At 36.2% G+C, this 144,179-nt stretch overlaps 1 protein-coding gene and 1 pseudogene across 1 annotated transcript; both read right to left on the bottom strand.

The window, feature by feature from the left end:
- Positions 1-14,469: 14,469 nt before the first annotated feature.
- Positions 14,470-101,603, bottom strand: LOC114046115 (28S ribosomal protein S9, mitochondrial-like). Its single transcript, XM_027866370.1, has 11 exons — positions 101,432-101,603; positions 73,833-74,012; positions 54,982-55,044; positions 54,862-54,892; positions 37,596-37,675; positions 27,252-27,334; positions 26,467-26,542; positions 24,150-24,318; positions 23,156-23,264; positions 17,804-17,973; positions 14,470-14,696 (listed from the first exon to the last, which is right to left on the bottom strand). Exons 1-11 carry the CDS (start codon positions 101,564-101,566, stop codon positions 14,605-14,607), a joined length of 1,188 nt encoding a protein of 395 aa, XP_027722171.1. The 5' UTR covers positions 101,567-101,603; the 3' UTR covers positions 14,470-14,604.
- LOC114046134 lies at positions 79,010-91,047 on the bottom strand (annotated as a pseudogene).
- Positions 101,604-144,179: the final 42,576 nt, after the last annotated feature.

Raw genomic sequence — 144,179 nt, forward strand, 5'->3', positions numbered from 1 at the left:
TATAAATGTGATTATCAACACTGAAATGACAATTTCATTTTTAAAGAATCTGGCAGTGGGGTGGGAGATATGGCTCCTGGGATAGAACATAGCTCTAAACACATTAATATAATGACTAAGGCTTTGGAGTTCAAGAGTTCTTCCCCACTGAAAATTGTGACATTCAGTATTATTTTTTGCTTATGATCTCTCTCATACTAATTTACATCTTTCACAGAAGGAAGGAATTTAATAGGTAGTGAAACTAAGATCATCACAATTCAGAAAACTGCATGTGAAAGATCATTAAAGCAGAATTTAGAGATTATTCAACTGCAGAAGAGGATTTCCAAAAAGTTTGATCAATACTTATGGTGCTTTCAACAGGTGTTAAAAAATATGAATCTAGATGAAAATCAGGAGAGGAAAAAACTTCATTTCCTGTCTTACGTCTTCAAGGTTGCCTTTCAAGTGCAGTTCCTAATTTTATTAGGTTGTAAACTACTCCATCTTGTGGTTAAACAATGCAGAGCAGAAACCTTCATAGGGCTTTAAAACTGAATAAAATTACCAGACAAGTCTCCTTAGGACTTTAAATGAATCATCTAACCAACACACGCCAACTTTCAAGAATGACATACATAATCCAAGTCATTTGTATCTGTGTTTGGAATTTGTTTTATATATGTGGATTATCTAACTTCATATTAGTTTGGAGTACTGGAAAAGGTATACTATGGAGACAGATGACTTAGTCCTGGCTTGTGATTCTGGGCAAGTCACTGAACTGTTCCTTAGATGCCTTCACTATAGGTAACATTGGCCAATGTCAGTCATACCTGTTACATGTTAAATAAAGGCTTTGAGCTAGATGATTTCTATAAAAAGATCAACAGTTGGAAATGATGGGCTAAATCTGGTAAGATGAAATTTAATAGAGATAAATGTAAAGGTTTACCCGTAGGTTAAAAAACTCAAGTCTGCAAGTTCAGGAATGGGAAGTAGGGCTAAATAAACCTGTAAAAGGAGGTCTGGTGGATGACAAGTTCAATGAGTGTCAGATTATAGTAAAGAAAAAACATATAACTGGGCTGCATTAATAGAAACACTGCATTCAGAACAGAGGCAGTCAATCAATTAGCATTTATTAAATGCCTGCTATGTGCCAGGGCCTGTGTTAAGCACTGGAGATACCAAGGCAAAAAACAGTCCGTGCTCTCAAAAAGTTCACAGTCTATTGGAAGAAGATTATTGTCGTATCGTAGAGACAGCTTGTGGTGCCTGGCATCAGGAAAACCCAAGGTCACATCTGGCCTCAGACATTTACTGTGTGACCCTGGGCAAGTCACTTAAGTTCCATTTGCTTCCTCACCTATAAAATAAAGATTATAATAGCACCTACCTCTTGTGAGGATAAAATGAGATAATATTCATTCCTTTCCTTTACCTTTCTCATTTTCTGGGTAGACCATGCTATTATTATTAAACTTTGGAGAAGATATTGGAATATGTTACTCAGTTTTAGGCATCTAATTGAAGGAAGGACAATGACAAATTAAGATACATCCAGGATGGTGCATGCGCTTCAGACTTTTTTTTTTTAATTAATTTATTTTGATTTATCAATAATCACTTCCATATGCTTTTGAGTTTAAAATTTTTCTCCCCCTTCCTCCCCACCATCCTCCCCAAGATGGCGCATAATCTGATATAGGCTATACATTTACATTCATATTAAACATATTTTCACATTAGTGATGTTGTAAGTAGAAATTAAAACCAATAGGAGGAACCATCAGAAAGAGGAAACAAAACTCAACAAAAGAGAAAAAAAAATAGCAATTTGGCTTCCATAGTTCTTTCTTTGGGTGTGGATAGCATTTTCCATCACAAGGCCTCTCGAGATGTCTTAGATACTTGTATTGCCAAGAAGGGTTAAGTTTATCAATATTAGTCATCATGCAATGTGGCTGTTATTGTGTACAATGTTCTCTTGGTTCTGCTCACTTCACTCAGCATCAGACCATACAAGTCTTTCCAGGTTTTTCTGAAGTCAGCCTGTTCATCATTTCTTCTAGCACAATAGTATTCCATTACATTCATATACCACTACTTGCTCAGCCATTCCCCAGCTGATGGGCATCCTCTCAATTTCCAATTCTTTGCCACCATAAAAAGAGCTGCTATGAATATTTTTGTACATGTAGGTCCTTTTCCCATTTGTGTGATCTCTTTGGGATATAGCCCTAGAAGTGCTATTGCTGGGTCAAAGGGTATGCACATTTTCATAGCCCTTTGGGCATAGTTCCAAATTGCTCTCCAAAATGGTTGGATCATTTCACAACTCCACCAACAATGCATTAGTGTTCCAATTTCCCCACATCTTCTCCAACATTTACCCTTTTCCTGTTTTGTCATGTTGGCCATTCTGATAGGTGTGATGTGGTACCTCAGAGTTGTTTTGATTTGCATTTCTCTAATCAATAGTGATTTAGAGCATTTTTTCATATGAATATAGAGGGCTTTAATTTCTTCATCTGAGAACTCTCTGTTCATATCCTTTGACCATTTATCAATTGGGGCAGACATTGTTTTGTCCTTTGTTTTTGAAGGACCAATGACATCATGGGGTGATGTCTTGACTTCTGCAAGAATTGGATTTAAGTGAGGCAGAGTTGCACAAAGTAATCAGACTCACTCTTTCTTCCAGAGTCATCAAAGTCCAACTGCAAGACAAAAGTCAAGATAACTGGTGATGGCTGGGGATGCAATGGATGACTTTGGTGTCTTCAATGTCTGACCAAGTTCTAAGCATTCCACTCATCTGCTTCAGTCACCTTTACGGACGCTGGAACAAATTGTTCTTATCTGCCCATTCCAACAGGGGAAGTACTCACATGCTTAAGGTAGACACCTTCCAACTCACTGAGTTTGAGGCCTGTTGGTTTGTCTGATGAAATAAGTTTACCAAAGTGTAGCCATTGCATATGTTAAGCTTCTTAGAGCCACAGGTGAGAGTTGAGTGGCAAGCAGACATCAAAGATGAATGAGCAGCCCTAAAACAGACTCAGCAAGCCCTCACACCAAAGGTGCCAGTTTTCCTTGAACACCCAATACATGGGATTCTACAAGCCAACATTTGGTGAAGGATGAGAAGTCCTGTGGAGGCCTGGAGAAGACCTCTCTTTTTGAGCTAGAGAATTCTGTGCCTCTTGTAAGGTCTGGATTTCCCCTGGCTAGGGAACCCTGTACCTCCCCCATAACCACAGGGGTGTTCTTTTTATGCCAAATCAAGAGGCCTTATCTCCAGATTGATTAACGGTAGTAGTTTAATCAAACATTATGAATACTTACAAATAGGGGCAATCTTTAGTCTGGAGACAGCAGTCAGAGAGTTTAGCAGATTCCTGCTAAGCCCTAGTAGAACCTGCAAAATCCTTCTGGTGACTATAGAAAACAAAGCGGGGAGGAGCTAGAGAATGCATCACTACTGATTGGTGGATATTTTTGGTTTTCTACTTAGAAACAAGCTTGGGCGTTAGGCCAATGTTATGCCCAAACATAAGTTTATACATTGATCACATACCGGTCGTGATATTCTTTTTATGGCTTTCATAGGTAATAGTATCTTAAGTTATGACTCAGTGCATTCAGTATTTAAGTTACGATTTTTTTACAGGTCACCATGTTTGGACTTCCACCTTTAACAGAGTTTAAGTTCTTATGGCTTTTCACTTATTACTGTATTTTATGGCTTTCCCCCAATTGGGACCCCACAACCTCCTAGGGAGGCCAAAGAGATCTAGCTCCTTCACTGCTCCTGTTTTCAGTTGCCAGTGAAAAGTGTCTGACATTCAAAAATGTGTCCCAATGTCAAAATAGGACCTGAGACTACCCTAGGATGGGTTAAGTCTGGAGGAGATGGGGGGTGGGGTGGAGAGATACGATAGCTATCTTCAAGTATTTAAAGGGCAGTCATGTACAAGAAGAATTAGACTTGATTTGCTGGATTGTAATGAACTGAATTAGAAATAAATGAGTGGAGATTACAAAGACAGATTTGATATTAGGAAACATTTATAGAAACTGTAGCATGACAACTAAATTTATAAATTCTGAACATTTATAAATGAAACTGGAAAGGGGACAACAAACAGATATAAAATGAAAGGTTGCTTCTGTTTCTATAACAATGTATTCCGTTGTCAACATTCATGGAAACCCCACATTTAATTCTTAACAACTTAGCGAATGATGGTGGACATGGCACTTGTAATATATTTGGAAAGGCTGAATCTGACCAAATATATACAGAAGCAAACTATACTCAAAGTATGACTTTCAAGATTTCTCAAAGAGAGGAATATTTTAAAAGAACAGAAAACATTATGAATGATACTACCCCCAAAAGGTGACAGAATATATCATCAATTACCAATCAACACATGTATTTTCTCACCTCTAGAACTAGAGATGTCACACAAGCACAGGGAGGATATCTTCATAAAAACATGATAAAGCAAGCAAGCTTTTGTAGATGAGTTTCCACAGAAGAATACAATTTCACAGTCACACAACTTCCTAAGAGGTATAGAGAATCTAAGATCCCATTGTGTTTATTTATTTTTGGTGATGAAACAGCATTTGATTCAGTAGAATAATAATGGTTGCCTTATAATGAGGTCTCATGCTTATGTTAAGATCACATAAGACCCTCTGAGATACAGAACACAGTGATACCTGTTTAATGGTTTGTTATCTGTAAAGGTGTTTGCCATTATCATTCAGTCAGTCAATAAACATTTATTAAGTACCTACTACGTGCCAGGCACTGTGTTATGCACTAATATTCTACGTAGAATCCATATGGAAGGAGAATGGGCACCCTTGGAATATTAAAGGATTCAGATCCCAGAGTAATGATCACAACCCAGTGGATAGGTCTCCTATGAAGGACTTATGGGAAGACTCATGCATTATGAGAAGGCACGGATGGGTTTTGATTTGTATCATTGAAGGGAGGACCCAAATATATGGATTCAAAGAAACAGTGAATTCCCCCTCCCTGAAGATCTTCATGTGAAGGATTCCTCCTTCAAGTATAAGGGGTTGGAATAAAGGTTGCAGAGAACCAAGCACCCAGGAAAGTAAAGGGAGATATCTGGAAATCATCAGCAAGGTAAAGTAATTGGGGCAGAACCTACTGTGTATCCCTACTGTGTGTGTATCTACTAAATAAATTCTCATCCCTCTTCCCCACTGTTTAGCAGACCAGCAGAGTACTAGAACCTCTTTGGAGAGCAGAAGGAAAATGAAAGAAAGGTGGGTCTATCTAATGAGATAAGTGCTGTGTTTTAACCTTGCGTTTGCTATCAGCTAAATAAATCAGAACTTGCTCATGTTCCCATGGGGGCAGAGCTCACTAGCTTAGAAATCTAGAGGAACAGAAAGCTCCCAGGATCACAGGGACAGGGGCAGATCAGAAACCACGTAGTCCAGTCCACTCCTCGCCCTCTCCAATACACTTTTCTACAGATGTGGAAAGAAGACCACAAAGGTACATAGCAGGCAATTAAATAATTGGCCTGCTGCTTCTCTTTGCTTCAGTCTGCATTATGGTATGCCATGAGTAGGCTAACTGCCAGTTTTTGAAAAGCAAGAAGCAAGTCCTACAAAAATTAAACCTTACTTGGACTACCAGTGACCAAGGCTTTAGCGTGTTCAACAAAAGGTATGGCAAATAGGCCATTTGTTCCAGCAGTTAAACTGCCCCAGAAATTAGTCCTAAGAGTTGGCCAAGGGAGCTACCAAAAAGGAGACAAAGGACTGTGAAGATCATTATAATCAAGTATGAAGAGGATACTGGATTTTGTAGTGACCTTTAGGAGTGTTTTATATTTGTTATTTGACAAATTCCATGTAATTAAAATTTGTGTAGGCAGTTAAGACACAGTAGGTAGACTAGGGTGAACATGGACTCAGGAAGATCTGAATTCAAATACTGCTTCAGACACTAACTATACGATTCTTCAGTTTCTTCATCTGTAAAATGATACCTATTCCATAAGAGTTGTTGTAAAAATCAAATTAGATAACATGCAAAACACTTTGGAAATCTTAAAATGCTATCATAATTATTATTTTTATGCACAAAGTACAAGTTGGCAGGTGGAGGTAGAACCAACATGGTAGAGAAAAGGTAGGGATGCCCCTTAGCTCTCCCAAATTCCCCTCCAAAAAAACTTTAAATAAAGCCTCAAAACAAATTCTGGAGTAAAAGAACTCACAAAAGATTGAGGTGAAACAATTTTCCAGCCCAAGACAACACAGAAGGTCAGAAGAAAAGGTCTGTCCCACTGGGGTGGGAGGTGAGTGTAGTCCAGCACAGGCCAGGTCCCAGCAAACCAGCAGCAGTAGCAGTGGCAGCTTTCAGAGCTCTCGGCCCACAGATAGTCAACAGCTTGGTAAAAGAGGCACAAAAAAATGCTGGAGAAAATAATAACTTAAAAAACTTTAAGGCCAAATGGAAAAGAGACACAAAAACCCATCAAAGAGAATACCTTAAAAAAGCAGAATTGGCCAAATGGAAAAAGAAGTACAAAAGCTCACTGAAGAACATAACTTCTTAAAAATTAGAATTGGGCAAGTAGAAGCTAATGACTCCACGAGACATCAAGAAACAATAAAACAAAGTACAAGAGAATGAAAAAAAAAGAAAATGTGGAATATCTCATTTGAAAAACAACTGACCTGGAAAATAGGTTGAGGAGAGATAATTTAAGAATTACTGGACTACCTGAAAGCTATAGTTAAAAAAAAAAAAAGCCTACACATCATCTTTCAAGAATTTATCAAAGAAAACTGCCCTGATATTCCAGAACCAGAGGGCAAAACAGACATTGAAAGACTCCACTGATCACCTCCTGAAATTCCAAAATGAAAATTTCTAGGACATATTATAGCCAAATTTCAGAGTTCCCAGAGCAAGGAGAAAATAATACAAGCAGCCAGAAAGGAACAATTAAAATACTGTGGACCACAGGTAGGATAACACAAGATTTAGCAGCTTCTACATTAAAGGATCAGAGGGCTTGCAGTATGATAGTTTGGAAGGCAAAAGAGCTAGGATTACAATCAAGAATCACTTATCCACCAAAACTGAGTATTTAAAAAATTTCAAAAAAATATTTCCATCCTTCTTGATAAAAATGACCAGAGGTGAATAGAAAATTTGATTTTCAAATACAAGACTCAAGAGTAGCATAAAAAGGCAAACAGGAAAGAGAAATCATTAAGGATTCAATAAGGTTAAACTGCTTACATTCCTATATGCAAAGATGATACTTACAACTCCTAAGAACTTTCTCATTATTAGGGCAGTTGGAAGGAATATATGTTAGACAGAGGACATGGGTGTGAGCCGAATATGATGGGATGATATTTAAAAAATAAAATTAAGGGGTGTAAAAAAGGAATGTACTAGAAGGCAAAAAGATGAGGTAGATTGGGGTAAATTATGTCACATAAAAGAAGCAGGAAAGAGTGTCTACAGTGGAAGGGAAGATAAGGGAGGTGGGGAGAGCTTGAATCTTACTTTCATCAGAATTGACTCAAAGAGGGAATAACATACACACTCAGTTGGATACAGAAATTTATATCATCTTACAGGAAAAGTAGGAGGGAAAGGGGACAAGAGAAGGGGTGTGTGTGATAGAAGGAAGGGCAGACTGGGGGAGGTAAAAGTCAGAAACAAAACACTTTTGAGGATGGACAGGATGAAAGGAGAGAAAGTAGGATAAACAGAGGGAGAAACAGGATGGAAGGAAATGCACAGTAACTATAACTGAAAAAAATTTTGTAGTGAGGTTCTCTGATAAAGATGTCATTTCTCAAATATATAGAGAATTGAGTAAAATTTATAAAAATAAGAGCCAATCTCTAATTGATAAATGGTTAAAGGATATGAACAGGCAGTTTTCACACAAAGTAATCAAAGCTATATATAGTCATATGAAATAAAGCTCTAAATCACTATTGGTTAGAGAAATAAAAAATTAAACCAGCTATGAGCTACTACCCCACATCTATTAGATTGGCTAATATGACAGAAAAGGAAAATGAGAAATGTTGGAGGGGATGTGGGAAAACTGAGATACTAATGCATTAGTGGAGTTGTGAACTGATTCAATCACTCCGGAGAGCAACTGGGAACTATGCCCTAAGGGTTATAAAACTGTGCATACCCTTTTGATAAAACAGTGGCATTACTAGGTCTGTATGCCAAAGAGATAAAAAAAAAAAAGGAAAAGTATCTATATGTACATAAATATTTATAACTTCTTTTAGTGGTGGCAAAGAATTGGAAATTGAGGGGTTATCCATCAATTGGGAAATGGCTGAACAAGTTGTGGTATGTGATCATGATGGAATATTATTGTACTGTAAGAAATGACTAGTTGGATAAACTCAGAAAAACTTGGAAAGACATGAACTGATTCAAATTGAAGTGAGCAGAGATAAGAGAACATTGTACATAGTAACAGCAATATTCAAAGGACGATCAACTGTATTATTCACAGCAACACAATGATCCAAGACAATCTGAATGATGTATGATGAAAGATGTATGATGAAATATGCCATCCATCAGAGAAGGAACTGATAAGAGTCTGATTAAAGGTCCAAGCATACTTTTAAAAACTTTTTCTCTTGGTTTTTTTAATCTTTCTTTCACAACACGACTAATATAGAAATATATTTTGTATGACTACACATGTATAATCTATATCAAATTGCTTGCCTTCTTAAAAGGGGGGGTGGAAGGAAGGGAAGGAGGGAGAATTAGGAACTCAAAAATTAAAAAAAAATGAATGTTAAAAATTGTTTTTACATCTATTTGGAGAAAATAAAATATTATGTAAAAAAAGAAGTTGGTAACTGTTCTAGTAGAAAAAAATGAAAGCTGGTAGCCCGTCTAAATACTAGCAATTACTAAATCTCTAATTTTCTAGGCTATCAGGGAGAATGAAGTTTTCTTAAGAAAATGAAAAAAGGGTGCAGCTAGGCAGTGCAGTGTACAGAGCACTGATCCTGGAGTCAGGAGTGGCTGAGCTCAAATGTGGCCTCAGACACATAACACTCATTAGCTGTGTGACTCTGGGAAAGTCACTTAACCCCAACACATAACACTCACTAGTTGTGCAAGTCTGGGCAAGTCACTTAACACTCCACCCCCCCAAAAAAAAGAAAACGAAAGAGGTATTGCAAGAAGGAAGCAAAAAAAGACAATGAAGAGACAGAGGGGAACTCTATCCTATGCCAGGAGGTTGGGGGTGAAGGATGTAATACAGAGAAGGAAAAAGGAAAGAGCACTGAACAACTGAAGTAACAGGTACAAGGTTCCTTATGTACAAGAAACAGACTGCCTTCAGAACTTGGAAAAGAGAAGATATTCTTTACATGATTAATGTGAAAATAGGTTCAATATGAATATATGTAGAACCTATATCAAATTGCATGTCGTCGAGGTGGGGGGAGGGGAGAGATGGGGAGAAAATCTGGAACTCAAAATCTTATGGAAGTAAATGTTGAAAACTAAAAATAAATAAATTAAAAAAAAAAAAAAAGAGACTGATGCTGTGTTGCCAATAAACCCCAAGGACCTGAGCAGAATTGAGGGCTCTAGCATTTGACCTAACTAGAATGAAAATAGGCACAGCTTTAAAGTGTCTTCTCACCTTATCTCACTGTTCCCTTCCCCTATCTTCCTCCACAACTGCTTTGCAGGGATGAGAGGTCCACAGGTATAGAATATGACATCTATTTCCAGATTTTTTCTCCTATGGATTAATCAGTTTTGCTGATTTTCCCCCTTAATTCTTTTTCTTTAAATATATTCAATGTTATACAGAATGGCTTCTGAGGAGTGGAAGGAATTCAGGGGGAAATTTAGGTGATGTAAGAACAAAAGCTATCAATAAAATTATTCAAAAATAAAGATTTTCTTAACTGCACATGTAAAGGTGAGTGGTGTGGGACAGAACAGGTCCACAGGTGTGGAATTTTGTATATAATGTGAGCTTTGTTTTTTTCACTCCTGTTGGTTTACTGATTTTTTTCTCTCTTCCTCTTTTTGTTTTATTAAAGTCTTTAATAGGGATGGCTCTCTGGGAAGGGTATTTTGGCAATGCAAAAACAAAATACATAAATAAAATTTATTTTGAAAAAAATACAGGTCTTCTGAGGTATCTCCTCTGGAGCTGGTCAATTCTCATGCTCTCCTTCACTCTCTTTCCTGTGGAGCCGAGTAGCTGGCTTCGGGCACTTTGGTTCTCTTTTCTTTGTCTACCCAGCAGGCAAGAAAGCAGAGGCTTTTAAATCCTGCTTTTACTCTCTTTCACTCCCTGATGGGTTCTTACATGTGTTCTCTTTACCTAGCAGCCAGGAAAGCAGAGACCTTTTGGCTTCACTCTTGCTCTTCCTTTGGACAACATAATGTGGAATAAAGCTGACTCTTCTTTTTCTGCCAGTGGGCAGGGTAACTAGGAGCCAATGGCCTAAAACTATACAAGAGTGATGGGAAGCTCAAAAGAATGAAATTATGAAAATACATATGGAAATCAATCCATTGAGTGGAAAAGGGGGAAGGTACACAGATTTAAAAGAGACTTGTAGAAGATATCCACAAAATAATGGAACACTGATATAAACAAGTATATGATTTTGTAAGAGTAATGTCAAGAGTTCTAAAGTATGGAATGAGGACAACAAAAATTATTTTTGTTGGGTTTCTTTTAAGATATTTGGGTACAAAAAGGATTATCAAAGAAGTTGTAGGATGATTATTCAAGATGATGGGGTTGTAGGGGCAGCTAGGTGGCGCAGTGGATACAGCACCGGCCCTGAAGTCAGGAGGACCTGAGTTCAAATCTGGCCTCAGACTAAACACTTGACATGTACTAGCTGTGTGACCTTGGGCAAGTCACTTAACCCCGATTGCCTCACTTAAAAAAAAAAAAGATGATGGGGCTGTGGTAATATAAAATGATGAAAAAGGTGAACTAAGAATTTGCTTGACTTCTCCTCCCAGGGTTAATGTCCCCTTAAAAAATTTCAAAAAGATTATTGAAATAACTTCTAACTAGAAAATAACATATCTACTTTCTTACCTTTATAAAAATTTTTAAGAGAATGAACTACATTATATTGAGAGTATCTTTGTTGTGTGTATAAAAGCATGTGAAGGAAATACAGGCTTTGCAAACAAATTTCTATAGCACACCACAGAAAGGGGAGTATTAAATATAATCCAGTTCAATCAAACTAGTATAATCTCAACTTAGCATTGCAATAATACTAACTTTGTGTAAGTAGAAAACAAAGTCTAAAAATTGGAGGGGGGGGTGAGGTTATAGAAGAGAAACTAAGTATCAACATTAATATCACTGGCCTATCCAAAGTTCTACTTCCTCCATGAAGGCTCGATTACTTCAGCACAAATTAACCCCTCCATTTTCTGAATTTCTACGAATTTTTTTTCTGTAGTGTATGATTCAGGATTTACTTTCTAATTATGTGGTGAGGAATAAAAATTCTTTCATCAAGTACTTCATAATATTTTGGTTGAGGAAATTACTGCAGAAACATGCTATTACTCTATCTTAATCTTGTCTCTCCAACTAAATTATAAGGTTCGATGAAAGGTGGCCTTCACAGTACCTAGGACAGCTATGGGTATACAGTAGTCATTCATTAAGCCTTGATAGTCCACTCTACTGTATATCTCTAAGAAGTAGGCAATGAGAATTTATTATCAAAATTTCTTAGATAAGGAACTGAAACAGGAGGGTGTCTTACCCAAGATCACCCAATGACTGGGTGGCAGAAAGAGTATTAAAATTTATACTTGCATGAGTCTTCAATGCTTAGTAATTTAGTTTTATTAAGGCAAAATTTGTTTGGAATATTAATACTACCTTCACACAGGAAATCCCCTAACACTACCTACCTATGGCAAAACATACCTTCTCATCCCAAAGGATATTTTGCAGTTACAAAAAATGAAATCCAGGTTGGTACTGGAGAAAAGTTTTAAGGAATAGTTAGCCTCATGAAGTAATGACAGCACACTTAGGGAAACAAGTTTCAATGAAAATTAGATGAAACTATGGGAAGATCTCTATACATTTTTCCTATTTGACATAGGTTGATGTAGTTCACACTGTGAAACCTTCTCTGGAGAGGATTCAATCTTTTCAAGAGTATAATAGAGTTCAAGGAAAACAAACAAAAAAGGAATATATTTGCTATAGAGATGGATTGTTTTCACAAAAAGATTTTACTTCACTTGTAGGTTTGCACATAACTCACTTGGCTTTTCTGAGGCTTCACTGCCTTTGCTTCATAATCTCCAGGTTTGTTTTTTTTTTTTTTTAACTTCTTCACATTAAAACCCACAATTTCTCTGGCATATATTTTGTGTCACCTCAAAAGGGAGCTTGGTCATCGTTTTTTCCTCATTGTGGTTGCATATACTCAATGTTTGTATAGCAGTTAGTATACTAAAACTTTGTAAAGATGTGTAAGCTACTCAGAGAGTGCCACCTAATGGCTTTGTCATATGTAATCTGCATAAAAAAATGGATGGAAGTTTCTGAATAGAGAGAAGCCTGTCTGTGCATATTTCGAGAGTAATATTAAATGTAAACACCCACCTGAAGATTTCATATTTTTCCAATATCCAATAGACTGTAAAGTCCTTTAGTACAGGAACCATGTATCTTAGTTAGTTACCTTTGAAGTCCTCACAGTAAGCAGCACAGTTCCCTGTCAAAAAGTGTTTTAATTCATTCAATCAACAGCATTTATTAAGCCTAATAATGAAGCTCACCTAAGTGAGGTGTTGGAAATATGAAGAAGCTTCTAATTTAGTCAGGGGAGATGACATGTACATATCATGTATATACATACATGATACATATACATGCATGTGTATGTGTATATGTAAATAAAAAATTTTGGGAGGAAGACATAGTTGGAGTGGGGAGGAAACAAAGTAGAATTCAGAAAGACTTAGTAACATAAACCTTGAAGTTAGCTGGGGGTTCTAAGCAGAAGTGAGGTAGAAGTTAATTCCAGGCATGGGGGTCGGCTAATACAAAGGCGGGGAGAAGGGATATGGAGTGCTAGGTATAAGAAAGGTGGCCAGTTTGGTTGGACCACAGTGTGTGAATGAAGGGGAGTAATATGTAATAAGACTGGAAAGTTAGGTTTGGGTCAAGTCGTGATGAGCTTTAAATGACAAACAGGAGCTAGTATTTGATTCCATTGGTAAAAGTGAGCCCTTGGAATGTACTGTAAGGACATGACATGGACAGAACTATGCTTTTGGACTACTTATAGGAAAATTTTTTTATTATAATGAGTATCTTTTCAGTGTAATGGAATTTTATTTTTAAAACTGTAGGCTAAGAGCTAGAAGGAATCCCAAGTCACCTAGTTCAATACCTTTGTTTTACAAATGAGGAAACTGAGACTCAGAGAAATTAAGGAACTTATTCAAGGTTATACAAGTAGTAAGTGGAAAAGCCAGAATCTGAAAGCAGGTCCTGACTCCAGCACTCTTCCTAAGCTACTCCGCTCTGCGCTTCCAGGGACCACACATCCTTATCTTCACCTAGGCCTTTCCTGCTGTTCCTATTTCACACCAAAGGCCATGCAACCTCTCTGTACTCCCTGGGACCGTGAATTCTCATCTTTAGCCATTTCCCACACCTTTCTATTCCCTCCCTTCTGTCTTTCCCTGAGAACTGTAATCAAATCACTACTATCACAGTTTCTGAAAGAGCATGTTAATGCACTGCTTTATTGTTCCACTCACCATCTTTCCATGATTTCTGATTTCTCAGACTACAATTCCCTTCCCTGGCCACTACTCTCCTCTTTCATTAGAATATAAGCTCCTTGAGGACAGGGATGATTTCATTTTTATATTTGTTTCTCCAATGCTTAAAGCACAGTGCTTGGCACATAGTAAGTGTTTAATAAATGCTTTCTATTCATTCACTCTATTAAAGTTAAAAGTTTTCCAAACATTATAGTTAGAGGCTTCCCCAAAAGTCCTACTTATGTGGAATTATCAAAGCCTACGCCACCAGGATGTAAGTTCTTTGGGAAGACTTTATAAAGCTGAAAAAGATTCAGATATGGCCCTGATGATATGGCATCTGAGGAGCAGCTTTGTAAAGGGGATATGCTCACTACTCAAGTTTTCCAGCAGGTAATGAATTTTTTTTTTTGTCTGAGGGGGGAGACAGGGAGAAGGGATCAAGTAATGAAAAAAAATTTTTTTTATGGTTTCAATTTCCTCATTTACAAAATGAGGGAGTTGGATTGGATATTTTCTAAATTCCCTTCAGTTCTAATATTCTATGAAATGTTTCTAAAATAATTTTCCAAGAGGATTTTAAAAATAAAGAAAGACAGGCTGGATAGTAATATGTGTGTTTGTGTATAATTGACATACATAGTTGTATATATTGACATCATATAGTTTGAAAATAAACTACACAGATCAAAAAAGAAAAGTGCTGCCCAGCAGAGTCAATCCTTTTCTCTGAATAAGACTTAGCGTTTCTTCCAGGTGAATTTCCTTCGAGCTCCCTCTTGGCCTGGTTTCTTCCGTTCTTTGACACGAGGATCAGGAGTCAGCAGACCAGCTGTAACACAAGATGAAAATTAATGAATCATGGGATTTACAAGTTTCCTAAATAGGGAAGAAGGTGAATGAAATGCAGTGTGTAAGTATTGGGGAGAAAGATAATGAAGGGAGACAAATTCAGATCAATTATTCTTTTTGTGGGGAGTGGGGAACCAGATGCACCTGGGATTTCAGCTGGTACAGGAAATTTCCATTGAGGAAACTCCTTCCACCAATACATTTGCAACCGTTCTGAAACTCCTGGTTTTAGAGAGTCACCTGGGGCACCCAAAAGTCTAAGCAATAAACACCCCCCCAACACATAATAAAACTGCATTTGTGAGCTGTTATTCAAAAACTATAACTACAGATTAATAAAGATATATAAATCTCAGTGTGACTGATTTAAGATGACAGGTGTGGAATATGTGCAATGTTTTTTCAAAAAATAATATTTTTTCCCTAATTCTATATAATGACAATTTTTAACATTCATTTAAAAAATGTTTTGAGTTCCAAATTTTCTCCATTCCTTCCTCCTTTACTTCCCCCCTCTTTTGAGACAGTAAGCAATTTGATATTAGTTATACATGTACAATCATGGAATAGGGGCAAGGGGAAGGTGGGCAAGACAATCATTGAATGGTTGTAGGTGTAACTTTTACTCTGGGTCACAATTATGTCAGAGGCAAGATTTGAACCAGACCTTCCTAACTCCAAAGCGAACTCTCTATTTAGTTTAACCTGCTACCTCTCATCAAAAATTCTAATTCAGACTCTCCTTAAGATGGCGAAGTGGCAGGAATAGAACAGCCCAGCTCTGTCTCACAGTTAATCCAGCAAGAAAGAAAAAAGAACATCAGACTGAGTAATGAGCAAGAAATCCAGGGAGTAACTACAGTGAATGCAGCCCAGGTCCACACAAAGATGTAGCCAGAAGCCTGCAGTCACTAGAGAAGGCATTGAACCAGCACAGCCTGACCCAGGAGCCTAACTCATTGAAACTTGCCAGCTCAGGGACGAAGGACCAGTGAGAGACACCTGGATCCTACAAGCAGCATTACTCTGATCCAGAACTGAGGCCCAGGGGCTTCTTAGGCTTGGACCAGGCAATGAGGGCTGTCTCTGAATAACACTGCCCACCCCTGCACAAGTCACTAGCCAGAGCTACTCCTAAGGTCTTTGTACATATCATCCGGTCCCCAGATAATTCAAATCACAATAAAATAAAGCCCTGCTATTTAAAGGTGCAACTTGCCCATGATACCAAGTCCCAATTCAGAAAGTAAGCCAGTTCAGATGATCATACCTTTGACCTTGCCAACATCCACAAGTGTTCCACATTTATGTTCATGAACTCTGAAATTCCTTTATCTGATTATAATTGGTTGTCATTCCAATTCTCCCCCTGCCTTGCAACTCCTAACCCTTTTGTTCTTTGTTTTTACTGTCACCTCCAATTTTTCTGCCCCCTCAATTCTTTCCCAGGACATTAACCATCCACTGGCTATATTTTTCCTTTCCTATCTTGACCTTTTGGTGAACCTGTTTAATTCTTTTTAATCCTTTGCCCCTTTATCCTATCACTGATATTGCCATGTCAAGCCTCAGCCTTGGACTGCTTCTACTCATGTGCTCCTGAACAAAGCTTTAGAAAATCATGAAACCGAGCTGACTGATCTACTACAAATTAATGACACACAATCTCAACTGGCCCCTAACTGCTGGTGGAATAGGCAGAAAGATGGCCAGGCAATCCTTTTATATCCCCCTAATTGATTCATTATACCATTCACTCTAGGGAGTTCTCCAAACCTTTTCATCTCTCCTCAAATCTCCCAAGGCCCCCTTTACCATGCTGAGAACTTTGCCTCATATTTCACTGAAAAAAAAAAATCACGAAAAAATTCACCAAGAGCTCCCTTTTATCCCCTCCTCATCTCATTTCAATCATACTCTTTCCACCACTATCTCTTCCTCCACTCCCGTCTCACATGAAGAGGTGGCCTTTCTCCTTGAAAAGGCAAATCCTTGCACAAAATTCCTTCAACTCTTTCCTAGCAGATAGCACTCTCCACCATCCACACTCTCTCATTAATAACTTGACTTAATTTCCCAGTGTTTCAGGCAACTCTAAAACAATACCATGCTGATCTAATTGACAAAACGAATTTCCTCATAGTGGGTTCCCAAATGAAATCATAGATCTGATCCAAAAAATAGAAAAAAAAGAAGTTGGTAAGAGGAAAGGAATAAGCATTATATAGTGCCTACTATGTGTCAAGTCCTGTGCTAAGTGCTGTTACATATATTAATAAGTAACAAGGTCAACTGACTAACAAAAAGTATTCAAGAACTGATACTCTATCATTTTAATGAATGTATATGGCTGATAAATTAATTGATTATATTCAAGTGGATATTCTAAGATACTTATAATAAAATTAAATAGATAAAACAGAGTAGTTCTTCCAATACAATATCACTTGTTTGATAAATCATTTTCATAAACAGCATAAAGATTACCTTGCCTTAGGCCCAAATAAGTTTACCATAAACTCCAAAGGTCCCAATAAACAAGGTTGTCCAATACTGTGTTTTTTTTTTCCCTAAATGTACAAGGATTCCTAGATCTATAGCCCTGGTAATCAATGTTCAAAAAATATGTAAAAGCAGGGGAAGAAAATTAAATTGCAGCTATCATCATAACGGTGAAATGAAAATGTTTGTTAATTTTTAAAAGAATAATGAAGATATTGTAACTAGTCAACAGAAACTTTTATCACAATAATATGGGAAACAGCCAAATATAGTCTCACAAATACAGCTGAGATACCTGCTTGATACACAAGGCAAATGGGCATATCTCAAGAGCAAAATATATTTCCAAAACCTTCAGGCAAAGGAACATTTTAACAACATTAAACTGACAGTTTCCTACTAATGCAAATTTACTACTTTGGCAGAAATCAAGACCAAAAATTATTGTTGTAACTTTGAAGTGTGAAAGTTGCTGCCATAAAATCAAATATTTAAAAAATATTATTTTCTTATTAATCTCATACAATTATTAAAAAGTTAGGGAAACTGATATTACTGTGAAAATATGCCTTCTTAAGTTCATACCTTGTCTCATCCATTCTACTTCATTTTCAGAGACAAAACTACATAATGCATTTGCAGTAGCTAAACGAACTGCTCCTGCTTGGGCAGATCTCCCTCCACCTGAGACTGTGCAGTCCATGTCATGCTTTCCAAGTCGGTCGAGGAACTGGAATGGGAACATCAGTTGTTCTCTGCCGATATACATACAGATGTAAATATAGTTTAAAATAACTACAGGTTAGTTCGGTATGCACAAAATAAATGCACATCAATACTTCATCTTTTTTTTTATGCCTGTTATTTAACACATTAAAGTGAGATGTAGAACTGCTACCATGACAGGAAGAAATATGGTATGGCATACAGAAAAACAGCATGCAACTGAGGCTCTATTCCTGGTTCTTCTAAGTACTGGCAAATTACCTGGCTTTTCTGTGCTTATAAATGTAAATAATATCTTGCTTCTTTCTTATCCCATAAGAATTTTGTGAAGATTAAGAGAATCTATAAAAACTTATTTTTTGAAACAACTAATTAGGTTAATAAAATTTTATATTTATGCTTTGATCATAAAATGCTTTGAGTTAACTGTATAAAACCATCATCTTTGGTTTCTATAAGCATGAGCTTGATATAATTAGTTTGTTCAATTACTAATGATGACACTCAACTTTCTTATATATCAGATCTCATATTACTTACCTTTAGTCTGAACTAACAACTTTAATAAGCTTTGTAAAATGAAGCAACTGTAGCCATTTTAGTAACATTATCTCTTGTACTGAGTGACTCAATGCACAACCTTATGGTAAGCCATTTCAATTAATATTTGTCTAAATGAGATTAAAAAAGAAAATAGTTCAATTCAATTTAATAAACATTCATTAAGCCTCTACTATGAATAAGGCACTGTGCTTGGGTCAAGAAGAGGTAGAAACTTAGACTAGACATGTCCCCACACTCGTAAAACTTATGAGCTCATAACAAACATGACACTTTTAACTTTTTTTTACTTTGCTTCAAAATCCACTCAATATTTTTATTTACAAGGAGCAATATCATTTCTAATTGCTTCAGGCTAGCTAGGTTCCTCTCTCTGTCAGTTTTGCTTTCTAGAACTGAAGTAATGCTTATTACTGGACAACTATAGTTAGGAGATAGATGACAGAAGGATATACAAGCAAATGCTATATATAGAATTTTGGTGGAATAATCACAAAGAGAGTAGAGAGAAGTAAAACTTCAAAAGACACACTGAAGAACAATTTCCAGAAACATTGGGCCCTGGGCATTGTGGCAGAATTCTGGAGGTAACTATGGCAAAAAGACCAAAGTAGATATGTCTCAATAAGAAATAAGGTTGTTCTTTCTCTCCTCAATAAAAGCTTTAGGATGAATTTTTAGACAAATGGAAGAGCCAAACACTGTGGCAGGCTATAAAAACAGTGCAGTTAGACAGTGAATGACACTTAATCACTTACCATTGCCTGCAGAAACACATAAATACACATAAAGAAATTTCTTACCACCAGAATATTAAAACATTGGAATAGAAGGGAAGTTGTGGAATTTCTGTTCTTGGAGTTCTTCAGGAAGATAAAAGACCATTTATTCTGGATGGTTTAGATCAGCAGTTCTCAAACTTTTTGGTCACAGGACCCCTTTACATTCTTAAAAATTGAGCTTTTGTTTATATACCTCATATTTATTGATATTTACCATATTAGAAATTAAAATGTCTTATTATTATTAAAATAGCTTTCATTGCATAGACCCCCTGTAAAGATTTAGGGAATGCCTGGGGGTTCCCAGACCACATTACTGTTTCAGACATTCACTAGCCTTTTCTATCTCACTTTGATTTGCATTTTCTAGCTAAAGAAATTTAGGTTAATGAGCTTGAACTGGGACAAACTATTATTATCTATATTAATAGTTCACATTTATATAGCACTTTACATAGGAACAGGGAACTTCCAGGTTAGGAAGTTCATCTTACAGAGTTGTCCAGAGTTCAGAGGCGCTAAATGACTTACCCAAGGTCACATAGCCAAGATGTAAAAGAGATGACTTGAACCCAGAGCCTACTGATGTTGGGGCTGGTTCACTATATATAAGGCCATGCTGGCTCTAACAGCACTTTATATACACTACCCCAGTTGATTCTTACAACATCCTAATGAGATAGGTACCACAAGTATTATTATTCTCATTTTATAGATAAAGAAGGTTCAAAGAGGCAGTATATGAACTCATTTCTTGACTGAATCCAAATCCAATGAGATTTCCAGAACATTTTTAAATGCTGGTTTTAGAATTGAGAGGCCTGAGACCAAACAACAGCTTTGCCAATGACTGTGTGGCTTTGGGACCTCTCAGGTCCTTAGTGTCCAAATCTGTAAAATGAGCAGATTGAACATTAGGCCCTTTAAGATCTCTTTAAACTCTAGATATGTGACTCTCTGCTTACAGGAATTTACAGGAAATTAATTTGGGTGTTATTTATAGTTTTATTTCAAAAGATGTACTAACCTAAGTAATAACTTCTGCCTTGTTCTTAACTGTTCTTAACTCTCCTTCAGTGAAAAAAAATATTTGAAAGAAGGCCGAGTTTTAGGAACTAAATACCTATGTAATTTATACAAACTTGTAAAATATAAAATGATTGTAATATGATTAAGAATACCTCACTTCAATGATAATTGATAAAAAGTGAAAACATGGTTATAAACTATGAGTTGCTAATTTACTGCCAAACAAAGATCGTCAATTCTCATTATTAGGGGGAGAAAAGGAGAAAAAGGGAAGGAGGGAAGGAGAGGGAGAGAGAAAGGATACTGGCACCTAAACTGACAAAAAAGCAAGCCACTGGAGTATTTTTTAAAATGCACAGAAGAGAAGGGAAAGTTCAGAAGGAGGCACAGATAAGGATAGTTTTTAAAGTAATTAGTTCAATTTATTACTTTTTTAAAAAAGTATCATAAAATGAAGATTAATGATTTCATGTACAATCTCTTTTGTGTTCTGCTGTGTATATGGAAATAAGTATATTTTGTGTGCATTTAAGTTCAGAATTTTTAAAAATTAAATATAAAAAACTGCCATCACCACAAAAAACAAACCCAGAGCACCAAGGACTCCAAGGTCAAGATATGACATGAGTTGACTATAAGATGTGAAGACTTTGGGGGCTCCTATGTTATATGCAAATGAGCTTTAGGCCTAGTATAATTATTTGGAATCTGCCTATTTTGGATAAAGTGTCATAATAGCAGCAGCAATTCAGATTTATGTCATATTTTACAAGGTATGTTCACCACAAAAACCTTGTGAGATAGGTGCTTTATTATTATTCTCTTATTATAAATGAGAAAACTGAAGATAAGCAAAATGAAGGGAACTCTAGATCATACAACTATGAAGCGGCACAGGCAGGATGGAAATCTCAGGTCCTCAGACCTTCTTCCCTCTGACAACTATGTCTCAAATTGCCTTTTTAAAAATTCCAAACCTGGTACATTAGCACAATCTTATGTACATGGTAAGTGCTCAAATAAGTTTCTGCTTATTTGACTGACTGAATCAAAAGGATAGACTGAAGAACATTTGGTTTGCATAAGTGAGTCAGTTGCTAGATGGTGGTCAGGAGACTATTATATATATGGTATGATGCCTCGACATCCTATGGAAATTTGGCTGTCACTGCTGAACCCATCAAAAAATAGCCTTAGGTGGCCTTTGGCAACAATTTATAAAAGCTCTGTCGTGGCTGAGAGGAAAGCAACAGATCTGACAAAACTTCAAATCTGCTGCTTGAGATTTAACCTGTAAAGAAGCAGCATAAGAAAAGAACTCTGTCTAAGAAAGAGAACTCTGTCTAAAACATATTTCCACCCATACATCTATTTTCAATGGAATTTAGGGTATGTCATCTTTTTTGATATAGGAAACAAAATAATAAAATCTTTATTGAACTTAAGTCCTGCTGAGAAATTCAAAGAGGATTAAAAGGGCAATACCCTTATGTACGCATTGGGAACAGATGCCTGGCATTCTCATTTGACTGTACAACCCAAGATGCTTTAAAAAACAGAGGAGACAAAGCGTTAGGACATATGGGATCAATCAATCAGAACTTCTATTCTAGTGAATAACCTCACTTTCCCTTGGATGTCTTATGAAAGTAGGAGTTTAGAAAGACAGCTAATGAAAAAATATTAAGTGGCTGAAGAAAAGGCCCTTATGTACAGTGATTTGCTCAAAAAGAATGAGCAATAATGACATTAATAAAATGCTTCTTGAATTAAATTTATATAGTGCTCTAGTGTTTGTATTATGAGCATTCAATCTTTACGTACCAACCTTGTGAGGTAGGTACCACATTTTGTTGATGAGGAAACAGGTTGAAGAGGTTAAGTAACATGTCAATATCCATCATAAAACTAGCAGGAATCAGAGGAGGAAACCAAATTCAGCTTTTCCTGACTCCAAATCTAGTGCTCTTTCTATTCAACTATGATGTGTCTCAAGCAAGCAAATCATTTTTTATCATTTGTATTTATTTCCCCTACAGATTATATACAACTGAAAAAATGTAATTGCCACGAGAAAAAAAAATGACATTAATTACAGCATAGGATTTTGCTATCATCCCTGGCCACTAAAGAACAATTTCTTTGCCACCTCAACACATAATCGATTTTCCACATTTTATAAGAAAAGCTCCTATATTTTCTAACATTTGGGGAAATCAAAGAAAAACACCCAATGAAATAAATGGCAAGAAATCACTACTGCCAAGTTAAAATAGCCAAAGTTTCTCTGGAACTAAGAGAAGCAAAATATATTTTATTTAATTAATTATTTATTTTATATATATTTATTTTATTTTTATTTTTAGGCAATTGGGGTTAAGTGACTTGCCCAGGGTCACACAGCTAGTAAATGTCAAGTGTTTGGTCAGAGGCCGGAATTGAACTCAGGTCCCCTGACTTCAGGGCTGGTGCTCTATTCATTGCACTTAGCTGACCCCAGAAGTATATTTTTTTGTGGACATTGGTTCATCATAAGAAGATGAAATTGGCAGCTTCTAAGAATACCTAAATTCTAATAATACCTTATGAAGCTTTTTAGTAGGGGCAGCTAAGTGGCTGCCCAATTGCCTCACCAAAAAAAAGAATTTTAGTAGTTAATTGTATAAAAATTTTAATGAAAATTGCTCTCTTCAGCTTAATGAATTCATCTTTCTTTAAAACTAAAAAACAAAGAAACAAACCAAAAAACCCCAATGACTCAGGAGTACAAGATGAGAACTTACTCTGAAAGTGATCAAAGGAGCTTCATATTAAAAAGCATGCCAAAACTAAAACTTACCTGTCCTGTGTTACTGGAAAGTAAAGCAAATAATCTATTCCATTCACTTTTATTCTTCCACTTCCATGTTCATAAACTATTACTTTCGCTTGTGCAGTTTTTCTTTTGCCTTAAAGACAGAAAGCTCTTATTAGTGGAGTCTTAAGTTCACTTTGAACTTTTTAAAAGTACAAAGAAGTATTTTTAAAAGTAATATATAATGCTGAATAATCCTTGCATTAAATTCAACTAGAAGAGGGCAGATTACCTTGAAAGTTTTCTAAATTATCTGAAGAGCTACATTTTTATTTTTCATCCCTGAAATCATTATTTGGGAAAAAAAAGTTTACTATACCATCATCAACCCAGGACAGCCTCCTGTTTTCTGTACATCTTTTTTCAGATGTATTTCACAGTTAACAAAAAAATTAAGAGATGTGTGTTTATAAAATTAAAATTATTAAAGCAAAACTGTACTGAGTAAAAAATGTCTTTCAGAGACACATCTGTAGAAATGGAAAAAAAAATCACAAGTAAAAGTTGAAAACATGAAGTTTAAAAGAAGACTCAAAAAAGTGCTGTAGTTTCTACTATCTACTTAATGAACTCTGATAAGTTACTCTGTGTCAAATGGCTCCGCATACATAAAAAAGAAAAAACATCTAGGATAATATTAAAGATAATAATTTTACTGTAAATGCATAGTAAATAAATTTCACCACAGTGGGCATGTGGATTCACTATGCATAGTCATTTTACAGAAGATAGATTCATTTTAAATATTTTATTTGCTCTGTCAGCTGAAAAAGAGATGTGTATAGCATTAACAGATTCATATAATATTATAGGTACATGTCCATATTTCCCTTGAGACGTTATTAGGTACAGTTTTTTCCGAGATCTTCAGCACAATCTTAGGAATTAGGGAAATGTTAAATGAACATCAGGAACGCAAGATAAGTGAAAAAGTTATTTTTCTATCTGAGGTTATGTTCTTATAACTGAGAGTCACTACCTTCCCCGCTGCTGTGGGCCATTCCTCGTTCGTCATATTGTAGAGGCTCAATCAGTTTTTTTTTAGACTGCACAGGTATAGTTCGACGAAACTTGTGTATGTATTCTTCTTCAGTGCTACCACATGGCAGTGTCAACAATCTTTCGAGCTGTTGAATGAACCGCATATGCTGTAGACAATAAAAATTCATTAGAAGATGCAAGTGTAATTGCATTTGCTAAAATTTTCTATTTTTATATCCTTGATCTTTCCTATGTTGCTTTTCTTGATGAATTGTGACAGGATGACACTTTTGCATCCGCATGCTGCTTTTAAAGCGACACACAGATGCATCTTATTCTAGGGATCTGAAAATATCGAACCCTTTTCTTAATAATGAAGTGTTCCACTCAAAGAAAAAAACAACCTCTTTGTAAATACAGCACTATAATGTTAGAATGATGTTTCTATTAATTTTCAAAGAAAACATATGGGTGATCTTAAATGTGATTCTAATTCTTTTATTAGAATTGAATCAAGAAAAGCTTTGCAAATCTTTTCCAATAAGTTATGTACATTGAAATGGAAACAGTTTGATTTCATGAAAATGTACCTGTTAAATTATATTTTATAATACACTTGGTAAATATATCTTTGCCTGTTCAAGCTGTGTTCCTTTAATGTTTATGATTTCCTTTAAAACTGAACAATCAAGCTATTTAAAAATTCAAGAGATACTTGACTTAAAGGGCAACCTCTTGAAATAAATTATCCCTGCTACTCTGTGAGTTTTTTTTAATAGTTCTTGAACATGTGATTAGAAAGTAAACAACTTGATATTAACTCTTTACAAATGGAAGCCAAAACAACTTACCTCTAAAGTGTTAATGCAAAACCAAACAAATGTTACATGAACTCCCTAAAATATGGGTAACTCTGCCCTGTATAATTCAAAAAATTCTTACCAAATTTTTTCAAACTTAAAAATTTCATTAATTTACATAGAAAAATTACCAAAAGCATTTCCACAAGAACTAATATTCTGTTGTGTTACAATTCTGAACAATTCCTAGTGATGTACGAAATAATGCCGATAATGTCAAAGATAGACAACTAAGAGTGTTATGATAATCAACATGTCATCCCTTTTATAGTTGGATTTAGCTCTATTTTCTCTTCGACGCTCTCAATTCCTATCATTTATTTCTTTCCCTTTTCTTTCTTTTTTTGTCTATATCTGGCATCTGCAGAGATTACTTAGCCCTACTGGTGAAACTAAGGTATGGAATAGTTGCTGGGCCCCCCACATTTTAGTTTGTCCCCTCGCATACACTAGAAGGTACAGAAGTCACATTGGTAAATTTTAAGGTATGCCTTAGAATGCCTAAAAATTTGAAAATATATGCTCATAAAATGCAAGGCAGCAAGAAAATGCAGCTAACAATGAAATGATCCTCCTAAAGAATTAGGAAATGCAGATTTTTTTTTTTAAGTAAGTTCCAGGAGTACCAGAACTGAATTGTAATTTTGGCTAAGGAAAACAGGGTCCAGCTTTAACACTAACCAAATTCCTGACATTAAGCAAGCCACAACCTCTCTACTCAATTTATCAATAAGGATAACAATAATTCAACCTAAAGTGAAAATATAATAACACACATATTATATTTTGGGAAGGTGAAGTGTTAATTGTATTTTTTCATAATATCATTTGTTTTATATGAAGCCATAGAAGCTAGATAAGTAAATCTGATGTCTAGTCCTCTCTCAGTTTACGAATTATAGAATTCCTTCTGACAGATTTGAGTGTGGAAGAAACATAAACTACTAACTATAGAGTATTTATGGTATAAGGTTTCCTACAGCTATATATATATATATAGAGAGAGAGAGAGAGCCATGGAAAGATTTAACAGCATGTAATAAAAGATAGAAATAATAAAAAATACAGTAGTATAGACCATAGATAGCACAAAGTTTCCCCCCCCATGTCTTTTTAACATATCTATTGTATATAATAGTACCTTATTACTTACTGCTAGCCAACACAAACTAGTTAATGTAACAGACTTATATGTGAATAATCACATCTGCTGCACTTGAAGTATTAGATGATGTTAGGGGTACTAATGAAGGGAGTATCTGGAGAACACCCATGCCATTTTTCTAACCACAGATAAGGTCTTACCAAGGCAGAAACTAACTGTAAATTTTTTAAAAAGAGGGGCTCTTAGGAGCACCTGCCTCTGAGGAATATTTCTATTGGGTTCCTAAATACCGCATGTGTCTGCTTTCTTATGACACAGGTCCCCTTAAATTAAGAAGATTAATTACTCACATCTTGATCTGACAGTTTTTCCACTAACATTTCTTCTAGTTCCTCCTTAATCAGCCATCTGCTGCCAATCAGGTCTCTGTTAAAATATCACATATATTCTCATTTTAATTAACCATGCAATTAGAGTTATATCACAAAGGACCACACATACAGTCATGCATGATTCAGAAAAACATTTTTATGCCATAAAAGAGTATGACTTCATTCAAATATCGGGCAACTTATTTTAGTTTAAGGTGTTACTGTTTTGTCAATGTACTTTAAGAATGAGATCTTTATACCTTTAGTTATCTTACTGTATCAAGAAGCAAATAAGGAATTAAGTAACATATTTGCTATTAAAGGCTATCCTAAATTCTTACAGAATTCATTTCTGCTTCTTTTATAATTAGAAATTACTTTAGGATCAAACTTGAAACATAAATAAACAAAAAAGTTCTTAAAAATTAAGAAAAATTAAGGTTACAATCTCTACATTAAAAGATATACTCAAAGAAAGAAAAAAGCACAGGACTTAAAAGTATACATTATGTTCATAGAAGAAAGGATAGATTAAAACAAAGTATTACGAACCCCAGTCTTAACTATGAAATATAAATGAATCAAAGATCTAAGTACTAACAGTCAGAATCAAATCATAACTGCAATATCTTTCCACATAAAAATTACCTAACATTTTGTACCCAAATGATGATAAACTTTTAAGTAATATATAATTTTTAAGCTTTAGAAAAACTGCAAGTTTTAATACAAAATATATATCTTAACTCAAGAGAGAAACTTACTGTTTATTTTTTTGAGGCAATAGACCTTTGGCTCTCAGGTGATCTGAGTGTTTGTCTAGATCTAATATCATTCCATACACTTCCTAGAACATGAGAAAGGACCAAGTTAAAATGTGAACTATTTTAACTGTTTTATCATACATTATATTCCTTATTTCCCAATATATGCTATATTTAAACTTTTAAAAAGGGGCATCCTTTAGCCACTATGTGGATACAGAGGGGTAAAGCTAAAGGCTCTTTAAAAGTATCAATACATTACTCTTGCTTTAAATGAGAAGGCTGGCCTTCACCATTAAAGAGGACTTAGTTAATATATATACACAGCACTTACCTTGACTTATTTTTAAAGTTGTGTAAAAATATTCACCAACTTTCATTTCAATAAGTTTTTGTACAGAACAAATATACTTGTTTTCCACTGATCCTTATGAACAAGTGCCAGCCTAAATCATTACAACCTACCCAAGGAGGTATATTCTTTGGAAGAGAGGTGGTTGTGGGTCTTAAATAAAAAATACAAAACCAAATTAATTTTAAATGGAGAACTTATCAAAGTTCTGTTGATTACGAGTGTATATTTTGACTTGCACAATTTATATTAAAAAAAAAGACACATTCTGTTAAATTTGTTTTCCATTTTCCTACATTTTGGAACCAAGTCTTTGTATGTAAGAGATCTAACACATATACAGGGTATTTCAAAAGTCTTTGTGCAGTTTTAGGTCTCAATAGTTTACTTAAGCCTTAACAGCTTAAAACTGAATAAAGACTTTTGGGCATCTTTTATAAAATACTTATGATGCAAGTAGGGTAGGGTTTGCCAACGTGAAGGTAATACGATAAGCCTTTCTTGGATTACTCCTCTGCTTACCTGAAACAGTCATGTGCAGAAAAACACTGAACCAAAATGTTGGTAAATTTTAAGAGTTGCATTATTGGTTCTTAATTTCTTTAGCAAAATTTTCTGTAGAGATTCTTAAATGTTAACCTTCCAATACTCAACCAGAAAATCTGTCCTTGCCTTGAAAGACATATCAAGACTTAAATGTTCATTTATTAAATCCCAATTAGGACTATATCTACTTCCACAATATAGTAAAACATTCAGCCTTTTGAAACAACTCTGAACCTTAAAATAGCTCCACTCCCCACATTTCCAATCTTTGAACAACCATCTACAACAAATATGAATAATTATGATAATGATAACAATTTGAACCCAGATCTCCTGACTGAATCCAGGGCTCTTTCAATTATACTACACTGCATCTCCCAAAGAATTAGGAGCAGAATATTATACCCTACAAACTCTGATTTACTTATTTCTGGTAAAGAAGGAAAAGAGTATTCTAATTGTTAATTTCGTAAAAGGCCTACCAATAAGTACAAGAAGCCAAAGAAGACAGAAAAGACAGGAAAATGAACAAAAAAAAGAAGGAAGAAAAAAACATTGGAAGTGATGGCAGAAATGACAGCAATGATAAGGTATAGATAATGACAGTGGGGAGACAAAAAACATATAATTTAGAATAATATCTCTTTATTCTGAGCGGCAAATTCAATAAACATTCACTAATGACCTACTACATGTAATGAAGGTTGCTAGTTACCAGGGATACAAAGAATAGGAAAATGCCAGTCTCCACCCACAAGGAACATTGAATCTAGAAGGAGAAGGCAGGAACCATCATTATTTTTATGTGTTAAAAATATGATTAATTGCATAGGCCTATGATTAAGGTCAAACATAGAGGCATAAGATATCCAAGGGAGAGGGATTTCTTCTAGCTGGGAAGGAGATGTTTAAAGGGCAAGTAACTTATGAAGTGGCATCTGAGGTAGACTTTGAAGAATGGAAAGTATTTCAGATGGGGGCAATATGAATAAGGAAAGTCTGTTCCAGAATCACTGGAAGGAGTTCTCAATTCCACTTGGCTGAAACAGATTTTAGGAAGGAGAACAGTATGAAAAAAGGAAAGAAAGGTAGTCTAGGGTGAGATTGTGGTGGGCCTTGAACATCAGGCTTAGAAGTTTGTATTGTACTCAGTGGGCAACGGGAAACCACTAAAGATTTTTAAGCAGGAAAACAATGTGATCAGCTTGGAGGAACATTGAGCACACGAGAGTATAATGCCAATAACATAACTATAAAGCATGGTACAGTGAAAAGAGTGTATAATCAGAAGATTCAGACTTGACAACAATGTCATAAACATACTTGTTCTGTAACAATGGGCAGGTATGTCATTTAGCCTCTCACAGTCTTAGTATCCTCATCATATAAAATGGGAAGACTGATAGCATCCTATTGAGAAAAGCATTTTGCAAAACTTAAAGCATCTTATAAATATAAGTAATTATTACTCACATTATCTCATTTGAGCATCACAACTCCAGGATGTAGGTACATAGAAACATTACTATTCCCACTGTACATTTTAAGAAACTGAATCTTAAGAGATTTTAAGTAATTAATTCATGGTTTCTCAGGTATATCTTTTGACTGAACTTTAGTCCACTAGTCTCTCTTTCTCCTACATCACTGTTCCACACCATCACCACCTTATATCTGCATCTATAGCTGCAGTAAAACACAGTGTAATAATTGAAGAAGGTAGAGAATGAATATTTAAGATGATTTCCATAAAAAAGATTTCCATAAAATAAAGAATATGCCAATCAGAAACACTAACTTTTCGAGAATCATTAATTCCCTAAAGGTGCTAGATAGCTGAGGTTTTACTGAGTTTATTTTTTTATGTTTAATACGCTTTTAATTTTCAAAGGATATAAAGAAGCTTTCAACCTTACAAATCGAACTGGAACAGTAGGCCAAAAAAAATTCTATGTACCTCTGAAAAATATAAAGGGATTAATTCTCAAATGTTCTGATAAAGTAAAGAACCAGATAAATATAAAATGTATAATTACATAATCCCACATCTTTGAGGTAGGCAAAGTGCAAAAAGTACTTTATAGCTAGAGATTGTCTGCCTAAGGATATCCTGTCAGCCTGGAAGACCCCAACTAATTCTCTACAGCTTTTATGGTAGGAGGTAGAGGGATTTTTACTTTATCTTAAAAAATCCAGTCTTTAGACTTTGTGGGGTTGTAGAAGTTAGAGCCATCAAAAGGCCTTCTAAATATCAGTTTATGAAACTGGAAACAATTTAGCAATCAAAAAGATATACATCAATCAATAAAATTTATTAACCTACTATGTGTCAGGTGCTGGGCTCAGTGTACTACTAGCGCATAGCGGATAATATATAGATGCTATCTAAAACCAACTACAGAAGAAAGATACTCTCCATTATTTTAGAACTTTACCATATTTTTCTTCAGACATCAGGTAGTTACAGTAGCAAAAGCAAGAGTTTCACTTGTTTTACTAGAATAGGAAAATTCACAATAGAACTCTGTTGATAGAATTATTTGAAATATATGTTTTACCTATGTGATTTCTATCTAAAAACAAGTATGTTCTTAAACTTTCTTTCCACTGCTGTATTTTAGAACGAGTGTGTGTGTGTGTGAGTGAATTTGACATTTGTCAATTTGCCAAGAATAAGGATGGTAGAACAATAATGTGTGCATTTAGTTTTTTTTTGCCAAGAATAAGGACGGTAGAACAATAATGTGTGCATTTAATTTTTTTTACATTATAAGATATTATGCATTTTAGATACATTCAGATGATTATTTCACCAAAATTAATTCAGTATTCATTAAGTACCAGTATGATTCTGGAACCCATAAGATAGGGTTTTTGTATTTAAGGTGCTGATCAATAAACAAGTGATAGAACATATTACAGCTATTTTTCCTTTTCACATACTAAAGTTTTTCTCAGATTTTACTTGGGTAGAGGACACAGTACACTAAAGAATAGATTATATAGCCTCAAGTCCCCAAAGAGATGTCCTAATCTACATCAAAAGAACCTTGAGAGGATAAAATATGTCAGAAAGTATAAAAATCAAAGAACTTCCCTGGCAATTTCTCCTACATCATTTGGTTTCCACTTAGTTTCACAGAGACACTAGAGAATTAGTATGAATACTCTTACAATAAGTTTACATACTGTATTTAGTAATATCATTTTCAAATATGACAGAAATAACCCAGATGTGAAATGCTGAATCATTAATCACAGTCATGATTAATATTTCATAAAATCAAAGCAAGCCTATCCACCCCTAGTGTCATCAGATTTCCATAATGTATGAATCAAATTTAGAAGGTGTCTGATTTGAAAATACCAGATGCTCGGGTTGCAAAAAAAAAAGGGAATGCTTAAAAACTATGCCCAAGAAGAGAGCATTATTTAACTTTACAGTTTAAATTTTTTAAAATATTAATCATGTGGAAATTATGATTTTAGAAAGAATAAACAAGCAACATTAGATGGGATGAAAAATAAAGCTAGCTGTATTTTTATACTTAAACAGTATTTTAATATTAACATTTTGGAGATATCTTCTAAAAATAAACAGAAAAATAAGATTTAAAATTAAAAGATTACAGAAGAGATTCTAGAAATGCCATATGGTCTCAAAGTACTATATTGAATTCCTTGAGGTTTTGGTCAGTGGTACTTACATAACCAAATGAAAAAAATGTGAGAACAAATAAAATCAATTTATCACAAAATCAGTAAGGGTTTAGTTAAGTACTAAAAGCTCTAAATGACAGAGTTCTACTGATGGCTATTAGTATCATTTTATGAACTATAAATTGCTAACCTATTCAGCACTTGTTGAGACATCACAAACAAAGCCTGTTATGTAGGTCATATTGCAAAAATAAAAATACTCCGGGGGAATCTATACCCACTAGGAATAATATGCTGTTAACTCAGACCCCATATATTTTTATTTCTCAAATTAAAGGCTAATTATTTACTACATTAACAGTTGCCCAAGTATAAAACAAGCAACTTATTTAAAGTGAAAATAACAGCCCTTAGGGTAAGTCAATCTTCAAACAACAAACTCTCTTGAGTAAATTTAAAATGTAGTTCAACTTGCAAAAATCCAATGAAGACAACTTGGAATTTACCTGACAAAATATATACATATATATATATATGTATATATACTTATATATATATATATAGGTACAATGTGTGGGCATACATATTGGCACCAATTGATACATACTGACAAACTTGTCAAAGTATGTTGATGCATTGTATATATTAATTGTGAGGCTCTGCATCCTCTGTTAATACACTGTTTATTGTAACCTTGAGGCTAAACACCCAGCCTGAAGGCAGAATGCACCTCTCAATAATTTCAGATAAGCATTCTCCTTCTTTCCTTAACCTTGTTATAAAATCTCCCTCACTACCATTTTTTCCTAGAGAAATGTGAGATATCTCCAAAATGTTAACATTAAAATATTGTTTAAGTATAAAAATACAGCTAGCTTTATTTTTCATCCCATCTAATGCTGCTTGTTTATTCTTTCTAAAATCATAATTTCCACATGATTAATATTTTAAAAAATTTAAACTGTAAAGTTAAATAATGCTCTGTTCTTGGGCATAGTTTTTAAGCATTCCTTTTTTTTTTGCAACCCGAGCATATGGTATATAAGCAGTTTTGCAATATGTATGATGTACATACATGTACATATATGTATGAGGTTGTTTGTACAGTTAATAAGCATGAGCCATAAAATATTTTCTCATTTTCCTCAGTTCCTAAAGTAATTAAAAAAATTTTTAATGTGTCTTCCAGTCCCCTTTTCCTCTTAGAATACTAGCATTTTTTTTTAGAAAAAACACTTTGTATACTGATATTTGTTAAAATTGAAATACTAGCACTTTCTAAAGTTATAATTTAACTAAAGTCTCATACTATAAGATACTGTCTTCCTCCCCCAACTCCAATAGTCCTCTGCTTCCATATGAAACATAGCTCATTCCGAACAACCTCACTGTTTTGGTCCAAAGTATCTCATGGTGGTCAGTGGAGGGAAGTTTCCTTATAATTAGAGCTGTCCTAAAATGGAAGGGCATCCTCCAGAAAGAAGCCAGCTCTCCTTTACTAGACATCTTCAAGCAGAAGGTGAATGATCAACCACTTGTCAGAGATGTTGTAAAGGATGGACCTACTCTATGAGTGTTTGTTCAAGATATTTTTAACTTTTCTTAAAACTGCAGAAATTACATCTTCCTGCAAGTTACATATTTTGGAATCCATTGGGACTATCCCAACTACGAGTTTCTGTGAATCAATGATTCTCTTACCTACCACCCTCTTTCTTAGGGCTGTTGTATGCATGGATATCCTCATTATTCTCTAACCCCCTCCTCATTGGTCTCAGAAAAATTTCTAATTCTCTCTCACTAGCCTGAGTTCATTTGTGAACTTCCAATTGCCTCTAATCATGCCTATAAAAGCCTAATACGCAAGTTATATATTTGTTTCAAGAAAACAGAAAGCTACAAGTTTTGAAGTGAAAGAAAAGGACTAGTATTATCAATCTCAAAGGTACTTCAAAGTTCACAGAAGTATCTTTAGAATTCCCATAAGTCTCCTCTTGACTCCTCATCTTCTTTTATACATCAATTTTTTACTTAATCACCACTGGGTCTTCAAGATTTCAATTCCATTTTTAAAAATGTTAATTACTAATACTGTATTGTTTTTTATTATTTTTTTGCATCATAAATGCATAGTATTTCCAGTAGATGCTAAGTTAAATAGGCTTGGAACTTAACACCACTTATAATTGCAGTTCCCCATAAAAACCAACAACAAAAATTACAATTAACTTTTAGAAAACAAACCCATTTATAAATTAGAGACTTCTCATGTAAGCAGTATCCTAATTTATATTTCTCAACTTATATTTTCCTACTCCCTGTAACAATCCTTTGTCAGTCTCAAAAAAAAAAAATAGAAGTGAGGGGATTTTTTAATAACCCAAGAGAAAATATAACTGCATAAAGCAGTATTCTATCTGCTATCTTTTCAGTCTCCCTCAGCCCCCATCAAAATAAGGCTCACTATGACGTCTAGTTAATCTGCAGTTGGTAAAGGTTAGATATCGAGAGGCTAACAAAACATAAAATCATTTTAAGACTTGCCCTCGATTTCAGGGCTGCATGTCGAAATATTAGCTGCTACGGCCCAAGTACCAACACAAGATGAAAATGAGGTTTAAATTTATAAAATAATTTTTCAGTCTAGGGAAAGAAGTACTGTTTTTGGCACAGATTTATTATTGCACAACCAAATCAAGAAATAAGCAAACTGCAAAACCTTCTAGCAGAACATGGACAACGCTATATGTGATTTAAATCCTTATTGGCCTGCTATACATCACACAAATTATATGTTCCCAGTCTACAATGTGGGAATACTTACTTTTGCATATAAAATTTTGAGACCAGGAAAGGAGCTATGTCAACACAAAAACTGTTATTAGTTTCAGATCTGTTTAATAAGTCACAATCTGAAAGGGTCTCTTAACTGTATACAGATAACTCTTACATATACTTTCCCCAAGCCAGAGCTAACAATGGGAACAAACAGGATAAACGAATACAAAAGCTATTCAAGTTTTAGCAAGTCCTACTTTGTGTATAAAAGGCAGAATTAAACATAAAACAAATTTTGTAAGCTGTAGAGTTCATGTGTTTATTCAGTAAAGTTAGATAAGCAAAAGAAATGATGCTGACGCAATAACTACAAATTTAGTAAAATGATGCATTATATTCAATTGGCACATATGTAGATTAGTGTTTATTCAAATTTCTGAAGCACAGTAATTACTTTTAAAATGCCAATAAAAAATTCTCTAACATAATATATTTTTATTAATTCTAAATTATGTTTTTTTTTCTGGTTTAACAAATACACATGTAATTTTTAAAGATGTGAATCAACTTTATTAGAGATAAAATGCTAATTATTTAATTATTGTTTAATAAATGTTAACTGTTTAATTGGACCTAATAACATCTTGCAAAACAGAATGACCTAAACATTTTGCTTAATGAAAATGTAGCCCATAAAGAACTCTCTAATAATTAACATTATTCTTCTTCCACTACTCTACTACTACTACTACTACCACCACTACTACTATTACTACTTCATCTTCATATTCTATAGTATTGTTCCCCCTCCCAAAACCCCCCCAAAAGGAGGTAATACAAGTTTAAGTACCACTTTATAAGCAGTGAAATTGAAACTCCTGGGGTTAAGTGAATTAGATGCTCCTGGTTATAAAGCTAGTAAATGACAGAGGTTTAATACTTCAAACTCGAAGGTCAGGTTTTTCTACTACAGTATGGTGTCATATAATTCCAACTTACATTACATCATCTAAAAATTTTGTGATTTTGCATATCTTATCTGATCCTTACAACAGCCCTGAGCTCCATAGGTAGATACAAGCATTATTATCCCCATTTTATAGATCCAGAGACCAAAAGGTTATGGTACTCCCAAGGTCACACAGCTAGTTAAATGGGAGAGCTGGGTTTCAAACCCAGGTCCTCTGACTTCAGATTTGGTATTCTTTCTGCTGAACATACAAAATGAATGCCAATCAGATATAGTTTGAAGTATCAGTCAAGTGACAGGGAAACATCTGACCGCTTGAGAATGGTATGTTTCTAGGACAATCTTATGTGTCTTAATATGATACAAAGAATTAAAAGTAAAGTTATATTCCTCGTAAAATGTGTAATTTCTTCATTATGATGGAATGCAACAAAACATCTTGCCCTTGGGTTGCTCTGTTTCAGCCAAAACAAATGCAAATGGCTTGTCGGATGACAGCTGTTTGATAAGGCTCCTCTACAAGACCTGCATGCTTTACTTTTTTCCGTGAAACTTGGGATGAAAGGCAGAAGGCAGGAAGAGAATTAATGTAGCATACAGTCTAAAGGCAATGCTACAACCGTGATTAAGTAGAAAAGTTAAAAGGCACAGATTTTCCACAGCTTCGCTGCGTGCAACCCATCCGTGTAACAAGTTGACAGGCCTAGCGCGTCAGCTCCATCATCCTCTCCGACAGCTAAAACGCAGCATTGCATCCCTTTTCAGAGAAAATTTGCGTCTGCACCATGAAGCGTTGTACATTATTTCTTAGCACTGCAGGGGGCTCAAGTCCATATGGAACCTTCACAAATATTACCACAGATCAAACCAGCGGCGTTTCGAGGCAGATTTGACATACCTATTTAAATGAACAGCAGGGGTCCTCGGGCTGCCTCAGGCTGTGCAGGAGAAAACCTCTGTGGAAAGCCTCGGCTGCAGCTCCATTACTCAGCAAAGACACACTCTACATTTATCATTCATTTCATTTCTGCCAGGGCAAGAAGCTCATTTGCCCAAGGTCAACAAAAAATGAAAAAAGGGTTGTTTCCCTATCCCCCCACCAAGAAATGAATGTACCTGACAAGTGGGGATTTTGTCCTTTGGGTTTGTGGAGCACAAATAAACACCAGATAATCTAAGGACAGGAAAGCTTTGTACAGAATAGGAATGGCTGAAATCTGATATCAGATTTGGGAGGAGAGGATGGAGTATGTCTGATAAATACTTGAGTAACTTTTGTATAAGCACGAAATGGGTGAAATAAAACTTGACAGGATCAACTTATTTTTAAATGTTCAATAGCTTCTTCCATTTATAATAAGTGGCCATCTTTCTACAGGATAATTCTGGGAAGTCAAAGAATCTGCATACTATCAATGTCCATAGCTGTGAAAGAACTGTTCATAATATGGCAAAAATGAAGTTGGAAGTCAGAGTGAAATAAGCTAATATCTGAGATAGCATTATTATAAAGGTAAATGGAGTAAGATTCCAGACGCAAACTCATTTGTACCCATGAGTACGAAAATCTTAGATGAACAATTTAAAAATGTAATTAGATGCAATTGTCTAAATTTCTCTCACGTCAAATGCCTTAGTGAACCTAACAACTTTGTTATACTATATCCCTTCTTTTCTGCCTTGCTGCTTTACTAGACATCTTATATAATGCCTTTTTCAAAAAACCTAACTCTCTAAGCAAGCCATAATATAAAATAAAAGAATTGGTATAAGAAAATTCAATTAACTATTAAAAGAAGTTATTTAAAAAGAAAACAAGCCATTTAATTAGAAATTCAATAAATGGCACATTTATTTAAATTAATGGTAGAAATGTTAAACTTTATCTCTAACAAGTCTAAAATCAAACCTCTAGAGGTCTTATCATTGTCCATTACGAAAATAAGTAGGGAAATTCTGAAGCTTCTGAAAGCTCTGATGTAATTAGTTAACTTAGATTGTAGCTAATATTATTTACCATAGAATATGATGTACTTACGTGCATTAATGAGTAATATGCTGGCTTGCCAGTATAAAATAGAAAGTGAAATGGACGGCCATCTTCTCCCCATTGGCTTGCTAAATGAAAAAGCCAGATGAGACAAAAAAAAAAAAAAAAAAGAAAGAAATGTATATCAACTATATTGAATTACAGTTCTAAACCACTTTTATAATGCTGATTAATATTTAAAATACAAAGCTAAAAAGAAATATCATGGATATTCAGTTAGATGCTTAATAATTTAGAACATATCTAAATTTTATTATAATGAGAAACTGTAATATTCTAACATAATCATCTTATATATTTCACCATATGATAGATTCTTGCTATGTCTTTTTTTTTATTCTTGTTATGTCTTAAATAAAAGTTTATATGAAATGGGAACTATCATTTTATTACAAAGAGAAATATTAAATGTGAATTTATTAGCCTAAATGCATCCTAAACTGATAAATAAATTAAAGGCTACATAACACATTCTTAGCAATAGAAACCATCATAATAAAATGTAAGGATTTAGGTGAAAAAGTTTTGAAAACTGAAGCAATATGCGAATCTGTAAATTTTTCTTAACTAAAGATCTTATTCTTGCACATGCTTTTCTGTACTGTACTATTCCTCTCAGTGCAGGTGGGTCAATGTACAAACCTCCCAGCTTATTCACTTTTCAAACACAAGTTCTAAAGGCATTAATTAGAAATTAGGTCTGTAATGACAAATTATTCCCATGGACAAACAACTTAAAAAACTGAGTTCTAATATGGGGAAATTAGCACAGAATTGAAAATTAAAAGAACACTTTAATTTAAAAATAATACTTTAAAAACGATATTTGTGTCTAACATAAGAATAGTTCCCTAATTTAGAGAATCTAGAACATTGCTGATGACAGGTGAAATTCACAAAGGACTATTCATTTGCAACATTTATTACATTTAAAAAATATCAACTCCTTTAAGTTCTAATTTAGGCATTGATATACTAGTTCTAGAACTCTTAAAAATTGTATTAAATAAAAAGTAAACTTGAACTACAGCCTAAATTGTAATGCTTCCATGTTGCAAAATACAGCTAAAGAAATGGAATTGTGATGAACAGGCTGACTTCAGAAAAACCTGGAAAGACTTGTATAGTCTGATGCTGAGTGAAATGAGCAGAACCAGGAAAACGTTGTACACAGTAACAGCCATGTCGTGTGATGACTAATATTGATAGACTTAACCCTTATCAGCAATACAAGGATCTAAGACATCTCCAAAGTCCTCATGATGGAAAATGCTATCCACATCCAAAGAAAGAACTATGGAGTTTGAATGCAGATGGAAGCATATTATTTGCTATTTTTTTTCTTCTGTTGTGTTTTGTTTCCTCTTTCCGGTGGTTCCTCCTATTGGTTCTAATTCTTACTTACAGCATCACTAATGTGAAAATATGTTTAATAGGAATGTATATGTATCAGATTGTGCGCCATCTTGAGGAAGGAGGTGAGGAGGAAGAGGGAGAAAAATTTAAAACTCAAAAAGCTTATAGAAGTGATTGTTGATAATTCAAAATAAATTAACTAATAAAAAAAGAAATAAACATGAGAGAACAATCATAAAAGACTAAACAAAAAAAAGAAATGAAATTGTAGAAAAATGGGACAATAAGATTACTTAAAGAATCGATCAATAAACATATTAAATATATAATCAATCAATCAATAGACATTTATTAAGTACCTACTATACTCTAGTCACTGTGCTAAGTGATAAGGATACAAAAAGAAGCAAAAGACAGTCCCTTACTTCGAGGAGAATACAATCTAATTGAGGAGACAACATGCAAACAAATAAATACAAAGCAAGCTATATAAAGTATAAATAGGAAATAATTTACAGAGAGAAGACATTGGAATTAAGAGGGGTTAGGGAGGGCTTCCTGTAGAAGGTGAGATTTTATTTATACCAAGAACCTGCTGTGATCACAAAATCAGAACTTTAAGGAACTTCAGAGGTCATCAGTTTACACGCAAAATTATACTTTTAAATAAAAATTTGTCATGAAGCGACCCGGCACGAGTGAGCCCATATTTAAAAAGTGATGTTTAAAATGTATCTAAAAGGGGGCAGCTAGGTGGCGCGGTGAATAGAGCACTAGCTCTGAAGTCAGAAGGACCTGAGGTCAAATCCGGCCTCAGACCAAACACCTGACACTTACTAGCTGTGTGACCTTGGGCAAGTCACTTAACCCCAATTGCCAAAAAAAGGGGGGGGGATAAAAAAAAGGAAACAAAAATGTATCTGAAAGACGCAGAATGGAAGTGGGACAAATCCACTTAAAGAAGGGCATGGCAGGGAAGTGAACAGACAGGCTCCAGGAAGAAGAAAGACTTATTTTGTATAAAAGTAAGTAAGACTAATTCACTTGGCATTACTGGGTTAGTAACACAGATACCAAGAATCTTGAGTGGGGATAGGCCTGTAGTGACAGCCATGTTTTCTTTGATATTTGTCTTCATTAATCATAAGTAAAGTAGAAAAGGGGAAAAAAAAACCCAAAAGCAACAAGACATCCACTATATAAACTTTGTGGCTGTGCCCAAAATGAGAAACAATTATCTGCCCAGGAGACCATATTCCAGAGCTCAGAAGTGACTTTATATTCTACTAAAAAGCAAACCCCTAGAAAGCTGCACATACCATACCCTTCTGGGTATTAACCTGAAAAGATACAGCCATGACTGATATTTAGGTATTATACTTCTCTATCTGTACTGATCAATCTACAAAGAATGGTTAACTAATTCAGACAGTTATTTCAAGAGATATATTTTTTTAAAAAGCACAGAATTCTGAATTGTTAGCTTTAACTTCTTATTCAGTTATCCCATTTTTAAATAATTTATTTTTGATTTTCAACATTCACTTCCATAAGATTGAGTTTTAAATTTTCTCCCCTTCCCTCTCATTCCTCCTCCCCAAGATGGCGTGCAATCTGATATAGGCCCTACTTATACATTCACATTAAACATATTTTCACATTAGTCATGATGTAAAAAAAAATTAGAACTAATGGGGGGAACCACGAGAAAGAAGAAACAAAAAAACAACAAAAGGAGAGCAAATAGTATGCTTCGATCTGCATTCAGACTCCATAGTTCTTTTTCTGGATATGGATATCATTTTCCATTGTGAGTCTTTTGGAGTTTTCTTAGATCCTTGCATTGCTGAGAAGAGCTAAATCTATCAAAGTCAGTCATCATACAATGTGGCTGTTACTGTGTACAATGTTCTCCTGGTTCTGCTCATTTCACTCTGTATAAGTTCATATAAGTCTTTCCAGGTTTTTCTGAAGTCCACTTGCTCATCATTTCTTATACCACAATAGTATTCCATTACATTCCTACACCATAGTTTGTTCAGCCATTTCCCAATTGATGGGTATCCCCTCAATTTCCAATTTTTGCCACCACAAAAAAAAAAAACTACGACGAATATTTTTGTACATATGAGTCCTTTTCCTGTTTTTATGATCTCTTTGGGATATAGACCACGAAGTGGTATTTCAGCTATCCCATTTAACAACACCTGATGACAGTGTGGGTTACTATTTGGGCCCGGCTCATCTTGTGGTATCTACCAGAATTGCTGGCCCAGAACTTAAAAGCTATTAAAAGTTGCTACTGAGCTTCTACCTTGCAGATTCAACCATAGTCAGTGGCAGAAATTTCGCATTTTGATAAAATACTTTAGCTCAAATACTTCCATTACTAAAGTGTAGGTAGAATTCTGTTTTAATGGCCTCTGGGCTTCGTGGTATACTGCTAAAAACACTGGACTGCTATTAAAGAGACCTAGATTCTAATTCCAGCTCTACTACTAAATTGCCGGGCGACTGAGGACAAAAATCAACTTATTCCTCTGTGTTTTGTCATTTATTAAATGAGGGGGTGACCTACATGATTTCTAATCTTAACTCTTGTAGCTCTAAAATTATGAGATAGCAGACCCTTTGGGTATTGTTAAAATGGCCTAAAAATGCTAGGGATAGAGACTAAACCTGTGATTTCACTACAATGGAGTACTCTCAGAGTAGGCACTCCCCTCTATGAAGGCACAGCAGCACTGTTACTCTTAACTCAGAGAATGACTTGCTCAGGGTCACATAGCCATGCTGTTTTTTTTCTACGCTCCTTCCTACTAATATGGAAGGTTATTTATTGCAACCATATGCAAAAAAATAAACTATAGTCCTTACTTTTAAGTATTTGGTTTCAGTTTTCATATTTTACATAGATCAAATATTTATAAAAATAATTGGGAGAACAAGTGAGCAGAAAGTTACATAAAAGAGGATTGTTTGTCAATTCCAAAGCAATGCAATATTCCTGATTCGATTTAACAAGTTTTTAAAAGCATTGTTAGTCAACAAACATTTATTAAATGCTAATTATGTGAAAGATACTTTTAAGTGCTAGGAATACCAAAGGCAAAAAACAGTGCCTGTCTTCAAGGAACATACATTCTAATGGGGCAGATAACGTGTAAATAACTAGGTAGGTACAAGATACTGACAGTGCAGATGGAAGGTAATCTGAGGGAAAGGTACTAGCATCTGGCAGATAGACTTTTTGCAGAAAAGTGAGATTTGAGCAGAGCTTTGAAGGAAGTCAAAGAAACAAAGAGGTAGAGGTAAGGGGTCAGGGAACGCTAGGCATAAGGGACAGCCACTGTGGGGGAAGGGGGGTGGCCAAGGAAGGAAGGGAGTACAAGAGAGCATAGCAGGTGCAGGGATAACGGCCTGGAAAAGAACTGGGGGGAGGAGACAGTGTTGAGGGTGAAGCAGAGGGAATAATGTTAGGGAGAATCAAGGAAAGAGAAAGATGGAATGGTAGATTATAATCAGAGAATTATGAACAAAGAATGGAACACCAGTGATGGCAAGATCAAGGGGGTAACGATCCTTGGGTGTAGCTGAGGTGGAGCAAAGAAGCAAATAGGTCAAGGGAATTATATAGAGCGATAAACTGGGAAGTTAAGAATACTTTAGGGGACATCAACATGTACACTGAAATCCTTTAGCATGAAGGCAGGAATTGGAGGAAAAAAAGACTGTGAGTCTGGCAGTGACTCATTAGGGAAAGGAGAATTTCTAGGATCTAGATTGAATGCTAAATGTCAATAATGGAACTACAAAGGAGGAGAGTTCTTTAGTGGAGGGGGTAAGAAAATAAGAAAGTGCTAATGGAGTGCAAGGAATATTTCATTTGTACCTCAAACTGGTATTTGAAAGCACAGCCACTACTGGAAAAAGTGGCAAGGAAGTGGTGACATTAGGAGGTGAGCTATGTCTGAGTGAGGCCCAGAAAGAAGGAATGAAGGAGGAGGTTAAAGATGAAAGGAAGTTTGCATTGTATTGGTGACTATACACTTATGTTTGCCTCCCCTGTTAGAATCCAAGTTCTGTGACAGTAGGGATTATTTCATTCTGTCTATCTGTATCCCCAGTGACTGGCACTTGCTGTTGCTGTTCCTTCATGATCCCGTAGGGAGTTTTCTTGGCAAAGATATTGAAGTGGTTTACTATTTCCTTCTCCAGTTGATTAAGGTTAAGTGACTTGGCCAGGATCACACAGCTAGTGAGTGTCTGAAGCCAAATCTGAACTCGGGTCTTCTTGACAACACACCTAGTGCTCTAGCCACTAAGCCACCTAGCTGCCTTCAAGTGACTGGCCCTGACTGAAGGAAAAAGGATCAGAAGATCACAGATTTAGAGCTGGAAGGGAACTCAGAGGGCACTGAGTACAACCATGAAGCCAAGAGAAGTGAAATGGTTAGAAAGGTCACCACATAGAAGAAAGGGCAGAGCCAGGATTCCAGCCTTTGTCCACTGAGAAACAATCTAGCCAAGTGCTGCTTTACACAGCAGCTGCAATGGGGTTTCTGTCCTGAAATCTAGTTCCAATGTAATTTGAAAAAAAAGTACTTGAGTCTAGGAAACATTTGAAGATGAAAACAAAGAACCTTAAGTCTAGTCCTTGTACATAATAGGTACTCAAAAAAAATCTGAATGAAAAGTAATGGATAGTGAGTGATGCTAAAGTAAAGACAGGTTGGACAAAGAGGTAGAAATCAAAACACCAGCCATTTCAGGGATGGAGGCTTCATAAGGTACAAGATAGTAAGTAGAAGCAAAGAAAGAAAAAAAAATCAATAACGAAACAAGCATTTACTGAGCACCTACTATTAGCTTATGTAAACTCTACCATCTCATGATCCCAATCTTCAAAGAGTACAATCTAGATAGGAAGGTAAATTATACTAATATAAGTAAGAATACATTAACTCGATGAGACCTCATAAAAAAAGATTCATGGTTGACAGAAATAAAGGTCTAGTCATCCATGCAGGTAAAACAAAATGGATTAATAATGTATATTGCTTGGAAGATGTTGAAATGCAGTTAGACCACTAAATTAGTTCATTATTACATATGCATACTTAGACAGTTGCTACACATAGACAATAAGCTAGATTGAGAACTGTATAGGTAAGTTTATTGGTTACATCCATATGTAACATATGCAAGCTGAAGAGCAATTTAAATCACACTTAAATGCTTGCTACAGTAAAAGTCCATCTTGGAAATACAAATTTCCTCCAGGTTTATTAAGAACAGGATGGCTGGCCTCTTGGTAATCTATTTATTTGATAATGTCAAGTCATGAAACAAAGTAAGAAAATTCCACAAAATAGCCTTTACTCCCTTGAATACCTGTTGGAATTCTGCAGTGTGATGGGAGCCAAAGGACGAGAAGGTACCAAAAACCACAGTTATTCAGACCATCCATAAACACTAACAGCTGCTGGTCCTCTAAAAGTGAAATCCTTATTCAATGACCAATGCTAGAATATACTATATGCCCATAAGAATTGAATTTTATCATTCGGGAGGTTTTTGCTATAAACAAAAGCAGAAGGCAGAAGGAAGCTGTAGCTAAATTGAAGGATGGTTCACAGGTACTCTATTAACATGTAAGTAAAGTTAGTGAGGTGGTTTTATCATGCAACCAAAGGCAAAAGGAAACAATTGCATGGGCTATTTGGTCTTCTAAGTTAGCCCACTAGAAGAATAACTGCAACCTATCCACTAATATCAGCTGTAGAATAAGAAGAGGGAGATAAATTCTTAAAGAACTGAGGAGGCTACAATGTAAATACACTAAAATATATTCTGATTCTAAGTAACTTAAAGGCAGAGATGAGAATATGTTGAGCAAAAAGGATGTTAATAGATACGTTTTAGGAATTTAGAACGAGAGGTTAAAAAAAACAATTTGTAGAATACACAGAAGCCTCACATGAATACATCATGAATACTTTCTTCAAGAAAAGAATTCCAAAGAACTAGATATGATGAGCAAAAAATAACATCATACAAAAAAGGAATTTATCATATTTGAAATGACAGGATGTTACCGGATATTGATGAGTCATTTCTGAATTACCTCTCTCTATAGAACCAGAGCACTAAGTTGTTAGAATAAATTTCACAACTAGTACAAATAAAAATTAGTATAAGATAGGATGTTCAATTAAAATAGCTCCAAGCTGGCCTACTTAAATGAGTTACTGACACTGACAAAGGAAATGGACAAAAGAAAAAGAGCAAAACATTTGATTATAACAATTTCAAACTGAAATTTAACAGATATAAATCAACTGCTAAAATGAAGAAACCAAAAGACCCTTAAATCCCACTTACCAGAAATCTGAATTACTTGCCAAGCAAGGAGATAACGGCAGTGAAGAGCAACAATGATTTAGCATATAAACTCTTTTGGGTGGTGGAACATTATGAGCTGCATAATCTCATGAGAAAGTGAGAAGCAATGGAGGGAGAAACATTTTAAAGAAAGATTAGAAAAACATTAAAGGTGAGACCCAACTAAAACCATCCAGATGGCATTTCAGAATCAAACTGAAAGGTCAACAAACAGACAAAGATGGAAAAGATCTGCAAATATTTCTGTACAAATTCTTTTCCCTAACAAGGACAGTAGAGTCATCACATTTGGATTCTAGAGGAAGTAGAAATGGTAATGAAGAAAAGAAAGACGGGAAAAGTTACTGGACTACTATAAGTATACAGGGAGGAGGCCTGTGCTGGAGACAAAAAATTGATGACGAAAGGATGCTCAAGGTAGTTGAAGGAAGGGAAGGATATCAAAGGTAGAGGGATAATCTTAGACTTTATACTTACCTCAAAAAGGCAACTGAGAACAATTACTAACACATATGTCATCTAAAGTTCTCCTAACACAGCAAGAGACAACAAAGGGAAAAAAAAGAATTTGGTTTAATTATTTACACAAGAAAAATGAAGTAAATAAAGAACGCTTATTGAGACTATGATATGAAGTTGAATGGACAACATGTAATGTTTGTCATCCATCTCTGTCTCTCCCTCTCTCTGTCTGCCATCTCAAACGACACTGAAAATGGACAATGAGTTCAGTGCAGAAAATGACCTCAAGTTTTTCCCTGAAATTAAGGGCTACCTTTTCAATATCAAGATCCTTTCAGTTGTTATAGAGTTACGAGTTATTGATCACCCGTCTCTGAAGAACTGAAATTGAAGATTACCAATGTGGAAAAGCACATGGAAGGCACGAACACGTATGCTGTAAACAAGGAATTACAAAGGAGAAAGTGTGTAAAAGATGTCATCAAGTAAACATACGAGCAAAATTGATGGGCTAGTCACATTTTGTTTTTTTGTTTTTTTTGGTGAGGCAGTTGGGGTTAAGTGACTTGCCCAGGGTCACACAGCTAGGAAGTTATGTGTCTGAGGCTGGGTTTAAACTCAGGTTCTCCTGACTCCAAGGCCGGAGCTCTACCCACTGTACCACCTAGCTGCCCTGGCTAGTCACATTTTGAGAGGGATAAATGATGGATAACTTGAATGTTCAGTGGTATCCATTAGATGTCAAGAAAAAGCAACGAAGACCCCTAAGGATTCTGTCCTTTCCCCATCCTAAGGCCCTCAAGAATCAACAATTAAAAAGGTAAGAGGAAAGATCAATAATTGAAAGTAGTATTTTTGAGTCAAGCACCATGATTCAAGACTCAGAATCTCCCAAGCAGGTAGAGGGGGTCAGAGGAATCCGGAAGAAGTAGAAAAAAGATAGTTTTAATTTTATAACTATACTTTGGCTTGATAGTAGCTCAGTGTATTTCAGGATGAAAAAAAAAATCACCTAATCCTAGAGAGTTGAATAGATACTGTTGGTATGAATGGCACAAAGTTTCTTCTAGATTTTTATCAAAGCATACCGAATACAAGAATCACACAGGATGGGCAGGCATGAATGAGTTGTAATCTGAATCATCAGTGGGAGTATCTGCATTGATAACAGGTTCAAATGAGTATGGAATAACTGAATATTTTTTCAGAGGAAGAATCAGAGTTGTAGGTAACAACTGTAGGGCAATGGATACAAACTTGAGAGATACAGAAAGATGAAGTTTGTTACCAGTAATGACTTGCATGAGAAGTGACATAAAAAAATTTCAAGGATATTGATGAGCTTTTATGCTGTCCATTTAATTTCATATTACAGCCTCAACAATAGGCATTCTTTACTGACTTCATTTTTCTTGTGTAGATAGTTAAGTCAAATTCCATCACTTCTTGCTGTGTTGTAAGAACTGCAGATAGCAAATATGGTAGTAGTTATTGATGCTTATAACCAGAAAGGAAGCGAGCTGAACATAGAGCAAGAGTGAAGGATAACTGATAAAGCCCCAAAACTTCATTGGTATCCATGAAATATCAAACACACAAACACGATATCTTGTTTTCATCTTTTTCAGTGGGGTTCAGATATAAATGGCCCTGGAACAAGCTGCTACCCTGCTATAATTTTTTTATAGTCAATGTCCTAAGGATAACTACACAGTGGAATAAAGAAAGGTAGATAAGCAAAAGTATTAGGATGTAAGTTAATCCTTGTGTAGGTTCAATAAACATAATCTCAAGACTTAAGAATTCTGATCAATGAATAATTAATCACGATTCCAGAGAAATGATGAAGTATGTTACCAACGTACCGAGGGAGGTGATGGACTAAGATGAACATTCTGGAATGTGGCCAGTATGGGAATTTGTTGTTTGATTATACATATAATGTTTTTACAAGGGTTTTGATCATCCTTTTTTCTTTTCCAATGGATTGATAAGGGTGGAAAGGAGAGAGGGGATAAGGTAATGTGGGGGAAAGGGGAGAGTGAGAGGGAAGGAGAGCAAAAAATGGAAGAAAAAGGGTCATTGAAATAGGATCTAATTTTTTAAAAAATGCACAGAAGAAAAAAGAAGGTATCACAGACAAAGAAGGAAGGAAAGAAGGGAAACAAGCATTTATTAAGTGCCTATTATGTGCCAGGCACTGTGTTAAGTGCTTTAAAAATATTATCTCATTTCATTCTCACAACAAACCTGGGAGATGGGTGCTATTATCATCCCTAGGTGAGGAAAATGAGGCAAATAGAGGTTAAATAACTTGCCCAAAGGTCTACAGCAATTTATTATAACTACAATTAAAGAAATTCAGTTTTATGTACAACACTGTTCTTCTGAAATACTATGGATATTGAAATGCCCATTTTATTTCTGAGTAAAATAAAAGCATTCTACTGCAGCAGACAAGTTAACTGGGAGAACATGTATAATCTTTCTGTTTCCACATGGTTCTGATTTCCTCTGCCACGATTCTATATTTTTAAAAGCTTATTATTGTTATTGTTGTTGTAATTATCAGACAAAGTTCACATAGCACTTCTGAGTTTTACAAGGCATTTAAAATACATTCTCATTTAATTCTCAACAACCTTGCAAGATAAATATTACAGGTATTATCATGCCCATTTTATAGATCAAGAAACTGAGGTTTAGAGAACTAAAGTGATATGCCCAATTTTCACACTAGTGTCAGAAGTGGTAAAGTAAATTCATGTCTTTTGACTTAAAAGTCCAGGGCTCTTTCCACTATACCATACTACCTTCCTTAAAAAACAAAACAAAAACAAAAAAAACCACAGAAGACTTCAAAATTTCTATGAAGGGATTGTGGAAAAAAATGGAAAAGAATCACACAGGCTTAAAAGGCATGGATAGATTGTGATCTATACTGGCGAAGTACTGGCATTGATAAAATCATGATTCTAGTAGAGTATTAAATAACCAATGCAAGTTATTGAAGCAAAGGGTATAAAGAGTCTAAAAAATCATAGAGTGTTTTCCCCTTTGCACGGGTAGAGGTAGAGAAAAGCCGGGCAGAAGTTGTGAAACTTTTAAGACTTAAAATGCTGGGCTTTAAAATCTAATGTGGAAAGTAGCTTAGCAAAAATTCAGTTTAGATTAGTATCTTATCCAACCTATTACACTAAGATCCAAATGGATAAGTAGCCAACATATTAAAGCTTATATCACAAATAAAAATTCTATGGAAGGGAGATAATTTTTAACCAAACATGGGAGAAAGATCACAAAGGATAAAAGACAATTGTGACTACATAAAACTAGAAAGCACTTGTACCAACAGTCAATACTCTTGAGTGGGAGAAAAAACTCAACAACTTGACATCAAATACTTCTACTAAAATTCTTATATCTAAACTATATAGGAACTGACATAAAAATATAAAACCAAGAACCATTTCCTAATACAAGTGGTCAAAGGTTATGAATAAAGTTTTCAAAAGAACATAGACTATTAATTACCACATTAAAAATGTCTAAAGTCATTAAAAAGAGAAATGAAAACTTAAACCAATCTGTAAGTTAAATGCAAATGATAACGGCACACTCATCAAGCTGACAAAAGATAAAAAAAAATCTATCAATGATGGAGGGACTATGAGAAGACAGACATACTATACTGCTGGCAGAGTTGTGATACGGTGCAGAGGTTCTGTAAAACAATTCAGAATTAAACAAGAAAACTCACTAAATTGGTTTTACCTCTTAAATGATCCTATTATTAGGCATAAAATGAAGCCACAGACAGAAAGAAAGATTCTATATACACCAAAATATTCATAGGAATACTTTTTTGGGTTGCAAAAAAAAAAGAAAAAGAAAAAGAAAGAAATAAAACAAATTAAGTGTCTATTGTCTGGGGACTGACTAAACAAACTATGGTATATGAGTGTAATGGGATTTGATTGGGGCATAAGAAAATATGAATATAAGAAATTCAGAGAAGTATGGGAAAACATTTTTGGTCCCAGAGAAAAGTTTATAAAATTTATTGCCTGACTTTCAGCAGAATGTCAGACAATGTCAGATATAGTGTTGTTTAGCTTCAATTAACTGTTTTCCATGTTACAAGAGAGGGCTTGGTGGAGCCCTCAGTGGAGAGGGAAATATCCAGAAATAGCCACAATGTTAAAGAACAAAGTATCAATAAAACATCTTTAAAATCAGTCTAGCATGATACCTTAAAGACACGTATTCAGTGATTACATTTAGAAAAGTCAAAGAGACAAACAGTGTCTATAAAAATAAAATCAAAATATAAAGAAAAGGATTAAAGAAGTTGTACAGGGGGATAAAATCCAAGCCATATAAGAAAATAAGGCCTGAAAATATGATTCCTTGACTCGTGACCAACTTGGAGATTTCTTCTCAAAAAGACTGCAATGAATTCTCGAACTGGCTTTGAACCTATTTTTGTAACTCCTGTCCCAACTAAATCCAAATGCCATAAATTCCTGTTTCTTTTAATGTCTTCCTCCTTTTCCACACCTTCTTGGAATCAATATCTCTCAGTACTGCTCTTTTTAAATCACTGCTTCTTCTATAAATGGCTTGAACATCTGACATGGTACTGAATACTGGACATATCACACTACCCAATCGTTTTCCTTCTTGACTACATTTGACTAGGTTACTTTCTTGAGTGAGTTGTTTCAGTCATGTACAACTCTTCATAATCTCATTTGGGGTTTTCTTGGCAAAGATATTGGAGTGATTTGTCATTTCCTTCTCCAGTTCATTTTACAGAGGAGGAAACAGAGCAAACAGGGTTTAGTGACTTGCCAGGGTCACCTGGTTAGTAAGTGTCTAATGCCAGATTTGAACTCAGGAAGATGAGTCTTCCTGACTCTATGCCCTGGAGCTCTATCCACTGCACTTCTACAGCTTTTTCATCCTAACACATTTTATTAGGCAGAGGTATAGTTTTTGGCACTTCCCTAGCACTAATCAACCAATTAGAACTAAAACCAGTCAGCCTAAGGGAGGGATCTCTATATCAGCCACCAAACCAGATTCAGCAACAAAATCAGTATATACTTAGTAATCAAAATAACAAACTTAAAAACAAAATAAAAAAACCTACAGTTTTAAAATGTTATTTGAAATGAAATTAAGAATTATACAAGTGTTAAAATATGATGCAAGAATATAGCAAAGGACATCCTTATTAAATATACTAACTACTAAATTCAAGACACTAATAAAGTCTTATGAAAAGAGTATAACATTTACTAAGTTGGAAAACTAAATCGTCATTTAATCTTTATTTCAAATATTCTATGTAATGCTATAACCTATTAGCAAAACTTTTAAAACTTTGTTAATTATTTATACCTGGATTAGTAGTCAGCGTTTTCTTTATAATTACAAATCCCCAATTACATAGCATCCTTTGACAGACTTGAAAAGTTGTAACACATAGTTTGTTTTTTTTTAAGATTAACCAGGTACAGAATTATCCACTTCTACAACACATTATTTTTCACATGTAATATTACTTGGAATCAAATTAGAGAAAGTTGAAATTATTAGTATAAATAAATTTCTGGTATAAATAGCTAACATTTACATAGTTTATTAAAGATACACTTTTGAAAATAAATTTATATCAATCCCAAATTTTCTAAGAGTTCTGTCCCTTTATCCTGTACAAAATGAGAACACACTGAATTTCTAATTCCCAGAGAAAAGATAATCATTGTTTTCTCCACAAAAAGAAAGATTTCCTGGCCATCTCCAAACAAGCCTATGTACATTCTAGACTGGAAACCTGAACTTGGCCCATATGTCACCAGGACCTGAGAGATGAGCCTCTGTTTTACCTTGCCTAGAACCAGGCTTCCAAGTCACTTGTCATCTTCCCACCATGCCTCTGGGAGCACATCGCCCCTATTCTATTTCCAGTTCCTTTTTCGGTGCAGCCTGTCTCCATTAGAATGTGAGGTCTCTGAGGGCAGGGGTCTGTTTTCTTTGCTTGAATCCCCAGCATACTTAGCACAGTGCCTGGCATATAGTAAGCATTTAATTAAAACTCCCTTTCTTGCTAATGGAGATCAATTATATTCCAGAGTAAATGAGTGTTGAGAAAGGCTTTGGATTTAACTCCTGAACTGCTATTTGAAGTACAACCAGGATTATTAGATTTTTACAAAGTTGTTTTTAAGATCTCTCCCCTCCTTAATTTTTTTTTTAACATACTGTCCTGACCTTTCCTTTGCCCCTCTAAAATTTAACCTTTTGCCATACTGGCATCATATTGGCCCTATCAGATTACAAATTCCTTGATTTCAGGGACTTATTTTTCATTTCTGAACTTAGCTCAAATTAGTATAAAGCTTATGACAAATGATTGAAAAAGAATTTATTACGTTTACCACATACCCTTGGCATCGTATTAAAAATACTGAAGACACAAAGCAGCATTGAAGATACAAAGAAAGGCAAAAAATAGCCTCTGCCTTCAAGGACCTAACATTCTAACTGGGGTAGGGGGAGAGACAATAAGTATATAGTTTCATGGAGAATAAATAAAGGGTAGTTAGAGTGGAAAGGTACTAGCAATTTACAGGATCAAGAAAGGCTTCATCTTGAAGGCTGGAGCTATATTCTTAAAGAAAACAGGGTTTCTTTGATATAGAGGTCAGGAGAGAAAATTCCCACCATGAGTAATGGTCAGTGCAAAGGTAAAGAAATAGAAGATGGAGTGCTGCATATAAGAACAGTGAAAATTAGAACTTATACATAATGAGGCTAGAAAGATAGGTTAGGATCAGGTTGTGAAAGACTTTAAAAGCTCATCAGCAGGCTAGAAATTTTATTATAGAAGCAATAGGAAGCCAATGGAGTTTTTGAGTAGGGGTCTCACATGGTCCAAGCTGTGCTTAAGGAAAATCATTTTGGTAGCTGTGTCAAGGATCTATTGAAGTAGGGAAATGCTTGGGGCAAGGAGGCCAGTTAGAAGGCCATTGTAACAGATTACTCAAGAGGTGAGAGGTAAGAGACTAGAATAGCAGTACCATCAACACAAATAGGGAAGTTTGAGAGAGGGACTAGTTCTGGGTAAATATGAGTTATTTTGGACATGTTAAGTTTGAGTGTGAGATATCCATAAGAGGAATAGATTGATTCAAGGCATGGTAGAAAGTCTTCAAACAGATCCTGGATGTAAATACTTGAGGGGGATGTTAAAATAAGGATTCCTTTCATTTGGGGGTTGGACTAGATGGCTGCTGAGGTCCCTACCACTTCAAAATTATCTGATTCTGTGAAATACTGATTTTGAGGTTTGCTATTTTGCTTTTCTCCAGCCACTTTCTCCCCTTACTTGCCAAGATAATGACGCATTGGTATTAAGAGATGGATAGTTTACATGTACAACTCTCCTACAACAAACTAACATTTTGTACCTCTTCATTTGCCCTAAGATGTCTATATGTTTCTAAAGTGCTTTGGGGTCATACAACTTCCTTCACAATAATGTTTCCTGATCCTAGTTTACTTGTTTAATTAATTGTTTAATTAATTTAATTTCAGAGCTATTCATGAGTATAGCAGAATTTCATTAAAAATTTCGTAAAAAAAAACCAATTTTAATTTTAAAAAGAGAAAGATGTTATATATTGCATTTTTATGAAAAGTGAACAAATCAAAGATAGTAATCACTGCTTTTAAGAGAAGAAGACAAGAGGAGACTCATTACAAAAAGGGCTTTATAAATGCTATGGAGTCAGATTAGAGGTAAGGGAACCATCCATACCCCTGAATAATGACATTGCTAAGTTCTGCAAGTATAGGGGGGAAAAAGAATTATGTATGTGTAATTAAACATAAAATATGAGTATATCTGACATATTTACATGTACATACGTGTGTGTGTGCGCACACACAACACACACAGTCAGTCAGTCAGTCAGTCTCATAAAGCTATCTATCTAATCTCTCTAGTCAGGCTCAGTTTAGACCAGATTGCTTAATAAAAGAAAGTGTTCCTGAACAAGTAGATGAAAAATTACTAAAAACATAGACCTTTAACACAATTAAACATTTTTTTTTTAAATTTGATGAGTGGCAGTGTGGTATAGTGGATAAAGAGAAAGCCAGAGTCAAAACAATTTGGGTTCAAGTCTGGCCTCTGACACAGAATTCTCTACTATCTGGTAACCTATGTTAGCCTATCTATGTAATTCTCTAAGACAATTAGTTGCAGAGCAGTTATTTCTCTACATTGGTAGAATTCATTTGCACCCATGAAATCATAGCACCACAAAAAACAAAAACAAACAAAAAAAACCCCCAACAACACAAAACTCACCAAATCCAGTACATGTTATTAAACTATTTATATCTGGCTTTCTAATTTTGTTTTAATAATTTCCTTTTGTGAAATGTTAAATTTTTAAAGTGAATTTTTACATTTTCACTTAATTTTAACAAGATTAGTAAAAATAAATACAGGAGAAAACCAGAGAGAAAGCATGACTAGAGTGAAGAGTGGCCTTGAAGCCAGAAAGACCTGAGTTCTAATCTCATATCTCATAAATAATTGCTGTGTGACCCAAGGCAAATCATTTACCCTTCTCAGTGCGACAGACAATTTTCTAAGGCACAGAGTTCTATTTGCAGAGAAGCCCTGGACTTGGTCTGGCAGAGAAGTTCCTTCATTTGGAAGTTCCCAGTGAAATTATTATGAAATTACAGGTCTAGTCCCTCATCCTATTCCTTATAGAAGCAAATTAAGACTAAATTTTTAATTGTTGAAGGTGTTTTTGAAGGTTTTCTTTGGAAAATTATAGCTCTTTAAACTCTTATTTTTTCAGTTTTAGTTATACTGTTTCTGTTTTAAACAAAGGGATTGGTTTTACACCTGTAAAAATTATTTTGGAAATTTTACCCACTTTACAATATAACACTTTGCCTCAAAGAAATGATATAAAAAGGAAATGGTCCTGAGCTTACTTACCTCTACGCTTTGGGAAAATGTCATCAGGATGCTGTAAAACAAGTAAAAGGTACATTAATCACTACACATAAGAAAACGCAGAATGAAAACATTTTTAAATAGTAAATAAAATTAATATACCTTCATAATTGGCCTGGCCCTTTTTTCAAATAAGCCACTTGGGAAGAGATAGGCAATAGCTCTCTAAAAATAAACAAAGCATTTAAATTGTCAATTTGATTCAATTTTTAAAAAGCATTTAAATGCCTACTATATACAATGTACAAAAAGGAATTCAGCTGATAAGCTTAAAATCTAGAAAGATTTTAAATAGATATGAAAATAATATATAACATAATCTAGAATATGATGGGTGCTAGGAGAGTTCCAATGTGGTATTAAAAGATTACAGGAAGGAGAGACAATTTCCATCTAGAGTAATAAGTTGTTAAGTCTGTGATTTCATCTGAGTGGGTATTCTCTCTACCAACATATAATACAATGCCTCCATGATTAAAAGTTCTCCAGATAGCCACAGAAACCCATGGATTTCAATAGGCTCCTATAAGTAGAAAAAAAAATGTTATAACCTTCTGACAATAAGTTTCTCTGAAATTAGCTAGACGAGTCTTCTTTCCTTTTTTTTTTTTTTTTTAGGCAGTTGGGGTTAAGTGACTTGCTCAGGGTCACACAGCTAGTAAGTGTCAAGTGTTTGGTCTGAGGCCAAATTTGAACTCAGGTCCTCCTGCCTCCAAGGCTGGCGCTCTATCCACTGTGCCACCTAGCTGGCCCTAGATGAGTCTTCAAAGAATAGACGCAATCCCTCAGTAGGCCCAAACTCCAATGACACTTGAAATCAAGAACCCAGGGTCATTTCCATGGCATAACGAAGCACTGAAATATGACCTTCATTTTAAGGACAGTGGTAGAAGAAAAAAAAAAACACTTATCCCAGACAGAACCTGACACTCTGAACCTGTGATTTTAATGTGAACATAGGAAACTAGAAATACTGGGGATATAATCTTTTCAAGTAATATCATGTCATTAAAAAAAAAAAAAACAACTGGTACCACAAAATATATTCTAATACCAGTAACCAAAAAAATAGATTTTTTCCCCCTATATTCTGCCTTCTGGAGATGAAGCATGGTGTAGTTTAAGAATTTGAGTCAAAAGAACTGAGCCTAAATTCCAGCTCTACCCTTATCACTACTTGTGTGACCACAGGCAAGTCTCTTAGCATTTCTGAACTTTAATTTTCTTGTTTATCAAGGGTGGAAAATCATATTAACATTATCTATATATCAAGGTGGTTTTGAGAAAGTTATTTTGTTGAAGCAGTACCTACACGTGGAATTATTACTTATTACCTAACATAATGCCTACAGGACTTAAGCCAGTGCTCTGCACTTAATATTTACTGAATTAATGTTACTTATGTGAGAAATCCTCTGACCCTTACTGGATGAAAAGGTAAGCAGTAGTAGCTGATATACTCTGACTGATTCTAGTAGAATGGATGTAATTCTTAATGCAAATGATATCAAAAAGAGGTTAACACAGTATCTAGGATATGAAACAGAAGATACCAAGACTTGTTAATCTGTTAACTATGACCCACTGCTAGTGATTTACAGAGGCCATAAGGAATCTAGAAAGTAATTGTGAAGGATTACAAAGTCTTGGGCAAAGAACAAAGGACCTTCCCTGATCACAACTCCACCAACAGTGCATTAGTGTATCTGTTTTTCCACATCCCCTCCAGCATGTCATTTTCTTTTTTTTACCATGTTAGCTAATATGATAGGTGTGAGGTGTTATCTGAGATTTGATTTTAATTTGCATTTCTCTAATCAAAAGTGATTTAGAGAGAGCAGCTCAGTGGCGCAGTGGATAGAACACTGGCCCTGAAGTCAAGAGGACCTGAGTTCAAATCTGGTCTCAGACACTTGACACTTACTAGATGTGTGACCCTGGGCAATACACTAAATCCCGTTGCCTAGCCCCTCCCCCCCCAAAAAAAGAAAGAAAGAAAGAAAAGTGATTTAGAACATTTTTCATGTGACTATTGATAGTTTTGGTTTCTTCCAAACTTCATCTCTCCTCAAACCTTCCAAGGCACCATTTCACCCATTCTCACCTGAGAATTTTGCCTCATGTTTTACAGAAGAAAAAAAAAAAACAACCAAAAAAACAAAAGAACAAAAAAAAGAGCCCATTCGCTGTGAACTCCCTCTTTCCCCCTCTTCCTCATTTCCTATCACTCAGATGTCTTCTGATACTACCACCTCATTCACAACCCTTTCTCTCATGATGAATTTGACCTTACTCCTTACCAAGGCTAACCCTTCTACTTGTTTAGGTGGTCCCATTCCATCCTATCTCTTCCAACAGACTGCCCCCTAGGTTATCCCTACTTGTCCACTTATTTTCAATCTTTCCTTCTCTACTGGCTCATTTCTCACTACCTACAAACTTTTCTATGGCTCCCCTATCTGAAAAACTCTCACTTGATTCTTCTATTTCCACTATAATCCTATATCTCTCCTGACCTTTGTAGGTAAAATTCTGGAAAATGATGTTTAAAATGGTACCTCTATACTCTCTCCTCTCACTTTCTCCTTAACCCCTTACAATCCCTCTTCTGAACTTATTCTACTGGAACTGTTTTCTTCAAAGTTACTACCAATCTCTTAATTGCCAAATCCAATGGGTTTTTCTCAGTCCTCATTCTCCTTGACATCGCTATTGCCTTACACTATTGATCACTCACTCCTCCTTCATACTCTCTTCCTTCCAGGTTTTTGGAACACCACTCTCTCCTGGTTCTCCTCTTACCTATCGCATCACTCATTCTGTCTCCTTTACTAAATCCTTTTTCAGATCATACTCTCTAACTGTAGGTGTCCCTCAGGGTTTCATTCTCGGCCTTCTTCTCTTCTTCCTCTATACTCTTTCATTTGGTATTTAATTACCAACTCTATGCTAATGGTTTTCAAATCTACTTATCCTGCCCCAAACTCTCTGCTGACATCCAATCTCAAATCATCAACTGCCTTTCAGACATTTCAAATTTGATGTCCAGTAGATATCTTAAACCCAATATGTGCAAAATGGAACTTATCTTCCCCCCAAACCCTCCCCACCCCCTATCTTCCATATCACAATAGAGGGCAACACCATCCTCCCAGTTTTTCAGGCTCACAATCTAGGAACCATCTTAGATTCCTCATTATCTCTCACCCCCCATATCCATGCTGTTGCCAAGGCCTATCAATTTCACTTTTACAACACCTCTTGAATGTCCCCTTCTCTCTTCTGACACTGCCATTACTCTAGTGCAGGCCCTTATCACCTCACTACAGCATTATTGCAATAGCCTGCTGGAGGGTCTGCCTGCCTAAAGTCTCTCCTCACTCCAGTTCCTCCTCTATTTAGCTTCTAAAGTGATTTTCCTAAAATGCAGGTCTGATCAAGTCATTATTCTACTCAATAAGCTCCAGTGGCTTCCATTTGCCTCTAGGAGCAAATGCTAAATCCTCTGTTTGGCATTCAAAGCCCTTCATAACCGAGCCCCCTTCTACCTTTTCATCCTTCTTACACCTTATTTCCTGACACATATTCTTTGATACAGTGACAATGGCCTCCTTGCTATTCTACAAACAAAACACTTTATCTTCTGAATCTAGGCATTTTCTCTGGCTGTCTCCATGGCGGGAATACATTCCCTCCTCTGAAAAGACTACTGACCTCCCTGGCTTCTTTTAAGTCCCAGCTAAAAATCCCACCATTTACAGGAAGCTTTCCCCAACCCCTCTAAACTCATCATCACTGCAGAAATTTTTTAAAAAAATATTTACTTTAAAATGTTGAATTAACAAATGGACTGTAGGATCATTTTCATATAGATATGTATAATACATCATTATCTGATTAAGCTGATCATTGAACAAATTAAAGAATTATCTTCAAATTATATTGAAACTAGCTAACCTCTAGGGGAAAATTCATTTTAGAAGCTGGCATTTTTTAGGCTGAATGATAAAATTCTATCTGGTCAAGATATATATGTGATTAGGAAATTAACTACTAGAGTTCAAATTGAGCATCTACTGTAAAAGTTCAATGGGATGTGCTCAAGCTCTTTTAACTAACTTCTGCTTGAAGTATGGGACGAGGAAAATAGAAATAAAGTTGTCTGTGCTTTCTGAAACTCCAATTAATGGGAAAAGAAGTCCATATATTCTTAAATGAGATACAGCTAGAAGGGCCCATAGAAATTATCCAGTCCAATACTCTCAATTTGCAGATGAGAAACTGGGAATCTAAAGAGTTTGAGTAGCTAGCCTATGGTCACAGAGAATGCAGAACTTGAACTCAAGTTTTCTAATTGCTCTTACCACTACATGTCAACTTGCGTAAAAGAGTTACTCCATCCCACCTATAAGGAAGATGTCCTGGAGAGCATTTTTGAATCCCTACTTATAGAAGACACAGTCCTTCTCATTGTGGAGAGGGAAATGGGCTTATTTATTCTCCTCCTAGGTTAGTAGTGTTGTAGGTGGGGGCAGGATGTGACTATCATAGTCCACCAGTCCAAATGCTTTCATTGTCATACTCAGGACCTGAAATGTAACAATCAGTGTGCCTGTGTTCTCTTCCAGACTCCCATTGCTAAAGATGCAGTGTAATTTGCAAAGGCTGGATGCCCACTTGTTGGGGATATTATAGAGAGGATTCTTGTTAAAAAAAAAAAGGTTGGACCTAGCGAAAATGAGCATGATCTTTCAGGGGAGGAGAGTGATATTCAATGAAATAGGGGACTTTTATACCTTCCTAATAAAAAGACCAGAGCTCAACAGAAAATTTGATCTTCAGATCCAAGACTCAAGAGAGACATAAAAAGGTAAATGGGACAGAAAGATACAATATGTTGTTAATAAGGGCAAACTGTTTACATCTCTACAAGGGAAGATGACACTTCTAACTCTTGAGAACTGTATTGTTATTATACCATGTTAAAGGGGTATACATAAAGGGGGAGACTATAAATTGACTTGGATGTAATGATGAAAAAATCTAATCAAGTGGGTTAAATGGATCCAAGTAAGTGAATTAATCTGATCTAAGAAAATGTACTGAGAGAAAAGGAAAGGAGGAGGCAGACAAGGGTAAATTACATCACAGGAAAAGGCACAAAAATCTATTATAGCAGAGGGAAAGGAAGGAAAGAAGGGAGGGAGATGAGCATTGTTTGAACCTCACTCTCATCAGATTTGGCTCAAGAAGGGAACAACATAATCAGTTAGGCATAGAAATCTAACATGCCCTATAGGTAGTAGGAGGGAAAAGGGGAAAGAAAAGGGAGGGGGTGCTAATAGAAGGGAGGTGGGACGTGAGGGAGGTGGTGGTCAAAAGCAAAACATTAGTGAGGAGGAAAAAGGAGAAAGAAAAGCATAAACAGGGGGGAAAAGGATGGAGAGAAAGACACACAAAATTGTGAATGTGATATATGAATGTAGGAATACTACTGTGTTATAAGAAATGATGAACAGGCAGACTTCAAATAAACCTGGACTGATGCTGAGTGAAGTAAGTAGAACCAGAAGAATGTTGTACACAGTAACAGCCACATTGAGTGATGACTGACTTTGATAGACTTAACCCCTCTCAGCAATACAAGGATCTAAGATATTTCTAAAAGCCTCATGATGGAAAATGCTATCCACACCAAAGAAAGAACTATGGAGTTTGAATGCAGATCAAAGCACATAATTTTCTATTTTTTTCTTCTGTTGTGTTTTGTTTCCTCTTTCTCATGGTTCCTCCTTATAATTCTTACTTACAACATCACTAATGTGAAAATATAGGAATGTATATGTATAGCCTATATTAGATTGCATGACATCTTGGGGAGGGAGGGGGAGAAAAATTAAAAACTCGAAAGCTTATAGAAGTGATTGTTGATAAATTAAAATAAATTAATAAAAAAAAAAGTTGGTCAAATTGGCCTTTGAGGTCCCTTTACAATCCACATTTCTGTGATTCTATTAAATTCAAACCAACAACAAAAAAAGGTATAAAAGTGCTGCAACATAAAGCATATCTAATATAAAGGTTCATTAATGGCAGTAATTACAAATTGAGCAAGAATAATAACACATGAGGAAGGGGTGTGTGAAGTATGGGAACAGGACAACAAAGAAAATAGCAAATAAAGTAACACTTAAAACAATTTTTAAAAATACTTGCCACCTGAAATGTTTACAAAGAATAAGTATTCTTGACAGTGCTTTAAACTACTTAATAGGCATAGAGTGTGACCAACAAGATCTTAACATTACTTTCATTAATCTTCTACTGGCATTCTATAAAAATTCTCAAGCAAACAAAAGATTACTTTGATTTTTTGAAATGGTAATTTGGTTTCTTTTTGTACCTATAGAATAGCAACCATTTGAACCCAAAAAGGTGAACACACCATTTGAGAAGTGAGGAATAATTATAATAAAAATTCATAAAGTCATAAATGGAACATCCTGTAAAACATTAAACAGGTATGTTTTGGAGCACAGTATAAAGTATATATGCTGCACAATGGTAACAATTCCTACTCTTTTTCTAATATCAGGTGAATAAAGGTAGAAGATAGCAGGAAAAATATGAAAGCATAAAATAAGTAAATTAAAAGTATAGAGTTTATTTTGCATTAATATAACAAGAATAATAATAATAATAATAATAAATCTTTTAAGAATACTGAATAATAAGTTTACTTTTACATAGGGTTTAACAATTTCCAAAGCACAGCCCTCAACATTATACAAGGTAAGACTACTTAATACCATTATAGGATTATTATCACCATTTTACAAATAAGGAAACTGAGGGTCAAGAAATTTATGTAACAGGCTCACAGCATTTAAAACTAGAAGGGGGCTTAAAAATCATCTGGTGCAACTCCTTCAGCTTACGGCCCAAAGAGATCAATTGCCTTAAGATGACAGGATGATAGTTCTAGAGGTAGAAGGGTCCTCAAAGGTCATCTAGCTCACTCATTTACCTTCACAAATGAGAAAACTGAGGCCCAGAAAGGTTAAGTGACTTGTCAAAAATCACACAGGCAGTAAGCATCACAAGTGGAATATGAACACAAATCCTCTGAACCAGTCCTCTTCTGTTTATAATCTTAACATTACATAATACAACTGGAACTTAATAAACCCTTATCTTCTCGTTAACTCCAGTGTTTGCTATTATACCACAATGCTTTCTGTCATACTGTAATGTCAACAATAGAGGCAGCTAGGTGGCACAGAGGATAGAGCACAGGGGCTGGAGTCAGAAAAGACCTTGGCTCAAATCCTACTTCAGACACTCACTAACTGTATGATCCTGGGCAAGTCACTTAAACTCTGTTTGCCTCAATCCACTGGAGAAGGAAATGGCATACCACTATAATATCTTTACCAAGAGAACTCCAAATGGGTTCATGAAGAGTCGGACATGATTTGACAACAATTTTTAAAAAGGCACTAAGTCAAGAGTTCTTAACCATTTTTGTGTCATGAACCCTTTCAGGACCTCTGCAGGCTAGCTATATACATGTCTAAAAATTATTACAGAGATTGGAGTTAACAGCTCTCTCCTTAAAAATCTCTAACTCATGTGATCTACTAAAGAAACTACTATCCGCTCACCCAACTTCTCTATCGATAATCTCCATGTGGATTTTTTGAACTTGATCATATTTTTTTCCTTTCTAAAGCTATGGCCTACTAGTCTATTATATTTCTGTCATTTTAAATCCAAATGACTATCTCCATCCTTTTCTTACTTCCTTTGTTCTTATGGAATCTGGCTACTCTCCAATCCAGTACTTGCCAACTCTGGTTTCACAGACCAATACTGTTTCAAATGCAGATAATAGTGTTGTTATCTACACTTTAAAATTTCTATTTTCTATCTCACTTTATTTCATACACTCTTCAAAATTAATTCCTTAAGTATTAGAGGACAAAATCAAATTGTATTTTAAGTTGCTGTGTTATTGAAAGCATCAAAGTACGCTCCTCTTCCTTGCAAGCATGCAGAGTAATAAATACACTGAGCACTAGTGTGAAACACAAATATTCTGTAATAAGGAACAGTTCCCTAGCCAACAATAATTGAAGACTTATCATAGTGGAATGTCACTAACGTTAAGGTGCTGCACAGAAGTGAATAATTTTTTAAATGAAATTATAATTCCAACAGAGGGGAAAAGGGAAAGAAAACTATTATGTTTAAACAACAAATGTGTGTGTGCATGCATGTGTATGTGAGAGAGAGCGAGTATGTGTGTGTGTGTGTGTATGCGCACGTGTGTGTACGTGCGCATAAAATCCACAAAGAATGGGAAGAAGAGGTAAGAGTATAGAAGGCAGTCTCTGAAAGGAAAGCTTTTGTGGTAAGGCTGGTAATTATTTGTTTTTCTTAGCATTGGCCCTATCCTGGCAGTACTGTGACTCTGCTACTCTGTGAAAGGTCAAAGAAACTGATTCTTAGCTGAGTACATTACGTCATTCTAACAGGGCCTACCGCTACCATAGGAAGTTGTAGTGAATTTGAAATGTTTTCCACCCTAGCTTCAGAGGCTAAATTTGTGTATTGTTGAGAATTACCCTAAAAATGCTACGAACAGGGTGCAATGTTTTAAAATGTAATAGCTACATGAGCATTTCTCCTCTCAAGTTTGAAAAATCTGAGAAACAAATAAAAAAATGCATATAGGATCTAACCTACCTTCCTAGCCTTTACACATTCCATGGGATAGGCAATTCCATCCAGGAACTCTAGCAATTCTAAATCTCTAAGGAATAGATGATGTGAACAATATGTGGTGTTAAAAGAGAGACCATTCATTAAGGGTAAGAGGAAAAAGAGATCAGAGATGGTGGTTATAATTCCTCCTAAAGAGTACCAATGTAGTTATTTGTTTGATCTTTCCAAATTCAGAATAACAAAAAAGAAAATTTGTAAAAAAAAAAAAAAAAAAGTCACTTCAAGAAGCTTACAATCTATTATGGAACAGTATAAACATAAGTACAAGGATGCAGCGTAGTAAAGTGTTAGACTTGAATTCAAGAAAAGGTGAGTTCAAATTCTTACTCTGATATTTACTACCTGTGTGACTCTATGCAAGTCACTGAATTTTTAAGTGCTTCAATCAACTCCCTAGAATTTATCTACTAAGTCATGGATATGGTTGCAACTGATTTATAGAAGGAGTTAACAGTACCTCCTAACCACTGTGAGAGGTTCAGACAAACTATGTAAGTAGAGGAGAGAGATCACTCCTGGTTAGAGGGAAGAGGGATAGTATCATGGAGAAAGCAGTATTTCTCTTTTTTTTTATAGAAGTGGAAGCATACTGGTGTGGAGCACTAAATATTCCAGCAGATTCAGTTGATGTGTTGGTTACTTTTTCTCCCTTTCTTTTTTATTTTGTGTTTATAAGACTGCAATCTGGGTAAAGAAGTAGGGATTTTTCAAAATTAAAGTAATGAAAAAGAAAAAATAGCAATGAAAAAGAAAAAAAAAATTAAAAAAACACAAGCAACCAAAACAGAAGTAGTCTTATTTTTATATTATTTTATGTCATTTCAATTCCCTCTAAGTACAAATGTTAATACTGTTTTGTTAATCAAGTATTACCCAATACTGATAGACAAAACATTGGTTTTTAAGGATAGCTTTGACCAGAACACATTTTGCATTGTTACTTTTTTATTTTGTAAGCAATTTGACAAGAATTTATTAAGTACCTACCATGTGCCAAGTACTGTGATAGGCAAAGGGAACACAAAGATAAAAAACAGTCCCTAACCTCAAGGAACTTACATTCTACCAATTTCTTAATCTGTGTTGTTTTATCAAACTAAAATGTAAGCCCCTAATGACAAGTGATCATTTCAGACAAATTTCAGTGGAATCAAGAAAAGGGCCTTGTATCAGATAGAAGCTAAACACTGATGATGGGTTCCCCTCTTCCTAAAGTAACCTAATTCCCAGCAACTGCTTTTATTAAGTCTCAACTAACTTTCACAGAGCAGGAGTGCTTAACCTCAGTTATGTGAACTTAAAAAAAATTAAAATTACTTCAATAACTGGTTTCCTTTGTAATTCTATGTATTCTCTCTTATCCACCTAATATCTATGAGAAGGGATCCAGACTACCAAAGGGGTGTATGACACAAGAAAGGTTAAGAATTCCTCCCCTAAGGGGCAGCTAGGGGGCGCAGTGGATACAGCACCAGCCTTGGAGTCAGGACGACCTGAGTTCAAATCCAGCCTCAGACACATAATAATAATACGAGCTGTGTGACCCTGGGCAAGTCACTTAACCCCATTGCCTAGCAAAAAAAAAAAAAAAAAAAAGAATTCCTCCCCTAAAGGATGCTGTTCTTGGCATAAGTTCCCAAATCCTAGAGCTCTGGATATGGAGTCAGAAAAGATGGGTTCAAGTCATTGCCATTTAATGCATAACCTTGAACAAGTTATTAACTTTTCTGGCCTTCAGTTTCCTCATCCCTAAAATCCAAGTGTGAATTAGATGGTGTCTAAAGTTTCTTCCAGCTCTAGATCTATGACCTTATGACCCTTGCTGAGCATCTTCTCTTTAGCATTAGTTCTGCAAACTACTAGTAAACTTATTTCCCTTCCCCTCCACTAGATGCTATAATTAACTGGAAAGAAAATGAATAAAACTATCAACTATGGAACAGGAAGATTCAAAGAAGAAGGAACACAATGAATAGGAACAGAACAGCTTAATTGACAAAACAGAGACCATTGTACTGGGAGAACGTTTCATAAGTAGATAACATATGGAAAGCACTTCTTAAATTACATCATAAGTACTTAAACAAGTAAATTGAAACCTGAAGGAATTTTTAAAGCCAAAAACTAAACCAAGAACACAATCTGAAACAAGAATTAGGTAGAACTGAATGGTATATATTACAAAAATTTCTGTTTATAAAATAGAAAATATTCTGATGAAATAATTTTTAAACTAAAAAATTACTTCCTCTTATGCTTTTAAAATAGGACTCTCCTTTGAGTCAAGTAAAATAAAAGTACATTTTAGGTTAAGTACTAATAAATATTCATAAGATATATATTTTTTCATAAGATATATTTCTAATGGGATGACATCTAGAACATGGATCCTTTGAATGAAACTACAATTTCTTCTAAAGGAACAGACTGAAACTATACGCTCACTCTATTTTCTTTAACGTTCTGGGGAGAGGAGAAACTTATTTTCTATGTAAGTAAAATATTAACTAGCATAAATTCCTTATTTAAACAATACATCTAAGAACACATAAAACCAGAAAACTAAGAAATTAATTTCTCTTGGATACTGATACCACATATGTATTCAATGGATATTCAATGACCATAATAATGTCTACAGAGTAACTTGGCAAAATTATAAGCGAAGCCACTTTCTGAAAAGTATTGTACAAATTAATTCGAATTCAATGGTTAGCTAATCATTTAAAAATGCCTTTTCCAAAACTAAATGTGCAATATTTATATTAAATACAAGATCAGAAAATGACTCTTCCAGTTTTTTGAAAATACTATGCAATAAAGATTAAGTTCCACAAATGACTATACACACATAAAGTGAATAATAATAAAAGTTAATCTAAGTAGATCATAATGCTTAAGGTAATCTTTGATTAATAAAAATATTAGCTACATTTTCAGAATTAAACTAGAATATCAATGATTTTGACTGTTTGCTGAAAGGAAGGCAAAGTATTTACTACATCCTTAAGCTTAAATTGAGAACTAAAAAAAGATTAGACTCAAATGGGGAGAAGCACTGGGTCAAGACTGCAATCTCTATTAATTAGGTATCCCAGCTGGGCAGTGGGTATGCAGCTGTTAACTTGATCAATGACTTACCTAAATGTCATCTCTACTGATTCGCTTATAAATTACCAGCAAGTGAGACTAATGTACAGGTGCTAATTTATTTAAACTGTTCTCTGCAGTTCTACATAGCTTTATAAACTGCATCTGGCACCTAATGTTAGCTGTCAGTTGTACTTAGACATGCCTGTCCTAACGACTCTGTTCATTAGAAATGAGCACAAATTATGAAATATTGTGAAAAATGATACATCAAATGGAATGGGCACAGCAAATCAATTAGAGAAACTTCATACAGCATATTCACACTTAGGAGAATAAAACATTCTGGTTTCAGAGCAAGGTCTATAATACCAATTAAAAAGTAATTGGTAGACTTCTGCAGTTATATATCAATTTGCTAGCTTTTTCCCTGAAATTCAAAAGTAATGTACTGCTTAACTTTAATTCCCAAATATAAGCATTAGTAAATTCTATATTCAAAACAGTCAACACGACTGAAATGTCTTTAACTATTATCTCAAACTGTAGTAGTTTAAAAATTCAAAATCTATGTGTTTAATATACAAAGACAAGTAATGACACATTAAAGTCTACTTCCAAAATACTTTGAATAAACTGATTTCCTACAATGACATGAAGGTACATAGGCATATTGAAGGGATTATTACTGTTCAAAGTGCAAAGTCTGATAATTCTGCTACCAGTTGTGCTAAATTGCTTTTGTAGTATTTTTACAAAAGAAATTTAATTATGCATAGCAAATATTAGTTGGTCTTTAAAATATTTTCAGCATCTGATTGTAAGTGGGAAATTAATTAAAATAACTGGTAGATGTAAGACCCTATAGTATGCTATTGTTTGTTCTCTTAAATCTTCTCAGAAGACTTGGGTTCAAATTCTACCAGCATTCTGAGGTCTAGCCAGATTATCCTTCTTGCTATTCAACACACACAAATCTCCAATTTATACACCTCTGCATTGGTTATACTCCATACCTGGAACATACGCCCTCCTTCACTTGCCACTTAGAATCCTTGGTTTCTTTCAAAACTCAAGCTCAACTGTCACCTGCTACATGAAGGTGCTCCCCACCCCCATTACCTTGTATTTATTTTGTATCTGCTTATAAGTACATGTTGCTGTGTTCACACACACACACACACACACACACACACACACACACAGAATAAACTCCTTGAGGACACAGAATTTCATTTTTGTGTTTGTAATTGGCAAATAATCGAAGCTTAACAGATACTTGTTAATTAACCCTTACTACCTGTGTGACCAAGAAAAGTAAAGAAAGTCCCTTAACCTCCCTAGGACTTGGTTTCCTCATCTGTAAAATGAAGAGGTGAACTACATTAGATGCTCTGAGTTCCCTTCCAATTCTAAATCTATGCTCCTGGGTAATATGATCCTAAAACATTTGTAAGTTAATACTCTGTATTCCTAATGATACCATAGTAGCTTGGTTTAAAAATAATTACTGGTATAAGGAGATATGCTTCTTTACAAACTGTTTATTCAACGACTATACATAGAAACTAATGACCATCCTTCTGTTCATACTAAATCAAAAGCAAAGTAGGAATTCTGTGGATTCTCTAAAAATGTTTTTGAAAGGTATAGTTAATCACAAGTAATCCTTCCTGATAGTTTTTTTTTTAAATGATGGGCTTTCAAAATTCTTCATTTTCCATATTTTTATTAGTCATGCTTTCTACTGGATGTCACATTATTTAGTTAAGCAACCTTAGATCATGCCTGCTGCCACAGAAGTTTGCCCATAACAACCTACAATAGTACAATAACATTATTTGTGGGGATGGCTAACTTTTAGCAAGTTCAATTATCTGGAAGACAATCATGAGCAACAGAAAGGGGAAAAAAAACATTTAATAAATTGCTTATTATGTGCCAGGTTCCATGCTAAGGGCTGGGAACACAAATGCTAGCCCAAAGAAAGACAATCCTTGTCCTCGAAGAACTGTCATTCTAAAGTGGGAAGAAACACGCAAAAGCTTGTTGAAAAATGGCAGGGGGTGGTGGGGCAGGGAGAGGGGATGGTTTGAGGATGAAGGTTTGAAGTCCAGAAGTCAGGCACAGGAAGGGGAATGCCAGGAGGAATTCAAGAATGGCAGAAGGAGGGAAGACTCCGTAGAGGGATATTCCACGGTTAGTGGGCCACAGGAGTGGAAGACTGTGCGGGGAGGAGGCCCTGGGTCTTAAGGGACCTTCCAGGATAAGTCAGCAATTCTGAAGCCAAGAGGAAGCCGGAAGCAGAGCTGGAAGGGGACGGAACTTCCAAGTGACTGAGAGGGGCAGGGTGAAGCGCGCTCTAAAAACCAGAAATGAACACCACAGAGAGGCTGCAGTGTGAGTAAGGTAAGGTGGATTTTTGTCATGCTTTCTCAGAGTTTAGTTTCCCAGGATCCATAGCATGACAATCTCTAATCCCCAGGTGTCAGATATGAGTTCTCATGGTTATGGTTCAAAACGTCTCCACTACGCTCGCACAGTTAGATACAGGGATGAAGTGACGTAAAGCTGTGAGGCTATTGCTGGCGATGTGCCTTTTCTGTTTCCCTAGAAAGAGAGTGGGCGCTGGTCAGTGAGTGGGGGAATAGGAATGCACATGAGGGAGATGCATTTGTGCTTGCCTTGATGCCCCTTCAGTGCTTTGGGGGAACCCATTTTGGGGATTTGGGTAAAGCATGTACCTGCCTTGATCTGCTCCCATCAAGGCTTGGGGGGAATCTATGTGTCTGCCTCAATCGGCCCCCATTGAGGTTTAGGGGATGAGGAGTCATACTCCTATTCTCTCCTGCCCCTGTGAGATGGGTGATTAGGAAATGCTGTAGGAGTTGGTGCTCTCATTATCAGCAACCTTTATGAGAAGATGGTGAAAAATTATACATAGTATCACCCGATAAAACAATGAGAAGTGAGGGAAAAACAAGTGTGCAGTGAGTGTGAGGACAAATTAGACTAGATCATGCTAAGATAAATCAAAGATGAACTGCAAAAAGGACAACATGCAAACAAAAAAGAAAGCTTTCTTTCACCTTTCTGAAATGGACCTTTTCCTCATGTGATACCAGCAGAATCACCACTTGTGGATTTTTTGACATCTTTAGGTCCTCATGTGCCATGTGAAGAGAAAGAAATGACTCTAAGCTGAGGATGATAGCAAGAGCAGCTGGAGCAGGCTGACTACAGAGAGAAAATCTGGCCTAGAGGTGAAAGAAGTGCATTGAGAGATTGATCTTCAAGATGTCTGAAAGAGGGAAAGACACTGATGGAAGGGAAAAAAAATCACAGATGACATCAACAGGGCAACTCATCTCTTCAAAATCATGGGGAATAATCTACATACATACAGAATAGAAATGAAAATATAATAAGAGAACAAGCAGGCAACCACAAATGATATTCTTCAGCAGACCAGATCAATATGTCTTGAGCATGTAAACAGATACTGCATGTGGATAGTAAACTAGGTCCAGAATAGAACAGAAGAGAGTAGATGGAATTTCACTTGGGAAATAATGCTGTGTTTTCAACTATCCCAGTCTGCTTCCTGAAACAAAAACACTTCTTTTTAAAATCAACACTTTTTTTTTCCCTTTTTGGTGAGGCGATCAGGGTTAGTGTCAAGTGTCTGAGGCCAGATTTGAACTAAGATCCTCCTGATTCCAAGGCCGGAGCTCTATCCACTGCACCACCTAGTTGCCCCCATAATATCGACATTCTTTTAGTGGTAGTATATGGGTATAGATAGAATACAAATAATATATAAAAAAATCAAAATCTTAAGTGATCTGGGCAATAGACAGAGTGTAGAGGGCAAAAGTAGGATTAGTAGAAAAAAATCACAGGCTCAGCATTATAGACAGAACAGAAAAAAAGAGGCAATTAAGTCCAATTTCCTGATTTTACAGATGAGGCCTAGAAAGATAATTTGCACAAGATCACATAGGTAATAACTGGGAATCAATTTAAATGTAGGAATCTTACTATCGTTTGTGTGAAAGAAGATGTGTAAAGGACAGCATCTAGGAACATATGATCAGAAAAGGAGGCAGACTGATCATAAAGACCAAGAAATATCAAATAGACACCCAAGACCTGGGCGGGGGGGTGGAAGAGGGAAGAATACTAGTGTGTGAGATGGACTGTTCATATTAGATTCATGGGCAGACATGAAGAAGAATCATATAGGAAGAGAAGATGTGGATAGGCCACAAATTACATCACTGGATAAAATTTCCACTTTGAAATTATGGATTCCTGAAATACAGTTAAATTATTTTATGGTATAAGCAAGGTACTTCAAAAGCAATAATTATTAAATAGTTTTGATTAGCATTTTATTTATTACTAATAGTAATAACAAGAACACATACAATATATATTAAAAGTAAAATGGAACACATCAAGCTAAATAGGCCAGTAATTATAACCACAAAGTAAAATTTAAATTTTCCAGAGCTACTTTCTTTTTCTGAGCATACTATGTCATTCATTCAATTTTGGAGTCATCATTAGACACACACACACATATAACTATTTGTAAAAATGCAGAAAATTTGTTCTCTCCTATCCTAGGTAGCTTGGCGGCATAGTGGATAGAGTGGAGTCAGAAAGGTGTGAGTTTGAATTATGCGTCATAAAAATACTGTCTTATTAGTTGTATGACCTTGGGCAAGTTACCTAACATCTTGCTTTACTTCAATTTTTTAAATTGCAAAATGAAGATAATAAAAGCATTTACCTCCTAGGTTGTATAAGGATCAAATGAGATAAAATATGTAAATCACCTTAAAGTGCTTTATAAAATGTCCGTTATTATTATCTCAGTACACTGGCACCAATAAACACTTTATATCTGGGAAACAAATTGATAATCTGAGAACTGAAACTATGTCTTTGAACTTTAATCTTCTTGACTGAATAAACACTAACTTCCATTGTTTAGTGCCCCTTTAATATAGAGTGATTATTATCTTTCAAAGTAAGTAGTACAGAAGAATTTCTTGAAACCCTGCTCGACTAAATCCCTAATCTAGTTGTTTTAACTTATTTCAAAGTTTGTTTTCAAAAGGTATTTTAGCATAAATATTTACAAATATGATTTTTATTGATGCTTCTAGTTTAGCTAGATAGCTAGGTGGAGAGAGTGTTGGACTTGGATTCAGGAAAACCTAATTTCAAATCCTGCCTAGATGTGTGGACCTGAGCAAGTCACTTAACCACTCTCAGCCTCAGCCTCTTATTTCTAAAATGGAGATAACAGCATCCACCTCACAAAGTGCTATGAGGATCAAATAAGTAAACACATGTAAAGCCTTCTGAAAACCTTAAACTGACAAATAAATCATTATTATTATAGGAATTAAGTTGTGTGGCAAAACTAGCTTCTAAAGATTTTATAAAATAATCAGTAGTTCAGTCTGAACCAACTACTTGTTGGATTAACTCTGTATTCTAATTAATCTTTTTAATTCATATCCTACTAATGCACAAAAACCATTAAGTAGTTCTCAAAATGCCCAATTCCTCTTTTAACCTCTATGTTGCATGCTACCAAAAAGACAGCCTTAATGTCTTCGAAAATTTTGATCTACTTAAAAAACTAGATAAATAAAACTCTGCTGTAATAATGTTCTGTCCCTTAAGCTCACCTGAATTTGCCCTGTGTATGCTCCATATGCTATTTGGAAAATGAAAAGCTGAAATGATACACCCAAGGCCTCCTTATCTCTCTCAACATTGAGACAGCAATTTATCAAAATTTAAAAAATAAACAAACAGACACAAAACTAAGAATTTTTTAAAAAGGCATTTGGATGTCTTTTAAAATCTTTTTCCAAATTACATCTTAATACGAACTGCTTCTCTTTTAAAAACATAAGGCTCAATCTTACTTTGATTATAGATTCTGGCTGATGCTTGTTACATGTTATTATTACTATGTAACTAAAAATTAGCTATGAAATGAGATGTAACCAATTATAATTTTATCATCTTATTCATGAAATGGGCAGATCAACTAAAATACGGAATTACTATGTGATCACTACACCACCACCACCATAACCCTCCCCTGCTACCAAAAAAGAACAAAACAAAAAAAGCAGCTCCCACAGCCCCAACTCAACTGGGCTTCAACAGGTGAAGGGAAAACTGGTATTGAGGTTTTCATTAGGATGAGACTTTTGGACAACATGAAAATAATTAAGATGTATAAAAAAAGAATCATGTCCTACCAAATACTTCAACAGTCTGATGAAGATTAGACTTTGTAATAAGATTCTTATACCTGGTTATAAATTATTCATAATATTTAAGAATAAGATTATATGGATGTTAGAGCTGGCATTTTATCAAAGCAAGCTAAATAGTTTTTAGTTAAATTGAACACTTACTCCAGTTATTTCAGGTTACTTAACAATCAAATATCACCAACTATTATTCAAAGTTCCCTAATTTAACATAATACTTTAATGACCCCTGGCTATAGGGGAACTAGAACCAAAAGTCAGTCCAATTCTCAAATCACTAGAACCTCTTTAACAATGCAAGTATATATTAAAAACATTTAACATACCAAATTCATGTTTATTTATAGGATTTCCCACAAATCTGACATTCCCATTATAATCTGATATATCATCTTGCAAGAAAACATAACCTAACTATGTATAACAAAGAAACATTTACCCATAATGTAATCATTTTAGACACCTGTAGAGGCTCTCATGACCTTGAAACAAGGAGATTATCTATTACCAGTAAAAACTAAAAACTACATTCAATAAAAGACACAAATATGCAATCCTGTAGAGTGATGTCTGACCTTACACAGCAGTGGAAGGTAGTATCTTTATCAAAGTCATATCTCCTACTGGAGAAGTATAAATGGTATTTTTCATTCATCTAGCAATTCAATTAAAACTTAGGAGAGATCTGAGGGGCCCATGTTAAAGTAACACACTTTCAATATCCAACTCTATAGTAAATTATTTCTCCAACAGAGCAACTGTACTTACATCAATATCCTCTTGGGTAAAAGTTTCTGGATCCTCTCCCATCATGTTGGCTAAATGTCTTTTTCCTATGTTGAATTCTTCAATCTGTTTTTTAATAAAAGCCACTGTATATTCTTCACGTCCTGAGGTTGCAACATTTTTCTTCTGTGTTGTGCTGGTGGTATGTATTAACCTTAATAGCTAACGAAAAACAAAAAAAAAGAAAATTTTATTTTATTCTTGCAATAGTCATCTCTAAACAAAAAAAGATTGTAAGCATACATCATCTCTAAATAAAACAGCTATCAAAGGGGAAGGAAGGTTTGTTTGTAATGGGACTGGTATAAAGAACTTATTAACTCAAACTTGCTTAGCAGTGTTAAAGATACACTCTTACATACAGTGTCTTGAATAGTCTAACATTATATAACCAAGATACGGAGCCAATTACCTACTATATGCATCTGCATTTAAAACACAAAATACAGACAATCTCTTTAATTATGATTTTCATCAAATGTGAACAGAATAAGATACAAAACTATTTAATAAAGAAATAATTGGAAATATGTATACTGATTATAAGGCAAAGTCAGTCTGTAAACAAGTATCATTGGATGGTAGAGTGTGTGTAGGGGTGTAAAGTGTAAGAAAGGGAAGAGAGGGAGGTAGTATAGAGAAGGTGGCCCGGGTAGGAGCTGCTGTGCCACCTGACAGCCCCACAAGAGCCAGTGGTGAAGAGTTCTCTTTTATTCATCACTAATCCCTGGTATGGACAATTAGAAGCTGGGCACCTTGGAGAAACTGTTCTGAGGCCAGAAGAAACAAAGCTGGTACCTGGTATAAAACTTAAAGGTTGATAAACCAGTTGGTTCTATCATGCCTCTGCCAGGTGGGGTTCAATGCCACTCCCTCTGGTGACTGTCCTCAACATCCAACTAATCTAGATGCTCAGTGAGCAAAGATGTAGAAAACCTGGAGTCTGAGCAGGACAACGAGACCACAAGACACCAGAAGGTGCCAAAAAAAGATGTTGCTGACTAATAAAACATTAGATGTCAAGGTCTACTCCAGTCAGAGAAAAAGTATGTGACTGTGGATGGCCCCATGTTCCTGGAAGATGAGGCCTGGGATGAGTGATGAAGCACCCATGATATTGCCCTCAACCATGTTATCTGATGGCAGAGCATGTAGGTACACATGCATGCACACATACATGGGTGCATATATGCATATTTACATATATATATATATAAAAATAAAGTGTGTGTTCATACACATTCTCCCCATGAGTATGGCTCCTCAACATGGTGGCCCTAGGTCACATGCTCATCTGTATTAAAGACAAAAGTTCCTTTTACCTCAAGGTTATGGCCAAGGTACTTCTCTAGAGGCTAGAGAGCCAAGCAGTACTAGTTCTAAGCTAGAATAGCAAGATACATAGACCTTTGTAGGCTGAAAAGGAAGGGCTCTGTTTACCTAAGAAATACTACAAACTATGTACCTCGTTCTCATAGTGGGGAGCCCATCCTGCTAAAGATGGGTATCTCATTTAGCTTTGCTGAAGAGTCACAATCACTAGTCATTAGGCAAACATAGAGCTGAAAGAGTATCGAAAGTTTCTGAGGCAAAGCTACGAGGGCATGGGGATAGTTGCAGCTATTGGGATACCAGCCCCCTACTGAGTTCAACCATGCTCCACCCACAATAAGACTTGCCATTGTGCCTACAGCAGTCACGGTAGGATCTGGACCAACTACTCAGATAGGATGCTACGTTCTCTGCTCAGGGTGTAAAGTTTTAGATGACAAAGGTTGCATTGACAGTTACTATGAAGAATAGACATGGTCACCCTGTTTGGTTTGAGGGGAATCCAGCACATATCCATCAGCAAAAAGAACACCATGGTGTTTTAATACTTCAAGGCCAGCCTCTCTTTACCCTAAGCCTTAAGGCAAAGTCTGCTGCAATCCTAGAAGACTGATTTCTTCAGCTTCTTTAGTCAGTCCACCCACCTGCTTGAGTAGGGTAATTGTTCACTGTATCTTTGCCTATAATGACCAAGGCTATGAAGGGCTATGAGCAAAAAGCAGAGGGCCCATCATTCCTATACTCAGTAGAAATCATACTCAGCCTAGAATGACTGCTCAGGAAATCCTTATATACGAATGGGGTGGAGCTATTCAAGGTAATGCTGGAAAAGCTCTGAGACTGGGACATTTGGATGGGCATGCAAGAGCAGCACCAGGGCCACGAACATATCTCTGATGCCTCCTGTTCTTCATGTCTCCTCCACTTCATAATGAGGCCTACAAAGATGAGTGGCTACATCTATGAGGTCTATTTCAAGAAGCACATGATCAATATCATCCCCAGTGAATAGCTGAACAAGCTGTATTACATGATTGTGATGCATTTCCATGTGATGGAAATAATGAACAAGATGGTTTCAGAAATATCTGAAAACTTATATGAACTGATGCAAAGTGAAGTGTGAACCAAGTGAACACTGTACCAGTAACAGCAATATTGATTATGATCAACTGTAAATGACTTAGCTATTCTCAGTAATACAATGATCTGAGATAATTCTGGAGGACTTACGATGAAAAATGCTATCCACCTGATGGAGTCTGAATGCAGATCAAAGCATATATATATATATATATTTTAAACTTTTCTTCTTTTTGAGGAAAGGCTGTGTTTTCTTTCACAACATGGCTAATATGGAAATAGTGTGCATGACTACACATGTACAAATTGCTTACCTTCTCAAGGAGTGGAGAGGGGAGGGAGGGAGAGAATTTGGAATTCAAAATTTAAAAAAAGAATGTTAAAAAATTGTTTTTACATGCAATTGGAAAAAAAAATGTAAACATTAAAAAAACAAAAACAGAAACAAAAACAAAAAACCCAAACCCCAAACCTATCATCCCTAGTATCTAACTCAAACACCCAGAAAGCCTAAGGAAGCACATTTATGAAGTATGCTTGGTGAGGTTGAGGTCCTAAACCACAGTAAGCACCTATATATAAGGCTTCATACATACATGATACAGAGGGCTACACATCTGTGATCTGCATGGAACAGGACAAGTTTACCACCTGGACCTAACTTGCCAAGTGCCTAAACATGTAGCAACTGGATGTCTCAGATAACCACCAGAAGCTGTGGAAACTTTTCTGGATGACAAATCATTTGCTGGAAGTAGGAGTCCCTGCTTTCCCAAATTCAGTAAAGAGGCTGCCATCTGTGACCCTTCCGTACTGGAGCCACCGGTGAAGAAGGATGGGTATAAAGCTGTGAGAGGACCTTCTTGCCAGGCAGATGCCTCCAAGAACTTTTACTTTTGTAAGCCTCTGCCTGCTTGATGCTTGATTCTGCTTTAATAACACAAGATTGTTTTTTAACTTCCCTGGGTGAGGAGAGAATCATTTCCCCCTCCCCCCTTCCTGGCTCCATGAAGCACCCCAAGCCACCATAGCTGAGGGTTTAATTTATTCACTTCCTGGGTGTGTTTCTAGGCTACTCAAGGTGGAACCAAGATGAGATGAGGAAGAAAACGGTCTGATCTCAGACTTGGGCCATAAGCCGGACTCCCTCTTGAGATCAAGACTTGAGCTAAGGCAGGGTGAGGATAGAATCTAACTTACTTATTGAATGTCCCCGAGTATACATACCCTCTCCCCACAGAAGAGGCTATTGGGAAAGATGAGGCAGCAATGAATTCTCCTTGCCCATGAAGCCTAGGCAGATGTTCTATCAATCTTTTTCAGGAGCTGTGGGCAATTTGGGAGGTTGCTATCTGGGGCTGGGGAGGAGGGATACTTAGCTCTTAGTTCTTATTCTGGAAATGATGTCTAGGCACATGTGTACAAGACACATATACACACATACACATATTTGGAAGCATTGCCTTTGCTTGTGCCCTAAGGCTACAATCCCTTGTGTCAGGCTGGATAAATTGACAATAGATTAAAAAAGGAGAAAACATCTAAAGAAAATAAAGAAAAAGTAAGAGTATAAAATTTTAACTATTTAAGAAAATATAACAAGAAATAATATCAACTTATGGTAACCATAATTGGTATTGCCTTTAAAAAGTCAATGTACGTGGTCTTCCTTTCTTTTCAATAATCAATAAATAACAGAAAAGGTCTGGAGATGATTTCTGAGTCAAGAAGTGCTGGATTCCATAAGTCTTGCCTCTGACACACTTGCTATGTGACACTGGGCAGTATCAGTTATCCTTTTAATATTCTTGGTAACTAAGACTGTAGATTGCAAAGGTGTCAACCTGCTTTGGTAGAGAAAGTTCCTCACCAGAAGTTCTTTAAATAAATCACAAATAAATAACAAAAGGCTGTGGTGATATGTCATCATTTACAATGTGTTTTCCCTAATTGTTTATGGTTTGTCCTTTTTCATTTGTGTTTGTTCTATGACAGGTTTTGTTTGGAATTTCATTTTTCCTGCTTATGATTTTAAGGATTATCTTTGGTTCTACAGATGAGCAAATTTATCTGTTGATGTAAGTTTTTTAAAAATTAGCAATTCTAAAAATGCTCTAATACATAAAAGAACTGAGTTCTAGTCCTAGTTCCACCACTTACTAGAAACAAAGGCAATATATTACAATAAATAATAAAAATAGGTTCAGTTTAGCTTGAGAATGAATTACAAAGACTTCATATTTATTTGATGAGATAAGGGAGTTATTCAACTAAATATAAAGATGATTTCTTATTATTAGCAATTAGGTTCAACATGCCAGTTTTCACAATAAGAGCTTTCACATCATTTTAAAATCTCAGTAATTATATTACACTGGCTGTTGCTGATCCCTTTGTGCTATGGCACTGAAAATTTCTCCCCAAGGCACTAATACTTCACCTTTGACAAAGTGGTTACAGAACTAGAAAAATGTGTTCAGATGACATTCAATTGTCATTCGAGAACACATCCTTTTTATAATCTTCGGCTTTTCTTGATATTTTAAATTGATTTAAACTCATCAGTCATTATAGCTAAGCAGAGAGGAAAAACACTACAAGATTAGCAATGGACTAGTTGATAGTATTAGAAATAAATATATTAAAAAAAAAGAAAGAAATATATTCTCAATACTCACTGGTGATTTGGACAACTCTTTTTTTTGCTTTAAACTTTATTTTACTTAATCCAACTTAGGAGACAATTAACATTTTCCACCAACTCGGGGCACAGAAACTTTCACAGGCTTCACAATTTTTTATTTAGGTAATGCCTTTGTAGGAGCCTTAGCAGCAGATACAGCTGTCTTCTTAGTTGCTTGCTTAGCCTTTTTTGCTTCCTTGGCAGCCCTGATGGCTTGTTCTCATTGGCCTTTCGAACTTCAGGTTTCTGATTCCTCTTGGCCATTATATTACCAAGAGAAGCCCCAGTGATGGCCCTCTGGAATTTAACAGCCTGGCAAGTTCTCTTCTTTTGAATCTCTTCCGACTGTCCATTCTTGTGTTTTCTCCTATACAGGACAGTCCAATTGATTTGCCAGGGCTTCCTCTTTGAAAGGAATGCAGACTCGCATTTTGCATTCAAAAACTGGAAAACCTTCCTGTCAGTGTGGGCCTAGTGCCTCCCATGACCCGGGGTAGATTTTGTACCCGCTGAAGCTGCACAGCCTGACCTTCTCGGCTGCAAGAGGGAGGAAGATGGTAAAGAGGAAGAGTGGAGAATTCTTTTACATAGCTTACAATCTGCAATTCTTCTTTTGGAAACTGAGTGTTCATATTTTTTAATTTTTTAACCACTTAGGGGCTTTGGTGATCTGCAGGAATGACTGTGGCCATCTATTTCATTTAATTACCTATATATCTTAGATATCAAACTCTTACCAAGAGACATTTTACACAGAAATTTCCCCTAAGTGCTTGCCTTTTTATCCTAGTTGCATTAATTTTGTTCACACAAAAAATCTTCAATTTGATGAAGCTATTTGGACCTTATTTTCTAATTATATCTTTGAATATAACATTGTTTCTAACAAAGTGGATCACTAAACACAACAGAGTGACTCAGTTTATTTACATTGAAAAGTATAACCATTCAGTATCAAAAGGCAACTGTAATTCCATTGACCTCTATAATACAAAGATTAAGATATAAGTACTATGTCTTATTGGGATATAAATTTCTTCTGCTCAGAAAAGCCCAAGAATACAGCTCTTTTAAAACATTTAGTAACATTTTGGTCTTTCCAAACAACACATTTAACTTCTACACTTTACACAATGGTTTCAAAGATGTTATTGCTATACTAACCAACTGGAAGTAAAAATACTATGAAATGATAAGTGGTAATTTGTATCATTACATAAACTCATTCTCAGTAGGGATTGTTTCATTCTTTGCTATTTGTATCCCCACCACCTGGCACTTAGTAGGCAATTTATAAATAACTTCCTGTTAGCTCTTAATAATCAGCATGTGCCTTGGCTAATCTTTTATAAACAGATTTTTGGTAAGTTCAGGAAAGTTTTCAAAACACTGATGTCGTAGATTGTGGCAAAGGAGGAACAAATGTGAAATGAGGCTAAGAAGATATGAGGTGACATTGGGGAGAACAGCCTACTAAAAGTTTCTTTTTTAAATTCATGAAACAAAATAAGCAGGGCTGCCTGTGCATATGGTCATGCATAGCTTTCATTTGAAAAAAAAAATTTAGTTTAAAAAATCATTGACGCCTTTGTTATATCAGTTATTTTCAGATATAGCTCTTCCCTGTTTCCCCTGGGAAACCCGTTTTCCCCCTAACCTCATCAAAGAATTATTCCCCCCCCTTTTTTTTTTGGTGAGGCAATTGGGGTTAAGTGACTTGCCCAGAGTCACACAGCTAGTGAGTGCTATGTGTCTGAGGCCGGATTTAAACTCAGGGCCTCCTGACTCCAAGGCCAGTGCTCTGTCCACTGCGCCACCTAGCTGGCTCCAAAAAGTCATCCCTTAAGGAAAACTAAATGACAAAACAACCCTGTGACATCATTTATAACATTTTACACCCAGAGCCATAGTTTCCTACCAATAGGTGGAAATTGCCTCATCATTTGCTGTATGGGTCCAGGATTGACCACGGCACATTGAATTTAATCTGAATTCAACTGCTGTGGTAAGAGAAATAATTTACTGAGGCCCTTCCCTATAGGCTGAGCTCATTTTTCCCTAAAGACATGGAAGATATTGCCAATACTTGACTGGTTCAGGGATCAAAAAATAGGAAGTGAAGAAGTAGAGGCAGTAAGTGTAGATGGCTTTTTCTAGGCATTTGACTATGAAGAAGGTGAGATGTAGGATGGGGGAGACCGGGGAGCCAAGCCATTTGATATCTTTGAGTTTCCATGTTCCATAAATATCTGTGAAACATATGTGCCCCTGACATGGGATGAGATGCATTTGGGCAAAAGAGGAAAGGGGTTTATGTCTACCTGAACAACCAGCACTGTGCAATAGGAAGAATATCTGTATCAGCGTCTTTTACCATGTGGACTGGGCTAATTCTTTTACTTAACAGGTACAGAAATCTTTCTAAAGACTTAACTGACTCAAAAGACTAAGGGCTCAGGCCCTTGAAGTCACTTCCAGGTTGTCTCAGTACAAAAATTAATATAAACTCTAGTTCTTCCCTGATGCTTGACCTATGGAGCATCACAGAAGCAGGAGAGCTGCTGAATGAACTAGGCATCCTTGCTGACTATCTTTCCCTTGCTATGGCTAAGTATATATCCTTTTGTTAATTATCTCATATGCTACAAGTGTTTCCTTTTAGTCCAATATAGAAACTAAACTACCAAGGGAATCACTTTGAGTCATGCTTTTCTCACAACATAGTGCATCCTTGCTAATACCTAAGTAAAGTCTTTCTGTTAACTCTCAGATGGTTTATGGGTGTCTCCTGGTTCTATTTTCTTCCATCTATATCAGTGCATACAAGTCTTTCCATGTTTTTGATTCCTTATATCATTGTTTCTAACAGCACCTCTCCCTGCTACTTCCATTAGCTCCCTTTTATATGTTGTCTTCCTCCATTAGAATGTAAACTCCTTGAGGGCATGGACTGGTTTTCATTTTCCTACTATTTATATTTCCAGTTTTGAACACAGTAAGCATTTAATAAGTGCTTGTTGCCTAGCCTTCCTTTCTTCCAAGACACTGAAATGTCTGCTTTATGTTTTCTGGTACACATAATACTGTTCTACTTCGTATTTAATTATTTTAATTCAATAATCACTCTTATCTGATGGAATACACTGTGACTGATATTACTTATATTCACTTTCTAATACAAATTCCTAAAAAGAAAATATTGTTATAATAGCTCATATTTACCTGGCACTTTAAGGTTCACCAAGCACTTTACTCATGTTAATTTTGCATATTAGGTAGTGTTAATAGAAGTATTAACATAAATAGATATTGAAATATTGATTGTTGTTGTAAGAAATAGGGTTAAGAAAAATCATGTTCCGAAAAACATCAAAGAGAATAAGTGTTCCAGTATCTTGGTTGATGAAAAAAAATTAATCTATGTCTTACCATATATCATAGTGGCTATGTTTCTTATTATATTGTTAAATAGATATCAGATTTTATTTATAAATATTCAGAGAAGAAAATTCCCTAAATTTAAGGGGAATATCTTCATTTTGTTACTTTACTACATCATTTAAAAAAATAAAATTAAGGTGGTTTTATCTACGACTATCTCATTATCCTTAAGTTTCCTGAAGTCATGGCAGTACTAAAGGAAATTCTGTTGGAAGTATTGTCCTAAATTGAAGGAATATACTATAGTTACTAAAGTAAAAAGAACTGCTTTAAATCATGAATTATTTTCACCTGAAAGCTGTATCCAAGTATAACAAAATAACTATCAAAATCTCACAAAAGAAAATTATTGAAAAGTTTTGACACTTTTAATATTCAATTTTAAATATGTGCCATATGAAATTATCTATTTTTGGGAAAAATATATTTTGGATTTCTTTTAATAAAGACAGCTGTGCAAAATTGTTTAACAACATGACACACTGAACATTCATAATATTTATTAAAAACATCACACTGCTAAGTCAAAAAGTCATTAAATATATTTGTACAATGCTAAGAATAGTACCAGAGAAAAAATATTCAAAGATAATATTTAAGCTCAAAAGATGGTTGCTTTAACTCAGTCTACACTAAGCATTTGCACTGAATTTTGAAATAACTGGATTTTTGGTTAGTATTGAAAAGTATTTGTCTTTTTTTTTTAAACTAGAAAATAATGTCCCCTCCTTCATGCTGTTGTTTCTAGTAATAACTGAAAATACATTATTTGAGAGACAAGTCTTCAAGCTTTTCATTCTTATAGAATAGTATGGATACGACTAGACATTTTTTTTTTTTTGCAAAGATAATCAGTGGGTTAGACAGCTATAATTTCAATCAAGTAGTCTGCCAAAGAAACACAAGCTTCAGTGACAGAGCAGTAATGTCCCAATTTTGGCCAAATGCCAATTTTATACACTACTTTATTTGTCCTGAGGCACTATTAAGTAAGCCTCTTTTCAGTTTAATTACACTACTGACTGAACTCAGATGAAGCAATGCACTGATAATTAAAATGGTTTTTATCAAAATTTGTTTTAAAAGTCTAAGACTAAAGGAAAGAGCAAAGATCAGGGGTAGAGAATATAGGGAGAAAAAAAATGTAAATTTAACTCAATCATTCTGGAGAGTGTAATCCCTGTAGCCTACTTGAGATTAAATAGTTTCATTTTAATTTCTACTTAGCAAAATTCTCCTATTTGAAATTTTAAGACAAATAAGAGGAAAAACTGAATGAATATAAAAATAGATGAAAAGACATGATGTTTAGGTGTTGTTTACAAAACTAATGGTACTATATGGCAAGCAAGAGTTATAGAAGTATTATGTAAAAGTAACTGTCCTGTCATTTCACAAATATGCACTGAACAGTTGTCTTGTGTCTTAGCACTGCTGGAGATATACAAGATATGGCCTTGCTCTCATGTGTGTACAGATTCATTGGGAAAACAAGACAAGGTCCTACAATAAAAAATAATATAATATGGCAAAAACTTTCAGCACCACAGGTACTACTGGATTTGGAGGTGTGGTAAGAGATGTATAGCTAAGAATGCTAAATTTCAGTAAGGGAGACTTTGTATTCAAAAACTGTCTTTTACCTTCACAAGGTGAATGACTGTTATTTCAGTTTTCTCGTTTGCAAAACGGAAGATAACAATGACAACAACAATAACAACAATAATAGCTGGCTTTAAGGTTTGTCAAGTGCTTTATATATGTGATCTCACAGGTTCAAATGAGATAATGTATTAAAATGTTTTGCAAACTTAATGCCTGTTGATATCTTGATTCTGAAGACCTCAGGTTGCACCCTGGCTCTACCCCTGGGCTCACCTGTATGATCTTCAATAAGTCTCCTCACTTATCAAAGCCTACATTTCCTCATCTGTAAGGTGAGAAGTCTGGAGTTCTCCCAGCTCCCCACCATATGGTCCTTCAGTTCATGCACCCAAGAGTACTTAATTTTTATCTGCTATGACTAGGAAGCACATTGCAAGGAAGATATCTGTGTTAGCTCCCTTTAAATAAGAAATGAACGATTTAATACAGGAGCATAAATTTTTAAAAATTGTTTTAAAGTGGGGCAGCTAGGTGGCACAGTGGATAGAGCACCGGCCCTGGATTCAGGAGGACCTGAGTTCAAATCCGACCTCAGACACACAACACTCACTAGCTGTGTGACCCAATGGGCTATTCTGGTAAGGTAATATGCTAGCCACAGAGGCAAAGTCAGCTCTGTACCAGGTGAAAGATGAAATGACTGAGGAAAGAAAGGTTTGAGTTTCTGAGCATATCAATTTATTAAGCAAAGCATGCCAATTGCAAAATGAATTGGCCCCAGGCCTTTTCATCTTTGGCACTGGACCACAAATACAGGGGGAGACAAATTTTTATGCATTAAAAACAATCAAATAAGACTAATTAAAAGAATACAATTAACCAGGACACAAAATTAGGTAATCTGACTTCTAATGGGAAGAAAGAATAGGGACTTTCCAAGTTGGAAGGGGGACAGCAAACAGGTGCAATTCCCTGAAATCGAAAAAAGAGGTGTCCCACTGCCCCCAAGTGCCTTTATTTAAACAAAGGAACACGGAAACTGGTTAGCTAGTACAGGGTCAGTTTTCAGATAAGACATATGGGTTGCTTGAGATGTATAATTGTGAGAAAATAGCTTGCATCAATCTTTGGATCTGAGAAGGTTTCTAGGTCCTTAATTAAAGGGCTCTAAGCAGCAGGTAGAGGTTGCCCAGCTTCCTCGGCCATGCTAGGTTCACACAATGCAATTAAGCTTTCTCAAAATTCCCAATACGAACTAAAGTTTTCTCACAAGACAGAAATTGAACTAGACCCATAATTGAATAGAAAGGGAACTGAGCTAGCTCCAAAACTAAGTCACAAGATGGAGTCAGTATTGTTCACTCAATTCCTACTACCACTTGCTGTTTTAATTCCCTCAGCTCTGAGGGAAGGAATCTATCTGTGCCCAGATAAATGGATTTGGGTTGGTTGGAGGCAGGCACCTTAAGTCTGGACAACTGTCAATTCTTCCACTGTAGGATGCTGTTAATGCTGGTAGGAAACAAAGCAGATCTTCCCCCAGAGAAGGAAGTGAACCACATCACTGAAGGAAAGAAGGCAGAAGAAAGAACACTGAACTAGAATCAAGATACCTGGTTTTAGTTCTGTTTCTGTCACAGATGAGCTAGGCAAGTGATTTAATCTCTTTGAGCCTCATTTTTCACAGCTGTATGGGGGTTAATTAAATGAAGCATGGTGCAGGGAAAAAGCCCTGAATATGGAGTTAGCTTACAGCAGATAACCAACAATATGTAGAATTAAATCTGTTCTCAATTAAATTACCAAGTGATTACTTTATAGAACTTTAAAAAAAATTACACAAACATTTATTTGAAAGACCAAAAGTTCTAAAATCTCATAGGAAATAATGAAAGACATGAGAATGAAGGTAGGCCTTGAGAATCAAATCTCAAACTAAATTACAAAGCAGTAAATCATTCAAACTATTTGGTACTGGTTAAAAGTAGATCAGAGGAACAGTCAAGATAAGCAAGACTGAGAAGAAATTTAAGCAGAATAGCCTGTGTCTTAATAAACCCAAGATCACAACTCACTAGGAAAGATCTCTCTATTCAACAGAAAGTCCTAAGAAAAAAGACCAAGAGTCATTACCCGATGGATAAAGTGGTCACAAATAGTTCTCAAAGGAATGACAAACTATTCACAACTGTATGAAAAATTGTTCCAAGTCAGAGGTTTTACTCCACACCAGAAACTGGGGGAAGGGAGAGGAGAGGCCCTCAGGGAAGACAGGAATAGTTGATATTAGAGGGGCTTTTATCTTTAGTGATGTCATCAGCTCCCAAGGATTCAATTACCATCTATGGTTCTCAAATCTACCTATCCAGGCCTAATTTTTCTGCTGACCTCTACTCTCCTATCTGGAACTGCCTATTAGACATCTCAAATTGGATGTCTGGTAGACGTTTTAAACTCAGCACATTCAAAACTGAATTCCTTATCATTCTCCCCAAACTCTCTCCTCTTTCAAACTTTCCTATTACTGTTGAGGGCACCACCATTTTCCCAGCTCCACAAGCTTACAACCTAGGTATCATTCTTGACTCCTCACTTTAATTCATCCACTCTGCCCCCCCTCCCCCCACTTCCCCCATTCTAAGCTGTTGCCAAGGCCTGTTGATTGCACCTTTGCAACATCTCTTGAGTACACAAACTTTTCTCTCCTCTCATACTTCTACCACCCTGGTTTAGGCTCTCATTTCTTCAGGTATGGACTACTTCAATAGCTTGCTGTCACAAATCTCTTCCCTACAGCAGTCCAGCCTCCATTCAGCCACCACAGTATAGATCTCATCATACCAACTCCCTTCCATCCCCTTTCAATAAACTCCAGAGGCTCCCTATCACCTCTAGGATTAAATACAAAATCCTTTGTTTGGCATTTAAACCCAACCCTCCTCAGAAAACTGAGGTCCTGGGAGACCCAGTAATTTACTTAAACCCAAGGTCACACAGATAATAATCATCAGAAGAAGAATTTGAATTTAAGTCCTGACTTCAGAGTCAAGATCTCAATAATAAAATTAAGCATTTGAACAAAATCAAGGTACTTAGGACAAGAGAAATTGTTAATTGGGTGTGTGTGGGAAAACTGTATCAGACTGATACGCCTCATACCTAAGAAATACAAAAATACAAATATATTAGCCCAAGAGACATTCTCCAATAGATAAGGGGTAGGGATACAAGGAAAGGCAAAAACAAAAAAAAAAAACAAAAAAACCCTGCCCCCAAGGAGCTTACATTCCAACAGAGGAGACAATATATAAATAACTAGTTATCAACAAAATAGATACTGAATAGATTTAGAAGGTAATCAGAGAGGAAAAGGAATTGACAGCTGAGTGGATAAAAGGTAATCTGAGAGGGGAAGCAAAAACAACTCAAATGATAACAAAGTTTTTGGAAGAAATACAAATAAGATAAAAAAAATTTCAAATTTCACATTAGAAAATGCACAATAAAATATCTGGAACTTTTTCCTCACCCCTTTCAAATTGGCAAAGATTATTTTTTAAAAGAGTCAATGTTGGAGGGGTCTGTGGGAAGACAGGGACATCAATACACTAATGGTGAAGCTGTGATTTTAGCCATTTTGTATCCAAAAAAACTGGAACTATGGCAGTAAAGCAAAAACAAAACAAAATAAAACAAACAAACAAACAAAAAAACCAAAACTATTCACACCCTTTGACCCAGAAATAGTATTACGGGGCATTTACTCTAAGGAAGTCAAAGTCAAAGTTTTCTATATGGCAAAATATTTATAGAAGCACTTCTTGTGGTTACCGACTGATTGGGGAATGTCTGAACAAACAGTGGCAAGTGAATGTAATAAAACATTACTGTACTTTAATTAATGATGAATATGAAAAATTCAGAGAAACTTTGGAAGATTTTGCATGAAGTGATGAAGCATGAAATATAAGTGGAAGTGACAATATATACAATGATTACAATGCTGTAAAGGAAAACAACACTTGGAGAAGATGTAGGAAAATTGGAACACTAATGCATTGTTGGTGGAGTTGTGAACTGATTCAACTATTCTGGAAAGCAATTTGGAACTATGCCCAAAGGGCTATAAAACTGCATACCCTTTGACTCAGCAATACCAATACTAGGTCTGTATCCCAAAGATATCATAAAAAAGAGAAAAGGATCCACATGTACAAAAACATTTAAAGCAGCTTTTTTTGTGGTGGCAAAGAGTTGGAAATTGAGGGGATGCCCAATTGAGCATCAAGAACAAGTTGTGATTTATGAATTAATGGAATTTTGCTATAAGAAATGATGAGCAGGCAAATAGCAGAAAAACCTGGAAAGATTTACATTAACTGATGCTGCATGAAGTGAGCAGAACCAGGAGAACATTGTAAACAATAAAAACCTCAATGTGCAATGACTAACTTTGACAGACTCATCTCCTCTCAGCAATGCAAGGATCCAAGAGAACTCCAAAGGACTCATGATGGAAAATGCTGTCCACATCCAGAAAAAAAACAATGGGATCTGAATGCAGATTGAAGCACATTATTTTATCTCTTTCTTTTTTTGTTTGTTTCTTCTTTCTCATGGTTTCTCCCATTGGTTTTAATTCTTCTTTACAACATGACTAATGGGGAAATATGCTTAAAATGATTGTTCATGTATAGCCTATATTAGATTGCTTGCCATCTTGGGGAGGGGGATGAGGTAGGGAGGGAGAGAAAAATTTTGGAACTCAAAATCTTATAAAAGTGAATGATAAAAACTATCTGTACCTGTAATTGGAAAAATAAAATACTATTAAGTGTGTGTGTGGGGAGGAAGGAAAACAACACCAGAAGACAGTACTGAGGATGCTTAACCAATCAAACTCCAGAGGACTGATGAGGTGGAAGAGAGGTAGTGAACTATCAGGTATGGAATAAGACACATGCTATGAGATTTGATCATTATGTCAGGGTTTTTTGCTTAATTTACTACTGAGAGAGTGATACTAGGAAATAAAAATACTTTTAAAAGCATAAATAAAAGATGTTTAAATAACTCACTGTTATGGAAATGACTTCCAAATTTGTATCTCAAGTCAAACATCTACAAATGGCTTGAGACATTTCCATCTAAGAGGTTCAGAAGAAGCTTAAACTAAACATGTCAATATTGGATTTTTTTTTATTATCCCTGAGACTATCCTTTCATCAGAGATTCTCAGAATTTAAAGGTAGAAGACGATAATTAGGTGGCATTTGTTAATCACCTGTGATGTGTCAGGTACTATGCTAGGTAAAACAAAAGTAAGTCAGGTCATGGGCTCAAAGAGGTTACATTCTATTGGGGGAAACAACATGTACATATATAGTGTTTATACCAAATACATACAAGCTAATTTGAGAGGGAAAAGGCACAAGCAACTAGAGAGAGGGAAATTTTGGTTGACTGATGAACTACTGAATGGAACTGGATCAAATCACAAAACTATTAGCAATTGATGCCAAATAAACCTTCTACATCTCTCTAATCTATTTCATCCAGGTCACGCCCACTAACCATGAACCCCACCCCCACCCCCAACTTTGTCCTGGACTCTCTTCACTTCTCTCTCTCTAATATTTCATTCTATCTCACCTACTCCTACAATTCAACTATCATCTCTACACAAATGATTGTCAGATCAATCTGTCCACCCCTCATCACCTGGTGGTTTCCGGTTCCCAGGGGTCAACATGCCTTGGCAAGGATATCTGGTTAGCAAAGCACCCTGTAGCCCAGAACTGATGAACTGAACGATCCTCCAGCATAGGTTCCCAAAGTGGAAGAGACTGCCCCCTAGGGGGCGCTGGAACCCTGGAGGTGGGGAGAAATGGTAGTAGCCTCAGGTGCAATTGGAGGGGCATTGAATAAAAATAAGGGTTAACCTAACCTAACCCTAGAGGGGTGCTGAGTAATTTTTCAAAAAGGGGGCTGTAGGCCAAATAATTTTGGGAACCTCTGCCTAGCCTCAGCTTCCCAAGTGGTAAGGATAAGTGCACTACACCAGGCCACAAAAGCTTTCTAAATGGTCTCCCTATCTCATCTCTCCCCACTCCATTCAGTTGCTAAAGTGTTGTGCAAAGGTCTGGTCTTGTCACTACCTTTTCAGCTCAACTCCCAGCTTCTGCAGGAGACCTTTTAGTCTCCCTGCCCCCATACAGCATACCTCCTCCATTTCACCTCTAAAATTACCTTCCTTTTATACTGTATATATCTAGTATGTACATAGTTATTTGCATGTTGCTTTCCCCATTAGAATGCGAACTGCTTACAAACAGAGACTGTGTTTTTACCTTTCTTTGTAGCCTCTGCATTTAGTACTGTTCCTGGCACACACTAAGCGCTTGTTAAATGCTTAATAAGTGACTGGAAGGGGCAGCTAGGTGGCACAGTATATACAGCACCAGCCCTGGATTCAGGAGGGCCTGAGTTCAAATCTGGCCTCAGACACATAACACTTATTAGCTGTGTGACCTTGGGCAAGTTACTTAACCCCATTGCCTAGCCAAAAACAAACAAATAACTGACTGGAGATGATACTGAAATCTACAAAGATGAGACCGATGAATGAGGACATTATTCCAAAAGGAAGATTGCCTCTAACTGGGGCAGATATCAAAACATTGAGAAAGGCAGAAAATTAAGGTGAGAAATCACAGATGAGGGTAGATGTTCATGTGCTGTTTAGCACTAAAGGTGACTTCTCAGTTTCATTTCGCAGAGAAAAAAGTGAAACACTGAAGTTTCTTCTTTTACTCACACCCTGGGCCTCTATCTGGATTGTGACTATTGGTCCATGCTCTTAAAGAACTGCCTCTATCACTTAGGTTAAATGTGAAAGAATAAATAGCAAAGATAGATTCTCAAGAAGCTTACAGGGTGAGATAACACACAGGGGAATGCTGGCAAGGAAGGAGCATCCCGGTCAGTAAAAGGGGCATAGTCTGATGCACCGTATCCAGGAACAATGGCAGAGTTGATGTGATTGTGGCTCATACTTTCAGACTGGAAGGAAGAAGAGGGAAGGAGAAAATGGTCCATCCAACAGGCAGAGAGAGGTCTACAGAAGAGATGTCAGGAGAGAATGAAGTGAAGAATGGCTGAAGCTTCCTAAAATAGTGTGCCAGGAGAGCATGTCCTCAATCAGCAGAGCAAGGCATTGGAAAGGGACTACTAAATTAGTGTAGATTAAAACTTCTCATAGATGAAATCAAGTAAAAGGAAAGCTGGAAAGGGCTTGAGCATCCAGATGCCATGGGTTTTGGTAAAGCTAGACTTAGCCATGTACCTTGGAGGGCTGCAAAAAAGCACTTCTCCACTGAAAACAGCTGTGGATCATTTTGTCGAAGAAGTAACTAAATTCAGATGCTCCTGTGAAAGAGGAAGTCAGCACTCTAATTATTCAAACCTCTCAGGACCTTGAAATTCAAAAAAAGAAGGCAGCCCAACAGAAGAAATGTTATTGCAAAACTAACTGAAAGAACATGTTTAAAATCAGAGTAACCACCAAATATATCCAATAACTGTTACAAAGGCAGACGTTGGAATCCAGGCTGAACAGCATGATTTCATAAGAAAATGAAGTACCCGAAAAACTGTGATTGTTTTGTTAGCTTCTGGGTCAGGGAACCAAACAAGGGTTCAGTGTGTCAGGAATCAGCGCTCCAATATGGCCACTGCAGTGTACCTACACCTCTATTTCAGACAACAGCTAACAGAACATACTCAAGAAGCTTAGTCCAGTGATTCATTCTAGACTAGAAATTATTTTCGTTTTGTTTTGTTTCAGTTTTTTTGCTAGGCTTAAGTGACTTGCCCAGGGTCACACAGCTAGTAAATGTCAAACGTCTGAGGCCGAATTTGAACTCTGGTCCTCCGGACTCCACGGCTGGTACTCCATCCACTGCACCATCTAGCTGCCTCTAGTCTTTTTTTTTTTAATGTGCAATCATTTTTTTATTATACCATCTTATGGAAATGCTTGTTTTAGTCCATAAATTAAAAAATAAAAATTAAATTTAGAAATGCTCATGGGGATAAAAACTTCAGATAATACTTAATTTCATGTTTAATGTTTTAAAAGGGAAGAAATAGTTAACATTGAGACCTTCTCACAGAATCACATTTCAGGCCATGAAGGCCACCAGAGTAAATACTATGTTTACTCTACTACAGAGAGTGAGCTAAAGAACCCAGAAGAGTATATTGGTAACATACCCATTAGAAATTATTTTGCCTAGCTCAAAACAATTAAGTGATGGTAGTGGTCAGGAGGGATTGGAGTTGAGAGGTGAGCAGGGGCAGGCTATGGTATAAAGGACAATCTATAGTGATGGAACATACAGCAGTCCTAATGTGGCACACCTGGAGAAGTCAAACCCATTGGACTCTGGGTGAGTTAGCCTAAAATTCTTAAAGTGTGTGTGTGTGTATTTGTTTTGTTTCGACATAACCTACATTTCCCAATTTATCCCTTCTAGTCTTCCAAGGGAGCAATCCCTCTTACCAAAAATTTTTAAAAAGATTTTAAAATTTAATTTTAAAAATTTAAAAAGAGGGAAAAAACTCAAAACAACCTTTTGTTAAATCCAAAATATCCTGAAAACGATCAAAAGCATTTACCTAAAACCATCAGCAAGCATTATCTGCAATGGGGATAAACTAGAGGCCTTCCCAATAAGATCAGGAGTGAAACAAGGATGCCCATTGTCACCAATATTATTTAATATTGTATTGGAAATCCTAACAATAGCAATAAGAGAAGAAAAAGAAATTTGAAGGAATAGGAACAGGGAATGAAATGATAAAACTATCTTTCTGCAGACACTATGATGATATTGTTGGAAATCCCAAAGACCCAACTAAATAATTAGTTGAAACAATTAATTTTAACAAAGTAGCAGGATATAAAGTAAATCCATATATATATCATCAGCATTTCTACATACCACAAACAAAACTCTGCAAGAAGAGATAGTAAAAAAAAAAAAAAATACCCCATTTAAAATAACTCTAGACAGTATAAAACATCTGGGAGTACACCTACAAAAACAAACCCAGGAATTATATAAACAAAATTAGAAAAACTTTTTATACAAATAAAATCAGATTTAAATAAGTGGAAAGATATTAATTGTTCATGGGTAGGCAGAGTCAATATAACAAAAATGACAATGTTACCCAAACTAATTTATATATTCCACATCAAAATTAAATTACCAAAAAATCATTTTACTGAATTACAAAAAATAACAAAATTCACTTGGAAAAACAAAAAGTCAAGAATATCAAAGGAAATAATGAAAAAGAGTATAAAGGAAGAAGGTTTGGCAGCACCAGATCTTAAAACTGTATTATAAGGCAGTAATTATCAAAATGATCTGGTACTAGCGAAGAAATAAAAAGGTAGATCAATGGAATAGACATATAATTTACAGCAACAAATAAACACAATAACCTTGTATTTGACAGATGTAAAGACTTAAGATTATGGGATAAGAATTCATTATTTGGCAAAAATTGTTGAGGAAACTGGAAAGCAATACGGCAGAAACTGGGCATGGATCAATATCTCATACCATTTACCAAGATAAGGTCAAAATGGGTACATGACCTAGATAAAAAGAGGGATTTTACAAGAAAATTAGAAGAACATGGAACAAATTACTTATCAGACTTACGAATAAACAAGAGATAGAGAGCAAAGTTATGTGCAAAATGGATAATTTTGATAACATTAAGTTAAAAAGATTGTGTACAAATAAACATAACCAAGATTAGAAGGAAAGCAAGAAATTGGGGGGAAATTTTATAGACAATTTATCAAATAAAGGTGTCATATCTAAAATATATAAAGTACTTTGTCAAATCTATAAGAATATGAATCATTCCCCAATTGATAAATGGTCAAAGGATATGAACAGGCAGTTTTCCAGTGAAGAAATAAAAACAATTTATAATCGTATAAAAAATGCTCTAAATCATTATTGATTAGACAAATGTAGTTTAAAACAACCTTAAGATATCATTTTACACTTACCACATTGGCTAAAATGATAGAAGCGAAAGGTGACAAATGTTGGGAGAGGCCGTGGCAAAATTGTGACACTAATTCATTATTGTGAAATTGTGAACTGATCCAACTATTTTGGACAGCAATCTGGAATAATGCCCAAAGAGTTATTAAACTACCTAAACCCTTTGACCCAGCAATACCACGAACTACTTAGCCTACTTCCAAAGATGATTAGGCGAAAAGGAAAAGAACCTATATGTTCTAAAATATTTAGAGTAGCTCTCTTTGTGGTGGCAAAGAACTAGAAATTGCAGGGACGCCCATCAACTGCGGAATAGTTGAACAAGTTGTGGCATATGATTGTGATGGAATACTACTGTGCTATAAGAAATGATGAGCTCAATAATTTTAGAAAAACATGGAGAGACTTGCATGAAATAATGAATGAAATGGGCAGAACCAAGAGAACATTGTATACAATAACAGCAATATTGTTTTGGAATGACTTTGAGCAAATAAGCCTTTTTGTCTATTATAAATACCCAAATTAACTATAAAGGATATATGAAGTAAGATGCTATCTACATACAGAAAAGAACTGATTAATAGAAGCATGTACAGAATAATTTTACATTAATTTTATATATTTACATTTATTTTATATAATTTACATTTATATGTCTATTTGTGTCTAATGGTAGCCATCTCTAGGGTGGGGGTAGAGTGGGAGGAAAGAAAAAAAGAAATTAACATGACAATTTTGTTGTATATTTGAAAGGAATAGCAAATTGTACATAGCAGATTTGCAGCTTCATGTACAACTAACTTTTTTATTGTACTGTGCTACAGAAATGCTTGTTTTATTTCATATATTAAAAATAAAATTTTTAAAAAGAGGCAAAAAAAAAAAAAAGAAATAGAAGCCCACAAAAAAAAATCCAATATAATCAAAAAAGTCTTACAACATATGCAGTGTTACATACCCATAGTCCCCCACCTCTGCAAAGAAGGTGGGGAAGTGCCTTATCATAATGATTCTTATAGTCTGGCCTAGAATTCTAATATCTTGACTTTCTTAAGCAAGTAGAATGTTGTCCCATACTATGTCCTCCCTTCCTGCCAAAAGTAACATCCCATGTCTTCAGTGCTTGCTTAAGAAATCAGGTGTTGCTGATTAACAGGCCATGAACAAGCTGTGATTGGAACTATAAGGATTTAGGAAAAATATGTTATAAATAATGTTATAAATTCTCAGTGCTAATATATTTGAAAAAAATTAAGCTTTAGTAATATTTAATATACAGTTGAGCCCATCATTTGGTTCAAAGGTCAGATAGTCAATAGGGTACGTGAAAAAAGAATGGAAGTTCCACAACACAGAGGGGTTAGCAGTGGCACATTCATTGGCTTTCAGCACACTGCAATAGATTACTGTATTACCAAGTGTTAAGCCCGAGATTTTCAAAATTCATGAGACACTCAAGCAAGCTGCTCTCACTAAAATACAATTAATATTGATGAGTATTTATATTTTAGTGATAACAAAAAGGTTTTTCAAGCCATTAATAAAATTATTTTTCAAATACAGTTTATTTCAACTTTATCCCATGCTTTTTATTTCTATTTTGTGAATACTGTATATGCACATAATATATTAGTACAGCTCAGAAGCAACTGAGCAGAGTAAATAGCAATTTAGCTGAAAAACGAGGAAAATCTGAGGTCAAATCCAGCTTCTGAAACATACTGTCTGTGTGACCCTGGGCAAGTTCACTTACCTCTCAGGGTTCTCGGCAACTCTGAAACTACAAATTCCAGAGAAGAAGCATACCTGAATTGGTAGGGAGAGTTTCCTAACATGGGAGTTCCCTGTATCAATGAAATCAAAAGTCCAGTCAGTTCCTATTTCATATTTGGACAGTACCATATGTATATAATTTATAAAGAAATATACATGTTAGGGGTGTGTACTCAATTTTTTTTTAAACTGATAGGGGTGTGTGATCAAAAAAGTTTATAAAACACTGATTCTAGATTACTATTTTTAGTTCTACAGACCCTATTTTAAGAAAAACATAAGACAAGCTAGGGCATACCTGAGATAGGGTAAAAAAAGGAAAGTGAGAGGAAAGTAAGCAGTCATGAAAAGGAAATTAAGGAGATAACCACTGGCAGAAGAAGTTAAAATTTTTATCTCCATTTATAGATGACATAAACATGTTTAGAAAATCTAAAATAACCAAAACACTGAGTTAATAATTTCAGGTAGTTAGCATACTCTAAAATCATGAATACCAATTTTAAAAAAAGGGGGAAAACTGACATACACAAACCAAATTCTAAGTATAAATTCAAAAATATTGCTTCAGAGGCACGTTAGCCTGTCTTCATCATGTGAACAAATGTAACCATCTATTATGTAGCAGTATAGCATAGGGGGCAGGGATAGCTAAGTGGTGAAGTGGACAGGCCTAGAGTCAGGAAGACTCTTCTCCAGCCTCAGACACTTATTAGTTGTGTAACCTTGGGCAAGTCGCTTAACCCTGTCTGCCTCAGTTTCTTCATCTATAAAATGAGAGGGGCAGCTAGGTGGTGCAGTGGATAGAGCACTGGCCCTGAAGTCAGGAGGACCTGTGTTCAAATCCAGCCTCAGACCAAACACCTGACACGTACTAGCTGTGTGACCCTGGGCAAGTCACTTAACCCCAATTGCCTCACTTAAAATAAAACAAAACAAAACAAAACATCTGTAAAATTAGCTAGAGAAGGATAAGGCAAACCACTCCAGTATCTTTGCCAAGAAAACCCCATATGGGATCATGGAGTGTTTTCAGTTGAAAATGACTGAACAACAACATGGCATAGGGGAAAAAGTATTGGATCTGAATCAGAAGACCTGGATTCCCAACTGTAGCCAAAACCAGATTAAAAGTGTGATTAGGAAATATTTAACATAAAAAATAAAAATATATTAGAACAGATAATGTTAATATGTGGTTTTCTAAGTCAATATGCAGCTGGCAAGGATGCTCATGCACAGTTTAGTGGCCCTGTTTGTATTTGACACCAGTGGCCTAGAAGACCCTCAGGGTCACTTCCAGCTCGAAATTTATACTCCTATTGTGTAGAGCACTCTGCTACACACTGAAAATAGAAAGAGGTCTAAGATATAGTCCATGCCACTGAGGAAATGAAAATCTAGCTGAAAAGACAAGACATATACACAAAAGATAAATACACAAAGCATATGTTCTAGACTAAGGAACTGCATTAATTTACATGTAAGTACCTAGAACATAACTGGCACTCAATAAATGCTTGCTGACTGATGTGAGGAAGGCTAGTACTGACACTCTTCCTATGTGTGAATACAAAGAAAAAGAAGAGTGATATGGTCAAGTCAAATTGGGAATTTACAGCCTATATATTCCAAAGGCTGGCACTGAATTGCCCAGTGTCTTTTCAAACACAAATTATGTTATCACAACAAAAACATGCGGTTTCTCTTCTGAAATTTCAGAAGCTGCCAAGTCAGTTCTAAAAGCAGTCAGTCTTTTAGAGAGATGAGATGTATTTGGATCACGGTTTCAGTTATGTACCCAGCTGTCAAACAGCTCTTCCAAAAAGAAAAAGAAAAAAAAAGGAGTGGCAACGTGGCTGTTATATGCCTTAAAGAGTCAGCTTTTTAGAGTACTGGCCCTGAAGTCAGGAGTACCTGAGTTCAAATCCGGCCTCAGACAAAACACTTGACACTTACTAGCTGTGTGACTCTGGGCAAGTCACTTAACCCCAATTGCTTAAAAAAACAAAAACAACAAACAACAAAGAGTCAGCTTTTTAGTACACTAAATGACTTTACACAGGAAATCTGCCATTATTGATAATGGATTAAGAACTTTCATAAGAAGCCGGTGCCTAAGAAACTGAATCCCAATTTCAGCTTGCCCAACACAGTGTTATCAAGTAGGCTATATCTACTTCCTCCAAGGTGAACAGATAGTCCTTATTTTCACTGTAAAAGTAATAGTTTTCACTCACTTGTTATGAGATCTGTTCATTTTTAATAAAAATTTTTATTGTTTTAAAAAATCACAAGCATTTTCCCAAAAGGACCTCTTCTTATAACAACATAGCAAAGTTAAACAAAATATCACACACCTACAGTCTTCTCTAGCCAGAGAAGGGAGGAATGCCTCATGGAGTCAAGAAATCAAGCTCTGACAACCTTTAATTATTTTTCTTTTCATTATTGTGATTCTTGTACATACTGTCCTGTTTACATAATTAATTCACTGGACTCAGGAGTTGGGGAGACCTGAGCTTCAAATCTAGTCTCAAACACTTACTAGTTGTGTAACACAAGTCATTTAACCTCCATCTGCCTCAGTTTTCTGATCTGTAAAATGGGCATAATAATAGCATCTACCTCCATTGTGAAGATAAAATGAGACAATGTTTGTTAAGGGCCTTGCAAACCTTAAAACACTACATATGCGTTATTGTTGTTGTAGTTATTTATACAAGTCTTCCCAAGTTTCCCTGAACTTTTCATATGCAATAATAGCCTATTATGTTCTTATATCATAACTTGTTCATCCATTTAACCAATCAACAAGCATTAACTGAGACCTGTATATCAAACAAGTGCTGGGTGCTAGGGATACAAAGACAAAAATGAAAATCCCTGCCCTCCATAAGCTTATATTCTTGTGGTGGAGAAGAACATGCATATGTACAAAACAGAAGAGAATTTTGTGGGAAAGGGCACGAGCAGCTGGGGATATCAGAAAGGCTTGTAAAGGTGGTATTTAAGTTGAACTTTTAAGAGAAAAGGAGATTGTAGGAGGCAGAGGTAAGATTAATGTAATTTTAGGCATGGGTTATAGCAAGTGAAAGGTACAGAGATGGAAGATGAGGCATCCTTTGGGGAAACAGCAAGAAGGCTAGTCTAGCTGGATAAGAATGAGAAGGAAGGGAAATAATGTATAACAGAGTTAGAAATGTATGTTGATGCTAGGCTGTGAAAGGCTTTAAAAGACAAATAGAGGAATATATGTTTGATCTTGAAGACAATCACTGGAGTTTACTGCTTAGAGAAGTAATATGTTTCAACCTGCACATCAGGAAAATCACTTTAGCAGATGTATAGATGATAGACTAATTGAAGCTGGGAGAGAATTGAAGTAAGGAAACCCACTGGGAAGTTATGTTACAGAGATAAAAGCGCAAGGTTTGACAAATGACTGGATATATAGGGGTAGAGAGAATGAGAAATCCAAGATAATACCAAGGTAGCAAACCTGGGTGAATGGAAGGATGGTGGTGCCCTTGATAGAAATAGAGAAGCTCAAAAAGATGGATGGGTTTCGACATAGGGAGAAGATAAACTGTTTTGGACATGATAAGTTTGACATACTTACTGGACATGTAGTTTCAAATGTCCAAAAAGAAGTTGGAGATGCACAACTAGTGATCAGGAAAGGAGAGAGACTATCAACCAATCAATGGGCATGTATTAAGTGCCAACAGTGGGTCAGGCCCTGTGGATACAAATTCTCAAAAAGAAAACAATCCATACCCTCAAGGAGGAGTTGAAGAGAAACTAGAGCTAGATTTACAGCTCCTTGAGGACTGGGAATATTTTTACTTTTTTCTTTGTATCCTCAGTCCTTACAAATGTCTGTTTATTGATGGACTGTAAAGCATATAGCTAAGAGCCGTCAGTAAAAAGGCTCAAACTCCCACCCGTTCCTTTTCTCTTTCCTCTCCATCTCTCTTCTCAGCTCCTCTCACCCTTCTCAGTCACTCAGTAAGCACTTATTAAGTGCCTATTACATGCCAGCCACTGTATTAAGCACTGGGGTAACAAAGAAAGGAAGAAAAAAAAAGTCTGTTCTCAAGGTGCTCACAGTCTAACATGGGAGACAATATATCAATAACTATGTATGAACAATACACACACTTGATAAACTGAGGATAGTCTCGGAGGGAAGGCACTAAGATTAACGAGGATTGGGAAAAGATTCTTGCAGAAAGTTGGACTTTAGCTAAGACTTGAAAGACAGGGAAATTAGAAAACAGAGATAAGGTTGGAGAGAATTCCAGGAAGGGGGAACAAGCACAGTGGTGTTCTGGATACAAGATGATGTGTTACTGGATCACAGAGTACATGGAGGACCGTAAGATGTACTTAGACCTGAAAAGTAAGAAGGAGGCAGGTTATGGCTTTCTACTGGATCTAATTGAGTTGACTGAATGGGAAGGAGGGGGAATATGGTCAGATCTGCCCTTTAAGGTCGGTTTAGGGGCAGCTAGGTGGTGCAGCCGATAGAGCACCGGCCCTTAAGTCAGGAGGACACGAGTTCAAATCCTGCCTCAGACCAAACACTTGACCCTTAGGGTGACCCTGTGCAAGTCACTTAACCCCAAATGCCAAAAAAAAAAAAAAGGTCTGTTTAACAGCAGAGTAGAGGAAGGAGTAGAATGGGAGAGAAACTTGAGGCAGGGAGACCAGCAGGCTACTGCAACAGTTCAGGCTTAAGGTGAAGAGGGCCAAATCCACGGTGGTGGCAATGTTAGAGGAAAAAAGGGGACTAAAACAGGAATGCCACCTCCTTCCCCCACCTCCAGCCTTGGCTGTGGCCCATTTCACATCCTTCCCAATGGTAATGGCCAAGCCCATATCATGAACTCACTAAATGCTTTCAAGATAGCAGAGTCACTAGAAGAGACAAGAAAGATTTGGTTCTCTCGTCCCCTCACATATGAAACACGTTTGGATCAATTCACGGCTCCACTAGTAGTGCTTCAATGTGCTTGTTTACCGCTGGGCCCCCCAACATTAGTAATTTTCCTTTTTTTTTTTTTTTTGGTCTACTTGCATAATATTTAAGAATTTTTGTTTTGCTTTTTTTTCCGGGGGGGGGGCAGATAGGAGTGAGCGAAAAAAAATGCTTGTAAACTGGAAACAGGAGAATTTAATTTAAAAAAAAAAGAATGACAAGAAGCTTCTACCTTCACCCGGTAATTCCCTCTCTGTCTAAAGGACTCCAACACGCAGCGCACCCAGACACCCCCCAAGCAACAATGAAAACCCAGACAGCACTAGGCCTACACGCCCACCATTCCCACCTCCCCTGGGCCTCTAAGAACACCCGGGTCGGGGCAAATTGGGGCGGGGCTACTGGAGAAGGGGCGGGGCGACGGCCAGACGCGCTCCTCGCGCGCCCTCTGCCCCACCTCCCGCGCTGCGGCGTGCAGGAAGGAGGAGGAGCCAAAGGCCGCGGCCGAGTCCCTCACGCCCTTTTCCTATCTCTGCATCCCCATGACTTTCCCTTCCTTTCCTCCCCTCCTCCAGGGCCTTACCTGGTTCCCAACTGCCTTTCGCTGTTCAGTTGCTGCTGCTTTCCAGGCGACTCGGCTTCGGGCCAGTCCACTCTTCCCGCGGGTAAAGAGGAAGCTAGTTACCGTTGCAGCGAAAGGCGCCCAGGAAGCCGCCATGTCTACCGTGGGAAGGGGAGGGGAAAGGGGCGGGGCCGGCCTACTGCGCAGGTGCTGAATGGGAGAGCTGTTCTTTTGCGTTAGCTGACGCCGCGAAAGAAGTCAAGCAATCACGCATGCTCATTAATAAACCCTCAGCGGAGCCTTGTTCTCTTCTGCTGGTCGGTGATTGGCTGGGTGGCGGGGAAGGGCGGGGCAAGTGATCAGTACCGGGTGCCTAGTGTGGATCGGAAGCTAGGTTGAATCCTCAACTTTGGAAAACAGCCAGTCCCCTTCAGCCTGCTGCATCCCCGGGTTTTCTGGCCATCCAGGTGTTTCCAAAGAAACTAGTGGTACTTGGCCTTAAAGGGGACCGAGCTCTTGGCCTCTTGTCTTTGACACTTTACTTTTCTTTATGGTCGCTCAGCAAGTCAATCCCCCAGGGTCTCTTTCCTAATAACATCTCACGTGTTTGTCTATAGTGCTTTAAGTATTACAAGGCATTTCGTCAGGAGAACCCATCTAAGGTAGGTAGTGCAAGTATTATTATGCCTATTTTTACTGAATAGAAGATTTAAGGCTGGAAAGACCCTAAACTGTCACCAAAGTCCATTCTCTTGACTATAGCTCCACCAGGATGCGGCCTTACAAATGTTACATCTTCCCCTACCACCACTGGTCATTCAATAAACATTTACTAAGCCCCTTCGTACCAGGCCTTGCAAAGAAAGGCAAAAGACAAATCTAATGGAGGAGACAAGTCCAAGAGGACACTTAACAGTCGTCCAGCCCTCTCTCTGCCAAGGCCCATTCTCTGGACTTCAGCTATACCAGGATGTAACCATATCCACTATTACCACTGGTTATGTTCATCTGGTTCTAGGATGTCAGGGCAGTTTTCGTTATTGTTTCTGACCTTTCAGAGCCCTTCTTCACTCAAATCAAAGTCAATTGCAAGTTATGTCATCTCCCTGATTTCATGGTCCTGTATGATGATGTCCAGGTTCTTTTTTTGATCATGGCTTTAAGATAATCCAGTAATTCTTAAATTATCTCTCCTGGATCTGTTTTACAAGTCAATTGTTTTTTCTGATAAGACAGTTCACATTTTCTTCAATTTTTTCTTCCTTTTGATTTTGTTCCATTGTTTCTTAGTGGAATCATTAGCTTCCTCTTGTCCAATTTTAATTTTTAAGCAATTATTTTCTTGAGTGAGCTTTTGTACCTCCCCTTTCTTTTGACCAACTCAGCTTTTTAAGGAGTTCTTAAGTGAAATTTTGTATTTGTGCTTCTATTTGGCCAACTTCACCTTTTAATGAGTTCTTTTCAGGGAATTCCTGTACCTCTTTTTTCCATTTGACCAATTCTGCTTCTCAAGGATTTCTTCTCTTCAGTGAATCTTTGTGCTCCCTCCACCACTTGGCCCATTCTGTCTTTTAAGGCATTATTTTCTTCATCATTTCCCTCTGCCTCCTTTATCAAGCTGCTGATTCCTCTTTCATGATTTTCTTGCATCACTTGCATTTCTTTTCCCAATCTTTCCTCTACCTCTCTTATTTGATTTTTAAAATCCTTTTTGAGCTCTTTCAGGAATTTTTTTGGGGGGAAATAGGAGGAGGGCTATGACCAATTTATATTTTTCTTTTATGCTTTCCATGTAGCTGTTTTGACTTTGTTGTTTTCCTCTGAGTTTGTGTCTTGATCTTCCCTGTCACCATAGTAACTTTCTATGGTCAAGTGTTTATTTTATTTTATTTATTTTTTGTTTTTGCTCACCTTTAGAGCCTATTTCTTGACATATAACTTTATGTTAAAGGTGGGCTCTGCTCTTGGGATTGAGGGGGCATTGTCCCAAGCTTCAGATCTTTCTTGCTGCTGTGTTTAGAGCTAGCCTGGGAATCTGTAGGTTTTGTTTCTTCCAAGATGGTATGATTTAAGGAGATGTGTGGTCACCGGTCTCCTGGCCTGTGCCCTGGTTTGTGAGTGACCACAATACTCTTCTCTGCCCTAGAACTGTGAACAAGGTCCCTGCACCCCTGTGGCTGACTGCAAGTACTAGTGAGCTAGTGTTCCCTGGGACTGTGACTCAGAACTGTGTATTGGCAATGTGACAGTCCTATACCCAGTGCCAGCAAAAGTCCCTTATAATCTTCTTCTGACCAGTTGTCTGACCCCCTTCTGTGGGTTGACAGTTCCAGAAGCTGCCACCACCACTGATGAAATGCCTCCAAGGTCTGCTGTTAGGCTCCAGGTCCAACTCATGAGGATGGGAGCTAGACCTCAAAAAGGAAAAACTCTGGACTTTCCCACATGGCCAAATCTCTGGCTGTTGCCTGAGGCTATAATCTGATCAACTGGCCTTTTTTTGTGGCCACACCCAATCTCCCAATTCTCTGTTACCCTTAGCCTAGTCTAGACCTCCCTATGTCCCCAGCCACTTCCCACCCTTAATCCTATCTAGGCTGCGTTCTCCCTTGGCCACCCCTGGAGTTCTATTGCCTCATAGACTATTTGGCCACTCGTAGGTCCCTCCCATAGTCTTTCTGAATATAAAGTCTATCTTGTCTCCATTAAAATGCTCTGATTCTTATAATCTAGCCACTGCTCAGATTTTTACAATCTAGCCAATAGCTCACACGTGCTCAGATTCCTTAAGAGTCTGACCAATATGGCAGATCTTTAATAAACGTTGTCTTTGACTGAAAGAAGGCTTGGCTCGAATTCTTTTGGGCAGGACCTGTGTGTCGTGATTTTGGGGTTCCAGCACCCCTAAACCTCTAGACCTCATCACAGCTACCACCCCTGTGAAATAGACCTTTCCTGCCAACCTCCTAAATTCTCCTTGGCTGGAAAATTGTTTCACCCTGACCTTTTGTTGGTTCTGCCACTCCAGAACACAACTTGAGGTGTTATTTTTAAAATTGTTTGGAGGGGAATTTGAGAGAGCTTATTCAAGTCCCTCCCTTTACTTGGCCCCCCCAGATTGTTGTCTTGGTTAGATAGAGAAATCATTCACAATTGATCATTGTTACAATATTGTTTTTACTGTGTTGAATGTATAGATGAGGTCTTGACAGACTGATATCTGCATATCTAGTCCAAGTTGGATCCTGACGATGAGACATCTGTTTTCGGAAATTGTAGCCCTAGAGCCTGAGGCTCAGTTTTGGCAGTCTCTGAGGCTCTAGTGAGGCAATGGAAGTTTTACCCCATCCAACTCAGTAGCAGCAGAGAGCTATAGAAACTTTGTTGAGGTGAGTGGGGGCAGAGAGGCTAGAAAAGTTACTCAGTGTCCCAAAGCACCCTTGATAGTAATTCACATGAGCAGCACTAACTCTCTTGTGCCTTGATTGAGTATTACTAGTACTTTAATTCTTTCAGGGTAGGAAATTATAGGATTTAGCATTGGAAGGGACCTTAGTGATGATTTAGTCCAGTGCCCTCATTTAACAGATGACAAAACCCAAGCTCACAAAGGTCAGTTAACCTGACCCAGGTCACAGAAGTTTTAAATAGCAGAACCATGATTTGAACTCTGATTTTCTGACTATAAATCCCTTTCCATTTCATCAGAAAGCCTGAAAGAGCTCATGAAAACTTGGGGAGGGGAGCAGGAAGAGGGAAGAGGAGTGAAGAGAATCTAGGGAGATGGAATTTTATTTTTTAATTTAATAAATTACATAGTGTCTGACACATAGTGCTGTTATTATTAATATTATTAAATTGAATTTAGTTTATTCCAAAATTTCTCAGCCCTGTCTTACTATCCTAGGTGTGTTCTATATCCCTAAATCCTCTCTACTCCGAAGTTTTCATGTGTTGTGTAAGGAGCACTGGATTTGGAGGAGAAGGGACCAGGGAAGGAACCAGTAGATAGGTAAAGGCTGAAGATTAGAGAGAGAGGGGAGATGATTGAGGGCACAATTGATGAGGATGGGATCTAGACCCCAAAAAGGAAAAATCCTGGACTTTCCCAGAGGCTATAATTTCCTGAGGCTATAATGCCATCAACTGGCCTTACATTGTGGCAGTACCCAACCTCTGTTACCCTTAACCTAGCCTGGCCCTCCATTGTCTTACTTCCCTATGGTTCCCCCCACCCCCCCGGACATTTCCTACCCTTAATCCTAACTAGGCTCCATTCTCCCTAGGCCACATGGTCCAGGTCCCAGGAATTCTGTTCACCCCAGCTTATTGGCCATTCCCATTCAGATCTTCCTTAGACTTCTCCAGTCACTCCAAACTACTTGGCCACTCCTAGATCCCTCCCACAGTGTTTCTATATATAAGACCCATCTTGTCTCCATTAAGGTGCTCAGATTCTTACATTCTAGCCAATAGCTCATTAATGTTCAGACTCTTTAAGAGTCTGCCCAATATGATGGGTGTTCTAATAAACCTTGTCTTTGGCTAAAAGAAGGCTTGGGTCAAATTCTTTTGGGGAGGACCTGTGTGTTGTGAATTTGGGGTCCCAGCACCCCTAAACCTCAACACAATAAGTTGGAGGAGCTTGTATATGGACTTAGGGATTGGCCTTGGCAAGGAGAAAGGCCACCTCTTTTTCAGAAACCTAAGGAAAGGAAGAATGGGAGATAATGTCAAAGTGTTTTGAGGTTAAGAGAATTGGAGAAGAGGGAACTTACATGGGATGTTCTCAATTTTCTTAGGAAAGTAAGAATGTGAAGTTCTAAGCTGAAAGAGTTGGGAGGGGGAAGAGAAGAGGGAAATATGAGAAGCCTGGTATTATTGCAAGAGTTAGGGAATAAAGGAAGTTGGTGATCTAGGTGCTAAACTCATTGAGAAGGAGGGAAATCACAATTTGGTTTGGGTAGAAATTTTGATTGAGTATACTCCAAGAAAGAAGGTTGCTGCTTAAAGGAAGTAAAGAGAGAGTATTGAAGTGACTGTGAGGAGTAAGGAGTATTCTGACACCCTCTTCAGGGAGGATATGGGAGAGAGAGACAGAGACAGAGACAGAATGAGAGAATGTATGTATAGCCAGGGCACAGTTTGGTAAATATTGACCTGAAATATAAAGGTTATTTAGTATTCTCCCCCACCTCTCCACCTCTCCACTTTTTCAACTTGTATTTCCTACCACAAATAGACACATTTATTCTCATATTCAAGCTAGTTGACCTTTAAGGTCCCTGAAAGTTCTTACATTGTGTGAATCTGTGCTTGTACTCATTCTTCTACTTGGAATGCCCTTCCCCATTTCTACTTATTCAAACTCTACTCATCTTTCAGAACTGTTAAAAGTGCCACTTCCCAGGGCAGCCTTTGGCAACCACTGCAGCTCCATTGAGCTTTTCCTTCTTGAAAGACTCATAGTGATGGGGTATGGGACCTGAACCCCTAAAAAAGGGAAAGACCCTCAGTCCTGGAACTTTTCCACAGATTTCAGGAAAACAGGTTCTCCTGAGGTATCTGGCCCATCCCAGTCAATAATCCTTTCAACTTCCCTTTCATTGTGCCCCATCCCCCACCCTCACCCAACCCAACCCTCCTTTCTCTGTTACCTCTAGATCACCCCAGGCTACTTGTCACTCCTAAATCCCATGCAAATCTTCCCACAATCTTTTTCCTTATAAAAGTGTCGATTTTGCCCCCATGAAATTGTGCAGATTCACTAGGAATCTGACCCGTTTGTATTGGTGTCACAAATAAACTTGCTACTTTGACTGGAAGGCTTGAGTGATCGAATTCTTTCAAGGCAGACTCTTGCCCTGTACCCTTGCATTTTGGGGTTCCCAGCACCCTTAGAGCACAACAATAGCACTTAAATGTTTACGACATTTGTTTCAGGATTGTTACTTAATTGACACATAATTATACATATGTCTTGTCTCATGAGAATTGTAAGATAGAGGATCTTATAATTTTTTGTATTCTTGTGAGCAGTGTATTATGCACATAAAATAAATACTTGTCTAATGAAGTCTTGTATAAGGCTGAACTAGATACCCTAGAACAGGATCATGAGGTTATAGATTTAAAGCTCGAAGGGACCTTAGAGGTCCCTCTGAGGAATTTGAGATCCAAAAGAGAGAAATGACTCGGCCAAGGTCACATAGATAGGGATTTGACCTAGTACTCTTTCCATTGTACTACATTTTCTGAGGTCCTAGAGCTTTCTAGTTAGAGTAGTGTTAAGAATTAGATAACTTTCATCAGGAAAGGCAAAAGAGGTTGTACTATGTAATTGAAAGAGCACTAGATTTGGGACTCTGATCCTCTGAGATCTTGGCTCAAATTCTGATCAGTTTGATAAGATGACCAGGATCTTAAAGGTCTTTCAGTCAAGAATGCCCAGATCAGCTGGAATAGAGCATTAGCTTAATGTCAGAAAGACCTAAATTTTAGTCCCAGCTATGACATTTGCTAATGGAATGACATTTGACAAATTATAGCCTCTAAGAAAATTTGTTAAGTGGTAAGGCCACTCAACCGAAACAGTGAAGAAGGAGCAGGTTTGGGGAAGAAGATAAGATCGTAGGATTAATAAGCATAATAAACATTTTAAAATGGTTTAGAAGTCTATCCCCCCCCCCCCCCTTCTCCATACTTCTATAGCTCCAGCTGAATCCTACAATTTTGGTCCAGATTGACCTTTCTTCTTTCCCTTCCTACTTCCCTACTTTTATCTACCCCCAGATACATAAATCCAATTCATAACGGAATTGTTCTCCTAGTAGATGGGCTGCCAGTCCATGAACTTTATTCAGATCTATGCTTTTGTACTTTTCTATCATATTCCTTAACGACAATACTTAAAAGACCTAGCCAGTGATCCTTTATGTAAACACCTAGTATCTCTCTCACATGATCTATAGTGTGAATTTAATCAGCAACTATAGTTGGCATTATATTTGTTGAGTATCTCATGTCAAAAAGAACACTGTAATCAGTATCATTTAGACACTGGATTCCCGGAGAGGGATTAATTAGGGTTAACAGTTTATCTGAGATTGTAAAACTGTGCTAGAAGGAATAATGTTGATAGGGAGATCTGACAGTTTGTGGGAGTTTTATTACATTTTCATTATAAAATCAACAATGGAAGATCCACTTGCAGATCAACCACTCACATAGACTATACACATATGCAAATGCAAAATAAGGCCAAGTAGTTTCTGAAAAAGGTGTCACCTTTTGTCTATATTTTGTTCAGGAGCATTTTTTTTCCTTCCATAGTCTAACCCCTGGAAATTTGGTAAAATCGATTTATTCTGTTGGGTAGACTAAACGTAACTAAATGAACAATATACATATAATACAGGGTGATGGGTAATATCATTACCATCCTTGAGGTATTTCAGATATTTTGTAGTAAAGATACATTACTGGCATAGTCATTCAGTCTTAATCTTCAGCATTGGTATAAAAATGTGCCTATCATATTGATTAGTGAGGGGACAGACACAGATGGGGCAAGAAGGATTCAGGATGTGAGATATGAGATAAGATACAAGGTGGGACTAGCCAGAAAAGTGATCAAAAAAGACTACCGTATTGAAGCCCTCTCTCTTGGACTTACCTGTGTGCTTTCACAAAGCACCGCCAATCACCTCACAACTCTTCCCCTCCCTTTTCCTATTCTCTTTGCTTATCTGTATGGACTACCTGACACCTTGGAGTAGTCCTCCCCTTCCCCCTTTCCTGTTCTCCTTGACCAGATATGCCCTCTTTATATTCTCTGTCCCCTCCCCCCCATTCCATAAAATTGTATTTACACCAGACACCTAGCCCGAATAGCCACCTTTGCCTCCTATGGGAAGCAGGGCCATTCTGCTCCCTTAGGGGACTAGGGCTCGCTCAATAAATGCCTTTCTTTAAGTTGGAGACTGTCCTAATGAATTCTTTCAGAACAATAGAATCCACCCGAATATTCCTCATCATTTTAGGTGGCACCCCAACATTTCGGTGCTCCCTGAACTCATCATTTCCCCACAAGTGGATATATCCTACCACATCACACATTTACTCAATACATTAGCTGAATTTTAAAAAGCAATAATTAGAACAAATTTTCCTTTGTATTTCACTTTTTTCTATATGAACAAAATAATGCCACTCAGGCTGCACGTGCTCTTTACCTAAGGGCTGCCAATTTTGTTTGCTATAAAAGACACAGCACTTAGAAAGCTGTCAATCAAGTCTGTTGTGAGAGACATTTCAAGAATCATTACTTCAGTCATAGTTATAAAAAATAAAACAAATTTACATGCAGACATGGATGCATATCCATCATTTGTTTTGTGGTGAAAGTGACTTCAAACTTGTATATAAGTATAGAGGAAGTAATGTCAGAATAATGTTTCCCTGAAGATATTTTAAAATATTTTGTAGAAAATGTTTTATTGGATTATAAATAGGTATTGTTGGACTAAGCATAGAACCTGTGGAATAAGATAGAACATACTTATGCTGTAGATGCAAAGAACTTTTCTTTATACTATAACACAAAAAGTCCAGAGAAAGGCAGCTTAAAAGATGAAGACAGTGAACTCATAGGACTAAAGATATTTGAACTCTTTAAGTCTCTTTAAAGTGCTCAGTGAAGACTTAGAGGGAATATGACTGAAGTCTATAAAATCATGAATGGTATGTGTTGGGTAAATAGTACCTAAGTAATTAAATGCTGGAATACAGAATTAGAAGACATTTCTTAAAGGATGAAAGAGATAAAAGAAAGGATTAAAATATGCAACCAGGTAATCAGCTTTGAAATTAGGAATCCTAATGGAAAGTTTGAAAACCTTTTAAGATAGGACATTTCTTTTTCACTAACTAAACTAAGAATTTCCCTAAGATTAAGCAAACAGGATGGTTAGAAGGAAAGAGAATTTGAATAATGTACCTGGCTGTTCATGATGGAAATGGGAATGACCCAACCAGTCACAGTTAGTCAAACCAAGAGTAGAGTGGTCCGAGGAACATATCTCTTCCCTATATGTTGTGTCTTCATCACCGGCCCCAGCTTATCTAGCACATAGGGGCCATATTGTCCTGATTGCTTTATGTTGAACCACTTCAGTGTTTTATGGAAATAGGCATGCAACGCTTGCTTCCTTATGAAGACTCTGCCCTTTGATTGGATACAATTTGTCAACTCAACAAAAGAATAGGGATGTGAAATTCTAACAAATAGAATAAGTTTGATCTAAAATCTGGTCTGAAATCTCTGGCCTAGAAAGTTAGCAGTGCAGGGACTGGACAAAAAGTAATTTTTTTTGCAGCTTCCCTCTGATTCTATTAATGACAAGGGAATTTGTTCCAATCTTGCAAATTGTGTGTGTGTGTGTGTGTGTGTGTGGAGGGGTTGGGCCATAAGATGACTAAGATAGGGACTCTTAAAGAGATTATGGTCTAATACTGAGGATAAAGCATACACAAATAACTATGAGGCAAAATATGATAAAAGAGATAAAAAGTGGTAGGAATATTCAGAGGAGAACCAAACCATTCTCAGCTGGATGGATAACTGATATGGTGTCTGAAGGTTTACAAAGCACTTTACATACATTGTATTCAGGAAGACCTGAGTTCAAATTTGTACTGTTTGGCCTTGGGCAATTATTTAACTTTTTCCAGCTAAGTTTCTTTATATTTTTGGGAACGGGGGTTGTAATTATGCAACTGCTTCTCTGCTAATGCTGACTTTTAAAGTGCTTCCTTAGGTTTCATATTTAAAAGAAAGGTCCATGTAGTGGTTTAAGTTACTTGTCTTTTTTTTTTTTTTGCTTTTTGGTGAGGCAATCAGGGTGTGGTGACTTGCCCAGGGTCACAGTGTCAAGTGTCTAAGGCTGGATTTGAACTCGGGTCCTCCTGACTCCAAGGCTAGAGCTCTATCCACTGTGCCACCTAGCTGCCCAAATCCTCATCTTCTAATAAAAATGTTTAACAGTAATTAAAAGATTCTGGAAAGACTTTGTTTACTGGAATTTGGAGATATTAACCTGAATGACTATCATTCTTTAAAAAACCAAAAATTTTGTCACTCTAAAAAAAGAAAACAAAACTTTTAAAAAAATAGGGTAAAATGAGGACAAAGCACTTACCTCACAGTTGTGAGGATCAAATGAGTTAACACATGTAAAACCCTTTGCAAATCTTTAGCCACTATATAAATGCTAGATATTATTATGATCATTTTCCAAATGTGGAAACTGTTTTTGGAGTGTGTAAGTGAATTGCTCATAAGGAAAGGGAAGGAAGGGAACAAGCCTTTGTTAAACACCTACTCTGTGCCAGGTATTATCCTCTGAATTTCTATGACATTCTCTATCTCTTTTATCATATTTTGCCTTATATTATAGTGGTTGTCAACTCTGGTAACAAATGACCAAAGAGGCACAGAGGTTTTCTAACCACCGTTAACTCTAAAAATACCAAAGAACTCACACAGGTTAAAAGCAAAAAGCTTGCTTTATTTCATTGACGGAGAGAAATTAGACACGTGTCAGCTCCTCCTCTATTAGGAGACCCAAAGCTGTGGGGCTAAATCTTGATTTATATATTTGTGGCTAGATAAAGAATCAAACAGTGTAGTTTAGCAACAGTGGTGAGGCACATCAGCAACAGTGAGGCACAATAGCAACTGTGAGGCAAGGTTGTCTAGGGACAAAAAGTCCATTCATAGCAGGTCTTCATGTCTAGGCCTGTTGGTGCTTGCCTGAGCTCAGGAACCATCAGTTTGATATTTAGTTGCAACACTGTTGATCCAGAAGGTGAGCACAGAGGATTATTGTCATGCGAAGTTCAGGGCACAGCTTATTTGCTAGGCCTTAGCTCTGGTAAAAACAGAGGAGTATAAAAAGAGGGATGGTCTTGGATCCCGACATGGTCATATAGCTAGTTGGTATCAGAGGTGGAGTTTAAATCCAGGTCTTTCTGTTATACCATTATTGGAAACTTAATGGAACCTGAAAGTGTTGTACAAATCATTGATGATTAAAATGATGATAATAATAAAAAATCACAGAGTCTGGAAGCTGCCACCTAATTTATTTCTCAGTTCTCCTAAAAAACTATTTCTAAACCATCCTAAAAAGATGTTATTCTATTCAGTGCTCTCTTTTCTGTTACTTTAGTTGGATTTTGAAAGCTTTATGTCAGAGGCATGAAAGATCTATGTATATTTTGCAGGATTTCTGACCTCTCATTGTCCCCACTAAAACAATCTAGGAATTTCATCATAAATTACATCTCATGGTAATGTCATTAGCACCCCTTGCAAGCACACCATTCACAAAACTCTAGTAAAAAAAGTTTATTTTCAGGTCAAAGAAAACAAATAATTACTGTTTTCAGAGTTCATGGAAAGTATCAACATCTACCAATGAGATTTTTTTTTTTCCTCAGAAATCTTTATAGCTTCTGTGACTTTTGGTCATGTAAGTTAGTACTTCAATAGATACTGCTTTGCATAATTCCTCAGCCCATGATACCTGCTATGGTTATCCACTTCTCCCAGCAGGTGGTTGTTGGTCTCGGTTGACATTTCTTTTACAATTCTTTGAAGCTCTAGCAGAATAGTTAACCAGAGCTGCAACTTAGGCAGGATCACTAAGGCTTTTTCTAGGGTACCAACTGATAAAGCAGCTAAGAGGATGATGGAGAGGAGTTGTGTGTACTGAGTTGAGGGGAGAAGTTAGTGGGCCACTGCTGGAACAATTTTTCTTGTGGTCACATTGTAAGTTCCCTTCCTTCCTTCTTCATTCTCACTGACCTTCACCACACATTCCCTTGTGGCATTATTCTACCCTCAACTGTTTTGGACCCAGGTTAAAAAATCCTAAGTCATACCTTAATTGTTATCTCTCCTTTTACAAGGCAGGTACTTCAGACATTCCTTAGCTGGGTATGAAATGTGGATTGTGTTACAGCTCACATTCAGGTTTCTACTCTAAAATCTTTCCTTGTATTATGATTTCTACCATCTTCTGCTCACATAGAAAAGTTTATCTAGGAATCAAGGATATTTCTTATCCCCATCATCTCTAAGCTCTTTTATATAAGCAATACCATAGTGGGACAATGTGACTTAATAATCTGTTGCCTTTTCCCTAACCCCCAAGTCCTGGATGGTGTATTTCCTGTCTACATGTCTCGAAGCTTCATAAATGCCCCAGTATCCCTTCAGTTGTCCCTTATTCCTCAAGAGTCCCCACTCCCATTCCCCACACCAATATCAACTAGCTCAGGTTATTCACATTACCCCGAGCTGTTTTTCTAGGTATCCCTGAGAGAAGGTGAGGATTGATGGGAAAAGCCAAGCTCCCTTCCAACATGAGTCAGGAAGAAAAAAAAATGCTTCATTTAGATACTTACAGCAAATTATATCTAGACATAAAAGTTGCTAAATGTAATACTTAAACTAGTCACATAATTATGTTCTTTTTAACTTCTACCTTTTATAACTTATTCAGGGGAAAATATTTTCTTTTTAGAATACCAGAATCATAGATAAACAATCCAAGAGTTGAAGAGACCAGTAGAGTTTGCATTTCAATTTCATTTTAGAAAGCCAAAATGGCTAAAACCTACTTGAACTACTTCTATATATGTATGTGTCTGTATATACATACATGTGTATGTATACATATATATAGTTTTGTTTCCTTACAAGGATGCTGTAAAGGGCATTCCTGCATGGGATAAGAGATTAGACTAGATTTTTTTGCAATGAGGATCTCAATAAAGGTCTCATTTCTCAAATATATAGAGAACTGAGTCAAATTTATAAAAATACAAGACATTCCCCAATTGATAAATGGTGAAAGGACACGAACAGGCAGTTTTCAGACAAATTAAAGCTATCTATAGTCATATGAAATAATGCTCTAAATCACTATTGATTAGAGAAATGCAGATTAAAACAACTCTGAGGTACCTCACATCAGATTAGCTAATATGACAAAAAAGGAAAATGATGGATGTTGGAGGGGATGTGGGAAAACTGGGACATTAATGCATTATTAGTGGAATTGTGAACTGATTCGGTCACTCTGGAGAGCAATTTGGAACTGTGCCCAAAGGGTTATGAAACTGTGCATACCCTTTTGATACAGCAGTAGCATTATTAGGTCTGTATCCCAAGGACACCAAAAAAAAAAAAAAAAAGAGGGGGGAGGATCCATTTGTACAAAAATATTTATAGCAGCTTTTTTTGTGAAGGCTGAGAATTGGAAATTGAGAGGATGCCCATCAGTTGGGGAATGGCTAAACAATCTGTGGTATATGTTTGTGATAGAGTATTATTGTGCTGTAAGAAATGACACGCAGAATGATTTTAGAAAAAATGACAAAAACTTAAATGAACTGATACAAAGTGACATGAGCAGAACCAGGAGAACATTGTACACAGTAACAGCAATATTGTATGTTGAAGAATTGTGAATGACTTAGCTATTCTCAGCAATACAATGATCCAAGACAGTCCCCAAGGATTGTTGAATGCATACTGTCCACCTCCAGAGAAAGAACTGATAGTGTTTGAATACAGACTGAAACATGCTGTTTTTCACTTTCTTTCTTTCTTTCATTCTTTTTCTTTTATTTATTTGAGTCCTCTTGTACAAAATGACTAATATGGAAATGTTTTACATGATTGAACATGTATAACCTATATCTGATTGCTTACGGTCTCAAGGAAGGGGGATGACAGAGAGGGTCAGAGGGATAGAATTTGGAATTCAAACATTTAAAAATTGTTTTAATGTGCAATTGGGGGAAAATAAAATATATATTAAAAAAGAAATTAGCTGGCTTCTAAGGTTTCTTCTAAGTCTAAGAGTCTCTGATTCTATAATTCTGTTTTTAGAAGCAAGGAACTTGAGAAATGCAATGATTTTTACCTCCATTTCATCCTCTCCCATTAGAATGCAAGCTCCTTGAGAGCAGAGAAACTTTTCTATTTATATCCTGCAGTACTTAGCACAGTACTTTGTATACAGTAAGAACTTAATAAATACTTTTTTCATTTATTCATTCAACCTGTTTTGTTTCAATATGTATATAATTTAATTCAACTAAACATGTATCAGGATCCTACTTTACTAGATGTTGAGTGGAAATACAAAGATGTTTGAGGTAGTTTTTACCCTAAAGAGGTTTACAATTCTGTGTGTGTGTGTGTGTGTGTGTGTGTGTGTGTGTGTGTGTCTATGAACTATGATGCGTGGAACAACAAAGCCCCCTAATGTGATCCTCTTTAGCTATTCTCATAGACATTGTACTCAGGGAGTAATCATTTATGTCAATTCATAGCTCAGAAATCCCCGTTTCTACTGCATCTTCCCCAGCTAAGCTAAAATGAATCATGCAATGTAATAGTAATGCAAAAGACATTTACTTAAAGCAGAATGCAAAGTAAATAAAAAGGAATTAAACCAGAAAGTAGGCAGTCTAACCACTATTTCCCAAAGCTACAACCTCTCCTCTTTCTCCTTGCCCAGTCTTCCTATTCAGCTATCTTGGAATCATTCCGCTGCTTCCACATTTACAATCTACATTTGTAAAGGGCATTCACAGAAGGGTGTCAGCATGAGAACTGAAGGGCATTGTAGAAGAAGTTGTTTCGACTTGGCATGCAAACTGGGCAAACATTGAAACCTTGGGCAGTTCTGAAAGTGATGCCCCTCAGTAAAGCAATTTCATAAACAGGACATCACGGCTAGATCCTGGCTTGCCATTTCTTCCCTTTCCCTTTTGCTACTCTCCTTCCCAAACTCAAGCTTGGATCTTTGTCATAGTTTTTTAAACTAGACACACTGATGAAAGCATGCTTATCTATTCAGAGTTCAAGCTGAGGTAACATCATTTACTGGGTCATATCCAAGCTTCTGGAAAATGTAGTTCTGAGACTCTTAGAGCCCGTCATATATGTATATATAGAAATAGAGTACAAAGTAGAGTGCAAAAGTGCCTGACCAGTATAAGTTGCTATGAGAGTTAATGGAATGCCAATACTATCCTTATTACTTTCTTCCATAGTATTATAATCTGTTCTTAAAATAAAACATTTTTGCCCTTAGGTTGGTGGAGATAGTCCTTTATTTTTACCAAGTAAAATGTACCTTTATTGTCATTATTACTATTATTTTAAAAATGAAATATGCAAAGTATTTTCTTTTATATGTGCATATATGTATATATAGATGTATATGTTTAATATCTTTTAAAAGAAGCAGTATTACAGATTCACATCTACCAATGTACCATTTGACATTGCTTCTTCATAAACAACACTCAAGCAATAGTGATAATAGTCTAAGATAATGTTATATAATTTATTTCTGCTGATGTTGTCTATTATTCCATTACTTAAATGTAATGGGGATTATTTCTAACTATTGTCAGAAACCTCCCTACTTATATACATCAAATGTGTCAATATTACAATTAGTCTATGACATGTTGCATTCTACTTGTTTGGAAGAATAAGCATTTCTTGGCAGGCTGATCAGATTGAATGGCAGTTTTCCATTCACATATGGGATGAGTAAGTTCTTTTCTCATCACTTTGTCTTCATGCAAGTAATACTCCCAAGTTGGTAGTGAATTGACTTTACATAAAGCTTGCATTGCAAGAGTATAGATTCACCTCCTAGACTTCAGGAGAAGCTAGGGAGAATCCTCATAAAGTAATTAACCTTTAAAGTATTACTTTCTTAAAATTTTTTTTAAAACTTCATAACATTCATTTTTTAAAAATTGAGTTCCAAATTCTCTGCCTCCCTCTGGCACCTACCTCACCCATTAAAAAGACAAGCGATATGATATTGATTGTACCTGTGAAGTCATGCAAAACATGTTTCTGTATTAGCCATGTCACATACAAAAAATAAATAAAAAGCCAGAAACAAAGTAAGAAAAGTGTACTTCAGTCTGCCCTCAGAGTTTATCAGTTCTCTCTTAGGAGGTGGATAGCATTTTTCATCCTGGGTTCTTTGGAATTGTCTTGAATCATTGCCTTGATCAGAGTAGCCAAGTCTTTCACAGTTGATCATTGTTACAATATTGCTATTACTGTGTACAATGTTTTCCTGGTACCGTTCTCACTTTGCATCAGATCAAGTCTCCTCAGGTTTTTCAGAAACCATCTGGCTCATCATTTCTTATAGTACAATATTATTCCATCACAATCATAGGCCACGACTTTTTCAGTCATTCCTCAATTGATGACTTCCCTTCAATTTCCAATTCTTTGCCATCACAAAAAGAGTTGCTACATATATATATATATATATACACACACACACACATATATATACATACATATACATATATACTCATACATACATACATATATATACACATATATGTATCTTTTTGGGGTACAGATCTAGTAGTAGTATTATTGGGTCAAAGGCATACACAGTTTTATAGCCTTTTGGGCATAGTTTCAAATTGTTTTCCAGATTGGTAGGACCAGTTCACAACTCTACCAACAGTGCATTAATGTCCCTATTTTTTTCACATCCCCTCCAACATTTGTCATTTTCCTTTTCTGTATTGTTAGCCAAATTGATAAATGTGAGGTGGTACATCAGAGTTGTTTCAATTTGTATTTCTCTAATCAATAGTGATTTGGGGCATTTTTTTCATGTGGCTATTGATAGTTTTGATTTCTTCTTCTGAAAACTGCCTGCTCATATTTTTGACTGTTTATCAATTTGGGAATGACTTATACTCTTATAAATTTGGTTCAGTTTTCTATATATTTGAGAAATGAGGCCTTTATCAGAATTAAAAAGTTTTCCTTCCAGTATCCTGTTTTTTTTTTTCTTCTAATCTTGGCTACATTGGTTTTGTTTGCGCAAAACCTTTTTAATTTCACATAATCAAAATTATCCATTTTACCTCCTATCATCCTCTCTGTCTCTTACTTGATCATAAACTCTTCCTTTATCTGACAGGTAAGTTTTTCTATGTTCCCTAATTTACTTATGATGTTACCCTTTATGTTTAAATCATTTACCCCTTTTGACCTTATTTTGGCATATGGTATGAAATGTTTGTCTATGCCTAGTTTCTGCCAAGTTGCTTTCCAGTTTTCCCAGCAATTTTTGTCAGATTGTGAATTCTTGCCCCAAGAACCTTGGGTCTTTGACTTTATCAAACGCAATTATTGTGGTCACTTACTACTGTGTATGTGTACCTAATCTATTTCATTGATTCATGACTCTATATCTTAGCCAGTACCAGATTGTTTTGATAATTACCACTTTGTAATATAGTTTGAAATCTGTCACTTTCACATTTTTTTCCATTAATTCCCTTGATATTCTTGACCTTTTATTCTTCCAGATTTTTTTCTAACTCTACAAAATAATTATTTGGTAGTTTGGTGTGGTACTGAATAAGTAAATTAATTTAGGTAGAATTGTCTTTTTATTAAATTGGCTTGGCCTACCCTTGAGAAATTAATATTTCCCCAATTGTTTAGATCTGTGTTCATGTGAAAGTTGTTATGTAATTGTGTTCATATAGTCTCTGGGTTTGTCTTGGCAGGTAGATTCTTAAGTATTTTATAATGTCTACTATTACTTTAAATGGAATTTCTCTTTTTATCTCTATCTGTTGGGTTTTGTTGGTAATCTATAGAACCGCTGATGATTTATGTAGGTTTATTTTCTGTCCTGCAATTTTGCTAAAATTGTTTTTTTCAACCAGTTTTTTTGTTGATTCTCTAGGGTCTAAAGATATCATCATAACATCTGCAAAGAGTGATAGTTTTTTTCATCACCTATTTGTATTCCTTCAATATTTTTTTCTTGTTTTATTGCCATAGCTAGCATTTCTAGAACAATATTGAATAATAGTGGTAATAAGGGATATCCTTGCTTCACTCCTGATCTTATTAGGATGGCTCCTAGCCTATCCCTATTACAGAAAATACTTTCTCTTGGTTTTAGATAGGTACTACTTGTCATTTTAAAAAAGGCTCCATTTATTCCTGTGCTTTCTAGTATTTTTAATTGGAATGGGTGTTGTATTTTGTTAAAAGTTTTTTTTCTACATCACTAGAAATATATGATTTTTGTTATTGATATGGTCAGTTATGCTTGTAGTTTTCCTAATATTGAACAAGCCCTGCATTCCTGGTATAAATCTCATCTGGTCATAGTCAATGATCTTTGTGACATATTACTGTAATCTCCTTTCTACTATTTTATTAAAACTTTTTTTTTGCATCAGTATTCATCAGGGAAATTGTTATATAGCTTTCTTTCTCTGTTTTTACTCTTTCTGGTTTAGGCATCAAAACAATATTTGTGTAATAAAAGGAATTTGATAGGACTCTTTCTTTACCTATTTTTTTTTCAAACAGTTTATATAGTATTGGGATTAATAGTTCCATAAATGTTTGGTAGAATTCATTTGTAAATCCATCTGGTCCTGAAGATTTTTTTCTAAGAGAGTTCTTAATGGCTTGTTCAATTTCTTTTTCTAAGACAGAGTTATTTAAGTATTCTATTTCTTCTTCTCTTTATCTCGGCAATTTATATTTTTGTAAATATTTCTCCATTTCATTTAGATTGTCAGCTTTACTGGCATATGAGAACTAATAATTGCTTTAATTTCATCTTCATTGGTGGCATATTTATCCTTTTTATTTTTTACATTGGTAAATTGATTTTCTTTCTTTTTTTAAATCAAGTTAATTAATGGTTTATCTAGTGTATTGATTGTTCATAAAACCAGCTCCTAGTTTTATTTATTAGTTTAATGGTTTCTTTACTTTCAATTTTATTAATCTTTCCTTTGATTTTTCAAGATTTCCATTTTGGTGGTTGGGGATTTTAAATTTGTTCTTTTTCTGTTTCTTTTAGTTGCATGTTCAATTCATTGATCTGCTCTTTTTTGCATTTATTAATGTATGCATTTAGAGATATAAAATTTCCCCTAAGTACTGCTTTGGCTGCATCCCATAAATTTTGATATGTTTTCTCATTTTTATCATTCTCTTTAATGAAATTAGATTGTTTCTATGATTTGTTCTTTGACTCTCTCATTCTTTAGGATTAGATTATTTAGTTTCCAATTAATTTTTAATCTAGGTTTCCACAGCCTTTTATTGAATGTAATTTTTATTGTATTGTGGTCTGAAAAGAATGCATTTAATGCTTCTGCTTTTCTACATTTGTTTGTGAGGTTTTATGTCCTATGGCTAGCGTTTGTAAATATGTCATGTACAGCTAAGAAAAAGGTACTGTGTACTCTTTTATATTCCCATTCAATTTTCTCCAGAGGTCTATCATATCTTAACTTTTTTTTTCTAAGTTGTAAAGAACTTTAATTTCAAACAGCAGACTTTATATTTCATTCTGCTTGTAAAAGGGATCCAGTGGGGTTTTTTCTTTTTTCAAATTAATTTATTTTGATTTATCAGCAATCACTTCCATAAACTTTTGAGTTTTAAATTTTTCTCCCCCTCTCCCCCCCTCCCCAAGAAGGTGCGCAATCTGATATAGGCTATACATACACATTCTTATTAAACATATTTTAGTGATGTTGTAAGTAAGATTTAGAACCAATAGGAGAAACCACCAGAAAGAGGAAACAAAACACAACAGAAGAAAAAAGATAGCAAATAGTATGCTTTGATCTGCATTCAAACTCCATAGTTCTTTCTTTGGATGTGGATAGCAATTTCCATCATGAGACCTTTGGAGATATCTTAGATCCTTGTATTGCTGAGAAGAGTTAAGTCTATCAATATTAGTACCTAACTGATTATGTTATTCCCTTCTTGAGCCAAATCTGATAAGAGTAAGGTTCAAACAATTCTCATCTCCCTCCCTTCTTTCCTTCTGCTATAATAGGTTTTTGTGACTTTTCCTGTAATGTAATTTATCTTTGTCTGCCTCCTCCTTTCCTTCTCTCTCAGTACATTTTCTTAGTTAGATCAGATTAATGCACTTACTTGGATCCATTTAACCTACTTGATTAGATTTTTTTTTATCATTACGTCAAAGTCAGCTTATACCCAGCCCTTTATGTATATCCCTTTAACATGGTGTAATAACAATACAGTCCTCAAAGGTTACAAGTGTCATCTTCCCTTGTGGGGATGTAAACAGTTTGCCCTTATTAATAACATGTTGTTTCTTTCTGTCCCGTTTACTTTTTTATGTCTGTCTTGAGTCTTGTATTTTGAAGATCAAATTTTCTGTTGAGCTCTGATCTTTTTATCAGGAAGGCTTGGAAGTCCCCTATTTCATTGAATATCCATCTGCTCCCCTGAAAGATCATGCTCATTTTTGCTGAGTAGTTGATCTTTGGTTGTAATCCAAGCTCTTTTGCCTTATGGAATGTCATATTCCATGCCTACAGTCTTTTAATGTGGAAGTTGCAAGGTTGTATGTAATCCTGACTGTGGTTCTGTGATATTTAAATTGTTTCTTTTTTTCTTTCTTTCTTTCTTTTTTTGCTTAGGCAGTTGGGGTTAAGTGACTTGCCCAGGGTCACACAGCTAGTAAGTGTCAAGTGTTTGGTCGGAGGCCGGATTTGAACTCATGTCCTCCTGACTTCAGGGCCGGTGCTTTATCCACTGTACCCCCTAACTGCCCCTAAATTGTTTCTTTCTGACTGCTTGCAGTATTTTCTCTTTGACCTGGTAATTTTGAAATTTGGCTACTATATTTCTTGGTGTTTTCAATTTGGAAACTCTTTCAGAAGGTGATTGGTGGATTCTTTCTATGGCTGTTTTACCCCCTGGATCTAGGACCTCAGGGCAGTTTTCCTTTATGATTTCCTGAAAGATACTGTCCAGGCTCTTTTTTTCATCATGATTTTCAGGTAGACCAATAATTTTTAATTTGTCTCTCCTGGATCTATTTTCCAGGTCAGCTGTTTTACCAATGAAGTATTTTACACTGTCTATTTTTTCATTCTTTTGTTGCTGTTTGACTGATTCTTGCTTTCTCATAGAGTCATTAGCTTCCATTTGCCCAATTCTGATTTTTAACAAATTGTTTTCTTCTATTAGATTTTGTACCTCCTTCCCTATTTGGCCAATTGTATTTTTTAGGGACTTGTTTTCTTCAGTGTACTTTTTTTTTCCAGTTGGCCAATTGTATTTTTTAAGGACTTGTTTTCTACAGTTAATTTTGTCCTTCCTTTACCTAGAGGAAAGGCCTCTGATCCCTTGGAGCTATAAGTAGTACTGTTCCTCCAGGCCCTTGCTGCTTTGTTATAGAAAGTGATACTGCTTCTCAGGACCCCTGCTCCTTCATGACTGAAAGAGCTGCTCTCTATCTTGGACCTGTGACCCTGAAATAGGTAGGGGCAATTAGGTTGCCAAACAGTCCTTTGCCTAGTTCTAGCACAGGGGTCTTCTGTAATCTCTTTCTAACCAGTTGACAGATCGCCTCATCATCTCTGGCTCGAGAGCTTATGAAGCTCCTGTTGCTGCTATTGCTGCCTCCAAGGCCCACAGGTAGTGTTGCTGCCATGTGGACTCTGGGCCAGCCCCTATCCCAGTGTCATAGTCTTCTTCTTCTGTCCTCTTAAGTTGTCTTGGGCTGGAAAAATGTCTTTCCTCAACCTTTGTTGGCTCTGCCACTCCCGAATTCTATTTGAGGCTTTATTTTAAAGTTGTTTGGACGGCAATATTGGAAGAGCTCAGCTGTTTCCTCTACTCTGCCATCTTGGCTCCACCCCCAGAAGTCTGTCAACCTATTACTTTTAAGAAGCTGTCAGATGGAAATTGGCATTAAGGAAATATTGTGTTAAGTTGTCCGGGTATTTCCCTTTATACTCTTCTTCCAAAACAGAATCCTAGATATACATTCAGCTGTCTGCTCTTCAGATAAAATTGTACTAAATAAAATATTCTAGATTTTATAGTTTTTTTAAAAATTTTATATTAGTATATACTTTGTGTGTGAGTGTGTGTGTGTGTGTGTGTGTGTGTGTGTGTGTGTAACTAGCAATCAGGTTACCTCTACGTACATACCATGTTGGCTGTGAATGTATATGTCAGTCAGTTAACTACTATTCATTAAGCTCCTCCTATGTGTCAAAGCGATGTGCTAGCATTGGAGGTACAAAGAAAGGTTAAAAAAAAAGTCCCTGATCTCAGGGAACTCACAGTCTTATGAAGGAGACTTCATATGAAAATATGAAAATAACTACGTACAAACAAGCTATATACAGGATACATGGGGGTGGGTGGTCTCAAAGGGATTATTAAGATTAATGAAAACTGGGAACCCCTTCTTGCAGGAGGTGGGACTTTAGCTGAGGCTTGAAGAAAACAAAGGGTACTCTAGGAAGCAGAGATTAGGAGGAAAAGTGACTCCTAATGAAAACATTAGGAATCAGAGATATCTTGTGCAAAGAAAAGGAGGGAGGAGTGACTAGTGGATGTACAAAGCACTCATTACATCTTTACTTTCTTTTATATCCTCTACATTTTTCACAGGCCACCCAAAATCCTTGGGTGGCCTGAGGGGCATATATTGTGCAGGCCTGTTATAGATCATACTGCTAAGATTACTAATTCCTAAGTACTGATTCTAGTGATTAGATTCAATTCTCAATAATAATTAATAAATATAGCAATTTTACAACATGAATAAGAATGAAGGCAGTGAATGATGGGATAGTAATAAGCCAAGGCTAGGATTTTATGGGTAAGATCTTTGATAGGATTGAAATACAAGGGACTCAAAAGAAGAAGACCATGTGAAGTTGAATTGGTTCACTAAGGGATCAAGCTGGAGAAGAGAAGAGAGTATAGCCAGTGCAGAAGTGGGGATCTGGGAAAGAACTGAGCAATTGGAGGTTGTGGTGAAACTGCAAGGCAGAAGAAGAGGTAGAAGAACAGCAGATCATAATCAGATGAAACAATTCCAATGTTCATGAACATGAAGATGTTGTTCACTTGTGGGTGATGGCAAAATCAAGAATATGATCATCTCTATGTGTAGCTTTGGTAGGATAAGGAGTAGGTAATAGGAAATGAATAGGTTGAGGAATTGAGGGTAACCAACAGACCTCAACCTGTTGGTGGTTTAGGAGATGTCTTTCCCAAGCATGTGAAGACTTCCTCTGGTGGAATGGATGGATGTGACCAAGTTGTTCTAATGACCACGAAGGCAGCTGAAGCAGGTGGTGTTGAGCATTTAGAACTTTGTCAGGCATTGAAGATCATCCACTGCATCCCAGGCTGCTGCCAGTCATCTTGACTTTTGTCTTGCTATTGGACTTTCACGACTCTGGAAGAGAGAGTGAGGCTGGTGACTTTGTGCAACTCTGCCTCACTTAAATCCAGTTCACGAGCAAGTCAAGCCATCACCCCATAATGTCATTGATCCTCTTCAAAAACAAAAGACAAACAACATACGTATTGAAGTTCCCTAGTATAAGGGTAATAGTTGGGGAAGACAAAAAGACTGAACCATGCACTGAACTCACTGAGGAATGGAGAGTCTGACCTGGAGGTCTGTAAACAATTGAATGACATAAAAATGAATTGAATGACGCTCAAAGGAGGAGAGATTACTGACTGATTGTGGTAGAGGGAGAGACCGGAAGTAGCAATGGGGAGAAAGGAGTATCGTATTTCACCACATAATCATTGCAGATTTTATGCCAATTTTTTTTTTTTTTGCTAAAAAGTGAGGTGCAACCATTATGTAAAGATTTTTTAAAATTGTGCTGATATTCCTTAAAAATCACTTATTACTGAACTGTCTTTGGTGCAAGATTAGGATGCATGGAATACTTATGAATCTGCATTAAAATTGAATATTGACAATGTGTGTGTGCTGAGAATTCTAGGCTCACAGCTTACAATGCAGGAGAAATAAATGTGTATCCATATGCCATTGATGAACATACTGCTTCTCTGTTTACCTTTTTAAGCGGTGTGATGAACAGAATTATACCATGTGACTATTATGTGATGAAAGCTTATAAACAAATTTTTGGACTGAAAAACAACAACAACACAGGGTGCGACGAGTATGCCGTGGCGATGATTATATGGTGAAATACAGTAATCCAACTCCCCTACTTTGACCAGTGAATCAAGGGATATGAGTGAAAGTGCAACCAGTTCAAGAAAGGGTAACCAGGGCAGCTGTTTTATAAGGATGAAGCCAGATCTCAGTGTGGTGAAAAGACAGAGGGAGTGAGAAAAGTGTGGGTATGTAAACTGGAAAAAGTGCACTTTTTTTTTTCAAATCTCAGACTAGTATATTGTGTTGCAATTATTTATTCTCTGGATTCTAGAATTTTGAGGGAACTAGTCATTGGGATCATGAGATGTAGAACTTGAAAAGATCCTTAAAAATTCTCTACCCTATCACCCTCATTTTTACAGAAAACAAAATTGAGCTCCAGAAAGAAAAAGGGAGTTACCCAAAGTTAGAAAATTAACAAGTAGCAGAAGTAGGATTTGAAATTCCAAATCCAGTGCTTTCTCCAGATCACCATCAACATTGTTCATCCTTCTTTGGACTCCTACAACATGTTATGTCTATCCCACCCATTGGCCACTTTGTACCTTATAAGAAATATAAATGTTTGTTGAATTGAAAAGAAAAAAAATGCTACCTTTTATTTCTGCTGAAGTTACCTCTCATTTAAACTTTAAAATGTTCATGTTATGTTATGTGCTTCTTGATAGAGAAGTGATGGACTCAAAGTGCAAATTGAGACTTTTTTTTGGACATGGCCAATATGGGAATTTGTTTTGCATGTTTGTAACTATATGTTTTGTAACAGGGTTTTTTGTTTTTATAGCCTTCTCAATTTGAAGGACTGGGAGGGGAAAGTGAGAGAGAGAAGGCACATCTTCATGAAAATAAATAAAATTTAATTTAAAAAATGTCATGTTAATTTTATAGACTTAGCTAATGGGACATGATTAATCAGATAATCATAACAGTTTTCCAAACATCATGTCATTGGTGTGATTACATCAATGTGATTTTGGGTGAAAGATAGCAATGAAAACTGTGACTTCATCTGCAAACATATTGTCTTGTCATTATTTTCATGGCCTGAGTCTTCCAAAATATTTTTCTTTCTGGGCAAGAGAACCAGATTTTTCTCAGCACTTATAATTTATTCAGGGCATGCTTGGCTATGTCGTCATAGTCAAATTAAAAGAAAAGGCTAGTAATTAGCCACAGAATTGGTAAACTCTTTGCACTTTGGATATGTAGATTTGGGGCTTGTGTTTTTATGTAAAAGGACTTATTTGTAAAGATTTATAATATATTAACAGGGTAAAGTGTTCCAATGAAGAGTACTAAAATTTAGAGTCAGAAGATTTGATTTCAAATAGCCCTGTTATTGGTGACTTCTATCAACTTAGGCAAGTAACTTAGCCTCTCTGGGCCTTAATTTTCTTATCTTTAAAATTATGGCAGTTGGGGTGAATAATCTTTAAGGCTCCTACAATTTTTAAATTAGTGGTCTCCAAATTGAGCACATCTCAGTTTTTATTAAAATAAATGTATTGCTGTATTATTTAGTTAAAGCAATATCATTGAAATGATACTATATCTCCCCCAGTTAAAGATATCTACTGCTGGGCACAGAAGAAGTCACACAAGACACTCTGGCATGAGTCTACAAACTACACTAAGATTAACTGTCATCAATGGCTACTAACTCTGATCAGCTCAGGACCCACCTTTATCCTTACCTAAAGACAGACAGCCAAGCAAGAAGGTCTCTACTTTTCCTAGGGATCATATCTACTCCTTTTAATCAGAGCTAAGACCTTGACCTAGGAAAAATACAATATAAGGAAGGTCAGCCTCCTGATGCCATGTTGTGGATATCTATAGGTCTTGGGTCCAAAAGACATTTTTCTCTTTCAGACACAGCTTTGCAATGTTATCTACCATATAGAGAAGAACAATTTTTTGGGCAATCAACAGTGAAGAGTTTTTCTGTATGACTTTTATAATCTTTTCTAAGATGGGAGGGACTAATTACCTACTTTATAGCTGTGGACAGGAGGTCCTTGTGTGGTGCTCCATCAGTGGCATTCTTATGGGCTACTGGGACTCTCTCAGGTAGGTAAATTGTGTGAATGTGTGCCTGAATTCAGTAGTTCACGTTTGTCGTCAATGGTTAATTGAAAACCATGATTCATGTAATATCTAAAATTAGTCTGGGGGCAGAGTCAAGATGGCAGAGTGAAAGCAGTGACTTGCTTGAGCTCTCCCCCAAACCCCTCCAAATACCTGTAAAAAAAGACTCTAAACAAATTCTAAAGCAGCAGAACCCACAAAAAGACAGTGAAACAAATTTCCAGCCCAAGACAACCTGAATGATTGATCAGAAAGGTGTATCGCGCCCGGCCGGGAGAGGAGCACAGTTCGATGTGGGCGCGCAGGCTGCAGCGACCCTGGAGCAGGTCTCAGAGGACTGAACTTCGGGCAGCTGTGGTGGTTTCCAGACTTCTTAACCCATGAATGCCAAAGACAACTTAGAAGGTCAGTGGGAAAAAGTCTGTTTCTATGGTGAGAGAGAAGCTAGGTGAGTGTGGCCCAGGGCAGCAGCTGCCTCCTGAGCTTCCAGCCCACAGACTGAGGGGGAATCGAGTGGCTGATCAGAGGGGAATTGCAGGGATCTCTTTGCCAGTGCTGAGGCAGGAATGTCTTGCTTTGCCCATGCTTGGATCTGGGTCACAGTTCTGAGGGCGGTCCTGGGGCAAGGAGGAGCGCTGGCGTGGTAGAGCTTGTTGTGGCCATGGAGAGGAAACACCCTGCCCCTTATCATACCACCTTGGAAAAACTGAAAATTTACAGGTCCCTAGAAGTAGTTCTGAACACAGCTGTACAAACCCTCGAAGCTTGGGACAGTATGTTCTCCACATTGGAAGGAGACTCTTACCTTAATAGTTTAAAACTCAAGTAATTGGCTGGGATCATGAGTAAGCAGCGCAAAAAGAGTCAGACTATATTATCTTACTTTGGTGACAAAGAAGATCAAAACATACAACCAGAAGAAGACAACGAAGCCAAAGCTCCTACATCCAAAGCCTCCAAGAAAAATATGAATCAGTCCCAGGCCTTGGAAGAGCTCAAAAGGGATTTTGAGAAGCAAATAAGAGAAGTAGAGGAAAAACTGGGAAGAGAAATGAGATTGATGCAAGAAAATCATGAAAAACAAGTCAACAGCTTGCTAAAGGAGACCCCAAAAAATACTGAAGAAAATAACACCTTAAAAAATAGCCTAACCCAAATGGCAAAAGAGATCCAAAAAGCCAGTGAAGAGAGGAATGCCCTCTTTTACCTGAGTTGATTCTCACAAAAATCCAATTAGATTGTGAGCCCATTGATTAGAAACTGTGGCAAGTTTGCTGTTCTGTATCTACTATTTTGGATCTTTTAGTTTTCATTAAGTGTTAAAAAGAAGATGTTAATAATGATTTATAACATCAGAAGAAAAAAAGAGCAACTTACAGACCACAACAAAAACACATTTCAAAGAAGATGTTAGACAAATGAGCTGTGAGAACTAACTTGCCTTCCAAATTCTTAGGGGATGAACAAAGGTAAAAATCAAGAAACTAATATGAGAAAATATTTTAACATCTTTTAAAGTCAGATCAGAACTAAAATAATAATTTGCACCAAATATGAAGCAGTGATGATTCTTCTGATGTGATGTTACATAATGTTGTACATAGATTTACATTGTGTTGAAAAGATAGGCTTTGATGGAAATGAACAGTATAGGATAATTAAAAGCATTTCACATTTTCCCAGTTGTGATTCACATAGATCTCTATTTCCTGTTAAGTTCTGGGCCCAACTCAGTGCCCATTGGTAGTAAACATGTCCAAGAGATATGTTTTAGGAGGGGTCTCTGTCCAACTGTATATCATGTATGTGCTTTACTGCTTCAAGCTCAGGTCATAATTTGGGGAATATGTGCTCTTCATTCACTTGGTTTTTCTAGTTCAGTTATCTCATTTGAATGAGATGAAGAAACTCCTCTACCAATGCAGGTTTTTACCATCTCTTTGAATTATAATCTTAGAGCAAGGGTTCTTAACTTTGGGTCCATAGACACCTAGAAGGTCCTGGATTCCATTAATTTAAATAGGCAAAAGTACGTCTTTATTCATTATAATAATATAATTCATTGGTGATCCTATATATTTTATGCATTAAAACCTTTTTTTTTTCTGAGAAGACAGCCTTTGGCTTCACTAGACTGCCATAAAAGATCATGACACATAAAAGTTATAAACTCCCATCTTAGAGAGATTCTTAGGGCACTGAGAGGAGAGATAGCTTGCCAAGTGTCACATAGACAGCATGTGTCAGAATTAGGACTTGAACCCAGGTTTTTCTGTCTCTGAGGCCAACTCTATCCATTAGGCCAAGCTATCCCCATTACAATTGATACATTATTTGCAAGGAGGAACATCTGGAGAAACTTTATGTCAATAGGGGATCCTTTTTCTATTTGGACTTTATGCAGTATAATCTGCATCTTCCTCCAAATATAACTTATCAGATCGTAATTAATGCTTATGTCCAAGTATCTTTCATATAGTAGGTACTCAGAAAATATTTGTTGAATTTGAATTTATATTGAGCAGACTTTTTATTAGCTTTCTATCTGATTTTTTCCATTACATTGCTTCAGTTCCCAAATCTGAGGCAAACAGCTATTTTCCACAAAGGAGATAGTAGAAATTTATGTGCAGAGGAGAGGATGGGGAGCAGAGTGAGGGAAGGGGTAAAGCAAATTGTCTTAAAATAGTTTTATATTAATTATTAATCTTCAAAGATTATATAAGAAGTTATAACAATCATTGTTATATCTTTTCATAATTTAAAAAATGTTCCTTTTTGAATTATCCAGTAGTACCATTTGGTAAGTACAAAGGAGAATAATAGTTTCAAAAGTTTAGCAATCAAAATATATAATAAAATACAACAAAAGATTGTCAGAGATAAGCATGAAAATTTGGGCCTAGGGGGAGCTAGGTGGCACAGTGGATAGAGCACTGGCCCTGGAGTCAGGAGGACCTGAGTTCAAATGTGACCAGAGACACTTGACACTTATTAGCTATGTGACCTTGGGCAAGTCACTTAACCCTGATTGCCTCCCCTCCCCACCTAATTTTGCCTGCCAAAATTGTTCTTAAAAAATGTATAGTGGTCCTCAATATTCACCTCTTTGTTTCTGAACTGCTTATAAATACTCACTTTAAATTTGGTTTAAATTTTTAGCAGAAATCAGTGTTGAGTTACCAGCCTATAGAAGCATTCATCGAAGATAAATTCAATAAATATATTGGCTCAAGGTTTTTAAAAGTTCTCTCTAGGATTAAAATGAAAATGGAACATCAGCAGGTTCTGTTCTGGAAGCCATACTGCCTTTCCATAACTATATACTTCAGTATTGTTCATCTAGTATTACTAATCCATACTTATGATTCCATCAGTGTAGGCAATGAAGGAGAGTCTGTAGGACTCTATAGTAGGCAACTCCTGTCGTGGACATTCTTTCCACCAAGAGAAATCAGCAGTCTGTCTGTAAACAATTTTCTGAGTAACCAAGAGGTTGAGAAACTTGTCCATGGTCACAGAAACCAGCATCTATCAGAGTCAATACTGGCACCCAGATCTTCCTGACTCCAAAGCCAAATCTATCTGCTACACTCCATTGTCTGTCATGTAGGGACATAGTTCTCTGAAGAGGAGGAACATACTGTCTGCTTTTGTTCTTGCAGTGAAATGTTGAGTCATTCTTAATTGCATATTATGGCTCAAGAACTATTTGGTGACCATTTGGTGACCACTTGCTGGACGAATAATGGTGGTTTAGATGTACTCCCTGACATAATTGCGTCCACTATATCACAAAAAAGTGATGCTTTAACTTCTCAGTGGTACATTTAAGATGTCAGCGTTGGCAAAGGAACAAAGGCTAGCAGGGTGATCCTAAGCCCACTGCTTCAAAAATGGGCCCCTAGGACAGAACGACAGCAGTCTGAAGGCCCTTTGTTGAACACTCTGTTCTGAAACTGAATAAAAAGCTTCATTTTCTGGAACTGTCAGTTGGATGCCTTTTTCAAGAATTGAATTCACTAAACAATTTTGTAGAAAAAAAGAGAAATTAAGCAAAATATCCAGATGTCATCTGTTAAAAATGCTTTATAGAGACAATAAACAAATAACATCAACAAGTACTAAAATTTTAATTAAAATATGATTTACAATGTTGCTATGCACTTCTAGGAGCATTCTTATCAACATGAAATAAGATTGCCTCTGCTCGTATCCTTAGGACACTCAAACCACTCAGTTTGACTTGGTAGTTCTCAGACCAGAGTATTGTGCTTTAATATGCCTTTTCCATCCCCGTAAGCATAACAGTCTTTCTCAACACTTTAAAAGACAGCTACAGTATCAATTGTTCCCTTTCATTGATGGCTGTATCTCCAAATAAATGTATATTATGTTGTCTCCCCTTCTGCTTAGAAAATCTAACTATTGCATTTCTGTCAATTCACTGATTGAAGATCACCCTGCTCAGAGTGGTAACAGTTGCTTCAAATGATTACAAAATTGCTTGTGTGAGAATTAGACTTATTGGTTAAAGAAGATTTGGTCCTTGTAATTATCTCCCATAGAATGCACATATTACAACTGAAAGGGCTCTTTAATGTAGCAGTTGTTTACATCTTGGCTGTATGGTTCCTATTAAGCTCCATGGCAGGACCTACTGATGCTCCATTCTCATTTTGATCCTAAAGGGAGCTTTTTTTTTTAATCAATATCTTTATTGAATTCATTCATTCATTTATTTAATTTTAATGAGGCAATTAGTGAATCGGTGAGCTGCCCCTATTGAATTTATCTTTAGGTGAATACTTCAAACTGTAGTCTGGTTAACTTGACATTGATTTCTGGTAAAATTCTAAAATATCCTTAAAAGGAGTGTTTAGAGTAAACAAAAGGAGGAGGTGATCACTGAGGGCCACCACAGGTATATTAAGAACAAGTTAGCGGGCAACTAGGTGGCACAGTGGATAGAGCACGGGCCCTGAAGTCAGGAGGACCTGAGTTCAAATCCGGCCTCAGACACACAACACTCACTAGCTGTGTGACCCTGGGCAAGTCACTTAATCCCATTGCCTAGCCAAAAAAAAAAAAAATTAGTTCAGACTAATCTAATTTCTATTTTTGAAAAGGTTAATCAACTAATGCAGCATGGTAGAGTGAAAATAGCACTGATTCTGGAGTCAAGTGACCCGGGATCAAATCCTATCTCTGATAGTTACTACCTGTGTGACCTCGGACAAGTCATTTCACTCCCTAGGTCTTATTTTCTTTAATTGTAAAATAAGTGAGTTAGATTAGATGGCCTCTGAAGTCCCTTCTGGCTCGAGCTGTTACAATCTAGTCAGTGAATTCCATTAAATGTTCTAGAAATATTATCTCTGGATTTTAGCTGGGCATGTAAGAAAGCTCCTCATGATATGCTAGTGGACAAGGTAGAGAAATGTGATTAGCAGGTAGTGTAGTCGAGTAGATTCAGAACTTATTGACTCAGACTCACAGAGCATGGACTTCTCTCAGCCTGGAAGAATGTTCTTTACTGGAATGCCCCACGGAGCTTTCTTTGGCTCTGTTCTATTCCGTATTTCTGTCAATAACTTAGATGAAGGACATGGAGGTGACTTATCAAATTTGCAGATTACAAAAATTTGGGAGGGACAGGATAATATGCTGGATGACAGAATCAAGATAAAAAAAGATCTTGACAGACTGGAATGCTGGCCTGAAGTTAGCTAGGTGGAAGCTAGTAGAGAAAAATGTAAAAGTCCAAAGTTCAGAAAATCACACAAATCACACAAGCGTGAGATGGCAGTTGGGTGGCACAGTGATTAGACCACCAGGCCTAGAGTCGGGAAGACCTGAGTTCAAATTTGTCCTTAGACACTCCCTAGCTGTGTGACCCTAGTGGTGTTAAGCTGTGGGCTTAAAACACTTAACCCTGTTTTCCTTAGTTTTTCATTTGTAAAATGAGCTAGAGAAGGAAATGGCAAACCGCTCCAGTATCTTTGCCAACAAAACCCCAACTGGGGTCATGAAGAGTTGGACATGACTGAAAAAATGACTGAACAACAACAGCAACAAGCATGAGATAAGAACATGGAGCTAGAAATAGAAAGCAATTGAAGGAGAAAGGACCTAGGGTTACTAGTGGACTGTGTGATCAGAGTGCTTGCAGTGTAATACAGGAGCTGAAATATGATTCTAGAATGTGTTAATAGAAGTACAGTGTCCAGAGCAAGGGGGTAATAATCACATTGCATTATATATGGGACTGATGACAACTAATCACTTGGAATATTATGACTATTTCTTGCCATCACATTTTAGGAGATGCTAAAGTGTTCCTAATATCATAATTATCTTCTGACACCTCCTTACCTTTATTATATATGGAAGAGAGGCTTAATGGCACACATCTTTTTCCCCCTCAGCTCCAGCCAGAACACTAAGTCTTGGAAAGGGGCGCAGCATTGGACCATGTGACTCAATTGAAGATGTTCTTTTTCATTGCCATTTTCTCAATTCAAAACTGACTTGTCCCAAGAAGAGAAGCCACACCCTTCAAGTGGCCCCCAAATCTAGAATCAATCTTGGAATACAGAAGGCACACTTTTTGCTATAATTCTAGCATCAGGGAAAGTAAATACCCATGAACTAACTAAACTCGTAGTAGTGAGAAAGATATTTGCTCTCTTGTCACCAGCTAAATGGTCATCTCACCTCTGTAGATCCTTACCTGAGACCATGTGCCATATCTCTCTCAGCCCTGTGGAGCACTAGAAAAGGTCTCAATTTGCCGTCAGATTACATTTTGAGGGACAGCATTACATAGTGGCTAGATGCTAAATTGGAAAGGACCTGAAAGAGGCTACCTGGCCCAAGTCCTTATTTTGCAGATGAGGAAACTGAAAACTAATGAGACATATGCAGATTAATGTAGGAAACTAGAGGTGTTTCGCCTTGAAAAGAGAAGAAAGGGAATATTTGAATGTCATATGGAAAAATGATGGAGAGAACTAACATTTATATCATTACTCTTTAGGTTTGCAAAGTGCTGGAATATATTGATAATAAAAAACTTAAAAGAGAGGTTAGTCTTATTCTACTTGATTCTAGTGGGCAGAAAGAGAAACAAAGGTTGAAAGTTACAGGGACACAGATTTTAGCTCAACATGAGGAAAAAGTTCTTAATAATTAAGACCTATCCAAAAAGGGTAAAGGGTTTCTTGGAGGTCATCAGATGGGAGGTGGATAATCAAAACAAGTGAATGGGATTCATGACCTGGATAAGGGTTTGACTAAATGCTCTGGGGTTCTGTGATTCTCTTTTATGATTCTATGATCTGATAGCTAACTTATTTAACATTGGTATTTTACTTTTTTCTTTTTTGGCAATTGGAGTTATGTGACTTGCCTAGGGTCACACAGTTAGTAAGTGTCAAGTGTTTGGTCTGAGGCCAGATTTGAACTCAGGTCCTGCTGACTTGAGGGCCGGTGCCCTACCCACTGTGCCACCTAGCTGCCCCTACTTTTTTCTTTTATATGTTTATATATACATGGTTCTGAGGTATAGTAAGCTATAGGCATTCTATATGTTAATACCTCAACATATGTTAAGTGCACTATAAAGAGAGAATAATCCTATTCATCCAACTGCATGAACATTTTTGAATTTGTTAAGGGTATCATAAAAAATGCTTTGAACATCTAAAAGGACTGTAATACTATATTTTAGGGCTTTAAGAAAGATGTCTATAATTCACACCAACTCACCTTCAAAGTTCAAGAATATTGAGCTTCTACAAAATATGAATATGAATAATACAAGATGGCAGTATACCAAATATTACAATATGCCACATAAGATGGTATACAAGATATTATACCATGGTATAAGAAATATTGTAGTTTATATTTTTAAAAATGAAGAAAAATTAGAAGGTTGCCCAGAATCCCATGAAGGCTATTTTAGCTGTCAAATTAAAAAAAAAAAAACCAGAATAAAACTGATGAGCTCTAAAATATCCATGAATCAGAATACTTGATGATGCTTAAAGAGAGAATGTTGGCTCTGAATTTGACACTAATGAAATACTAGCATTTGTCTTAGATATATAGTCCATATGTCAAGGCAACCAGATAGATAGATGGGTAGATAGATAGATAGATAGACAATATGTTTATATATATATATGTGTGTGAATATATATATACACATACATGTTTGTATGTATTACTGTGTCTACTTTTGCTTATAACTTTATCTTATTTGAGTCAGGTGGCTACTAAAAGAACTACATTGGCATTGCTAGAAATTGTGAATACCTAAAATTTTTTTAGAATTTGCCTCTTTTAAAATTGCAAAATAAAGTCATATGGGGAATTGGACAATATTTCACTTATCAGAACAGAAAAAGGAATATTTTTATAACCCCAGAACCATGTGATTAAATAATCATAGACAAATTAGGTAAAGATTTTCAGCATGTAGACATCTCCTACAAGCTTAGAGAATTTAAATTGTGAGTATTATGTCAAAAATACTCTCTTTTAGAAGTCATAATTAATTTTGGGATGTTTAGCATCACTGAAACCAGAAGAATTGACCTATAATTAAAAAAACAGGTAAATTAAGTTAATGTTTGTTTTATATTACAATTACATGCTTGGCTAACATAAACAGTAACCACTGAGTTGGTTAGATTATTAGAGTCAGGGGTGGAGTATTGAGGAATGTAGGGAACTGTTTAGTGAAATGGTAGTTTCAGAAGAAAGGGAGAAAACCCAGAATATGCTGATGAAGATCTTCAAGATATCTTAATTGTATATCTTTTAAGCCACCTGGATAAAGTCATACAATGTTGATTATACATGTTGATTAATGGATTGAGTGACATATATTAACTGCTACATGGCAATCTTTCTATTCTTGTCTGATTAACTCTCCATCATACTTCTTACAGTGGCTGTTCCTCTTTTTTCAAGTACCCTTTTCTGTTGTTCAGTCATTTTTCATTCATGTCCGACTCTCTGTGACTCTATGTGGGGTCTTGGCAAAGGTACTGGAGTGATTTATAATTTCCTTCTCCAGCTCATTTTGCAGATGAGAAACTGAGTCAAACAGAAGTTAAGTGACTTGTCCAGGGTCACATAGCTACTAAGTGTCTGGAGTCAGATTTGAACTCAGGAAGATGAGTCTTCCTGACTCCAAGCCCAACATGCTATCCACTGCACCACCTTGCTGCCCCCAGAACTACTCTCACATCTAAGATATTAATGGGAAAATAAAGGTGATCTGCCATAAGCTTTACCCTTTTCCATACCTCAAAGTCCTTTTTACATCGTTGTAACCTTTCCTCTTTTACTGTCGTCTCTAAGAAGGAGGTTGCTCTTCTTGTCAAAGTCAACCCTTTTCCTTATGTTCATTTCTTCGCCAACCCCACTCCTAGTAACAATTGAATTGATGTTATTTTGGCATCTGTAGAGGGCAAGTTAAATGGGGGAAATTTATCAAGTTGTCTTGTCCTTTCTTCTCTATTACTTAGCAACAACTTTCTAAAAGAGTGATTACATGGTAAGCCTGCCATTGTATCTGAGAGGGAAAGTGGTCATGAATGGAGCTTATGGATATCAATTAGATTTATTAAAGGACATTGCTTATTGGCAGAAGAGCTCTCAGAAAGGTTGGACATGGGTGTGCTGAGATTTCTTGGGTTTATATCCTGAATTAGGTTTCCATTAGCTATCTAGTCAGATCAGTTTACGCAGGTACAACTCCTCAGATGGTTAACGTGTGTTGTAACACCACCAAGGTGACTATGGGGCTGGAAGCATAGCAGATGGAGTCAAAGATGGTGTGCCTGCTTTCCCTTTTATGCAGAAAAGGTTCCTCCTGTCAGTGATGATTCATTTTTCTGTTCCTATCATTAGTTATTATAGCAGTGATTTGCTAAATAAGATGATAGGAATAGGATCAGAATGCTCATCTTTCTTAGTTCTAGTCAAAACCTCAGTTATCCATCATCCCAGGAATTAAGAGTTTTACAAAAAAAAAAAAAACTCCTTCATTTGGACCAAGATAAACATTACCTATGAAATCATCATTTTTGGAAACAGAGAAAGTCCTTAGTACTTTGGGAATGTAAAGCAAAATAGAGGAAAGCAATAAATTGCAAAGGTAAGCAGGGGGAAAAACATTTAGCATGAACTTGAGAATCTTAACAGAGTTCTCTTTAATCCCTAAATAACTTGATGACTACCAAGAAAAATGAGCTTGAATCTTGTTCTTTGGTGAAAAGATAATAGGACCTTTGCTCATGGAGAGTGTAGCTTTCCTTTTTTATATTTTCTGATAGGCAATGTCAGTTAATAAAGAGATGATGATATCTATAGTTATAAAAATCCAAAAAAACAGATTTTAGTTATGTTATAAAAAGGGATGTAGCACCTGTAAACTGGAAATGCATTGTGGTAGTCACAATTTAGCTGGTATGCTTAATTATCGTTCTCCTTCGTACTAAGTTGGGGTATATACCCCAAGGTTCTATAGCCCTCTTCTCTCTATAGAAAACTCTCTTTCTTAAATGTTTAGTTCAATTGTCATCTCTGTGTGTATGACTCCAAAATCTATATGCTCAAAAATATTCAAATAGATCTGTAACCTCATCTATGTGATGAGATGCTTCTAACATGCAAATTATAACCCATCCATTCCTCTAGAGTCCATGTTATTCTCATCCATGTCTTCTCATAAGTTTTTGTCATAAAGAATACATCCAGCATGGTGGGAAGCCTACCTCACTTTCTTCTGACATCATGAAGATACCAGTGGAACACACCATCTATTCATTGGTTATCACTCATTCTCATATTTTTTTGATAAAATTTTTTGCTCTGGATATTTTTCATGGTCTCTTATTTGCTATGTTTTTTTTTTGTTTTTTGGTTAGGCAATGGGGTTAAGTGCCTTGCCCAGGGTCACACAACTAGTGTTATGTGTCTGAGGCTGGATTTGAACTCAGATCTTCCTGACTCCAAGGCCAGAGCTCTATCTACTATGCCACCTAGCTGCCCCTATTTGCTATGTTTTACAGACTACACATACACAGCCTCCCTTCCCACCACCCTCCCTCCCCCATGTGGCTTTCCATTGTCCTCTGAGTGATACTAATTTAAAATTCTTGAGAGACTATAGTATTTCCTGATTCATGGTCACACAACACCAGTAGAATGCCGGTATTAAAAAGATAGACCTTTACTTCTGAGGGAAGCTTGAAATGATTAAAGGAGCTTTGCATTTTCCCAAAGGCAATCCAAGCTACTCTCTTCCTCCTGTTTAATTCTGGCCCAAGTCATTGTTCATTTGCAGGGCCTGTCCAAGGTCAGTCCAAGGTGACTGATGAGTTATCAATCAACAAGAATTTATTAAACACCTGCTATGTATCAGGCACTATGCTTGGCACTGGGGATATGAGTATAAGGGATAAAATAATCTTTATTTGTAATGAGTTTATGTTCTAATGAGTGAGACAAATACATATGATATATATAACAAAAATATAAATTTATTAAATGCATACAAGTATATATGCATGTATACATATTCACAGATATAAGCATACACACAGTAAACACCCACAAAGTAAATATAAGGCAGTTGGATTACTAGAATTTTTTGCAAATTATGATAGGCTTCATGCAGAAGATAATGCTTGAATTTCATCTTATAAGAATAGAGGGACACTATGGTGCCTAGGTAAGGAGATATTAGTACAAAGGGACAGAGGTAGGAGATGGAATGTTGTGAGTGAGGAACAGATAGAAGGCCAGTTTGACTGACTCAAGAGTGTAGAAAGGAGAGAATGTCCTTTGAGGCTAGAAAGATAGTAGATTATACAGAATTTAAAAAGCTCAACAGAGGATCTTATACTTTATGCAAGAAGAAATCAGAAGCCATTTCGGTTGGTTAAGTTGGGTAGGTACATGGTTAAGTCAACTCTTAAGGAAAATTATTTGGCATCAGTGTGTAGCCTGGACTGGAGTGGTGAGATATGAGGCAAGGAGACCAATCAGGAGGCTATTGAGATAATCTAAGTGAGAGATGATAAAGGTCTGAACTGAGGTGGTGGTAGGAGAGAAGATGTGATGGGAGAAATGGCAAGACTTGACAACTGTGAAGAATCAAAATTAATGCCAAGGTTATGACCTTGGGAGTCTAGAAGGATGGCAGTGTCTTGTCCAGATATAGGGAAAGATGAAAGAGGGGACGGTTTAGAGATAAAGAAAATGAGTTCAGTTTTGAGATATATTGAGTTTAAAGATGGCTTTGGGACATCCAGGTTGAACTATCCAATAGGTAATTAATGATGTGGGACTGAAGAACAAGAAAGAGACGTATAAGAAACTGTAAACTGTTAAAATTTATTTTTAAAGAAGTGTATATATGTATATATATGTATGTGTGTGTATACATACTATATATGCACTTTAACAAGGTAGTATCTAAATTGTGTCTCCTGTACTTTTTTGTTTTGTGAATTAAAAAAAATGATTTATTAGTGGTCTTTTTTAAATGTATCTACCACTAGCCTACAATCAACACTTCCCCCCCCCCAAGCCCTTCATTATAACAAATATGTATGACAGCAAAATGAACAGAAACATTGGCCAAGTCTAAGAATACATTATCTCCAACTTAATCTTTAGTCCACCACTTCCCTGCCAAAAGGTGGGAGGCATATTTCAACACTGTTATTGCTGCTTCGATCAGAGTTCTGTGGTGGAACAAAGAGGACCTCTGTCCAAAAAGGATTAGGTCCAGAAGTTTGGCTTCATTATGTAATGCTTTAAACAGCTGAGTTACCAGCCACATTGTCAAAAGCCTAATTTGAGTTAGCAGAACTTGGAGTCATGAGTTAGCAGAACTTGGAGTGAGTACACTGGGATTAATGCTGTAGCACCTATACTTTATGTACAGGGTTGGTCTCTTCAGCCTCCCAACACCCTCTCCCCACCTTGAGGATTCTTTTACCTTTGACACAAGGACTTCTCAGTACATTTTTCTCATCTGAAGAAAAGATTCTTCAGTCTGTCTACTTCAGAGGTAAGTGGTTTCTTGTGCAGATGTAATGGCAATTTTGCTTCCTAGAATTGCCCATAGGAACTATGTGCAATCTCTACACAGTGTTTCAGTAATTGTGAACACACAGTAATTATTAACCAAGAATGACCCACATATTGTGGTCAGTTACTCCCACCCATGTTCTCTCTAAGTTGATTACTGCCACAAATAAGTATTTAAAGATAGTAAGTTGTTCTTGGACCCCAAAATACAGCGAGTGAACTTTTTTAAAAGAGGAGTCCCAGAGGTACTAATTCAATTTTGTGTGTATACAAATGAAGGTGTACTGCCAAACAATGCAAAAAAATTAGTATGACAAACACACATTCTTGAACTGTGAGGCAAACTTCAAATTAGTGTATTTATTTAGATGTTTATTTTGAAATATTTTCAGAATTTCAACAAATACATCACCTGGTAAGAATACATTTCTTCTCATTATATTCATTCCTACCCAGATGGAAAAACATGCATGTTTTTTGTAATTCTTAGAATTGGGTGCTGCCCATGCAGACTCATGGGGTGTGTGTGTGTGTGTGTGTGTGTGTGTGTGTGTGTGTGTGTGTGTGTATTTTTGAGGTATATCACAACTCTCTTTATGTCTGAAGACTGAGGAGCAGAATCAAGCTCTTTTGTGTCTTTAAAGGAAGAAAAAAATGGCCAAGAAGCTCTGGGATTTTACATTACTGTACCACTTAGTATTGCATATATTTAAGTTGTAGTTGGAAACAAGTATTTAGACAGGTAGCTAATATATAATTACTAACATCATTTTAAAAATAGTAATATAATTTAATGTTGTGATTAAAACTTAACCTTTTCAATTTAAATCTTGTTACCTTTTTAGAACACCCGCTATTTTTGTCTCCAGAGAAACAGAAGAACTGTGCAAATTGTTTAAACAGAATATAAGGCCATCCTTTTCTATTTCTTCTACAACAAGGCAACATCCCATATTGATCTCGGAAAAGAGCTTTCAGCATATATAGAAGATCAGGCTGAGTTTGTTATTTAATTTTCTTTGCTACCAGCATTTCTAGCAACCGAAGGAACTTTCTTAGTAGATCCAAAATTTGGATGGAATGCATTCAGTACTGCAGATTCTTACATCATTTGGTCATCTATTTTCTTCCTCTATAATTTAGTTTTATGACATGAGAAGTTTGTTTCTTCTTTTTGTTCTATAAAAGTCTTTCTATATTCATAATGTGAAAATAATAAAACTTGAAATTAATGTCAAAATATCTTCTAAATGTTTGAAAGCGAGGCTTGTCAATTTGATTAGCTCCAACATTCCATTATGCATATTTTTATGCTGGATAATATTTGGTCAGTAGTACTTTCTTTCATTTAATGGATAATGGATATATTTTGGGGCAAATAGTTGATAGTGTGGTTATTGGCTCTGAGGAAATAAGCTCATATACAGCTTAATATACTGGTATATATTATGAAGAATAGAGAGACAGTGTGATGTCATAGAAAATCACTGACCTTGGAAGACCTGGGTTCTAGTCTTGGCTCTGTTAGCTGACATACTATTCCTATAGCCTTTGTGTGACCTAGGGCAAATCTTCTCTAGGTCCCTACTTCGTCATTTATAAAATAGGGATAATAACTTGGAACATATTTGTGACTCGATTCCACCTCTTAACATCCTAGTTTCCTTCAAAGTTCAGCTCAAATGCCATATCCGACATGAGAACTTTTCCGATCCACAACTCTTTGTGTCATTCTCTCTCACTCCTATTTCTTTTTGCTTTGTGTATTTTTATATGTACTTTCTTATGTATAGCTTATTTTCCAGATTGAACGTTGGGCACATTTGTTTTTGTTCTTCAGTTGCTTTAGTCATATCCGACTCTTCCTGACCCTATTTGAGGTTTTCTTGGTGAAGATACGGCTGTGGTTTCCTTCTCCAGCTCATTTTACAGATGAGGAAACTGAGGCAAACAGGGTTAAGTGATTTGACCAAGGTCACGCAGCTAGTAAGTGTCTGAGGCCAGATGTGAACTCAGAAAGATGAGTCTTCCTGACTCCAGGCCTGGCACTCTATCCATTATGCCACCTATCTGCCCTAAGCTGGGTACATAGTAAACACTTAATAAATTATTTTAATTGATTTATATAAACTCCTTGAGGGTAAGAATTATTTGCTTTTTTGTTGTTGTTGTTGTTGCACAGCAAATACTTTATAAATACTTGTTAATTGACTGATTAATTGGCCAAATGATAATTTATGGAGAAGTACTAAGGAAAGGTAAGCTATTATTATTATTACGCCAGTTGCTTAGTCATACTTATATATTCCTATAGAATATTATCATGTTTTAGTATAAGTTTCTCACAGAGGCGTATTAAGAATATATAGAAGTTTATGATTAATAAAGATAATGAATATTTATATAGAGTTTTTAGGTTTAAAAAGTGTCTCCTTTGATCCCAGACTTCTAACATTGCACTAATGTTCCTTCTTTGTGCAAAATACCTTTACCTTTTACCTTTGCTGTGGTCTTCAAAAAGCTGTCTGTGCTAGAGGTTTTTTTTTTAATCTGCGTTTCTAGAAGGACTATTGGTGCAAAAATAACTGACATACCATTGCCATAGCCCTAGATTTAAAGTAAACATTATTTTCATCAAAAAGAAAACCAGTTATTTGCATTAAGCCTCTGTACACCCAGGTGGCGGAAGGGTAATTAAAGGGGCACGTGCAATATGTCTGCAGAACCTGAAAACCAAGATAAGTCTTATTTTTGAGTCTATTGCTTGATTGTATCTTTTCTCATCCTTCCACTTTTATTACTCACTAAATGAAAAATGAGGTTAAACATTTTTTAACAAATTCTTGCAGTTGGGCATTTTTTATTTCATGAGAAAGGTACCTTTTATTTTTTGAAGTTTTATAGAGGTATTCTCAACTTTGTATAACTTAAGTTTCTTTTGAATCAGAGCATTTGGACTGATTTTTCCAGTAGGAGGAAGTATGGTCTAGTTCAGGGTTGGGAAACCTTTAAAAATCATTAGTCATCATTGACCCACAGAAAACTTCATTCAGAAACCAAAACTATTTGAATGTAGACACGAATGTACATTTTCTCTATGTCAGTGACAATCAGGACTAAATTTTAAAAAATAATTCCTCATTTCTGATCTAGTGGCTATGAATGGACTTTTCTCCCTTTTTTGTTGCTAATATGCTAGAATATCTCAGAATTCACACCAATTTCTATGTTTCTGTGTTTCACAATATGAAATATAAGAGTTACCACTACCTTCTAGGAACAGTGTCATGAATTGTAAGCTTATGAGAGTTAAATATGTTGAAATCCAGGAAGAAAACATGGAAGTATGTACAACATCTTATTGCTGAACAAAAATAGAAACCCAGTGGTAGACTTGAAGGATGTAAAACTATGAATATTATGAGTAAAAGACCTTTATTTGCTTA

The sequence above is a fragment of the Vombatus ursinus genome, unplaced genomic scaffold (assembly GCF_900497805.2).
Source record: "Vombatus ursinus unplaced genomic scaffold, bare-nosed wombat genome assembly UNPS02014781.1, whole genome shotgun sequence".
Taxonomy (NCBI): domain Eukaryota; kingdom Metazoa; phylum Chordata; class Mammalia; order Diprotodontia; family Vombatidae; genus Vombatus; species Vombatus ursinus.

What these genes read in the sequence shown, in the direction of transcription:
- LOC114046115 (XM_027866370.1), bottom strand. Translation starts at nt 101,566, where the DNA reads ATGGCGGCTTCCTGGGCGCCTTTCGCTGCAACGGTAACTAGCTTCCTC. An exon ending in TTTCCAGTAACACAGGACAG is followed by an intron (nt 17,974 to 23,155) that starts GTAAGTTTTAGT and finishes GTATATCGGCAG; the next exon opens with AGAACAACTGATGTTCCCAT. An exon ending in AGTAGAATGGATGAGACAAG is followed by an intron (nt 14,697 to 17,803) that starts GTATGAACTTAA and finishes CTTGTGTTACAG; the next exon opens with CTGGTCTGCTGACTCCTGAT.